The sequence below is a fragment of the Desmodus rotundus genome, chromosome 5 (genome assembly GCF_022682495.2).
Source record: "Desmodus rotundus isolate HL8 chromosome 5, HLdesRot8A.1, whole genome shotgun sequence".
Taxonomy (NCBI): Eukaryota; Metazoa; Chordata; class Mammalia; order Chiroptera; family Phyllostomidae; genus Desmodus; species Desmodus rotundus.
This window is the reverse complement of record NC_071391.1, coordinates 54,819,544-54,952,641: the sequence shown is the minus strand read 5'-3', so window position 1 is coordinate 54,952,641 and position 133,098 is coordinate 54,819,544. Positions and strand designations below refer to the sequence as shown.

The 133,098-nt window shown below is 40.4% G+C and overlaps 2 protein-coding genes and 1 pseudogene across 6 annotated transcripts; 2 read left to right on the top strand and 1 right to left on the bottom strand.

The window, feature by feature from the left end:
- Positions 1–29,174: 29,174 nt before the first annotated feature.
- LOC128781132 (uncharacterized) lies at positions 29,175–51,632 on the bottom strand. The gene is made up of 6 exons (XM_053925835.2): positions 51,394–51,632; positions 43,469–43,627; positions 40,460–40,577; positions 38,992–39,324; positions 37,469–37,610; positions 29,175–32,097 (listed from the first exon to the last, which is right to left on the bottom strand). The coding sequence occupies exons 2-6, from the start codon at positions 43,589–43,591 to the stop codon at positions 31,629–31,631; spliced, it is 1,185 nt and encodes a 394-aa protein (XP_053781810.1). The 5' UTR covers positions 43,592–43,627; positions 51,394–51,632; the 3' UTR covers positions 29,175–31,628.
- LOC112315885 (ornithine decarboxylase pseudogene) lies at positions 41,685–43,237 on the top strand (annotated as a pseudogene).
- PRCP (prolylcarboxypeptidase) lies at positions 51,609–129,788 on the top strand. 5 transcript variants are annotated; one of them, XM_053925832.1, is made up of 10 exons: positions 51,609–51,625; positions 52,765–52,947; positions 91,930–92,070; positions 95,164–95,265; positions 99,481–99,662; positions 99,901–100,058; positions 100,756–100,928; positions 117,980–118,144; positions 119,529–119,716; positions 127,730–129,788. In XM_053925832.1, exons 2-10 carry the CDS (start codon positions 52,780–52,782, stop codon positions 127,944–127,946), a joined length of 1,494 nt encoding a protein of 497 aa, XP_053781807.1. In that variant the 5' UTR covers positions 51,609–51,625; positions 52,765–52,779; the 3' UTR covers positions 127,947–129,788. The 5 variants fall into 5 exon arrangements, with proteins under 5 accessions (XP_053781807.1, XP_053781806.1, XP_053781808.1 ...); XM_053925831.1 differs by lacking the exon at positions 51,609–51,625 and adding an exon at positions 51,712–51,850; XM_053925833.1 differs by lacking the exons at positions 51,609–51,625; positions 52,765–52,947 and adding an exon at positions 51,741–51,850.
- Positions 129,789–133,098: the final 3,310 nt, after the last annotated feature.

Below are 133,098 nucleotides of genomic sequence, written 5' to 3'. Positions count from 1 at the left end.
GGGTGGCTTCCGAAGGAAGGCTGGAAGGAGAGAGACTGAGTCTGAAGCTGGTTGCAGGGGAAATGAAAGGGACCTAAGGGAAAGAAGGGACCCGGACCAAGCGGGATTCGATGGATAAGTGGATAAAGAAATTCTGGTACATACAAGTTGGGGGGAAAGTAGGTTTAAGGTTGTGAGTATGTGAAACATACAGTTTATTCTTGTATTATTATCTATTAATAGTTACATTATTTTCCATACGAACTGTAAACCTACTTTTGTCACACCCTGTATACAGTGGACTATTAGCCATAAAAACAATGAAATCTTGCCATTTGCAACAACACAGATGGACCTCAAGGGCATTGTACTAAGCTAAATAAAACACAGACAACAGTAAATACCGTATGATCTCTCTTATATGTGGATTCTAAAAATAAAATGAAACAAAGCTCATTGGTACAGAGAACATATTGGTGGATGCCAGAGTACGTGGAAGGTAGGAGGTGGGAGAAAGGGGTGAACTGTTTTTTAAGTTTTGATATATTGAATGTAAAACATAAAATGAAAAGGCTTAATTCTCCCTGTAGACAGTAAGAGAAAAGACTTCTCCCCTTCTTTAGAGCATTTTTTTAGAAAACAAATTTTCCGTTACCCCTTGGAGATGTAGATGTTTAAAAGCATCTTGCCACTTTCCTTTTTCTTTTTAAATATATTTTATTATGCTATTACACTTGTCCCATTTTTTCCCTTTATTCCCCTCTGCCCCCCCGCCCCCCGCCTTAACTCCATGTCCATGGGTCATATATATAAGTTCTTTGGCTTCTACATTTCCTATACTATTCTTAACCTCCCCCTGCCTGTCTTCTACCTACCATTTAGGCTATTTATTCTCTATACCTTTTCCCCATCTACTCCCTCACTGATAACCCTCCACGTGATCTCCATTTCTGTGATTCTGTTCCTGTTCTAGTTGTTTGCTTAGTTTGTTTTTGTTTTTGTTTTTGCTTTGGTTGTTAATAACTGAGAGTTTGTTATCATTTTATTGTTCATATTTTTGATCTTTTTCTTAGACAAGTCCCTTTAACATTTCATATAATAAGGGCTGGGTGAGGATGAACTCCTTTAACTTGACCTTATCTGGGAAGCACTTTATCTGCCCTTCTGTTATAAGTGATAGCTTTACTGGATAGAGTAATCTTGGATATAGCTCCTTACCTTTCATGACTTGGAAAGTTCTTTCCAGCCCCTTCTTGCCTGCAAGGTTTCTTTTGAGAAATCAGCTGACAGTCTTATGGGAACTCCTTTGTAGATAACTGTCTCCTTTTCTCTTGCTGCTTTTAAGATTTTCTCCTTATCTTTAATCTTAGGTAATGTAATTAGATGTGCCTGGGTGTGTGCTTCCTTGGGTCCAACTTCTTTGGGACTCTGAGCTTCCTGGACTTCCTGGAAGTCTATTTCCTTTGCCAAATTGGGGAAGTTCTCCTTCATTATTTGTTCAAATAAGTTTTCAATTTCTTGCTCTTGTTCTCCTTCTGGTACCCCTATGATTCAGATGTTGGAACGTTTAAAGATGTCCTGGAGGTTCCTCAGCCTGTCCTCATTTTTTTGAATTCTTGTTTCTTCATTCTGTTCTGGTTGAATGTTTCTTTCTTCCTTCTGTTCCAAATTGTTGATTTGAGTCCCATTTTCCTTCTCATCACTGTTGGTTCCCTGTACATTTTCCTTTATTTCACTTAGCGTAGCCTTCATTTTTTCATCTAATTTGCAACCAAGTTCAACCAATTCTGTGAGCATCCTGCTTACCAGTGTTTTGAACTGTGCATCTGATAGGTTGGCCATCTCTCTTGTCGCTTAATTGTATTTTCTAGAGCTTTGATCTGTTCTTTCATTTGGACTTTTTTGGGGGAGGGAGATCTCGGTGCACCTGTTACATATAAGGGGTGGAGCCTTAGGTGTTCACCAGGGTGGTGTTCACCCATGTCGCTGAGTTGTGACGCAGTATGTTGGGGAGGGGTCCAAGAGGGAACAATGACGTTTGTTCCACTCTCTGCCAGTTTTCAGTCACTTCCCTTGCTACCCACAATCAAACTGGGCCCTTCTGGTGCTGATTCCCAGGTGGGTGGGCTTGTGTATGTTCTAGGACCCTGTGGGTCTCTCCAACGAACTCTCCTGTGAGGCTGGGAGTTTCTCCTGCTGCCTCCTCAACCTCCACGGGTGTTTTCAGGCAGAGGTTTGAGGCTTTATTTCCCTGCACTGGACCCCTGGATTGCACGTCTGTCTTGCTCCTGAGTTGTTCCTCCTGGCTTATCTGCACTCGAATGTGGGACTGCTGTAAGTCCTCTCCTCTTGGATGCCCATCTCCGGCCCTCCTACCAGTCTGGATGAATGTTTCTTCTTTAGCTCCTTGGTTGTCGGACTTCCATACAGTTAGTTTTTCTGTCAGTTCTGGCTTTTTTTTGCTTTTAAATTTGTTGTTGTCCTTTTGGTTGCGTGAGGAGTCACAATGTGTCTACGTACTCCTCCATCTTGGCCAGAAGTCCCCCCATCCTGCCACTTTTCTATCCAGGAATGTCTTTCTCAAAAACCTGGGGATCATATTTCTCTTTTTTATTGTGGTAAACATATATAATATAAAATTTACCATTTTAATCATTTAAGGTGTATGGTTCAGTAGCATTAAGTACATTCACACTGTTGTACCACAGCCACCACCATCCATCTTGTGAGCTCTCTCTCCAAAATGTAATCATCAAGGGAGACAGCAGCCCTGTCTGTGGGACAAGAGGAGCCTAACTTCAGTGGTGCCTCCCTTCAAGCTGTTAAACTACCTCCTTTATGATGATCTCAGTTTATCTTTCCTTTGGTTAAAGTCAATTAACACACGGGTGGCCACCTCAATTACCAGGTGAATCTGGGATGAACTATTTGTGTTCAGTGGTGCTGTCAAGTCCTCTTAGCTGTGGGCTAGTTATTGTTTATATTGAGAAGATGTGTGTAATGGATTATATCTGCTTGGTTGTTGGTTTGCTCAGGCTGCCATAACAAAACAGATTTGGTGGCTTAAGCAAAAATATTTTCACGGTTCTGGAGGCTAGAAATCTAAGAACAAGATGTAATCATGTTCGTTTCTTCTGAGGTCTCCTCTTGGCTTGCAAAAGGCTGCCTTTTCACTGTTGTCTTCACAGGGTTTTTCCTCTGTGCTCATACATGCCTGGTAACTTTATGTGTCCAAATTTCTTATAAGGCTGCCAGTCAGATAAGATTAGGGCCCTCCCTAAAGGCCTTACTTTAACTTAATCACCTCTTTAAAGGCCCTATCTCCAAACACTCACATTTTGAGGTGCTGGGGTAGAATTGCAACTTTAGATTTTTGAAGAGAAAAAATTCAGCCCTTTTATATAGGGTGAAAAAATTCTCACCCTATATAAAAGGGTGAGATTTCTTTCGGATTTTGTTATTTTTTTAGGGAATGCCTGTGATATCCATCAAGGCATTCTGATTTAATCCTTATTCAACAATAAATTTGTTTTGTTTCTCCTCAAACTTTGTGGAGAAATTTTTCGGTTGGGAAGAGATTTTGTTTTAATTGTATTTCCCAAACAGTATAAAAGCTACTGAGGTAGGAACCAGGGTAGAAAGTTTGAGGTCTGGCCCCAGTGGAAAAGAGCTGCATGAATCACCTCTTTTTTTAAATTAAAGAATTATTATTTTTATATATCTCTAGAAAGAGGTTATAAAAATACCTGTAAATACATTAAATAACACATTAAAATCTTGGAATAAAAAATTCTAAAGTATAAACTAAATACATCAGTGATTTACAAAAAACAAATTCTGCTAGTTATAATTTCTGAATGATTTGATACAGAAATTCACTAATAAGAACCAGAACATCAAACCTTAAAGATTTCCCATTTTCACCCCAACTGAGTGTGTGAAAAGCTGTAATTCATTGGCAGGCACAGTCCACATTGCCACTTGCTGCTGCCGCTAATTGAGTTAATCTGAAGGACAGAGATTTGTATGCTGGATGGGCCAGGCTCTTCCTGCAGCTGATTGAAGTGCTCTTCTCTTATTTTTTTTTTTCCTTACGTTTCAAATAGAAGTACATATACATATGGTAAAAATTTAAGTGGTACAGAAATATTTAAAATATTAAGCAGTCATATGAATAATTTACAAAACTGAATTCGACCTTGGATTCTCTTCCTCTGAAAATAATTCTCTGGCCTCTATCTGTTTTGATTTCTTATATATCACCTCTGTTGCAGAGCAAAGCCATGAAATGTTTCTTCTTTAAAAATTCAGTTACAAGAGCAACATGTATACTCTGAGACAGAAAATTTAGGCAGCAACTCGGACTCCATGGAAATGGTCCCTGCTCCAGACAGAGTCCCTGCTATCATCCAGGGACACGTGGCAGCTGCTGAACCCTTCCTGGATGCCTGGGATCCTGGGGCCCATCTGCACATCCTTCTGGAAGACAGAAACATGGCAGCATGTATGGAGAGGACACAGGTGTCCTCAAAGAGATTATTAGACATGCTTCTGCCATCTCTTGTAGGGCTAACAGGGCCCAGGGCTCGCCAGTTAAGTCCACACCAGGAGTGAATTAAATATCTATTTCTCTTGCTGGATGGCCAAAGGGGTTCTTCCTAAACAATGGGTGTGTGCTTTTCTAAAGATTTGGGGTCTCCTCAGAACCAGATGTCTCTGGTGACCAGATGCCCAAGGGAAGTGCCTGAGCGGAAGTGTTGGGTAATACAGGTGAGGTGCGGCGATGGTGCCTCATACTGTCAAATTGCTAGACCCTCAGGATCCACAACAGCCGGGATTCCTCTGTTTTACTCATTGCAATTATCTTCAGCCACGAAGGAGCTGCCCTTGCTGGTGGGGAGGGGCTAGCTCAGTGTGCCTCCTTGAAGTTTTGAACTTGAGGCCTTAAGGGTTAGGGTAGAGGGGCATTGGTAAAGGCTGGCATCCTAGGAAAGTCAAGGAGGGCAGCCTGCCGTTCAAATGACCTTCAGAGTCACCTCTTGTTTACGGCCTTGATTTCCAAACCTAGATGGGCAAGTGAAAGGCTGTTCTTGTAATTCAAGTGATTTCTTCACATTCTACATCCCATGGAAATAAGAGCTCTAAATTATGTTTTTTTTTTGGTTTTTTTTTTTTAATGCGCATTGGTGACAGTGGGTTGGGGAGAATGGGGGAGCGGGAAAAGCCAATGAGAGCACATTATGGGAGCACATCGTCAAAAAATCAGAGATTCCAGTGGCCTCCAGACCCCTGTTGAAATAATCTAAATAAATGACGCTCCTGTTATCAGATTTTCCCAAGTTACTGTAAGACACAGGCCATCACCCTGGGCCCAAGGACTCACTGGCTGTGAGATGGGAACAGGTTGATCAAATCTAAACCAATTTCTCACCTTCCCTTTTTTTTTCTTTAATGCTCACTTAGGAACATTTCTTTTTTCATTGCTTCAAGAGAGAGAGAGGAAGGGGGAAAGAGAAACAGACAAAGGAGAAAAACATCAATTGGTTGTCTCCTACATGCATCCAAACCAGGAATCCTATACACCTGGGCCAGGGACCAAACTCACAACCCAGGCATGTGCCCTGAGTGGAAATCAAACCTGCAATCTTTTGGTCAAGGGAAGATGTTATGACCAACTGGGGCACACCAGCCATGGCTCACCTTCCTTTTCGACAGGTCACAAAGGAAAGCACCATTTTTGTTCTAAGTAGCCCTATTCTTCCTCTTTTATTTTCCATACTAGGTTAAATATGGAGTAGTGCCTCTTTCATCTAGGTCTACATAGATCACGGAGGACATGAGATAAAGAGGAGGGGTACAGTGCTGAGAAGCTGTGTGCATAATGGTTAGCTAACACTTGGGTTCTGGAGCCAGACTGCCTGCGATCAAGTACAACACTGACACTTGGTGGTTGGGTGACATTGGGCAAATTACTAAACCTTTCTGAGCTTCTGTTTCCTCATTTAAGAAAATGGGCATGCCAGGAATTACCCGATGGTGGTATTATGATGACCAAAAGAGTTAATTTATGTATCATACTTAGAACAGTGCCTGGCACATAAGAGTATAAAAATGTCTGTTATTCACTAAGAAAAACATCAATAATCAGGGTATTTCAATTTATAGACAAGGAAACTTAAGTTACTATCAGTGTATGAGAAAATTATCAACCTCACGCTTAACAAGATACCAATTTTACCTACCACAATTGCAAAGAGGGAAAATGTTTGATAACACACTGCATTGGTGAGGGTGAGGGAAATTGAACCCTTTTATAAATTGCTAATGGGAATGTTAACCAGAGGGCAATTTAACAATAACTATAAAAAGCAAATGGCACATGTTTTTTCATAAAATCTCACCTCTTGGATTTTGGGTTACAAACTGTAAAGTGATTTATATAGCAGAATATATATTTTTTAACTTTTATTTTTGGTAATGGCAAAATGGTGAAAAGAAATAACTCTGTTTTGACTGATCTGGAATAATGTCCAAGATGAATAGCTAAGTGGAAAAAAATAAGTGCAGAACTGCATATAATATCATATCGTTTATGTAAATAAAAACTATCAATACAATCAAGCTTTTATTAGTGTAGTCTATATTTTTGACAATATATTCTTTTATTATTATTATTTTTAAAGTATTTATTTATTTCTAGAGAGAGGGAAGGGAAGGAAAAAGAGGGGGAGAGAAGCATCAATGTGTGATTGCCTCAAATGTCCCCCACTGGGTACCCAGCTCGCAACCCAGGCATGTGCCCTGACTGAGAATTGAACCAGCAACCATTTGGTTGGCAGTGCATTCTTGGTCCACTGAGCTACACCAGCCAGGGGAAGACAATGTATTCTTTTTTAAAGATACAGAAGAAACTGGCAGTGACATCAGGAGAGGGTAAATGGGAGTGGCTAGGGGACAGGTAGATGTGCTTTTAACTGTAAACTCATACCTTTAGAACTTTTTTTTTTTACCAGATGCATGTATTTACTAGTTAAAAACTAACTACTAAAGGCAAAGAAAAACTATTTTTAAAAAGTAATTAATGTATATTAACTTTATATAGACTTGTTATTGGAAAACTATTTGACTTACTAGTTTCATGTGTTTTCATGAAATTCAGCAACCTGAATCCCTGGAATTTAACTCAAACTCAATCAGTGAAGTCAATTAAGTTAATTAAAACAAAGCTATAATTTTTCAGTAAAAGGCTACTCATTGTTCCTGCTTTCTCATCTTTGAACTGACAGCAGTGTGCACACCTGCTTGACAGGGTTGCCCCAGGAACATCTGATGAGGGTTCCAACAGTAATTCATAACAGTGGTGAAACTGCAGAGGTGGGGTCTGCTGTAATTTGAGGCTGGTTGGCCAAAGCTAGTCATGTATCCTCCCTCCAAGTCATCACTTCCAGAAGCAGATGAGCATCTAAATGCCCTATTAGTTTGCATTTGTGGATTCACTCAATCTGCTTTCTCACTTTTGCCTTGTTCATTGTGAGACTGATTTGGAGCATCGCTGACTTTGTGCCACCAATCCCACCCCAGTCATCTTTGACATCGTCCTCTGCCCTCAACCCCATGTCCAATCTGTTGCCAGCTTTAGCTGCTTTTGTCATCCTGATGTCTCTCATCTGTTACTGAATCTCTACTCATGCTGCCCACAGTAGCAGCTCGATGTGGTTTCACTGGGCCTTCTCCTTGGATCATTCTAGCTTCTTTGGTACATTTTTACTCACTTTTCAACACTCGAATTAAATTTGCCCTCTTTGTTAATCCTGAGTTGAAACTTCTCCTCAATTGTTACTATACTTTCCATACTATGCTTTACACTTATATTTTGTACCCAATATTTTATGCACACCTCTTGTAGCCTTGGGAATATCACAATGTGCAATCAGTTTAATGTTTGTGTTTTGCCACCCCAATTCTATATTGAACTTCTCAACTCCCAAGTGAGGGTATTAGGAGATGGGGCCTTTGGGAGGGAATCAGGTCATGAGTGTGGAGCCCTGCTGAATGAGGACACAGGGAGATGCAGCCGTCTGTTCCCCAGAGGAGGGCCTCGCCAGGTTCTGACCACGCTGACATGCTGACCTTGGACTTCCAGCCTCCACAACTGTGAGATATAAATCTCTGTTGTTTGTAAGACACCCAGCCTATGCTAATTTGTTATAACTGCTAGAATTTACTAAGAGAATGTAATTACTTGTTTTTCACGTTTGTTATCTCTCTAGTCCAGGAAGAGACTCAATTCTTATATTCTTTTGGAATTATCATTTACTAACTTCTATGTACCAAGAATTATATACAAATTGAACCTGTTATCTCATTGCTTCCTCAGTATTCTCTGAAAATAGATATTATGAAATCCACTTCATAGGAGAGGATTCTAAGAGCAGAGTGTAAGTGACTTGCTGAGCTGTGATTGAACCTTTCCTCATTATATTGTTGTATCATCCAACTCTATAACCAGGCACATGACAGATACTGAGTGCTGAATTACAAACCAATAATACTGAATGTAAACCTCAGCTTAGACACCCCCATTCTAGAAATTCTTCTGTAACCTAATGCTGCCCCTTTGTTGTACATGAACCCTGATCTGACCTCTGTTAACACACTTATCATGCTGACTTGTGATCTTTCTCCACACCTGTCCATTTTCCAAGCCTGTTGGGTGGGCTAGGTGGATTATGCTTGTTTTCTGGCAAAAGTGAGCTGAGCATGGTGGGAGGCTGGCCTGCTGAGCCAGCTCTGGGAGAAATGCTGCCGGAGGACCAGGGCTGAGGCAGTTAATTTGTCCCCATGGTGAAGAAGAAATTTCTTGTAAAAGCTAGCTCTCCCCAGAACAACGTGACCTTTTGTATTTTAACTTTGGATTGGAGCCTAGCTGTCCATGGAAAGAAAGAGAGGAGAGAATCACTGAACCAGTCTTACACATAAAAAACTGATGATGTCTGTCTTTGAAATCTCATTTATGTTGTTTAGAAAACTATAGATTATGGGGGTGTTTTCCCCTCCTTTTCTTCCTCAATTTCTCACTGAGTTCCTTGAGCATCCTTATAACCAGTGTTTTGGACTCTGCATTTGATAGAATGCTTACCTCCATTTCTTTATCTTTTTTTGGAGTTTCGATCTGTTCTTTCATTTGGGTCATGTTTCTTTGTCTCCTTGTTTTGGCAGCCTCCCTCTGTTTGCTTCCATGTGTTAGAACTAGATTTGACTCCACGTCTTAGTAGTGTGGTCTAATGTAGTAGGTGTCCTGTAGCATCCAGTGACACAGCCTCCCCTGACATCCAAGCTGGGTACTCAAGGCGTGCCCTTCGTGTGGGCTGAGTACACTGTCCTTGTAGTTGAGACTTGATTGCTATTGGCAGATCAATAGGAGGGAGTTATGCAGGCCATTCAGTTGCAAGGATTGGCTGTGACTGCTGACCACCAACCTGCACCCTCTGCTGAGGTTCAGTGTGCAGGAGCAAGGTGGTGGTCTGTAGCTGTCCACTGAGTGTGCTGTCCCAGGGGTTTCCCTGGGTGGTGCAGGCGAAGTCAAGCCCCACCTGTGTTTTGCCCGGGGCACTCTGCCTGAGCTATAAAGCAATCTGAGATGGTTGCAAGTTGTGCTGGGCTTGGAGATTCCAAGATGATGCCAAGCTATGATTCTAATCTGGCTGTGGCTAGTGCTGGACATGGGGCTCACTGAAGACAGCTGTTGCTTTTTTGATAGGATTTAGGAAGTTGTGAAACATGTACAAAGACCAGTCATTATACGGAAAAGCAGCTTGGGTGGGCCTGTAAATTGTGAGGGGCCTAGTCTCTAGGGGTCTCAAAGGTGTGTCAAACAGTGTTAGGTTGATGGGAGTCTCAGATATGGCACCTTCTTAACAAAGGGACAATGGCCTCTGCTCGCCCTGCTGCCAGACACTTTTGTTCCTCCCTGTATACCACTGGTGCCTTTCAAGCTGCTACCCTGCTGCTGGAGTTCAGAGGGAGTGAATCTGAGTAGGCGAGTTCATGTATGGATTCTTTAAGAGGAACTGCTTGGTCCCTGGCTGGTGTGGCTCAGTGGATTGAGCACCGGCCTACAAACCAAGAGGTTGCTGGTTTGATTACCAGTCAGGGCACATGCCTGGGTTGTGGCCAGGTACCCAGTTGGGGTGAGCAAGAGGTCCATGTATCTCTCACACATTGATGTTTCTCTCCTTCTCTTTCTGTCTCTCTAAAAGTAAATAAATGGAATTTAAAAAGAAAGAAAGAAAGAAATAGGAACTGCTTGGGGCTCCAGAACTTGCTTCCACTGACTCAATTTCTGCTGGTTTTTGCAGCCAGAAGTTGTGGGGACTTATCTTCCTGGCACTGGAACCCTGGGCTGGGGGACCTGATGTGCAGTTGGGACTTGTCACTCCCAAGATATCCCTCCTGACTTTTTATCCACCATGTGTGGGTGTGGGACCAGCGTGTTCTGCGTCTGTGAACCTCCTACCAGTCTGGATGGATGTGGTTTCTTTAATTCTGTAGTTGTCAGACTTCCATTCAACTTGATTCCTGATGGTTCTGAGTAATGGGTGTTCTATATTTTAGTTGTAATTTTCATGTGGTTGTTCAAAGATGTGAACCATGTCTTCCTATGCCACCATCTTGACTAGAAGTAGATTCAATTTTGATAGATGTATTTATTGCCATTTTATTGCTCATAGTTTTGATTTTCTTTTCTTAAATATCCCTTTAAAATTTCATATAATAATGGTTTAGTGATGATGAACTCCTTTAGTTTTTTCTTGTCCAGGAGGCTCTTTATCTGCTTTTTGATTCTAAATGACATCTTTGCTGGGTAGAGCAATATTGGCTGTAGGTTCCTGCTTTTCATGACTTTGAATATTTCTTGCCAAACCCTTCTAGCCTGCAAAGTTGCTTTTGAGAAATCAGCTGACTGTCTTATGGGAACTCTCCTGTAGGTAACTATTGCTTTTCTCTCGCTCCTTTTAAGATTCTCTATTTATCTTTAACCTTTTGTAAGAGAGTGCAGCCAGGGGCCCCCCAAAGAAGGATTTGAGATGGGGTCCAGAACTCAGGGTGTCTGGAAAATATTAAAAATATGGGATGGCCTCACCCCCACAAGTCTGAACTGGGGGATGGGACACATGGAGCAGGGCCATTGAGAGTTGTTTTGCATAGCAACAGTTTTGCAAATAACCCCTGGAATGGTCATTTAACATGTCTATAACCTTTGACCGGCTTCATGGGTGTGTTAAGTAGCTATGGCCACACTTTGAGCCAGGGAGATGAGAGTGACTTCAACCCATGATGTAACTAGGGGGCACCTCCCCCTGGTTACAGAGCCTGCGTAAAAGCTTAGAGATGATTTGCTCCATGCCACAGGGCCATGCCTGCCCAGACTTACTACGGCAGCCCAGAAAAGCTGGAAAAATACAGGAACGGTGACAGGTGTAGCTGATTGTGGGAGGAGTTGGAAATGGGGGTGCAGAGGAAGATTGGCGCCGGGATTTAAACCCATGCGCAGCAGCCATGACAAGAAGAACCACATGGCTTTGGCAGAGGGTCTCCCTTTGCCATGCAGCTTAGGAAGCAGGAAAGCAAGATGTAGCAGGGATGCAGAGCTCTCTCTTAGCAGTTTGGAAGAATGCAGGAGATGCTGCGGGAAGGAAAGGGGTGAAAGGACTCTTGCTGGTGGGCCATGAGGAGGTGCCATGTGGTTCTGGATTAAGAACTGGAGATCCTGGTGACACAGCTGATGGTGCTGGGAACTGAGGGAGGCCTACCATCTGAGCACAGATTACTGGGAAGAACCGGGGGCTACCTGAGCCACAGACCTCTGTTTCTTTTCTTGAGATATAGTACCCCAGACCAGGCACAGGGGAAAAGGAAGGACTGTGTGTGATGTGGGTGTTTAAGGGACTTTGGGATTTTAATGCAGGCATTAAGTCATTACTCTTAAGTCTGTATAACTTTTGAATAAATAATTCCTTTCCTTTTCATCAGTCTCTGATGTGGAGAGCTATAATTCCCTGGCAGTGGGCAAGGTGACCCTAGTACTGCGGGACCCCAGGAGAAGGGGGGGTCCATTCAGTAACATTGTGCGACCCCTTCTATGGTGGCCAATCAAGGAAAATAATGGGAGAACACATATGCAATAGCTTTAAAGCAATACAACTACTTGTACATGTGTAATAAAATCCCGCCCAAACTAGCCAGGAAGGATCCGGGCTATAAGAATAGAATCCCTGCAGCCCATGAAGTTAATCTCTGCTTGGAGTTGGCCTGCTCCCATGTTCTCTGCTATAAACTCTGTGTGTTTGGTTCAATTCTTTGTCTTCATCACCATGAACCTGGTTACCTGTGCCTACCTGTGATATTTGGCATTTTAATTATGATGTGTCTTAGAGTGGGCCTCTTTGCATCCATCTTGTTTGGGACTCTGTGCTTCCTGGAGTTGCCTGTCTATTTCCTTCACCAAATTAGGGAAATTTTCTTTCACTATTTACATTGCAATGCTTGAGTTGTCCCAGAGGCTGCTTACACTATCCTCATTTCTTTTGATTCTTTTTTCTTCTTGTTGTTCTGATTGGTTGTTTTTTGCTTGCTTATGTGCTCAATCATTGATTTGATTCTTGGCATCATCCACTCTACTGTTGTTTCTCTGTAAATTGTTCTTTATTTCAATTAGTGTATCTTTTGTTTCTGACTGGATCTTTTTTATGCTTTTGAGGTCCTCACTAAGTTCCTAGAGCATCCTTATAACCAGTGTTTTGAATTGCATCTGATGGATCACTTATCTCCATTTTGTTTAGTTCTTTTTCTGAAGTTTTGATCTAATCTTTCATTTGGGCCATATTTCTTTTTGGCAGCCTCCCATGTTTGTTTCTAGGTAGAGCTGCTAATGGTTTATGTCTTGGTATTATGTCCTAATGTAGTAGGTGTCCTGTAGGGTCCAGTGACACAGCCTGCCCTATCACCAAACTGGTTACTCAAGGTGCACCCTTCATGTGGGCTGAGTACACCCTCCACTTGTAGTTGAGCTTTCATTGCCTTTGGTAGGTCAATGGCATGGATTTACCCAGGACAGTCAGCTGCAGGGACTAGTTGTGTCCACTGACAACCAACCTGTGCCTTTCATGGAGGATCAGCTGCACAGGGGCAGGGTGGTGGTGCCCCAACATGCTCTAAGGTGTCCACTGGTTACACAGGCTCTGGGGCTTCCTGGGTGGTGTAGGCCATGGGCAGCCCCCACCTGTGTTTTGCCTAGGGCCCCCCTGCCTGAGGTATAAAGCAATCTGTGATGGCTGCTACTTGTGCTGGGCTTGGAAGTTCCCAGGCAAAGCCAAGCTGTGAATCTAGGCTTGCTGCTGCTGGCGCTGGCCACTTAGGAAGAGGTACAGGGGCCTGCAGATTCACTGTGGCTGGCTGTTAATTGTTTGAGAGGGTTTAGGAAGTTGTGAAGCATGAACCTAGACTAGCCATTCATATGGAAAGTTACTGTTAGTAGCTAGGGTGGGTGAGTTAGTAAATTGCATGGGATGGAGTCTCAGGGGATCTCCAGGGAGGGGCAAAGTGTTAGGGAGGTTGATGGAGTCCCAGCCATGGCACCCAATGTTTGGCTCTGTGGCTCTGTTGAGAGAGGGTTCAGAAAAAGGCCCATGGCCTCTGCTCACCTTTCTGTCTGGGCAAAACCAGTTCCTCCCTGTATGCCGCTGGTGCCTTTCAAGCTGATACCCCGGTGTTAGAGCTGAGAGGGAGTGAGTCTGAGTAAGTCCATGTGTGGGTTCTTTAAGAGAAACTGCTCAGGACTCCAGAATTTCCTTCCAGTGACCCAATTCCAGTTAGTTTTGCAGCCAAAACTGACAAGGACTTGTCTTCCTGGCACTGGAGTCCTGGGCTGGGGGGTCTTATGTGGGTCTGGGACTCCTCACTCCTGAGATATCCCTCCTGCATTTTTTATCCACCACACGGGGATGTGGGACCAGCCTGTTCAACATATCTACCCCTTCTACCGGTGTGGATATATGTGGATTCTTTAATTCCGTAGTTGTCAGACTTCCATTCAAGTTGATTTATAATGGTTCTGAATGATGGTGGTTCTATAGTTAAGTTGTAATTTTGATGTGGTGGTGTGAGGAGGTGAGCCATGTTTACCTATGCCACCATCTGCACCAGAAGTTAACATGTAATTTTTAAAAACTACAATAATATCATAGTGCAGAAACAATAGGATCTATAGGTAAAGGTCTGACTCATGACACTGAAGAAATCCCATGGCGGAGGTAGTGTAAGACAAAGTGGAAGTCTTTGTTCCCCACCTTTTAGGGTATAACCTAGAATTGTGCACGTGAGAGGGAGTGTGTGCATGCGTGTGTGTACCACAGAAGTCTTCAGATGGGTATGAGGGAACTGAAAGCATTGGAAATAGGGGCCTGGGTCCAGGGCCTAGGGATGCTTCACGCCTCTGGAAGAAGTTGTGCATTGGGTTAGGAAGAGTCTAACCGGCGTCGGGAGCTGTGTAGTGTTGCAGTGGCTGGGAAGTAGTCTAGGTAGATAATGTAAGAGCACTGCTGGTTCTCCTGACCTGTGGAGAGCACACAGGGAACTCAGACGTTTCTGCCAGGCTTGGTGATGGGGCTCAATGTGCTGAGTAGATTGGTGGAGTAGCAGAGTTGGGGGTGAGATAAAGAGAAAACCAGATATGAATAGGAATTTTGGAGCTACGAGCAATTAGTCAACAGTGTGAACTTTAAGAGCAGTAGATACTGGTGTGATATCCCCAAAGATCTGATGGGATCAGAATACCTCTATGTGTACCGGTCTAGGGATCAGATATGAGGTGAAACATAAGGAACTTTCTGAAGAGATATGAGGGCCTCTTCCTCCCCACCTGCCACTGACTGTGTAACCCCCTTCTCACAGGCCCACGTGCCATTCCTGGGGTGGATCAGAGGAGGGTGATACAGCCAAAAGCCTGAGAATTTACGTGGAAGAGACTGTTAGACAAGAAGAGAAAGAGATATTTAGTTGAAAATTTTAAGTTCTCTTGGTCCTGGAGAATTTGAGGAAGATTAGAGCAATTAAAGAAAATATGAAATGATAGTTTAAATCTGCAGGTATACTCATTTCAATGTGTTGTTTTAGTGACCTGAGCAAGAAACATTATACTTATCTGAGGTAAAGACCTAACACTATGACAAGCTGGGCACTGTAGACAGTAAGTCACTTAAGCTACCTCAAAGGTATGTGCCATTAGCCCTAAGTTGTATAGAAACTTAGGATACAGAAACTTTGAGATAAATGTTGTGCCAGATGTAACATAGCTGGTAAGAGGCAGGCAGCACTGGACCCCAGCCTATTCACTTGTGAAGCCTGGTGTTATGCCTTGCAGCCCACTGTGGTGATCTAAATACGCTGTTGACCCAGGCAGTGCTGAATCTCTGATTCCTTCAATCACACTGGGTAAACATTGTCATACACAGGAAGGAGCGGAAACAAGGGGATAGAAAAATAATGAACACTCAGAACCAGATCGTCTTCAGAACGTCTTCAGGTGCTCTTAATGATAACATATACAGTGGTTTATAGTTCATAAAGCTTGTCATATGTCTTAGTTGATCTTCACAAAAAATCTAGAGGCAGGTGTTCATATTATCTTCCTTCTACAGGTGAAGGAATCAGGTTTTAGAAGAATCAAGTAAGTTTCTGGAAGTCATACCAGTGAGTGAAGTGGAATGGAGTCCCTCAGCCAGATCATTTTATTGTTGGGGAGACACACCGGAAGACTCTGCTTTCCCACTTAGTTTGAGGACAAGAAGATAGTTGGAAAAATTTCTGTTATGCTCCTGTCTCCTTCCCTGCAAGTGGGATATAGGCACCTTGGTTCTCCCTCACGTCCTCTTAACCTCTGATTGGTGGTGGCCTTTTTGTGTCTGGCTGTACTGTTCAAGACAAGTGGAGCCTGAATTTTAGACAGGTGATGAATGACAATAGTTCATTTCCCTTTCTCTAGTCTGAGGGTTGGCACCCTCTGCAGCTGGGAAGCAGTTGCCCACAGCTGGGGTGTGGTGGCAGGGGGGGCTCTCAAGATGCTTGGCCACAGGCAAATGCAGTTACACAGGATTCCGCTTCAAAGCTCTGAACATCTGGTTTGGCACCTTCTCTGGTTTTGAGAAGACATAGAGGATGAGGGATAAGGGACAAATGTCTTCTTGCTGACTAGAGACCTGAAAGTCTGAATAAATTGTCTCCCACATAAAAAAAAGCTCTAAATGAATTGTGAACAGAGGAGAAATGATATGTCTTACAGTCAGCTGCCTGTTGACTTTGGCTGGGAGATAATCACCATGGTTAAGGAGGATCCTGGTGGCCAGTTATTATTCCTTCTCATTCACCATTGTTTTGACATATAAAACCCTGAAAGAATATCAAATCCCCAGTGCTCTGCAGCATTGTGGTTTCTCTTGATGAACCACAACCTCCTCATTCTTTTCCCAGCTCTCTCTTCCTGCCTGCTCCCTTCCCCTCATCCCTACCAACTGCAAGGGACAAGGATGGGGCAGAGCAGGTCTCCTTCAAACCTCATATGTTCACTCCAGCACAAGAGGTCTGCTACCATCTGCTTTATGAAATGACCTATGTGCACTATCTATTCTCAAGGGTTCCTCTGTGTAACAGTTGAAATCTGCGTGCTCTCAGGTGTTCCTGATCCCCAGCTTCAAGCTCTGACAGGGGTGGAGCAGTTGCATCCAAGCTTCCTGTTCTCCATCCATTTTCAGTGCAAATTATTGTTAGTCCTTATTATCTGTCCTTCTCACAACTGTGACATGAGAAAGAAGGTGAAGGAAATTTGGCTTTTTCTGTTGGTACAGGTGTCTGAAAACTGATTAAATTTATTTTCTTAGTCAAGCAAAGTCCGCCCAGAGCAAATATTCCTGTCAGGGTAAGTGTGGCCACTCTCAAGTTACTCGGTCTTGGTCCAGATTTTGTTTGGTCCCTGGGGTAGGTGACAGTATTTACATAGTTCTAATCTGGGCCCACTTAATTCAAATACATGGTAGGAAGACACAAAAGGGTTGGCTCCTGGTCTCCACAATTAATTTGGACATCAGCATGGGCTTGCTGCAATGCACCATTACTTGCTTTCTAGTGCTCTCTTTCACTCTTACTGATCACTTGGCTCTCTTCAGTTGGCATGCTATTTTGGACTTTTCTGTCATGTATCAACATTTTGTATTTATATAAATTTTCTCTCCCAATCTATAAATTGTACTGGATACAAAAGTGTTTTCTTGCCTAAAGCTCCCTTTTCACCGGATCATGAGGAATATATTCTAGAGCCTATTTTTCCCTGAATTTTTGTCAGAAGGCAAGAAACAGGATTGTGCAAACTGAAGGAAAGTCCAGAGGAGACAGCAACCCTCTATCAGGAATGGAACATTGTGCTAGTGCATAAAGTCATTAATTTGTACGAGGGGGCAGGTGATCAAGACCTAGCTTATAACTTCATGCTGCTCACAGGTAAGTAGAGGAGGCAGCTTTCAAAGAAAATAGTTCCAATATAGTTTTTTCAATGTTACAATGGATTTCATGTCAAACACCAAAGGAAAGGGAGAGTAATTGTTGAACTTAAAGCGCCGTCAGGGCAAGATCCTGTCTGTCTTGTCCATAAAGCCCAGGCCATAATAGTATTTAATATAAATTTGTTTAATTGAATGGATTCACTTATATCAAGTGTTTCCAATGTCTTGATTGATTCACTCAATTATTTAATCATTCATTTAGTCCTTTATTCACTTCTTAAATAGTGTTAGCTGAGGGGTTCCAGCCAAGATGGAGGCATAGGTAGAAAAGCTTCGCTTCCTTGCACAACCAAAAAGAGGATAACAACCAATTTAAAAACAATAAACAACCAGTAGTACCAGAAAATAAAATGGCATGGAACTCAGACAACCAAGGTGTTTAAGACGCATTCATCAAGACCAGTAGGTGGGGTGGAGATGGACAGCCGAGCGGAGAGGACATGCGGCACGGCAGTGGACCTCACAGTCAAGGCAGGGCTGGCTGAGTGGGAAACTAGACTCAGAACTTCTAGCTGTAAAATAGTTTGAGGATTGTGATGATGGGAAAAACTCCCAATCTCACAGGAGAGTTTGTTGGAAAGTGGGGCTAGAGCAGAGCAAGCGAGAGTGGCATTGTTCCCTCTCTGACCTCTTCCCCACAGACAGTGCCACAACACAGCAAAGATGGGTGCCTTGTTCTGGTGAATACGTAAGGCCCTGTCCTCTTACAACATAACAGGTGCTCTGAGATGAAGAAATATGGCCCAAATGAAAGAACAGATCAAAACTCCAGAAAAGAGTAAAGCAATGAGGAGATAGACAACCTATCTGAAGCAAAGTTCAAAACACTGGTAATCAGGATGCTCACAGAACTGATTGAGCTGGGTTGCAAAATGAGGGAAGAAATGAAGGCTACACAAAACAAAATAAAACAAATATACAGGGAACCAACAGTGAAGGGAAGGAAACTGGGACTCAAATCAACGGTTTGGAACAAGATGAAGAAATAAACATCCAAAAGGCACAGAATGAAGAAACAAGAATTCAGAAAAATGAGAGGCTTAGGAGCATCCAGGACAACTTTAAATATTCCAACATCCGAATCATAGGGGTACCAGAAGGAGAAGAGTAAGAGTAAGAAATTGTAAACATATTTGAACAAATAATAAAGGAAAACTTCCCCAATCTGGCAAAGGAAATAGACTTCCAAGAATTCCAGGAAGCTCAGAGAGTCCTAAAGAATTTGGACCCAAGGAGGAACACACCAAGGCACATCATAATTAAGTTACCCAAGATTAAACTTGAAGATAAAAGCAGCAAGAGGTAAGATGAGAGTTACCTACAAAGGAGTGCCCATAAGACTATCAGCAGATTTCTCAAAAGAAACCTCACAGGCAAGAAGGGGCTAGAAAGAAGTATTTGAAGTCATGAAAGGCAAGGACCTACATCCAAGATTACTCTATCCAGCAAAGCTATCATTTAGAATGGAAGGGCAGATACAGTGCTTCCCAGAAAAGGTAAAGTTAAAGGAGTTCACCATCACCAAGCCCTTATTACAGGAAATATTAAAGGAGCTTATCTAAGCAAAAGAAGATGATCAAAAATATGAACAGTAATATGACAACAATCTCAGAACTATCAGTAACTGAACCTAAAAACAAAAACAAACTAAGCAAACAACTAGAACAGGAACAGAATCAAAGAAATAAATATCCCATGGTGGGTTATTAGCTGGGAGGGGGAAGGGGGAGAATGTGGGCTAAGGTACAGGGAATAAGAAGCATAAATGGAAGGTACAAAATAGACAAGGGGAAGTTAAGAATATTATGGGAAATGGAGAAGTCAAAGAACTTATATACCCATGGACATTAACTAAGGGGGAGGGATGCTGGAGGGAGGGAGGGCAGAGGAAAACAAAGGAGAGAAAAAATGGGACAACTGTAATAGCATAATAAATAAAATATATTTTAAAAACATAAAGGAAAAAGCTCATTGGCAATAACCTTTTTTAATATGGCAACAAAAGCAGATTTCGACAAGTGGGATACTATCAAACTAAAAAGCTTTTGCATGGCAAAAGAAATAACAATGAAAACACAACCTACTTAATGAAAGAGAACTATTTGTAAAGCATATGTCTGATAAGGGGTTAATATTAAAAAAATATAAGAAACTTCTGTAAATCAATAGAAAAGCACCAAGTAACTCATTAAAAATGGGCAAAGGACACGAGCATGCATCTCTCCAGACGGGTACATGAAAAGGCGGACAACACCAGTCAGTGAAATGCAGAGAAAAAACACTATGAGATACCATCCCATAACTGTCATGATGGCTATTGTAAAAAAAAGAGATAACAAGTGTTGGTGAAGATGTGAAGAAAAGGGAACCCTCATGAATGCATGGTGGAAATGTAAGTTGGTATAGGTGTTATCACAGATGTTAATTTTGAAGCCATATCAAGCCTCACATCGAGGTTATTTACCATTATAACATTTTTTGTTTTTGCTTTTTTAAATTTATTTTTAATTATACTTGAAATACAATATTATATTAGTTTCAGGTGTAAAACATAGGGATTCAACATTTATATACCTTATGAAGTGATCACCATAAGTCTAGTAATCATGTCATTGTACAGTTATTATGATACTGTTGACTTTGTTCCCTATGCTATACGTTACATCTCTGTGACTTATTTTATAACCGAAAGTTTGTACTTCTTAACGTCCCCCCAGTATTCCATCCATCCTCCCACCTCCACTCCTGTCTGGCAAACATCAGATTGTTCTCTTTATCTATGAATTTGTTTTTGCTTCATTTTGTTTGTTAATTCATTTTGTTTCTAGGATCCACATATAAGTGAAATTACATGGTATTTGTTTTTCTCTATAACTTATTTTACTTAACATTATACTCTCTAGGTCCATCCATGTCGCAGATGTCAAGGTTTCTTTTTTTTTAGGACCAATATTCTATTACATATAAATATACATACCACATCTTTATTCATTTATAGAAAGATGCCTAATTGCTTCCATGTATTGGCTATCGTAAACAATGGTACAATGAACATAGGGGTGCACATATCTTTTTGAATTATTGTTTATGTTTCTTCAAGTAAATACCCAGAAGTGGAATGGTTACCTCATATGTTAATTCTATGTATTTTTAATTTTTTAGGCATCTCCATATTGTTTTTTAAAATTTGAGAGTATGTTTATTAAAGCTGAGGACAGTGAAACAAGGAAGGGCTTAGGGTAGAAAAAGCAACAGGAGAGAGCCAAGGCAGTGCTGCTTTGGCTCACTGAGAAGTCAGAGAAAAGGGGGCCTTGGAGACAGGTGTAGGGGGTATAAGCTTCTGATGCCAATTGCTCCCTGGTTACAAGTCTCTTGGGGTCCCTTTGAGTTTAGAAGATGCACACCTGAGAGGGAAAAAGGAGAAAAGAAAGAGTGGGTGTGCTCCTGAGAGAGAGAGCGAGAGCATGCTCCATGCTATTTTCCATAGAGGCTGCACCAGTTCACAATACCACCAACAGTGCATGAGGGTTCCTTTTTCTCCCACCTTTGCCAACACTTGTTATTTGCTGTGTTTTTGATAATAGCATCTGACAGGTGTGAGGTGGTATCTCCTTGTGGTTTTGATTTGCATTTCCCTCATGTTTATTGAAGTTGAACATTTTTTTGATGTATCTGTTGGCCATCTGTATGTCTTCGTTGGAGAAATGTTCATGCAGTTCCTTTGTGCATTTTAAAATTAGATCATTTCTTGTTTTTATGTTGAGTGTATGAGTACCTTATGTATTTTGGATACTAACCCCTTGTTGGATATATCATTTACAAATATCTTTTTTCTATCGGTAGGTTGCCTTTGCGCTTGTTGATGGTTTTCTTCAAGTCAAAGTTTTCCCAAAACTATTCAGTGAAGAGACAGTTTTTTCCCCACTGCCTGTCACATAGTTAGTACTCAATAAATAAGAACTATAGTAGTCCTCCCTTTTCAATGGTTTCACTTTTTACACAGTTTTAGTTACACATGGTCCACTGTGGCACAAATATATTAAATGCAAAATTCCATAAATGATTTATGTATATATATATGTATAATTTTTGTTGAAGTTCTCACTGAATTTATTCTTTTCCCAAATTCACTGAGCATTTTTATTTATTTATTTATTATTTTAAAAATATATTTATTGATTACGCTATTACAGTTGTCCCATTTCCCGCCCCCTCACTCCACTCCATCCTGCCCACCCCCTCCCTCCCACATTCCCCCCCATAGCTCATGTCCATGGGTCATACATATAAGTTCTTTGGCTTCTACATTTCCTACACTATTCTTACCCTCCCCCTCTCTATTTTCCACCTATCATCTATGCTACTTATTCTCTGTACCTTTCCCCCCCTCTCCCCCTCCCACTCCCCTATTGACAACTCTCCATGTGATCTCCATCTCTATGGTTCTGTTCCTATTCTAGTTGTTTGCCTAGTTTGCTCTTGTTTTTGTTTTAGGTGTGGTCGTTAATAATTGTGAGTTTGCTGTCATTTTTACTGTTCCTATTTTGGATCTTCTTTTTCTTAGATAAGTCCCTTTAACATTTCCTATAATAAGGGCTTGGTGATGATGAACTTCTTTAACTTGACCTTATCTGAGAAGCACTTTATCTTCCCTTCCATTCTAAATGATAGCTTTGCTGGATACAGTAATCTTGGATGTAGGCCCTTGCCTTTCATGACTTGGAATACTTCTTGCCAGCCCCTTCTTGCCTGTAAGGTCTCTTTTGAGAAATCAGCTGACAGTCTTATGGGAACCCCTTTGTAGGTAACTGTGTCCTTTTCTCTTGCTGCTTCTAAGATTCTCTCCTTCTGTTTCATCTTGGCTAATGTAATTATGATGTGCCTTGGTGTGTTCCTCCTTGAGTCCAGCTTCTTTGGGACTCTCTGAGCTTCCTGGACTTCCTGGAAGTCTATTTCCTTTGCCAGACTGGGGAAGTTCTCCTTCATTATTTGTTCAAATAAGTTTTCAATTTTTTGTTCTTCCTCTTCTCCTTCTGGCACCCCTATAATTCGGATGTTGGAACATTTCAAGATGTCCTGGAGGTTCCTAAGCCTCTCCTCATTTTTCTGAATTCTTGTTTCTTCATTCTTTTCTGGTTGGATGTTTCTTTCTTCCTTCTGGTCCACACTGTTGATTTGAGTCCCAGTTTCCTTCGCATCACTATTGGTTCCCTGTACATTTTCCTTTGTTTCTCTTAGCATAGGCTTCATTTTTTCATCTGGTTTTCGAACAGATTCAACCAAGTTTGTGACCGTCTTGATAATCAGTGTTTTGAACTGTGCATCTGATAGGTTGGCTATCTCTTCTGCGCTTAGTTGTATTTTTTCTGGAGCTTTGAAGTGTTCTGTCATTTGGGCCATTTTTTTTTTTTTTTTGTCTTGGTGAGTCTGTTACTTAAAGGGGCGGAGCCTTAGGTGTTCACCAGGGAGGGTAATGCTGGTGGCTGAGCTGTGATGCTGTACATGGGGGAGGGGCCAAGAGGGAGCAATGGCACCGGCTCCACACTCCATCAGACTCCAAATCTTTCACTCTGCTACCCACAATCAAACTGGGCCCCTTTGGTGCTGGTTCCTGAGTGGGTGGGCCTGTGCACGCCCCAGGCACCTGTGGGTCTCTCCAACAACCTCTCCCATGAGGCTGGGAGTCTCTCCTGCTGCCACCCCAACCCCCACAGGCGTTTCCAATCAGAGGTTTGAGGCTTTATTTCCCCGCGCTGGAGCCCTGGGTTGTACGGTCTGCTTCGCCCCGCCATTTGTCTGGCTTATCTGTGCGGGAGTGTGGGGCCGCAGGGTGCTACCCGCCACTCTGCCTGCCCCGTTCTCCGCCACTCTGAGTCCGGCCCTCTCGGCCTATCTGCGCGAATGTGGGGCCGCAGGGTCTGCTAGTCGTCAGATTGCCTGCCCCGTTTGTCCCACACTCCACCAGTCTTGGTCCCGCCATGGCCACAAGAGTCCTCTCTGCCCTGGTGCCCATCTCCGCCCTCCTACCTGTCTGGATGAATGTTTATTTTGTATTTCCTTGGTGTAGGTCCCCCTTGCCGTTCGATTTTCTGTCAGTTCTGGTTGTGCGAGGAGGCGCAGTGTGTCTACCTACGCCACCATCTTGGTTCTCCCACTGAGCATTTTTATAAGCAATGTTTTGAACCTTTGAATTCTTTATCTGGTATATATCTTGTCTCTCTGTTTTATTCAGTTGTTTTTCTAGGGCTTTATCCTGTTCTTTTGCTTGCAACATATTTTTCTTTACTCATTTCGAGAAATGATAGTCATATCCTGTCTCTGTGTTGTTTTAATGCATTAGGAGAAACAGCAACCACTCCCAGTTTTAGAATGGCCTTGTGTAGTAGCTTCCCCTTCATAACCATTGTGTACTAGGTGTCTTTGGCCAGCTGAAGGAGCTGGAGTTGGCAGGGGTCACACAGAGACTTTGGGGCAAGTTGCACCAGGGCCGCCTTGGCAAGCTGGGTGGAGCTGCAGCAGGAGGTGGTGGGTGCACTAGGGCCAAGCCTGCCAGTACTTCAACCTGTAGTAAAGTATGCATGGTCTGTGGGAAGTCCGTGAGATAAGCCACACCAGCATAGGAGCTGTAATAGGAGCTGCCATGGACTGCTGGGAGTCCCAGGAGAAGCTATGTGGGGGTCCAGATCTGAAGCTGCAGTGGGTATGAGTCACTGGGACTCCTGGGGCAGAGAAGAGGCCATAGAAAGTCCCAAGGGCAAGGTGTTCTTGGGCCCAGGGCTATGCCTGCAGAAGGCATGGGCTACAGAGACTCTAGGGGCAATCCATGGTGTTGGTGTGACCCTGAGACTTGGGATGTACTGGGACAGCCTTGGAGGGCCAGCTAGAATGCCTGGATTGGGCTCCTGCTTATGCAGTCAAGGTGGACAGAGTCTACAAGAAGTGACGCTCCTGGTGCCTCTGCTACCAGAAGGAGTTCCCACAGTTTCTGTTTGATTTGGCAAACTCTCTAGGGTTAGTAAATGGATTTCCTTCCCATTTACTCTAAGTGCCCTTTAAATGTCCCCCTCAGTTTTTTGGGGCTGTTCTTGAGGGTGATCAAGTCTGAGTAAAGTCCCTTCAGGGATTCTTTCCTGGTAGAGATTGGTGCGTTTGAGATGGGGTTCCTGTGCTACGGTTTGTCTACCTCTCCTACCTTTTCTATCTTGTTTCTCTCTTGCTTGTTGTGCAGAAGCTGCTCAGTCAGCCCTCAGTTACTCTTTAGGGGAATTACTCTGTCTGTAGGTATGAATTCCATGTGTTCATGGGATGAGGCAAGTTCAGGATCTTCTTAAGCTTCCTTCTTGGAGTGGAACTCTTCCTTTATAAAAATTGAGTGGATTGGGATTATATAGTTCTAGGAGGAATCCTACCTTTATTTTATGTTTTATTTTATTTCAGTTATTTAAGGCAGAGATTTTCTGGAGGAGTGATGGAGATTAGGGAAGAGGTGGATATGTCAGAATTTGTATACTTGGACCCACAATGGGTAGACAGGCATGAGCTCCAGCTTTTTAAAAAGTGTTGAATTCTGTTTTGATTTATGAAAGCCACAAAAGAATGTCACTTATACCTTAACAACCAGGAAATCTGGGTGATTAATAAAACCATAGGCTTTTTTGAGCCCATCAGAGAGCTAGGGAATGAGGCAACTAGGTTGAAATGAGTTCCAGTGGGTGACAGGCCTCTACAAGGGGAGATGAGACACATGAATTGTTTTTCTATTGGCAGAACACACATACATACACACACACACAGAAGTACGAAAAGAAAGGCTGGGATTTTCATAAATTATTGAAGACTGAATATGTGTTATAGGACAGTTTGGAATTCTTGGAAGGCTCATGCACAAGAGGAGTCTGTACTCCATCACCAGCTCTTTTCTACAGAGCTCTTGAGAAATATGGAGGCAGGGTAGGAAGCTGAAAAGAGTAACCCTTGGAACCTGTGCACACAAACCCATCCACTTCCCAGGCCCCTCTCTAATGTGAAGTAAAGCTGTCAGCCACTGGAGAAGGGGCAGGAAACCTTAGCAACCTTTCATAGGGTTTCTGCTGGGAAATGGAAGCAAAAGACATCTTTTACTGGTGGCAAAGGGTAGGAAGTCTCTTGAGCCAGGGATCCTCCATCACACAAAATCAAGGGCTTTCTCCATTAAGAGGGATGCACAAAAACTACCCATACAAGACCACCTTCAAGGCAGTGTTCACCAGCCACAGTGGGAAGGGGAAAAAATGCTGAGAAAGTTACACTTCTGTAGTTCAAGTGCATAGGTCTTGTCTAAGACTGAGGCTGGAGTAGGAAACCCAAGAACTTCTTGTGCCCTCAGCACACATCATACAACAAACAAGTCATATCAGCCTACTCTGAGACCAAGGAGAGAGATCCCCTGTGCAGCAAAGGAGTTTAGTGCCTGCTCAAAGCTGAATGTGAAGAACATACACTCAGAAAGATCCTTCTTGCCTCACATTAAGCCTTACTTAATGTGGTCTGTGGTGCACTTTATGAAATTACAGCAAGAGAAACAGCAATACCCCGCTCAATACTGACTAAATTTTCTCAATCCCACATACTATATTGGCTTGACGGATGGCAAAGTGTGTTATTTAAGTGTATAAGGATTATTTCTCTTTGTTTCTAATGTTCTTTTGCATATAATGTCCAACATTCAGTCAAAAATTATGAGCCACACAGAAGAAAAAAATGAATTATTGAGAAATAAAGCCTTGAACACAACCAAAATTGTAGCCATCAAGTCTATGATTAAATAAATAATCAAATATTACTTCATGATATTGTAATCCTTAGGTTAAATATATTTGACAAGCTTTCCAGGGTTTAAATTTTAAGACTTTTTCTTACCTTGAAATGACTTTGGGGTATTTCACTGGGTTCCTGAAATATCTCAAGGATTTATTCTTCCTCCTTTCAAGAGAAACTTTGGACTAATTGGGTTTGTCTAATCTAGTTAAAATACATGGTAAGCTTTATCAAATAAAGAAATAATAACTATATTCTATTTGTATACATATATTTTTGTTATTAAAATAGATGTTCAAGAAATTATATAAAAATCTACAAAAGGCTACAAAGTTCTAATATATTTTAATTTATAATTCTAATGGTTATTTTGGAATGTTGTGTCTTACAGAATGGTTTCATATCAATTACATTTTAATCAGATCTGTGATTGGGTCATTTTAAAAAAAATTTTTGGTCATTTAAAGAGTCATTGTTTTGTTCTAATACAATCACAAACATGTTTCATCTTAAAAATCCATAGAAGGAACTCTGAGCTATTCTAAATTATCAATTTCTAAAAGTAAATTTTCATATCATAACTTTAATAGGTACTGGAAGTCTCATAATGGGTTGTCAGCTGTACTGACCAGGTAAAACAGACAAAACAGGCAGCACAATAAACATTCTCCAAAATCCTCCTCCTACCCCCTCATGTCTTAACAACTAGTCCACCTTTAAGGGCAAGTTTCAATAGAGAAAATGCCTCATTTTCCTTTGCAATGTTGCCTGGACTCAATACAAGCTAGGGGGTGGGGAGGTCTGGCCTACAAATGGGTCTTTTGAGTTGTAACACTATTTTCCAGTTAGATTTGTTTTGCAAAAATGAAGGCAAATAGAGTAAAATATCTTATATTCAGATGCTCATGACCCTTTACTTAAATACGAATTTAAGGAAATCTCTTATTGAGTGCGTGTTGTCATAGTGTCAGATGAATTAAAGGACAATTCCTCAGCCCCAGCAAGATGCTGGCCTGATTCTTGGAGATAAAACAAACCCATCCCAAGTGCAGAGCAGCCTACTTCCCAACTCACTCCCCTGCTGCCTCCCAAAGAGCAGCTGCCACTGTTTAATCCCTCCTCCACCCAAGAACTGCTGGCACTAGGCACCCCTGCTTGTAGCCAGCCACTACCAGGAGTGGAACACTAATGTTACCCCTGAGGGAAGTGTCAGGTGGGGAGCCTGGTGAAGGAATTATTTGGGTACACGTCCTTTTCTCATGTCTGATCTGACTCTTAGCAAAGAAAAACTCAAATTGGTTTTCAAAAATCCTAGCAAACCATGGCTGGTGTGGCTCAATGGATTGAGCACTGGCCTGTTAAACCAAAGGGTCACAGCTTTGATTCCCAGTCAGGGCACATGCCTGGGTTGCGGGCTAGGACCCCAGTGAGGGGGGGCATGTGAGAAGCAACCACACATTGATGTTTCTCTCCCTTTCCCCCCCTCCCTTCCCCTCTCTAAAAATAAATAAAATCTTAAAACAAAATCCTAGCAAGTTCACAGAGGGGGCTAATCATTCAGCACCGATTTATAACCTAACTTGGAGTAATTTATAGATTATTCTCTTCCACTGCTGCACTGTAAAACAGCATGTAATAGGGGCTGCTAGGGCTTATGCGATGAATTAGCCAGTTGTCACGCTCAACATCGCCTACATGTCAGGGGTACATGCAATCCCACATCAGGACCCTAACTGGGTTTGTCAAACTGGGACAAATGAAGGACAAGAGGGAAGGAATTGCTGGGCCCTTATATTTACTTATCTCATAGAGGGGATGAAAAAATACACAATTAAGCCTGTTAAATAAAAGAGGCTACTTAGGAAAAGGATAAAAATCCTGCCCTTGTTCAGGGACGAGTAACTGAGGCTTTACAAAAGTACGCAAACACTGACTCTGAGTCTGCTGAGGGCCAAGCACTTCTGGGGATGTATTCTACCCAACAGGCAACCCCAGACTTCAGGAGAAAGTGACAAAAGCTAGTCTTGGGAATTGACCGAATCTTGGGAACTGAGCAACTAGTAAAGACTAGCTTTCGGTGCTTTTAACAATCAAGATAGGGCAGGGGAAGAGCAAAACCCATGCAATGGAAACTTGTTAGCCACATCTTTAAGTCTATGCCACCTCAGGGTCACCCAGCCCCTGGACTAGGATGCACAACAAAGGGGCAGTGCTATTCCAGAGGACAAGAACGGCACTGGAAAAGGGAGTATCCACAGCAAAATCGGCCTCAAATACCTGCAGGATCATGTTAGAGGAAAGGATATTGGAAAAGTGAGTGCCCTAGGATCTGAAGGAAGCGGGTGCCTCCAAACCAATGATAGTAATTGACAGGGCCTGAGGCCTCCCACCGCCCCCACTGACCCCCTAATTATCACACCAGAGGAGCCTCTGGTGATCCTTGACATCAAAAGTAAGCCGATTACATTTTATTGGACATGGGGACTATTTGCTCTACTCTGACCCCCACTCCAGGACCTCTTTCTTCCAAAACCTGTTAAATCACTGGAGTAAGTAGGCATCCTCAATGCTACCATTTTACTCTACTCCTCAGTTGCAGCCTTGGAAATCTTTTAACCCTGCAGAAGTAGCAGTCCAAAAAAACCCCCCCAAAAAACAGTGTAGGTCACGTGTATTTGAGAGATACATTCATTATTAGCATGTGCTGAAAAAAAAAACAGAAAAAAATGCAAATAAAAAACTGCAAATTTGCATTATTATGTTTAAAAATATTTATTTTTAGTTACAATCTAGAAATTATTAAACAAAGAAATATGAAAACAAAGAATAAAATACAACCTTTTCTTTTCAAATAATGGAAACGTGGATATCGATATAAAATACAACAAAAATCTCTCTAATCCAGGTAACATTTCATCTATTGTTACATCATGTCCCAGAGTAACATAATGTACAGTTTTGTATAAATGCTGAGAAAATGTCTCTTACAGCCACTAATTTGCCCACTTTCAGGTGTTCTAAGTGGGTAAGTTTGTCATCAAACCTGATATAACTGAATAAATCTAAGTCTCCGTAAATATATCGTAAGTCTAAAAAGTTCAATCCCATTACCACCTGTAGTCCCCGCAAGTTTAGCAGATTGCTGCAATGTAAATGAGCGAGATGAGGCCTAAAAAGGCTTTGATTCAGTTTCGTCTATTTGTTTACACCTCTTTCTCATGAAAATTGGCACAAGTTACACTTAATGTATTTATCTGTATATAATAGCATTAGATCTAAAATATTTGAGGTAAAGCAGTTCCAAGTTTCAAGTTCTGCCTTGGCATTTTTTGTGTTTGGTCAAACTAACGGAAGTCGACACAAAAATATTCTGCAACTGTTTTCTAATTTGAGTCTTACTGGATTTTTCTTCCATTTGATTCTTTATCCTTTCCAGCCTGTCCCCCACAAAAACACAAAAACTCTTCATTCATGTCTAATTCACCTTTACTAGAACTATCTTGCTCAGTATGTGAATCTTCTGAATGAACTTCCATATAATCTGCATCTTCTAAATCACTCTCATTTTCACATTCGACTCTGTCATTCTCATCATCGGACTCAAGTAGCATTGGCTGAAGTTCTTCAACATATCTTGGATTATTGAATCGATATGTTTTTCCAGCCACTTTCAATGGCAAATGAAAAAAAAAAAACCCCACAATGCTGACTTTGAAATTCAGGAAAAGAAAAAATATCCAATACAAAAATATCGACACTGATTTTGGAGTTCGGAGTTCGAAATTGTATTTCTTAGATACGATTTACTATCGAATATCATACACCCTTACAAAACACGTACTATAACTAAACTGTCGACTTAAACGTTATGGCTTAACAATAGTTATGAACAACCGCACAGCTAGTCATGACCTTGTACCTATGCGCCTGATATATGTAACAGTATTTAAGAGTTTGTACCTCTCAGGTGAGCTGTGACCTTAGATGGGTTAATTATGCCTTTCTCATAGTTCAGAGGCACTCCATTCCCATATTAGAAAGGGACATCTTATCTAGCCAGAAACTATCATAACCCCCAGATTCACCTCTACCCTTCTCTTTTATCACCAGTGTGACAGCAAGACACCTACCCTGGGGAAAACTGGCAAGTTAATTTCACTCAGAGGCTCCCTAAAGCCGGATTTAAATATTTGCTAATATTTACAGACACTTCCACCAGATGAGTTAAAACCTCTCCTACCAGAACATAAAAGGCTACTGAAGTAGCCAAGTACTTACGAAAAGAAATCTTACCTAGGTTTGGACTTTTATCAACTCTTCAAGCCAAGTAGAGGAAAACATTTAAAAAAAAAAAAAAAATCTATGACCAGGCAACCTGACCCCATAATCTTGGAAAGGGGAACCCTACTGCCAGTTCAATCTGGAATACTGTAAAGTCTGCTTTCTCCTCCATTACTTGGTTTTCACCCCTCCTTATTCCCTTAACAGTTATAGTTCTCCTCATCTTTGGACCATGTTTGTGTAACCTTCTCGTCAAATTTGTCACTACTAGGATACAACAATTCTGTATCAGGATGTTGGCAGCTTCAGGGATTCTGCCCCATGTCCACTTTGGAAACATCAGCCAACAGCCTCTCTGTTCCAGTCTCAAATCCATTCCCTTGTCTACCTTAGAGCAGGCAGGGAGAGACTTCCATACCCTTCGCAGGAAGGGACCATGACCCTTGTTAGCTTAAAGCAATTATTGAAGATGAACCATCCACCCTCATCAACAGTAAGAGCACTGGAGAATGAATGGCTTATACCTGTCCTCCCTAACCAAAGATACGTAGCTTAAATCTCCCTGGTCTGGGAAATAGAGACCAGAGATGCAATTATGTGCCAGCTAATCCCAAGGGCAGGTGAAGTCTGGGGAACAAATAACATAACTCATTAAAAGCCAGACAGACCCAAGATAAAAGTAAACATAATGAACCAAAGAATATTTCCCTACATGCTCATTTTGACACATCAGCATATTTTTCAAAAATGCACTTGGAAAACTAGTGCATATTTACTAAAATATTTCTGGAACCTTTCCCTAAAATTCTCACAGAAAGCCCTAAAATCCCACATGGTACGATGATGTTGGGAGACCTCCACAAGACGGACCACAGTAGCCTGCCTCCTCCTGGTAGTAGGGGCCTACACTGGGTTTGGGTAGTTACTGGCTGACCCAGAAGCCCTGGCGGTCACTGAGCCTTAGCAATACTCAGGGTTGTATATCTGCCGGTTCAGGGTAAAGACCTGCATTTCCACCTGCTTCTGAGAGTCATACTTGGACAGGAGCTTGTTTTTGACCTCGGCAGCCAGGAAGGAAGCGACATCTGAGCCACAGGCCTCTGCACCTAGGGAGGCGGAGTCGTAGGAGTCAGAGTAGGCAGAGTCATGGGCCTCGGAGTCACAGGCATTGGCTGACTCGGAGTCAGCAGTAAGGAAAGTGTCCACGGTGGCAGTGCCCGAGGGGTGGGGGTTCTCAGTGGGGTTGGCGGAGGTTTCACCAGGGACGGCGTCATGGATATCTGCTGTGGCGGTGGCTGTGTCGGTATTGCCATGGATGGCAACGGAGTGCAGGTCATCATCTTCTGGATCAGTGCTGGGGGCGGGAACATATGGGGGTTGGATGGCCTGGCTGGTGCGATGGCAGGGCCTGGGCTGAGATTTGCTGCTTCTATAACAAGAAAAAATAAGTTTGCTTCTTGTCCCGAAAAGGAATTATTTTTCAAGGTTGCTCACTGAGAACACAACCTTGATAAATGATCCAAGTTAAGAGAATTCAGGACATTGCATTTTTGGCATACTTACCAACAATATGCAGGACAGAGCTGGGACTAGTGCAGGCATGTGAAGCATTAGGATGCAAAATTTAAGGAGGCATTTACTCTCTGTGTCATGCAAGAACAGGGGCAGCATTTTTACAAACCTGAGACTTAGTGCCCCCCTATATTTTGCCTCAGGTGCTTTACTTTACCCTCGTTCTGGTATTAGCGCCTGGATCCCCAGGATACAGACTGTTTCTCAAAGCACAGGTATCTAAGGGCAGGGATGACCTTTCATAAGGTCATAGCAGTCTAAGGAAAATTTTCATCTTTAGAACAAGAACAGGAGACATACTTTCAGCTACAATGAAGTAATTGGCACTAGATGTGCCCTTCTGGAATAAACAATAATAAAATCAGTCAAAATATATTAAAAAAATGTTTAGTCATAAAATAATAGCCTGCACAGGGTTGTGATCCTGCAGCAAAGAGAAGCAATACAATTTTCCAACCATCTGCATTGAGACTACTTCTGGCTTGCATAGCAGAGAGGAGAACCCCATGGGCAGAGCTGCGTTATTACCATGAGGGGACAGTGATCAGAGGTCAGGGAGGTTGAACTCTGATCTCCTCTCTCCAGAATACCAGGGAAAAGGAAGCTAGGCAAAGAGAGCTCCAGAAATCAACGTAGGGATTTTCTTGAACTGGTTGCTGAATAGTATGCTGCTATACATGAGGTCAGGTAAAGTACTAGTGGGAGCTATAAGCTGGACAGTTCTTGGAGCTCACACAGAGCTGAAAGACATTAGAGTTCCAACTAGTGAGAGTGGAGACAACTTGTTTTTTAAATAGAGAGCCCAAACAGATTGTGACAATAATAGGACTAAATGAGTTTTAACAGTAAAGGCGACTCTTGACTAGCTCTATACTCAGTGGAAATAGCCTTAAAAAAAAAAGAAAAAGTAAAACAAAACAAAGCAACAAAAAACAGTAGTCTTCGTTGGCAAACAAAAGCCAAGAGAGTTTGTACCAGCAGATGCACTCAAGAGGAAATGTTAAAAGTTTCTTCATGTACAAGGGCAATGACACCAGATAGAAATGTGGATCTGCACAAAGGAATGAAGAGTACTGGAAATGGCATTGTGGGTACATTCTAAAAAGCTATTTATTTTTTATTTTTAAATGTCTTTAAAAGATAATTGGCTGTTTAAAAGAAAGATAATGACTATATATCAATGATATATAGAAGTAAATACATGACAAAAATAGCACACAAAATGGGAATTAAAGCATCTCATTGTAACATTCTTATGTTAGGGATAAGTATTATGTTGGTTGGGTCAAGGTAGAATGGGACAAGTTAGAGATGCATATTGTAAACCCCAGAGCAACCACTAAAGAAAGGAAACAGAAAGGTGTAATTAGTAGGTCAATGTTAAAGGTAAAATAATAAAAATACCTAATTGAGCCAAAAGAGGGCAGGCAAAAAAGAAAACAAGGAACAAATAGCTAATTCTCAATAAGTAGCACAATGATAAATTTAAAACCTAATCATATCAGTGGCCTAAATGTGTGGTGTCCAATATAGTAGCTACAGCCACACATGACTTTGAGTATCAGAAATACGGTTAGTACAATTGAGAAACTAAATTTAAAAATTTTATTTTTAATTAATTTTAATCAAAAAGTGGATACTCCATTTATTGGAAATATTTCACGTATGCTTAAAACAACTTGGTTATGTGAATTTACTTTTTCAACTATACATTTTATGAAATGTAAATATAAGTCAGCCCTGGCTGGTGTGGCTCAGTGGATTGAGCGCGGGCCTGTGAACCAAAGGGTTGTGGGTTGGTTCCCACTCAGGCCACATGCCTGGGTTGCTGGTCAGACCCGCAGTGAGAGGCGCTCGAGGCAACCACACGTTGATGTTTCTCTCCCTCTCTTTCTCCCTCCCTTCCCCTCTCTAAAATAAGTAAATAAATAAAAAACATATAAATACAAGTCAATTATTTCTGAAAAGTATTTAGTGTCTAAATTGAGATGTGAAGGATAAATGCATACTGGATTCTGAAAATTTGATATAAAAGACAGAAATCCTCTAGCTGGAGTGGCTCAGTGGACTGAGTGCTGGCTTGTGAACCAACCAAAGTGTCACCAGTTTGATTCCTGGTCAGGGCACAAGCCTGAGTTGTAGACCAGGTCCCCAATGCGGGGCACACAAGAGGCAACTGCACATTGACGTTTCTTTCTCCCTCCCTTCCCCTCTCTCTAAAAATAAGTAAATCTTAAAAAAAAAAAAAAAATAGATAAACATAAAATTCCTAAACGTGAACATTTTGTTTTTGTAACAGAAAACAAAATAAATAGAGCACAAGGACAGAACAAGGAGAAACAGACAAATGCACAATTATGCTTTAAAATTCCAACACTCCTTTTCTTAGTAATTGCTGAAAGAAGTAGAAAGAAAAATCAGAGAGGATCTAGAAGGCTTCAATAAGACAATCAACCAATTTGACCTAATGGATGGTACAGAACGTTCTACCCAACAATATAATATAATTTTTAAAAAATTTATTTATTCATTTGGTGAAGGGGGGGGTAGAGGGAGGGAGACATGTTAATTTGTTATTCCACTTAGTTGTACATTCATTGGTTGCTTCTTGTATGTGCCCTGAGCAGGGATTGAACCAGCAACCTTGGCATATCACGATGATTCTTTAACCAACTGAGCTACCTGGCATGGCAAAAATTCTTTGTAAGTACGAACAATACATTTACTAAGATAGATGATATGCTGGGCGAAAAAACAAGTCCAATAGACTTAAAAGGAATAAAAGAATAGAAAATCTGGGGCTTTTTAAAACTGCAATGGAATTAAATTAGAAGTACCTTGAATATTTCAAACTATCTAGATATTAAACAACACATTTATCAATAACCCATGGGTCAAAGATGGAATAACAAGGAAAATTAGAAAATATTTGAACTGAATAAAAGGGTACATTAAAATTTATTAAATATAGCTAAAGCAGTATGTAGAAGAAATTTTATTTTTACATGTTACTCACTTTATTTTGAATTGGATTCAAAGATTTGTAGGTGAGACTAAAAAGTACAAATGTATATTTTATTCACTTTTGTTTGAAGTGAGTTTGAAGATATTTTAATGATTAAAAATTTTTTTTAATTTATTGATTTGAGAGTGGAGAGAGAGAGAGAAAAGAGAGTGACAGAGAGAGAGACACTGATTTGTTGTTCCACTTATTTATGCATTCATTGGTTGGTTCTTGTATACAACCTCATCAGGGATCAAACATGCAACCTTGGTGTATTGGGACAATATTCTAACCAACTGAGCTACCTGGCCAGGGCTTAATGACATATTTTTAAATGACAGTTGTAGGTAATGGAGAAGAAAACTGGTCAGCCACTGTGGAATAATCTAATTTGTTCACAAACTTATCTAATATGGAAGCCCCTGATAACCCCAATGTTAAAAGTATTTTTTTATCATTCAATATTATGTTTCAGGTGTATAGCATAGTGAGTGGTTAGACATTTAAATAACTTACAAAGTGATCACCCTGATAAACCTAGTATCCATCTGACACCATACATAATTGTTATATTATTGACTATATTCCCTATGCTGTACGTTACATTCCTGTGACTATTTTGTAACTTCCAATTTGTACTTTTTAATCCCTTTGTCTTTTTCACTCATCCCTCTAAACTGCTTCCCATCTGGTAACCATCAGTTTGTTTTCTTTATCTATGGGTTTGTTTCTGTTTTACTCATTTGGTTATTTTGTTCTTTAGATTTCCCATGTAAGTGAAATCATATGGTACTTGTCTTTCTCTGTCTGACTTAATCTCACTCAGTATAATACCCTTCTAAAGAGAAATTTAGAGTATTAAATGTTTAAATGCTTGTATTAAGAAAGAAGAAAAGTCAAAAATCAACCACTTAAGAAGCCTCTACCTCAAGAACTGGCAAAAGAGCAAATTAAACACAAAGGAGGAAGGATATAATTTAAATTAAGAGCAAAAGTCAATGATAGATGATTAGTAAACAAAAAATTCAGTGACATCAAGATAGTTCTTTGAAAGGATTAATAAAATTGATAAGGCCCTCGGTGGCCTGGCTCAGTGGATTGAGCACTGGCCTGGAAACCAAAGTGTCTCAGGTTTGATTCCCAGTCAGGGCACAGGCCTGGGTTCCAGGCCAGGTCCCCAATTTGGGGCATAGGAGAGGCAACCACACATTGATGTTTCTATATCTCTCTTTCTCCCTCCCTTCTCCTCTCTCTAAAAAACTAAACTAAAATTAATAAAATCTTTAGAACAAAAATAAAACTGATAAATCTAGGTAGGCTGGTAAGGACAAAAAATAAACCGTACAAAATTCCAGTAGTAGGAGTGAGAAGACATTACTACAGATGCTTCAGACATTAAAAGAGAAATAACAAAAATGTTTTAAGCAACTCTATGCCAAATTAAGAAGCTCAAAATACAGTTTATTGAATCAATTAAGATATAGAAAGAGGCAAAGGGCAAGAGATGATTTAGATTAACACAATTAAGACAGTCTGCAAGCACACTACGTAAACCCGGCACTAAGCAGAGTTCATATGTCCTATTTTTCTCTGCCTCATCAGTCCTCTCTGCTGACTGTGTGGTTGTAAAGACTAAAGTGATCTTGAGCCAGGAGGCTTAGCAATGTGTTACCTGGGCCAACATACATATTTGCAGGGCAAGCATATCCAGCATGACTGTAGCTCTTTGTTGACCTAATGAGAAGTTATAAATTTTTACCCTTATTTCTTGGGCAAAGATGTAAGATGCCAAAATGTGTATTACCCTTGAGTGGTCAATTTAAGACCTCCTAAATGAGTGCTTCTTATGCCTCATGCATTTTGAGTGTATCATGAATATTTGGTCTTTCTATCACTTTGCCATCCTTTTCTACCTTCTTCCTCCTTCTCCCACAACATTAGAAATGATAACAATAACAATAATACTAGCCTATCACTGACTATCTTTGTTTAGTGCAAGGCAAGGATTCTTTATGTAAATTATTTCTTTTAATCCACATAGTAGTTGTATAAATAAAGCATTATTTTCCATATTTTATGGTTGAAGTATTTGAGTTTCATTGATGTGACTTTCTCTGAGCAGACCAGACCCTTCGTTGATTCTGATCTTGTTCCCAAGCAGAAATGTGAGGACAGATATCTCTGAGAAGGGATATTTGTATATTGAAAAAAAGAATACTTTTACCTGTTTTTGCACCAGTTTCTGAGCTTGTTTCTCATTTTATAAGATAGAATGGATATCAGCAATATCGGCAGTGCTGTCGCAGGTAAAACTGGTAAGATGACAGTCTTCCCGTGCTCAGTATGGTCCAGTGTGGGCGTAGCATCTGAAATACAGATGTGTCCCAATCAGTTTCCTTGAAGAGAGGTATTCCCACATTCGTGATTCTTGCTCAGTGAGCCCCCAATCTTATTCCATCTAAGAGTAATGCATTGTGGATCCTCACTCCATCTCCATTTCCCTTTCAAATTATGGTTAATTAGTAAGTTCAAGCGTCCATTCAAATATCATCTTACTTAGTTTACTTGCTCAGAAAATAAATTTAAGCAAATAAATTTATTTCTGCCATGGAAGAATGGCAATGTAACAGAATTGAGAGAACTGACAAGAGTAGGTCAGCAAGTCAACTGTGGAGTTCACAGAGGGCTGAGGGTGGTGACCTGGGACAGCATGAAAAAAACAAGGGGCTCAGAGGTCTGTATGAAGCTGAAAAGCCTGTATAAAAAGAGATAAAGTAGAAAGTTGGAAGAATTGGAAGCTGTGCTCAAAAAATGAGATATTGGGGTTTAATGTTTTAGAACATAAACATTTTCACTTTTGGATCAGGGCCAAGGTCTGACAACCACAGTGAACTGGGGCTCTGCACTCTCCCTGCTCCTGGAATGCTTGATGCCTTTCCCTCCACCATTCTTACTGGCCCACTTCCATTCACTCTTCAGTCATCAGGTGCAATATTACTTCAAAGAAGGCTTTGTTGAGAAAAAGTGCCTAAAATAACAGAAACAAGGCAAAAACAAACGCATGTCTTCAATGTCATGCTAAAACACTATCTGATAAATTGGTCAAGGGATCATCTGCCCTGGGGAATAAAATTTTATCATGGTTTTATTGACCTATAGAACATTAACTTAGCAGTCTTCCTTTAGGATTGAGTCTTTTCACTGATTTTGAACCAGCTTTGTTATCTACTCTTTCTCTCCCTTTTGAATTCCTTAAAATTATGGCCCCTGATTTCTATATATTCTTATGAGTTATATTTTTAACATACTGAAAATTGCACTTTGATTTCTTCTCTTTCCCTTTCCATAATTTATCTCCTTAGTGTTTTCACTGCATCCTGGGCTTGCTCCATACATTTTATTATAACTGAGTTTACTTCATTCAAAAAATATGTATTGAATTCCTCTTCTGTGACACATGAGGCAGACATGGTCTAGCACAGCTTCTTCCACCTACTAGAGTGTAAGTTTCTTAAGTTTAGACTGTCTTACAAATGTCCTCTATTTTGTCACTCTCACTATGAATCTCTACCACCTTTTATGCAGCCCAGCAGTAATATGTGCAGTAATAGGGTGAGACGTAATGGTCATCTCCCTTTCTCCTATGATTTCTTTATATTTCTTGGGAAAACTGGATCAGAGGAAGAAGCCCATCCCAGAAAAAACTCACCCCTGTAGGGAGTCAAGAGGATAATTGTGGTTTATTACCTTCTCCTTTCTGCTTATTCACTGCTTCATTGGTGGAGTTGACATTTTGGGACATACAGAAATACTGCCCACTCTCATTGTAGAATATCAGAATCACGCTTCCGTTGCACATCAGAGGCTCTTTTATTGCTGGCTGAGCAGTATACTCCATGGCTTTTTCAGGGCTGCCCTTCCCATCCTTGCACAGGGGGACCACCTGGGAGCCTGGGGATTGGGAACACATTCTTCTAATACTTTCAACATCTTGATGATGCCACGATGAGCAGAACGGGTTATTTTTCGCATCTAGAATGGCCTCCTTGGGTTTGCAGGGCCCCTGGTCTTGCAATGCTCCTGAAAAGAGAACAGAGATGAGTCAGGGTGGGCTAGGGGTAGGATTTGGGCAGATGAAGGCAGGTGGGGGGGGGGGGGGGGAGTTGATTACAGACAGGACTGGCTATTTCCATCCTAACAAAGTCCTGGAAAAAGGTCTGAAAATAGTTGCTGGATCTTGGGGAGAGAGGGTTTCTTTTCTTACACACACAGAAAACTAAGAGAAAGGTGGAGATATTGGATGTAGGAGATGTAGGCCTGGCTAAAGTGAGGCAAAAAAAGGACTTCGAGGACAAATTTTGAGGATGCTCTCAATTTTGGTGTACAAGCACAGGGTTGGCAACATCCTGAGAGCAAGTACCTCTTTCAAATTTGGGCCCTTGGCTCCTCATTTAACTCATCTATAGGGAGGGACCTGTGTACTGTGACTGCAGGTATAGATCTGATAACTTCTCAGATCACGTTCTGTCCCCGTACTTAGGAGGAACAGGAACTCAGATGGCTCTGGAGTAGACAGTTGAATAACTCTGTGGAGAAAGATCTGAAGCAGCGCAGTTGTAAAGATGTTTGAGAATCATTAATACTGTTTGACATGAACATGGGGTATGAAATGGGGACATACGCACTAATTATTGCCAATTTTACTTTACATTATCTTGGGGCTCTAAGAATTTATGCTTCTTTATTACCATCAGGGCTTTTTACTTTCTCTAATCTTTGTTCCACCACACGCAAGTTTCCACTCAGGTGCACACAAATGCACCAGCAGTCTGGATCAGGAGATATAAGTAAAAATTTTTTTTTTTTTTTTTTTTTTTACATCAATGTGTGGTTGCCTCTCACATTCCCCATGCTGGGGACCTGGCCTGCAACCCAGGCATGTGCCCTGACTGGGAATTGAACTGGTGACCCTTTGGATTGCAGGCTGGCACTCAATCCACTAAGCCTCACCAGCCAGGGCAAAATATACACTTTAAAGAAAAACTTATACACTTACTGGTTATAGTAAGCAGAATAAAGTTAGCTTCTTTATTTTTCCCAAGATCTCACAGCATTTGCATTTTAGTTAAGTTTTCCTTTCAATTTCCCCCCTTTTTCTTTTTCCTTCCCTCTTACGTATCAGAAAATCAGACTCACTACTGTAGAGGATTACTACCTGAAGCCAATATGGGCATCTGAAGGCAGAGGCAGATTAAGATGAGGCTCCTGGAATACATAGTCGAGACTCGCTGTCTTCTCAGGTGACTGAAGCAGGGTGACCCCAAGGCTTTGTGCTGATGACACATTGGAAAAGGAGGAAAACATTGCAATGATGAGAGAGATAAAAAGAGAACTCTGAGACTTAAGTCAAAGTGCAGAGAAAGAAATGAATGCAGGAATCTCACTCCTGGGCATCGAAGGGGCACATCCTATCTATGGGACTAAGGTGAGTGGCAGAATAAGATTCTTGCTTCCTTTTCTACATGTTTTCGTACCATTAATTTTCAGGCCTACTCAGGGTACTCATGAGTGCAGCTACCTTCTATATAATGATGACTCAATCCCAAACATCCATTTTCTGTATATATTGTCTGGTGATCCAGTGGCTGAACCCTGCTTCTCGAAGGACCAGGAGCTTACAGGTCCCTCTGTCTTGGACCAATAGAAGAAGCAGGTGGCTTTTATCATTTCATGCCTCATTCCCTTTCCCCCCCGTCAGCACTCCGGCACCACCTAGGCTGGCCTTTTCCTGTGTGACGGAGTGACTTGGTGGCTGGGCAGGTAGCTCAAGGGGGTGCTGGAAGGCTGTGCTCCCAAAGGCTGTAGCATGTCTATGTGGTTGGCTTTAGGCACGCTTGCTTTCCGAAGACATTTCCATCGCTGCACAAAGAGAACACGAGAATGCCCATCTTCCGTGGGACTTGAAATTCCTGGAGAATTTTCACACTGCCTTTGTGAAAAGCTGGCAATAATTTCTTTAAATTCCATATTAGTTTTCCTTTTTGTTGAATTTCAGATGAATATCCAGAACCAGGAACAGCTTTAGAGATAAAAGTTTGGCTGCCATTTCCCTGGTGAAGGCTTTACTGCCAAGGGCATTCTGGACAAAAAAAAATTAATGAACTTTCTTCTTCCAATGATAAGGATGCATTCCTTGTAATGGACCTGGGAGATATTCTAAAGAAACATCTGAAGTGGTTAAAAGCTCTTCTTCGGGTCACCCTCTTTTATGCAGTGACCCAAATGCAATGACTGCAGAGTCAAAGTGAAGACCTTGTGGCCATTGGGACCAGATGTGACTGTGCCAGCAAGACTGAAATACAATTGGTTCAGAGTCTTAAGAGTATCTCCAGGGAGGTACTCTAACGCAAATCCTTGTAAACAAGAGTCTCGGATTAAATATGCTGCCAATAATGGAGTCCAGATAATGACTTTTGATAGTAAAGTCGAGTCGATGAAAGTTGCCAGGGTACATCCAAAGGCAAAGTTGGTTTTGCGGATCACCACAGATGATTCCAAAGCAGTCTGTCGTCTCAGTGTTAAATTTGGTGCCACTCTCAAAACCAGCAGGCTTCTTCTGGAAATGGCAAAAGAGCTAAATATTGATGTCATCGGTGTCAGCTTCCACCTGGGAAGTGTATATACTGATCCCGAGACCTTCGTGCATGCCATTTCTGAAGCCGTGTCTTTGACATGGGAGCTGAGGGTGGTTTCAACATGTATCTGCTTGATATTGGTAGTGGCTTTCCTGGATCTGAGGATATAAAGCGTAAGTTTGAAGAGGTCACCAATGTCAGCAAACCAGCCCTGGATAAGTATCTTCCATCCAACTCAGAACTGACACTCACAGTGGAGCCAGGCAGATACTATGTTGCATCAGGTTTCACACTTGCAGTTAATATCACTATCAAAAAACTCATATTAAAGAAACAAATAGGCTCTGATGAAGACAAGTGAAAAAACCTTTCTGTATGATGTGAATGATGGAGTACATGGATCATTTAATTGCATACTCTATGATCATGCACCTGTGAAGCCCCTTCTGCAGAAGAGGCCCAAACAAGATGAGAAGTATATTCATCCAGCATATGGGGACCAACATGTGATGGCCTCGATTGCATAGTAGAGCACTGTGGCTTGCCTGAACGTGTGAGGGGGATGGGATGGCTCTTTGAAAACATGGGTTCCTATACCAGAGCTGCTGCTTCTACTTTCAATGGATTCCAGCGTACTGATCATCTGTTATGTGGTGTCAGGGCTGAAAGGTATCTGATGCAGGAAGTCCAGAACCAAGGCTTTCCACCTGAGGTGGAAGAGCAGGACGTCAGTACTCTGCTAGTATCCTGTGCCTGGGAGAGTGGGATGGAGAGCCACCCAGCAGCCTGTGCTTCAACTCCTAGTAATAAGCAGATGCCACTCTTGTAGCTGTTATTGTGAGGATAGCTTGAATTAAGGGATTGGAGGGGATCACTTAACTTCATTATTGCTGGCTTTGAACTGTCTTTGTAAGCAGGGTTGGCACAGATGGAACAACATGAAAGACTAGGGGATTGGGTCACACTTATCTGTGTTTCTATGGAAACTGTTTTCATATTTGTTTTATATAGATTTTTACTCAATTTTCAAATGCTACTGAAGAGCGACCCTGAGCCACCAAGCAGGATTTGTAGCTTGTAGATTGGCAGAACAGGCCAGAAGTTTAGTGTTGTGACCCATTTTAAAAATAAAGTACCTTGAAAATTAAAAAACAAAACAAAAAACAAAAACAAAAACAAAACCCCAAACCCCAATTGATCTCACCTATAGGTGGAACATAATCAACAAAACAAGCAAGCAAGCAAAATATAGCCAGAGACATTGAAATAAACTGACAGTAACCAGAGGAGAGGGATGAGAAGGATAATGGGGGAAAATAGGAGAAGGGTCCTCAGTGAACATGTATAAAGGACCCATGGACAAGGCCATTGAGGGTGGGAGGTGGGGGTGGGTGGGACAGGAGAAAAAGTGGTGGTGGGAAAATGGAGAGAACTGTACTTGAACAAGAATTTTAAAAACAATCCAACTGAATCTTTCTTATCCGAAGTTTCAAAGTAAGGAATGTTACCTTTCAGACTGTGCATGCAATGTTAAGATAATCATTTTGTAGTTAGTTTGCCCATAACAATTGCCAACTGAAAAAACATACCTGATGTGAGGACAGAGTTTGGGTGCTGCTGCTTTGAGCTCCACCAGGACTCCCCACCTGGCCTCCTTGTTCCTCCAATCCACTCCATGTACGCCTACGTTTGGGCTCCTTGAGCACCTGCATTTTGAACTCTTACCGTCGCTCTATGGGATCCTTTTCCTGAAAGGCAGAGGCATCTAGTGCAATTGGCTGAAGAGTAAATCTAGGTAGTCGATCGGAGTCTATATTCGCTGTTACCAAAGAGTATTGTCAGAACTTGCTGTTCCCATTTGATGCTCATCTTGCAAAGCCATTTGAAGGACCAAAGTGGCAGGAAAACAAGTGTAAGACGTGTTTAAGGATGGAACATAAAGTCCTACTGGTATCTGTACTAGAACATTAAAGCTTCAAATAAGTGGAGGCCCTTTTCCAAATCTCTTGAAAGTGTAGGAAATGACAGATTAGGGACAAAATTTTATGGCAACTATTTCATTTAGACAAGAGAAACTTAGCTGGTTTCCCCAACCCCATAGGACAGAGCCAGCTCCCCTCCAATGGCAGGGAGGGGACACTGTGGAAACAATGCAGAGACCTAAGAAACTGTTTAGGGTGCTGACAGAGAAAAGAATAAAGGATCCTAGCAAAGTGTTTGAGGCTAGTAGTACGGAGCTCTTCAAATAGCTAAATGTTGACCAAAATGTCTTTATAGAAACTCACTGCAAAATTAAAATGTTCAATACAATTTGTTCAATAGTCCCTTTGTACTTTTTCAACACCACACATGACATATTTAGGTGGAACCCAAAGGAAATGGTTTTGAAAAAAGGAAAGCAGTAATAAGACTTATCAGGTTAATGTGGTAAACTGGCGTTCTCTCAGGCAACTCTCAAGAAACAGCACACCAGCTCTGGTTTGGAAGTCTTACTCTCTAAGAGCAGGGATTTAGACTATTTTTCCAGCTGTCAATCATACTTTGCTGGATCAGACTGATATTCTTGGTAAATTCCTTTAGGGATTTAACTTGGTCCACCATGGCTACTTCCTCAGCCTACACTGAAATCACCAACTAGTGATTTCATTTTAGTCTCTCCCCTTGCCTTTTCAGTATTTGTAAGTTTCTTTTCAGAAAGTGAGAATCCTGGCTCTTGATCCTTAATGTATTTATTTTTTTGATCAGCCCCCTGTATGAAGCCAATTTCTCACCTTTGTTTCAACCCCTTCCCCTACATAAATGCCCTGCTCCATTCTCTCCAACACTGTGGTGGACAATTCATCCACATGGAGCCTCCTTACCTTGTTGGGCTCTGGCAGGTCCCACCCCATTCCTCACTGTGCTCTGGCTGACACTCATCAGAGAGCTCCCTGCCCCCATGGACTTTCACCTCCCCATGTCTGGTTGCCTCCATGGATTGGTATCCCTTCACTGCTTCGGCTCTGACCCCTTGCCGTGGGCCACCTCAGTTCACCTTCTACCCATTGTTCCACTGTATTATAGCACAGAAATTGACTTTGCTCTGATTATCCCAACACTTTAAAACTGGTTCGTTCAGGAAGGGAAAGGAAAGGAAGGAAAAAATATGGGTAAGGGGGGAAAAGTCCATCCCCTGATTTTTAAATAAAAGACATTTGTGAGAAATGGAATGGGACCTAAGTCTCACCAAACAATTTAAGAAAGAGTATGGGGTTTGAGGGTAGGGATATTCATCTTGTTAACATTACCTGAGTTCTCCTAAAGAGTCTTCTCGCACCCTGAGGTGTATGTACACTCTATTTAGAAGACCACTGATCTAGGTGTCACAGATTAAGTTATAGAATACTGGCAAACAGGCTCCTAAGCCTTTTAATTACCATAATTATTGTACCCTAACCTCTACAGTTCTACCCCCACCTTCACTCCTGTCCTCTTCCATCCCACTTTCCTGTTTAGAAGCACAGCTCTCCATCTATCCCTCCTCTGTGCAGTAGAACCTTTCACAGAACACTAACTCGGTCCTTTATGCAAACTGCCTCCTCCAGTGTTAGGACTGACTGCCATCACAGGCAGGGTCTCCAGACTTATCTTTCTCTGTGCTGTGGGGTGGGTCTCTAATAATCTGTGGTAGCTCTTTGGTCCTGCTTTCACCCTTATTGGGAATACAGGGCAATATTACAGATTTGGGTCATCAAGTCCACAAACGTGGTGATACAGTATTGACTAGAATGTGGTAGATATCCTGGGATTTTTAATTCCAATTTTTTTCCACATCGCAATACCACTAAAAAACTATGATGACCAAAATAGTCCGGGAATGGCATAAAAACAAACCCATAAATCAACAGAAGAGAATGGAGAACCGCAAACTGAACCTGCATAAATGGCGCCGAGAACCCTGGACAACCACAGACAAAATGACACAAAAAACTAACTGAAAAACCAAACAATTTTCTACACCAAACACTTCCTCTGCTGAGCCCTTGAAGGACTGGCCGCCCTGCCCCCCACCAGTCAGAAGTTCTGCTCACCTTTTCCTCCCTTGGCAGTGCCTCCGGGGGGTGCTAACATGAGGTCAAAAGAGTACAGATGTGGTCCCACAGCTTCCTGAAAGCTGCAGTGGCATTAAGATGAACCAGGTTTCTTCGTAAAAATATGGTGACTGTCCTGAAGCGGAAACAGGAACCGGTGCACTACTGAACTCGCTCCCCAGCTTGTGTTCATGAAAAGTGGTCCCACAAAAGTGCTCATTTAGCCCTGGCTGGTGTGGCTCAGTGGACTGAGTGTCGGACTGCAAACCAAAGGGTCATTGGTTCAATCCCCAGTCAGGGCACATGCCTAAGTTGTGGCCAGGTCCCCAGCAGGAATTGTGCGAGAAGCAATCGCACATTGATGTTTTTCTCTTTCCTTCTCTCTCCCTTACCCTCTCTAAAAAATAAGTAAACAAAATCTTGAAAACAAAAGCAAAAACAAAAGAAGCTCCCATTTATTAGGCCCCCCCCAAAAGTCCTCAGCAATCCTGTCCCAGAGAAGTAAACACAATAATTGTTTCTACTGAAAGTGCTCATTTAAATTGGGAAATGAGGAAGTTAGCTGCTGAAACTGGTCCAGAGGTGATGCGCACAGGAGACCAGCCTGGACAAAGTATTCACAGCACACCATCTGGCTAAACTGTACCCCTTACCCTGGGTGCCCCCTCTACTCCTCAAATACTGGCTAAAGCTGGATAGAGAACTTGCACCCAGGTCTCTCTAGAACCCTCAAGGTAGGACTAGTCTTGCCCTCACACTCTCGTGTGAAGCCACTAGCAAAACAACACTAAAAATTAACTGAAAAAACCAATCATGTTCCACACCAAGCTCTTCCTCAGCTGGACCCTCTGAAGACCAAAAATCCCTCAGCAGTCACTGCATACAGGAATTAATCCCATCACCTTTTCTTCCCTTGGTGGTACATCCAGGGCACGTGCTGAGGAAAAGCAAGTTCTCTTAAAATAGAAGCCAATAAATATCTGCAAATGGCAGCAGATGACTCATATGCTCCTCTTGCTCTGCACTCAGGTAAATGGGGAATGTAAGTAGTACGGTCCCAGATCTGGTCCAGAGGCAGTGATCACAAAAAGTGGTCCCACAGCAAGTACTCAATTTGGGCCAAAAGGACGTGTCCCCAAAAATCCAGTCCCAAAGCTGTGCTCACAAAAAGTGGCCGAATGGTAGTTCTCACTTAACTTTGGGCCATAGAAAATGTCTCTGGGGAATAGGTCCACAGGATATGCTCAGGAAAAGTGGTCCCACCAGAAACACTACCTTGAACTGGGCCAGAAGGACGTGTCCCAGAGGAAACTGATCCAGAAGAAAAATGCTCACTTGAGCCCTGGATGGTGTGTGTCAGTGGACTGAGTGCCAGTCCTTGGTTTGATTCCAAGTCAGGGCACATGTTTGGGTTGGGGGGCAGGTGCCCAGTTGTTCAGGGGGGCAGGCACGAGAGGAAACCACACACTGATGTTTTTCTCCTTTCCTGGCCCTGTCTCTAAATCTCCAGGTGGCTGAAGTTAATGGCTTACCCTAGGCATTGCCTCTGATCCTCAAACATAGGTTTGACACAGGCTGGAGACCAGGTGGAGAAATTGCCTCTAAATCTTACCTTCTTATCACTGCAAGCACCTCCACTACCTGTCACAGACTGGCTGGAACTGGATGGAGAAATTGCATTTAGGTGTCTCATCAGCCTTTTCCCCAAGCAGCCTGGCTGCACTGTCCATCACTGGCTAAGCCATATCTGAGAAGAAGAATTTGAGTCCAGGTCTCTTCTCAACCTTGACCTCAGGACACCCTCTGCTCATCACATACTTGGTGGAGCCAGGAGGAAAACAAAAAACAAAAAACAAAAAACAACACATCAGCTCCAGGTCTCTCCTCACCTGTTTTCCCAAGCACCCTCCAGGATGAAGTATTTATCTCCTGGTCTTGCCCCTTTCACCTGGCAACCCCTTTGGCTCACACAGGCTGGTCATAGCAGAGATGGAGAATTCAGCTCAAGAACTCTCCTGGCCTGATGACCTCAAGACCATCTGCTTTTCACATCCTGGCTAGAGGCAGGAGAGGAATTTGCCTCCGAGTTTCTCCTTGCCTGTATACCCTCAGCCCCTCACAAGCTGTATGAAGAGGGGATAATTCACGTTTAGTTCTTTCCTCATCCCTTACCTGAATACCCACTCTGCCCTTCACACATCTGACTGGAACCAGATGGTGACTCCCTCCCCAGGTCTCTACTAACTCCTTATTCAGGTACCGTCCTCAGCCCCTGATATGCTGACTGGAGTCTAGATGGAGAAATATTGTAGCATCCAGGTCTGTCCTAGCCCCGTTCTCCAGGCGCCCACTCTGTCTCTCACAAAATGGACTTGAGCCGGGATGGAGACTTTGCCTCCTCATTTGCCAGGCATTTCCTCTGCTCCTCAATAGCTCATTGGAGCTCCCATATACCTTTATCCCAGGCAGGATACCCTGTGCAACTCACATACTAGATAACAGATATTTGGATCTTAAGAAAAAGATACCTACAAATAAGAACTGCTGGTGGATATCTAGGATCAACTTTTTAAAAACAGCCCTGGCTGAGTGGCTCAGTTGGGTGAAACATTGACTCATATATCAGAAACTTGCAGGTTTGATTCCCAGTCAGGGCACATGCCTAGGTTGTGGGTTTGATTCCTGGTTGAGGCATATATGGGAGGCAACTAATCAATGTTTCTCACCCTCTACCCCATCCTCTTTCTCTAAAATTCAGTAACAAATCTATTCTTAGGTGAAGACTAAATTATTTTTCCTTAAAACGGAGCCTAATAGCCATTTCTACATGGGCTCCTCACACAAATAGCACTCTAGGGAGTAGTTAGCACTGATCCTCATACTTCTTTCTGCTTTGAACTGACTGCTAAAAACATCTAGAGGGAACAGAGCAAAGAAGAAATGACAAAACCAGACCAGAACTTGTGGAGAAGAGCAGAGCAGAGCACGGCTGAGCAGCCTAGCCTGAGCGGCAGTTGCCCAGGAATACCTTACCCCAGGGACTCCACAGCCATGCTGCTTCACAATTGAGAAGTAGCACTCTCGAGCTGTTCCACAGTTGTGCTACTTCATACTTCACCTGTAACCACATTGACCTTCTCAACAGTTGTGCTGTTCTGATAGCCATGCTGTATCACAATTGAGCTATTTGCATTGAATACAGTTTCCTTCTTCACTGTGCCCCAACGTGGAAACTCCTATTGGTGTTGAATTGGAGACAATGACCATTGGTTGATAGACACCAGACTTCAGAGCCAGACTGGACCTCAGACCCTGGGCACCAAACTCAAAAGTAGACAGTGGACCCTGAATGCCAGATACCAGATTTCTTACACCAGACCCTAGAGCCAGAGCTGCACACGGACCCCACACATGAACCCAGGACATAAAGGTACACCCAAAGGGACCCCAGATCCCAGGCATACAGCTGAATACAGATTTGACACCAGACCACAAGGCCTGGAGATGGAACAGAGATACATAGCCAGACTCCGGAGATGGAGCCAGATACTGGACCCCAGTTGCCAGATGCAGAAGCTGAACCAGATTCTCACAATGTAACAGACCCATGACTCAATAAAGAAAAACTCGTGACTCTCTAAGTCAAAGCAACCAGCTTCACAAATATTTTTTCACAATGTAAATGTAGAAGAGAGAAAAGTAACTCAGAGCACTTCTAAATTCTATCAAAGACTGCAGAAATAGACCAGGAAGGTGGAAAGAGTGAACAAAAATAACACTTTTTGTTAGGCAACCCCAAAACTATAGGACACTGGGGTGAGGGGGTGAATAAGGTGAATGGGTAAAAAAACTCCTGCTTGGAGCCTTCTCAGATAGGCCTTCCCAGAACAACCTAATTCAAATCGGTTCTGTTATTCCTCATTTAAGTCCATTCATAAAAGGTTTAAGTTCTATTAGGACAGGAATCTATCTTGTTAACTATTGTAATCCCAATACCTAGTGAAAGAATAAAGCCAGAGCCATTTGCCTAGCAGGCCTATGACCTTGTTAAACACACTGCTATTTTTCTCTTCTGAGTTTATGTCCTCAGGATTGGAAATTAATGGAAAGCGGGAACAGAACCTAATAACTGCTCCCCATAGCTGCAGGCAAAGGATAACAGTAGAGCAAACTGTAGCTTATGCAAAACCACTGTAAACCTCCATTGTTACAAGGCCCCCAACATACCTGGGGCCGCACAACAGCAACCCACCCCCACCCTTTTATAATCCAAATCTAACCTAATAAAAGCTCAAAGCCCCTACCCCTCGGTGCCGGTACATTATCTCCCCACCTAGCCCTTTACCTCTCTTGGGAAAGTTAAATAAAAACTTTACTCTCTGCATTTTCTTCTCTTTGTAAATCCTTTCACAGCCTGTGTTGAAGTTCTTGGCACAGAGGAGGGAAGCACTTAAAAATTATCTCCAGACTCAATAACTTGAGGTGAGGGAGGATGGTGCATTTGAGAAACTCAAAAAGACCTTCTGTTTGGATAGAACCTAGGTCTAGAGCAGGGGTGTCAAACTCATTCACTGGGGGCCACATCAATCGTGTGGTTGCCTTCAAAGGGTGGAATGTAATCTCAACTCCTTAACAGTTAAGGAGTAGTTACATTTATACAGTCCTAACATTATTTAGGCCCCTTGAAGGCATCTGCGAGGCTGATGTGGCCCCCGGTGAAAATGAGTTTGACACCCCTGGTCTAGGTGAAAGACAAAGCTGGAGAGGTGGGCAAACGCTGGACAGCAAGGGCCCTGTAAACCATGTTAGGAAGTTTAGACTTAAATCTGAGGGAAAATATTAGTGACCGAAAGATTTGAAATCCGGAGTGCTGATCAGATTTGAGCCTGGCAGTGTGGAGACCGGCTTGGAAGGCTACAAGAGTGAAAGAAGGAGAACTAGCTGGGAGGCTATTGTCATAGCTATATGGCAGTCACGTGACTGGCCAGTTGTGAGCGAGCGATAAGGGACTTAGAAATCTTTCACCTTTCTGGATTGAGCGCCACTCTGTTAATCACTTTTCCCTCCGGGCCATCAAAGCAGTTTTGAAAAGACCCGTTTTCAGCACATATTACTGTCGCGTAGCAGCTAGCTGAGAATTTATCTTTGAGCATCTCAAAGGCTGGAGTATTACCATTTCCAGTTCCCGACGCTCATCCGTAAGCAGCTCAGCAGCAGTTAATGATCAGCAAACGCTGGATGAGCGATTAACAGCACTGTCTAAAATTAAAAAGCTTGTCTTATTCACTCTCAACTGCCACTCGTGACCACCCTCTTACTGAAAGGCTAACTCCTGAAAAAAATAACAAAGATGCTCCGGGTCTCATTCATAATGACGTTAAGATGTTCCTAAGGAGTGTCCGGTCCCTCGCCCTCCCGGACAACCTCTTCCCACAGCTACTCACCGCAGAAGGACGCCAGCACACCCGCCCCGCCAAGCTCAATAACTCAGGAAGAAGTCTGCCGTGCATACGCCCAGGGCCCTCCAATCGAATCTCCCGCCTCCTCTTCCGCCGCCAAGTGACGATTGGGACGTTCTTCCTCAGAGCTAATCAGAAGAAGGCGCCGCCGTGGGTGGAGATTAACCTGGTTATCTCTGGAATCCTCGAGAACAACCATTTCCGTCTGTAGTGGCAGGTTTGGCGGAAGTTCTTTCCGACTGACGGAGTATTGTAATAGGGTCTGTGAAGTTGGGTTTGGAGCCGCGCGGAGCCCGCGGAGCCAGCTGGGCGCAGGGATTCTCGGGAAGGGGTGGGAGCGCAGTTCTGACTGCAGATGAACGGTGCGACTGGAAGGAGGATTAAAGTTGGCTGAAAGCTTTTGGCGGAGCCAGGAAGACGGAAGGGGGCTCTGCTCGAGGAGGTGTAGAGGCCCTTGGTCGGGGGAATCCGGGGCGTGGCTTCGGGAATAAGGAGAAAGACGGAGCCTGGAGCGGGCTGCGTGGAAAACGGAGGGGGCGTAACCGGAAAAAGGGAACGAGACCAAGCGAGATTCGATAGTTACGTGGGCCGCGGGCGACCTCCATTAAGGATAGGTTGTGTGGGCAACACGGAAGTTTGGGTTGATCATCTCAGAGTATCGTGGGAGGCTTATACAGTGGGGGTGCAGTCAAGGAGCCATACGGAGCAGTCTGAGAAGTTGTGCTCCACTTATCCGGTCTGAGTGACCCAGTTTAAGCCCCGCACCTGTCTGAACTTGAGTTTACTCTTCTGTAAATGGGAATAACAATCATACACAGGCACAAGATTTCTGTGGTGGTTGAGTTAGAGGAGATGATGTATGTGCCATTATGCCCAGGGATATAGTGACATGTAGTGGACGATCAATAAGTTGTCACGGTAGCTATTATTATTACCATTATATGGGTTTTGTGGAGGGCAAGAAGTGTGGCAATGGGAGTAAGACAGGGTTTGGAGGTGACGATAAAGGCGTGAATATAGGGTGACCACGCAGAAAGGGGAAGATATAGTTAAAGATGTGACTCTGCGGTCAGGTAGTATGGGTCCCAAGGAGGATAAGGGCAAATTTGGAGTGTGTCCGAAATGAGGGTGGACTTTTAAGTGAGGACAGTACGAGAGGGAAATGAAATGTGGCGGTGTCCTCTGGGACGAGGGATTGGGGGGTGGGATGGGTCTGTCTTGGGTGACTGGGTTGCTGAGGTGCAGGGTGACTTCGGATTTCCCGCGGGAGGAGCCTGTTTACGGCGGGCGGAGCTGCGGGCTGGGTGCGGCTCTGGCTGCGCGCATCTGCGGGTCTTCCTCTCATCCGCTCTGCAGCCTCCAGCCTGAGCAATGGGGTGCCCTGCCCTCCTGCTTCTGCACCTGGCTTTCCTGCTAACGGGGGTTGCCATCCCTGTACCGCCAGCCCTAAGGGCTCTCAGCAGCCTGCACTTGTCAACTAGCCTCACATCCCATCGCTCTGTGGTCAGGAAGTACTCGATTCACTACACTGAACAGAAGGTAAGGCAGGGTGGGGGTTGGGAGGAAGAGATTGGGGTTTCGTAGTTTCCCCCCCAACCTGCAGGACCCCAAGCACCGGAGCCCACTTGGAATTTCAGTTCTAATGCCTAGGACTTTTCCGATCTTTGGATCACATCTTCCAGAGGGTGGCCCTAAGTCTTACAGTCTCTTGTCCCATTACCAATAATTTACTATCAATCCTGGCTATACACTTTTCTGTAATTGGCCACAACAATCACTTCAAGTTCTTCTGTTCTCAGAGGATGCTCTAATTGAAATTCCCTTGACCTCCCCCCAAATCCAACTTATTTAATTCCAACTCTGGCCCCTCCTCTGTGGTAACACTCATCGTTTGTCCCAAAGCTGCCCTCAAATACAAGTTTCCACTATTATTAGATAATATTTAATATTCACCTTCAAACGCCAGCTTGTCATCTCATGCTCAGCTCAAAGTTGCTTTTGTAGCCATTTTATTAAGAGTGTTTAACCTTGCCTATTCTCTGTAAGACTGAACATATATGTAGCCCCTGCCTGTAAAGGAAGTTGAAGCATGTCAAGCTTTGGGAGTGAAGTGGGGGTGTGGGTTAGCATCTCTGGTTCTGAAGCTTGGGTTTTGAAATTTGAGGGAGGCTTGATGACTTTGTGCTTGGCTGCAGCATGAGGTATTATTCTCCAACAAGCCTGGATGGAAATATACATCCTGTGGGAAATGACGGAGTCCCTTACAGCTCTGTATTTCTGGGTGCCTGTGTAAAGATAGGCAAGATTTGGGGATGTTTGGGATTAGAAAGAATGCAAGAATCTGAAGTTTGGCTTTTGGAGTCAGATAGACTAGGCTTCCACTCTGATAATTGTGTAACCTTGGGAAAGTTACAGGTACTTCCCTTTCTGAGCCCAGTTTCTTGATCTTCTGGGTATTTGGTAATGGTCGAATGAGAGCAGATGACATACATGTCCCTAGCAGAGTATCTATCCTCCGGTAGGCACTTACTAAATTCATGATTACCTATGTATGTTTTGAATAGGAATTTGGGCTAGAGGGATGGCATGAACTTGTCGAATAATATATAAGAAATGTTTTTTCTCATATGAGGAAGAGAAAGCATTTTAATTTTAGCGCAGGTGCCAGGAAAGAGGGATCTTTTTCTCTGGCAATTCAAATTAATTCTCTAGGCTAGAGTTTCATCATTTGTGAATTTAGAGGCTTGAAGAAAGACCAGACTTTACACTTCACTGAGGAAAGATAAGGACTCTATGGGGAGACATCTCAGAAGGACAGTGGGTGAAGGCCCAAGTGGAGTTCAAGTTAAAGTGCCCCAGTACTCTCTTTCTCCCTGTCCTCTTTCAGCCTGAGCTTTATGCTTTTATCTGTTTTAAATACTGATTTCGTATATGGCTATTTGAAGCACTCCATTGCTAAAGTAATGTTGAAGGGGAACTATGATTTTTTGGCTGCAGTCTCCATTTGAATTGATGACCAAACCAAGTTAAGCAAAATCTTTACTAATTATTTTTCCTACTCTTTCAAAGACTTTGAATGTTGTTGATTTAGTAGGAATATTTTATTTCTTTTAGCCAAAATAACTGAATCAGGAAACCAGACAAAGGATAGTACAGCACTTGGGCAAAACAAGGCTCTGGGTACACATGTGATCCTAGTGTTCTAAAGGACTCCTTGGGATGTATGGCTTGTGGTTACAAGGTTTCCCTGTTTCTTCCTACCTCCCACCTCCCATGCTAGCCCTGTGGGGAAAGAGAATGGCGTCTTTCAGGCTGTCATTGTTCTGAAACAGAGAGTAGTATCTACAGTGTTAGCCAGGGTTCTCTAGAGAAACAAAACCAATAATGTGTGTGTATGTGTATTGCCACAAAGAGAGATTAATTTATTTTAAGGAATTGGCTCATATGATTGTGGAGGCTTGGTATGTCTAAAATGTGCAGAGTAGGCACACAGGCTAGAGACAAGGGAAGAGGTATAGTTTGAGTCCAAAGGCAGTATGCTTGTAGAATTCCTTTTTGCTCAGGACAAGTCAGTCTTTTGTGATATTTAGGTTTTTATCTGATTGGATGAGCCCCACCTGCATTATGGAGGGTAAATCTGCTTTACTCAAAGTCCACTGATTGAAATATTAATCCTATCCAAAAAACACCTTCACAGAAACTTCCAGAATAATGTTTGACTAAATACCTCGACACTGTGGCCCAGCGAAGTTGAAGTGTAAAATTAACCATCACATCTACCAATGTTGTTGTGAGGGTTAAGTATGGTAGCACATGAAAGCACGTGCACATTTGTAAGTATGAACTTAAGGAACTTAATAGAGAAGTGCCGGTTCCTTCCCCATTCTGTCCTAAAAGAACACTCTCCATGGTATTACACATTTCAGATTGATCCAGATGCATGACAGTCGTGAGCTGTGGAAATGCTTCTTCTAGAAACCCAGTGGTCAGTCATCTTTACTCAACTATTCCTATTTAACTACCAACCAGTGTTTATGTTAGAATTCTACATCTTGCCCCAGCATTGAGCTCATGGCCACTGACTGCTGCAGCTCGCTCAGCAGTTCCTTTCTCATCTGCTGTGAGGCAGTATCAGTGGGCTAAGCTATTTTTATTTATTTACATTCCTTACAGTTCTACTTTCAATTCCTATTTTAGGTTCCCCTTTCTCACTCTTGTAACAGTGGCCCTGATGGCTAATAAATGTATCTATGTCTGGCCCCTTGCCCCCTTGGCAGACCCTATTTTTCTTTCTCCTGCTCCTTTTCTTAGTTGTTCCCCTCTTCTCTTTAGTTTGTCTATTGATGGCCTTCTCCTTATACCTGGAGTATACTACCAGAGATATTATGTTAATTCTTAACTGATTTCTGTTTTTGCTCACAGAATTATTGTCAGAAAGAGTCTTAGAGATTGTGTAGTTTACCCCTTATAAATGATGAATTGACCTTGATCTAAATTATGGAGGGTCAGGAATTTGATAGAGCTTGAATATCATACAGGTTTGAGAATGAATTCCACTTTTACCTCACTAACTTCCTTCTTTCCTCCCTCCCTTCCTGTCCTTACTTGAGGATATGTTGTTTAGTGATTTTTAGAGAAAGGGAGGAAAAGACAGAGAATGAGACAGACAGACAGACATCAATTTGACAGAGAGACATAGATTGGTTGTCTTCTGTATACTCCCCGAATGGGGATCGAACCTGCAACCTTTTGGTATATGGGATGATGTCCCAGTCAACTGAGCCACCTGGCCAGGGCTACCTGAGTAACTTCAGACAAGTTGCTCTGAGCTTCCATTTTTATAATCAGCAAAATGGATATAATTATACTACCCATTTGTTGTGAAATGAGCTGGTATGTGTAATGTGCTTATTTAGCACAGTTTATATAACTTAGTAAACACAGTGAATTTTAAATAGATTTTATTTTATCTTTTAATCTTATTATTTTTTATTTTAGAGAGAGGGAGAGAGAAACATTGATATGTTGTTCCAGTTATTTATGCATTCATTGGTTGATTCTTGTATGTGCCCTGACCAGGGATCAAACCCACAACCTTGGCATATTGGGATGACACTGTAACCAACTGAGCTACCAGGCCAGAAACTATTTTATAGTTTCTGAATGTACATGGCTTTAATTTACTCCCTCTCTACTCAGAATAAAATATTTAAATCATCCCTTATCATTACTTAAAATAGTTATTCTGAAAAATATGAAAATCTGTATGAACTCTTTTCTGTCACAAATATAGTGCTTCTGTGTCTTTTTTATCACTAGGCTATAACTTGATACACTTGTAAATAAGGCATAGAAATTGACTTTTTTCTTTGCTTCCAATCATTTTCTTCAGTACAAGACTTGAAATATAAAGAAAGGTGTATGAAAATATTTCTGTTTTTTTCTTTGCTATTTTGAGTTTGGTAACTTGTGGAGTAGAAAATAGGATAATGTGACTTCTGGCCTAGATGGAGGTGTAGGTAGATACACTTTGCCTCCTTGCACAACCAAAAGAAGGTCAACAGCAAATTTAAAAACAGAAAATAACCAGAACTGCCAGAAAATCGAACTGTATGGAGGTCCGACAATCAAGGAGTTAAAGAAGAAACATTCATTCAGACTGATAGAAGGGGCAGAGATGGATAGCCTGGGCAGAGAGGACGCATGGCAAAGTGACAGCTGGAGGACTGGGTAGTCCCACATATGTGTGCTGATAAACTGGGGAGAATAAATGGGGAGCAAGACAGATCACACAACCCAGGGTTCCAGCATGGGAAAAGAAAACCTCAAAACCTCTGGCTGTAAAAACCTATGGGGGTTGTGGCAGCAGCAGGAGAAACCTCCAGCCTCATGGAAGAGTTCATTGGAGAGACCCACCCACCTGGGAATCAGTACCAAAAGTGCCTAACTTGCTTGTGGGTAGCCAGGGGAGTGACAGAAATCCAGCTGAGAGCCAAGCAAGAGGCATTATTCCCTCTTGAACCCCTCCCCCACAGACAGTGCCATAATGCAGTGACCTGGGTCACCCTGCCCTGGTGAATACCTAAAGCTCCACCCCTTATTATGTAACAGGTGCTCCAAGAGAAAAAATTATGGACCAAATGAAAGAACAGATCAAAGCTCCAAAAATATAATGAAGCAATGAGGAGATAGCCTATTAGACGCAGAGTTCAAAACACTGGTAATCAGGGTGCTCAAAGAAATGGTTGAGTATGGTTGAAAACTAGAGGAAGAAGTGAAGTCTATGTGAAGTGAAATGAAGAGAAATGTACAGGGAACAAACAGTGCAGGGAGGGAAACTGGGACTCAAATCAATGATTTGGACCAGAAGGAAGGAATAAACATTCAACCAGAACAGAATGAAGAAACGAGAATTCAGAAAAATGACGGCAGGCTTAGGAACCTCAGGGACAGCTTTAAATGTTCCAACATCCAAATCATAGGGGTGCCAGAAGGAGAAGGAAGAGCAAGAAATTGAAAACTTATTTGAACAAATAATGAAGGAAAACTTTCCCAGTTTGGCAAAGGAAATAGACTTCCAGGAAGACCAGGAAGCTCAGGGAGTCCCAAAGAAGTTGGACCCAAGGAAGCATACACCAAGGCACATCATAATGACATTAGCTAAGATTAAAGAGAAAGAGAGAATCTTAAAAGCAGCAAGAGAAAAGGAGAGAGTTACCTACAAAGGAGTTCCCATAAGACTGTCAGCTGATTTCTCCAAAGAAACCTTACAGCCAAGAAGGTGCTGGAAAGAAGTCATGAAAGGCAAGGACCTACATCCAAGATTATTCTATCCAACAAAGCTTTCATTTAGAATGGAAGGGTAGATAAAGTGCTTCCCAGATAAGGTCAAGTTAAAGGAGTTCATCATCATCAAGCCCTTATTATATGAAATGTTAAAGGGACTTATCTAAGAAAAAGAAGATCAGAAATAGGAACAGTAAAATGACAACAAACACAACTATAACAACTGAACCTAAAACCAAAAACAAATTAAGCAAACAACTAGAACAGGAACAGAATCACAGAAATGGAGATCACATGAAGAGTTATCAGTGGGGAGAGAGGGTGGGGAGAATGGAGGGAAGGTACAGGGAATAAGAAGCATAAATGGTAGGTACAAAATAGATGGGGGTGTGTGTGGTAGGAATAGTAGAGGAAATGGAGAAGCCATAGAACTTATATGTACAACCCATGGACATGAACTAAGGGAGAGGAATATTGATTGGGGGGGGGCAGGAACAGGGCAGAGGGGAATGAAAGGAGAAAAGAAATGGAACAACTATAATAGCATAATTGATAAAATGTTGATAAAAAAGTGAAAATATGATAATGTATCCTTTTAGGGTTTTGCTGGTACCTTCTCTTAATTATATTAAATCTAACCCTGTCTCTCTGATATTTGAGTTTTGAATATTTTAACAGTGGTAAAATGCAATTTCAGTAAAAATTAATTTTAGGTTTTGCATTGTCATGTTTGTATCCCTCAGTCAGCATATGGTAATGACTTTGTGCCTTAGGCACTTCAAGCATTTTCAAAGTGTGTGTTCTATTATCAATCAGCTCATGTTATGACCTTGGGCAAGTTGCTTATCTCTAGATCTCACTTTACTAATATGTAAGGTAAGAAGGTTGGATTTGCTAATCTCTGACATAATTCTGTTTGCCAAGTGCCTCTTCTCCATAGAGCAGTGTATTAAGGGGCAGTGAGGATGTGGACACAAGTCTATTTTTTGCCCTATCATTAATTGCCTTTGGTAAATCAGACCAAAAGAATTTTGCCATCTCAATCTTGAGTAAAACATGTCAAGTATTTTTTAAATTAAAAATCAGCTCTGCCACTGACACAATATTTATAACATAGGACATAGTGTTTGTGATTTTAAAAGTTTGCTTGGTTGAGTGGATTAGAGAAGAAAGAAAAATTATAGGTAAGAAGAATTATTGATGATATGTCTTCTTTTACTTGTCTTCATTCCTAATGCCTTACATGGTGCCCTCTACATACTAGCTCTTAATAAAAAATTTTTTGAATGGAAAATATTGCCCATAAATTAAAATGAATAAAGAGTAAGAGGCAGGAGAATAAAATGAAATATGCAATCCACATGTGTCTAGTGCATTAAATATTAATAATCTGCCACCATTTATTGAAAGGTTTATATGCCCTAAATACTCTGCTAAGTACTTACTAGACATTCACTTATTTAATCACTGTAGCTGCTCTGTGAGGTAGATACAATTATTGTCCTTCTTTATAGGTGAGAAAACTACAGTCGAACCTTGGTTCTCAAACATTTCCCATCTCAAACAATTTGGTTCTCAACCCAGTTTACGAGAAAAATATCTCAATGTCTCGGTTATAGAACAAAACTTTGGTTCTTGACCCAGCAACCCTTTCATGCTAATACCTGTATGATCAGTCATGCTTCTTTCAGATGACAAAGGGGATTCCATTTTTGAACAAATTGCTTCTTCAACAGCCTTCTGGAACAAATTAGGTTCAAGAACCGAGATTCCAGTGTATCACATAGAAAGATTAATTTACATGTTCAAGATAAATTGCTAAATTGTACCATTTTGTTTTTCTGAAAATAAACTCCAACAAATTTCTAGTTCTAAAATAAATGTCACTACCTTGTTTGTTGTGTAAGTAAGGCTAGGCTAGGTTATGTTGCTGTAACAACACTCCAACATTTTTATGATTTAACCCAACAAAACTTTATGATGCATGTTATATTTCCATTGGGATGAGCATTCTTTTGGAGGCTGAGGGACTGATGGAAGCTTTTTCTCAGTATATGCTCTCATAATCACTGTACCAGTGGAAAAAGATCCTGGAAGGACTGTGCCAGCAAGTCCTGAAAATGACACATCTCTTTTCACAATTCATTGGCCAGAACAGGTTTTATTGCTGCATTTACCCACAGGGTGGGGAGACAAAAAGGAGTGACTTTGGAGTGTCAAGAAGGAGCTGACATACTCAATTAGTCACTTACCCACCCACCCATCCACCTACATGGAATTCATCCAATTCCTTTTATGTGTCAGGTAGTGGGGTAGGTTTTAGGGAGTCAGAGAAAATTATATCGTGGAGGACCTTACATTGTATTTGTTGACCATTGCAGTAGCACATACTCAAACCTATATTTGAAAAATATGGAAAAGCACTGATAAATTGGCATACATATGGCAGCAACTTACAGATTGCTTCAAAGAATATTTCTGCAGTGAGGCTGGTTTACTTAGTGTTTTCTCTTATCATCATAGTTCACTGACCTGATGTGTATGTACATTGAAGCACATGATAATAAAGGAATTTATTTATATTGTCATTCAGTAATTAAGAATAATTGTTTTGCCTGTATTTTTTTAATCCTCACTCTATATGTTTATTAATTTTATATAGAGAGGAAGGGAGACAGAGAGAAACATCCATATGGGAGAGAAACATTGATTGGTTGCCTCTCGTATGCTCTTGAGCTGGGGATTGAACCCGCAACCTAGGTACATGCTTTGACTTGGAATGGACCTGGCATCCTTTTGGTGTATGGGGTGATGCTCCAACCAACTGAGCCACTTGGCCAGGGCATGCCTGTGTTTTTTATAATAAAAGATACAAAATTGATACAGACTTTTATAAAAAATCTTCAGTACGCTTTGTACGTATTGGTTAATTATTAATCAAAAAGGCAAATTCTACATTGGCAATCTAAATATTATTGGGGGAATTTATAAAACTCTTTCTTCTTCTGGTTCACAGTTTAAGAAAAGTCCTAGCCCTGACTGGTGTGGTTTAGTGGGTTGGGTGTCATCCCACAAGCTGAAAGTTTGCCAGTTCAATTCCCGGTCAGGGCACATGCCTGGGTTGTGGGCCAGGTCCACGGTTGGGGGCATGCAAGAGGAAGCCAATCTATTACATATTTCTCTTACATATTGATGTTTTTCTGCCTCTTTCTCCCTCACTCCCCCTCTCTTGAAAAATAAGAAGAAAAGCTCTATAGCTTATGAGCAGTGAATGAATGGACATTTATTGGTTTTCTAATATGGGCCAGGTGTTATGCTAAGCCCTTTTACATATCTGTTTTAAATGATCATAATCCCTTAAAAAATAGATGTTGTAATTGAGGGTCATAGAGATTGTCTTGATCAAGTCATTAAGGGACAGTATTATGGATTACATTTTAATCTATGATCTTTCTTTCGATTGGCATCTAAGCAGTGATAAGAAAACTGATGTTTCTGTACCCATTTATATTACACATTCAGTCTCTACAATTATACTATGGGGTAGATATATCATCATTTTAAGAGGTGAAACTACTGAGGTTTAGAAAGATCAAAGGAAGAAAAACATCCAATATTTCCCTCTTGTATATGTCCTCATTTCTCATTCCCAGATTGTGAATGATTTGTGGTATATCCATAAAATGGAATACTATTACATTAGCCCACTACAAATAATGGACTTGAAGTATATCTGACAGCATGGGGAAATGTTCATGAATTGTTGATATATGAAAAAGCAAAATAGAAAACCGAATATACAGTGTGTTTCCAAATTCTTTTATTCAGTTTTTATTAAGTGTCTACTGTGTGCTAGGCATTGTTCTAGGGAGGCACTGGGGGAAGATCATTAAAGGCATAAAGAAGAACAATTAAAAAAACCCCTGAGGTGAATGTGTACTAGGCATGAGCAACTTGAAGGATGTTAGTGTGGCTGGAGGGACATCCCCAAGGGAGAGAGTAGTAGGGGATAAGGACAGTGAGGAAGAGAGAGAACATAAACACTCCTCTAGCAGAGAAGGAAAGTAAATGGACTAGGGAAACAGTTTGATTGCAAGGCTGCTTTGAAGTCTCATGCAAGTTAGTAAGACCAGTTGACATGGCTGTGTTTGTCTAGCTACATTCAGTTTCTTGGGTATGGGTGGAGAGTTGGTGGAGAGTTCTTTTTAACCAGGGTTGCCCTTTTGCCTTAAAATGAAGTGAGAAACAGACCTAGGGACTGAAGGCGTATGGAAGGGATTGATTATGTTCATGGACCATGGAATTTAAGCCATGTAAAGAGGGTTGTGAGGTGAGTTGAGGGACAGTGAAAAGGTGGATTATATGAGGTTGAAGGATTTGAAGAATTATAGTAGTAGAGGGAGTGAGGTGAAAGATATGAAGAAATAGAATGTTTGAAATTGAGTGTATGGTGGGATTGCAGTTACTGAGAGTGACAAGATCTAGGGTTCAACCATGGTTAGTGACTTAGGTAGATTGAAGACAAAGTCATTGGAGGAGAGGATAAAAAAGAACTAAGGGCCTAGGATATTGAAATCATTAAGAATTTTAAAGGTGTTATGTTGGAGTGATGGTGAACATGGAACTAAAATCTCAGGGAATGAGGGAAAGTGAACCAGGGGCAGTAGATGATTGTAGCCAGTGGGGTAGTAGGACGGTATAGTCTGATCACATAATATTTAAAGACAGTAAGTTAGGGATGATGGTTGAGAATTAGGAACAGGAATAACCTATTCTCACTTTCAGGCCCAGTGGTGGGAGAGGTTTGAGAGGGAAAAATCAGCTACCACTTGAGAGGGTCAAATATGTTTTAAAATATATTTATAGCTGCACAGAGGAAAAGTAGATGAAAATGTACTAAACTGGGTGATGTTCTATTTTATTCTTTGTACTATTCTGCATTTTCCAAATTGTGTATAATGAACCTACATCATTTTATAATCCATTTTTTAAAAAGTGTTGTTAAAGAGGCAGTTGACCTTTCTGGCCCACTTTGGCAGTAGGTGACAGCATTTAGAAGGGGGCCTTCAAACTCCAGACTGCATCATGTAGTACCATGACTCTTGGTAAACACTTGGACTACTCTTGTTCCTCTTTTGCTTCCTAGCCATGGCTGCTTGGCAGCTCTTTCTTAATTATTTTATATTGTTCTCTTCCATATACTTCTAGGAACAAGAAGGAAGAACTGCTTTGAGTGGAGACAGAGGGGGGAAAAGGACAATGTTCTTTTCTACCTGATTTCATTGTAAGGTACTACTGGATGAAAGAGGAAAATGGGGAGAGGAGATAAAAGAAAGGTTTCCAGAGGTACTGGCACCTGCACAAAAGAGAGGGGAAGAATTAAGGTCACCTAAATAGGACCACAGCATGTATTTTCCTAAGTCTCCAACCCCTCCTGTCTATCCGCTTTCCACAGATAGGAGCTCATGGTTCCTCTCAGGGCTGCTTCACAGATCATTTCCAAATCTGTAGTTGCAGACTTCTCTCTCATGCGCTTCGACCCATTTCTGTAGGAATAATCATAATAGCAATGATAAATAGTATTTATTGAGCTCTTTTGGTTCTGCTATTCCCAATTTGTGGAGAAACTGAGGCATCAAGTGTTACATGTTTTAATCATGACCTCAATCTGCCTCCCAGTATTTTTGTTTGGAGATTTTGTAGGTCTAACTCAGAAGCAGACTCATCTGATTAGATGATGACTTGGTCCAACTTTCTTCTGTTGGCACTGTTATCATTAAAAATATTAAGGGTCTTTACATATGCCAGAAAAGAACATTGTCCTTTATATATGATACTGGAGGCAACAGATGCACCGCTCACGTGGAGCTTATTTTCTGATTAAGAAATAAGTAGGTATTAAGCAAACAAACTAATTATTGATTATAACGATTATCTTGAAGGAAATAAGCAATGTGATGTGTGTGTGTACATATGGGATACAGTAGAAGGAAAAGGCTTTATTTCAGGAAGGTTTCTCTGAGGAAGGGACACTGGATCAGAGAGGGAACGGGAAGTATACAGTCCTTAAAGCTGGAAATATCAGTTATTTTTGGCTCTTAAGTCTTCCATACTCCTTGTAATTACCAAGTTGGGTTGACTCCATCTACAGAACATATCTGTTACTTTTACTTTTACTTGTATGACCCTCACCCTTTGTTACAACCTCTATTACTGCATTCCTGAACTCCAAGTCTTTTAATTGGTCCTCTTTGCTACCTGCAGTTCCCCTTCCACTACAGTCTGTACAGATCACAGTAATGACCACTCCTCTAGTCAAAGGATTCTTTTCCTCAGGACCTGCAATGATTCCTTATTGTTTGCTTCGTTATGAACAAATTCCTTTAGCTTTCAGGACCTTCCACCTTATGGCCCCAACCCTTTTCGGGTTGCTAATCTACTCTGTACACGTGTCCTTTTTTTTTTTCCCCCTGTGCTTTAGCCTGCATTGCTCCCTTTGCTTGGAATGCTTCTCCTATGCCCTTCCCTTTATCAATCCCATCTGGCATCTTGGGGCCACTTCTTAATCTTTTGGATAGTGCAGGATTGTGGGAATAGAGCACAGTTCCACTGAAAGTAGGGGAACAATCCCGACAGTCCTGCCTACAGGCAGGATTGGGGGAAGGCAAGAGCAGAAGGTACAACATTTAGGCACCTTACATAACAAAGGGAAGATTAACAGCCTTGCCTTCCTGTAAAGAAGATCTTGGAAGCTGCAGAATTGTGTACATGACGGTGAGAAAGTGCACAGGCAGAGTGACTCGTGACATAGTGGAGGTGGGGGAAAGGTCATAAGGTGCCTTGGATGTCCTTATGTTGCTGGGAACTCTTGCCCTAAAGATTGCAGCCAAAAGAGGATCCAAGACACCGGGGAACTGACAAAAATGTCAGATACTAACACACCATAGGAAGGACCAGAGAGGAGGTCACATAGGAAGTTCTCAGCCAAGCATTTAAATTAGGATGGGCTGGAGGTCAGCGGAAGAGGTCTGCCTGGGAGGTCTGCCTGAAGAAGACGGCAACAGAGCTGATGGAGCTACGGGGACGTGCTTTGCCACCCAGATGTGTGAGAGATGCTTAGAGCTGAATTGTGACCAGGAATGCTGAGCTGCAGACTTCTGCATCTCTGAAAAACGTACACGAGGTCATTCTCTTGGTATGGTGACTCTTGGTATGGGACTTCAGAGCTTGGTATAAGCTCTCTCCTTCTGGGTTTTTGACATTTGGATGCTCTGGGCTTCTGGCCTTACTCCCCACACAGATGGAAATGATTGGATTGTGGGCCTAGGAGATACAGGGCCCTCCAGGGGTTTAGACCCCACAGAGGATGGGGGCCCACTCCTGGAGACAGGGTCCCATACAGGGACATGTGCCTCCCTTGGCTCCACCCTTTGGGACACTGTAACATGGTACATGGTTTCCTGAACTGCTTCATGGAGGTTGAGAACAGCATGCCCTTGATCCTGAAGGGGAGCTGCTATAAGAGGATGGTGACTGAAACCCACAAGTGTACATTCCAGAGAGGATGGACATCTGTTTGCGTGACCGGCTGATGGACAGATAAGGATATGGGGAGCTTTGGGGCATGGTTTTGGCTTGTAACCTTTTGGGAAGTAAGGGAAGTTCTAGATCTCACAGGAGAGGAGGGAAGGCTCTGAGCATGAGTGTTCTCAGCTCCCCAAGGTTGGAACCCTGTTAATAAAAACCTGTTTCCTTCAATACTAATTGTAGAGTCATGTAGATTTAAGGCACCAAGTGGCCAAGCCCTAGTTTGCTTAGGTATATTATGGCAAGGGTCTTACTTTAGCCTTGTGTTAAAATCTTTTATATCTTTTTTTTTTTAAATCTCTTTTATTTTTTTATTTTAAATCCTTCTTTTCAACTTTTTTAAAAGCAGGAACCCTGTCTTATAAGTACTCTTCCACAGCATTCTGCACTGTTTTACTTAACCCTGTGGTGGTTGTGGCTAATCTAAGAGATACAAACAAACTCTTTTTAAAATACTGTTACATATATTGGGTGCATAGGTTCAAGGTCATGACCAGCAACACGTTTGTATATGACTAATGTCAAGCCATAATGTTACAGCCGTCAGTTTGGTTATAAGGTGCTTTGTAAGGGTGTGTGACATTCAATAGTAAATTGTATCTGAGAGAGAGTACGAACTCCAAAGTCAGTGTTGGTGTAGTAGTTGTTTTGGGGTTTTTTTGCAAACTTTGAAGTCCGTGTTTTTGTTTTTGTTTTGTTTTGTTTTTCATTTACTGTTGAAAATGGCTGGGAAAGAATATATTTATTCGATAACCCAAGAAATGTTGAAGAATTTCAGTGAATGCTACTGAGTCCAATGATGAGAATGATAGAGTCGAATGTGAAAATGAGAGTGATTTAGAATGTCAACGGAAGAGATATTTGAACCTGTAGAGAATTTTTGGTGACTTCATTTGAGCCAAATTGACAATTGCTAGAAAGCAAAATCTCAACAGGTTGAGAAATGTTCTGGAGGATGGCAGTGTAGCACCTTATTTTATACATTACAATGAAAGGAGAAGACATAAGGGATTACATGAAATCCATTGGTGATAGATTAGGAAAGCAGGAGAAAGCAAAGCAGGGAAACCTCTGGGATTTGATAAAAAGTAAAATGATAGACACATACTTCTTTTACATAAGTGGGTACAGGATATTTAACAGTCAGCAATTTAACATAACAATGAGGGGATTTGTGGTCCCAGCTCTGGTGCAGTGGTTGTGACAACATTGTAACAGTTAACAATTAACATGATGCCAATAACAATGAGGGGATTTGTGGGTCTGGCCTCTGCTGCTGTGGTTGTGCCTAAGGGGTTCAGAAAAAAAAAAAAAAGGAAGTTACTTTGACATTGCAAAGGTATGTTATCATAGAGGCACAAAAACAATGGACAGCCTCAGTTAAGGTAAAGATTGACCTTTGTTAGGGAAAAATACCGACCTGGGACATGCCGTGACTACCCTCCATGAACAGCTTTTAGTTAATAAGATTTAGTTTCAGACCATCCTTTGTGGTTAGTTTAGGTCTGAGTTTGTAAGGCTGTCTTGCAGGACACTCCTGAGCTTGTCAGGTTAATATGTGGGCCCCTCTTCCTCCACAAGATGAAGATTATGTGAAAGTTGTTCAGATGATTCAGATATTGAGCAAGATATTTTCAATGAAGAATGTGAGGATGAATTAGATGTGAATGAAGAATATTTTTTTGGAAAGGATAAAGAAAATGGAGGGAAAATCCAATAAGAAGACACATTAGTAAACAGCTGCAGAATATTTTATGTCAACTTCTGTTAGTTTGGCCAAATGAAAAAAATGCCAAGACGGAACTTGAAACTTGGAGCTTATGTATTGTAAATAATATTTTAGATCTCATCTTATTATATACAAATAAATACATCAATTCTATCTCCAGTTGGTTTTCATAAGAAAGAGGTGCTAAACAAATAGACAAAACTGAAATGAAAGCATGCTTAGGCCTCTCGTATTTAGCTGGTGTACATCGCAGCAGTCTGCTAAATTTGCAGGATTTATAGTATATAGATATGGATCCCTTGACAAGCAGAAAAAGAAAAAGATGTGGTAGGAAAGAAAAAGATGTGCTGTGCATCCAAAATGAGTCACTTACCCAAATATTTTTGCAAGTGTTGTGAAACGTATTTATGCCTTGAGCACAGCAGTATTGTGCATGATGACTGTTACAAATGTTTTGCAAAACCAACTATTGAAGATTCTGATTAATTAATGGTAAAGACATTTTTTCATTGTATTTTCTTTGTATATTCAGCAATATCCATGTTTCTGTTATTTGAAAGGAAAAAATTTTATTCTCTATGGTTTTTTCGTTTCTTTGTTTAATAATACCTCAATTATTTCAATTAGATTGTAATAGAAAATAAAATATTATGGACTGTATTATATAAGTATAATAAATGGAAATTTGCTCTGTTTTAAAATTACATTTTTGCATGTCAGCACATACTAATATTGAATATCTCTCAGATACATGCAACCTACGCTGTAATTTTTTTCACTACAGCCTCCGTAGGGTTAAGGGTTTCGACTTCACAAATGTTTGTTGAATCTATATCTTTACCTTTCATTCTTCCCCTCCTCCTTACACATTGAAGTAAGGAAGGTGTGTGGGTGTGTAGGGAGAGGAAGAATATGAAAATTTGATTTCCAACTGATGAAAATCCTTTAGGGGAACAAGGTGGATTGTCACATAAGTAAAAACAGTCCTGCTTATTCTCATTCTCTTATTAAAATGATCTGGAAGCTGTGGCTACTTGTCTGTGCCGATCTTTCTCACAAATATGTACAGAAAAAGAATCACGGAATGGAGTACAACAGTTTTCTGTTTTTTTGTTTTGTGTATGAGTGAGGGCTAGGGGAAGGTGAAGAATGACTGTATTAGTAAAATGTCTTCTTAATGCTACTTCTGTGGTAATTATGTACTGCCCATATTTGTTAGAGAGCTAAAGTAAGGGCAGTTGTTTTTATGATTTTGGTTTTTCATTCATACAGGCCAATTAACTACATATATTTGTACATCCTTACTCTCTGTTATGTATGTGTCTGTTCCAAGTTGCCCTGCAGTCCTGCAACTGGATAGGTCATGATGGTCTCTTTTTTGTTGCTGGTATTATGAGAACTACCCATATGGGTTAATAAAAGGTAGATTTCTTAAATTTCTTTAGGAGCTTTCTCTGAGCTATTCTGAAGTATCACTCTATTATAGCATTTATCTTACATTTACATAGCAATGTAACATAGTTATATATTTATTCAACAAATATTTATCAGACTCTTCCTATGTGCTGTACACTGTGTTAATAGCTGGGAATAAATGGAAAACAAAACCTCATGAAGGTTCCAGTTTAGTGTGAAAAAGAATAGTGACAAGTAGTTATAAGTGTGACATGTGCTTTAGGGAAGTAGCTTGTTGTGGGATCTACAGTGGAGTGCTTGGTTTTGGGTATTAGGGAATCTGCTAGGTAGCAATGGTGTAAAAGCAGAAACCAGAAAGCTGAGTAGGAATTGGCTAGGAGAAGGGAGAGGATTGAAATTTCTGTCCAGGTAGACCATATATCATGTACAAGATCCTAAGTTAGGAAAGAGCAGGTCATGTTGGAGGAACTGAAAGGAGGTAAGACTGAGACAGCGAGCCAGAGATGAGGCACGAGTTGGGCCTTCAACACTGAGGTCATTGTTGTCACTTTTTCCATTTACACACTTGTGTGGGTATTCCTTCTCTGAAGCCTTCATTGACTTTAAGAATGGAACTTGGTGTTGAAGTAGTGTGGGGTAGAGCATGCTCTGTTGACCGAGTAGATGTATTCACCTCTAGACAGGTACTGTATAAGTGCTCTTAATATATTTATCTTTCATTCTTCAGGGAGGTACTACATCTTTTTTATAGAGGGATAAAAGGCTCAGAGGTTAAGTATTACATTTATGATCACATAGCTGGTAAGTGGTAGCAATAGCATCAGGATTTAAATAGAGCTCTCTTGACATCAGAGCCTTTGCTCAACGTTTCAACGTTGCCTCCGTGCTGGCTATATTTTGGGGATAGACAGAAGTTTTGTAATTCGTGGTCTGATTTTGAAGTAGTTGTGGAAGTCACATTTATTAAGGAAATTCAGATTAGACAGATATAAAGTGGAAGAATCTCAATTCTCTTTCTAACACAAGGTTGGGTAATTTTGGAGAACAAAAGAAGTCATAATGGAGGTTTCAGAAACACAACTTTGTTCTCACTTTGACTTTGTGTTATGAAAAGAAGAGCTTTAAATGAATGGCAACTCTTAGTACTCAAAAGGAACTATGACACCTCCTGAGATAAAACAGTCTATGAGATATTTGGGGGTGGCTCTATACATTCTAGAGTAAAAGATGTTAAGAGACCTCCACTGAGGATCGCAAAAAGCACTCTCCAAGGGAATAAAGGAGGAGACAAATCAGTGAGGCAGGAGTGAGGTTAGTACTTTAGGACTTTGTCTCCTTAAGCCTCGTGCTCAGTATAGTTTATCTTAATTCTCTTAGACTGTTGAGAAAGCTTAAGATAAAGGATGTACTGTGTACAAAATTTGGCTTGGAATAAATTAAAAGCAGTTCATATAAATGTCCCTAATCTCTGCTGCATGGACTAGTCACCTACATATATTCATCTTTCATTCCACTTGCAGGGTCCTTGCAAAGTTTTTGGTGCTGGTTAAGTTTTATTATTGCAAAAGTGTGTATATGTATGTGTGTGTATTTAAGCCTTGACACAATTTGCATTTAGTAAGTTCTCCTGATGGTATATAGCTTGCATATTTGTCCAGCATCATTGTGATTTAATAATCTAATTTAAACAAGGAACTACAACTCAAACAATGGCCCTGATTCAGCAGATAGGAAAGTGAGGAAGTACCTGTTATTATTTGTCAGTGAATTTTTATTTTTATGCAGTTTGAACCATGGGTCACACTGCAGACACTGTCTGTTAAAACTGTCGGAAACCTCTGTCACTTCCTGAGCACTGATGGCTTTTTCCTTTAAGGGAGCAGCTCATACAATAATTTTGGAAAGCAGTGGTGATGGCTCTTTGGCATCCTATGCTTCCTTTCTCTTGAACAATTGGCTTTAATGACAATGACTAGTGCAGCTCCTACAAACCAAAACAGGCTTTTTGTTTGCCTTTTTATGTGATCTAATTTATAGAAAATGACGGCACTTTAAAGAGAAGGAATTCTTATTTGCCAGGCACCTCTCTGATCTCTTCAAGGACAGCAACCTTAGGTTTCTTTCATCTGTGGATATGGGAGGCCACAGCACCAACCTCTGTACATTTGGAGCTGAGATGATGGAGTGACACTACCTGTCGTGTCGTGTCTTATCGCAAAGATTAAATGCAAAGAGCCTATTGCTGTTACTTATATACCCCTGGTGCTTTAGTCCATCTCTGAAGAAAGGGATTGTAACGTGGTGAAGTGGGTATTGGCTGAGATGCCAGCGGAGCTACTTGCCACAAAAATATGGATCATAGTTTTTAAAGATTTGCAGAAGGGCTTTTTGCAATCAAGTTCTCTAACTTTATTAATATATGTTAATGTAAATTTACAGCCATTTATCTGTAGTCTCTGTTTCCAGGTGACCTTATATATCCACTTCACATCCCAGCCAAATATGAACATCTGTTTGCTCTTTCCTTTGGATCTTCCTGCAGAGACTTATTCTTTAAATAATTCTTTGATCTTCAAGGTGTCTGTCCTGTTTAGTGCTTGCTTGTTCCCTTTTGTTAAGAAATGTACCCTTGCACCTGAAAACTATATAATTTTTTTAGCCAATGTCACTCCAATAAATTCAATAAAGAAAAGAAAGAGAAACATGCCCCTCCAGGAAGCCCTTTTTTTTTGTTAATTGAAAAAGTAGTGAGGTTCTGTTCTTTTCCTTCTACTTTGCACTCCATTTAATTAACTGTCTTTGCTTATACACTCCATCTTTGCTTATATACAACTAACAAGCGCAGGCAACTCTAGTTAATTTTCGGATTCCGTGTACTTATTTTTAAATTCTAAACTGACTGACCTCATGCCTTCCAGTGTATCTTGACTGCCCCATCCCTTGCTCAGCTAGTGTAGGCTTAGACAGTGCAAATGAATTTTAAGATCAACCTTTAAAAACATAATCAGAGAAGTGAGTCTGCTAGAAAAAAATCTAATGTTTATTACATATTGTTATAATACATACAGGTATTACACATTGGTGATCTCACTGTTTTGTATACACTATACTGGGATGTGGCTCATACAGTGCTGGTATCTCTGCTTGGAATGGTTTATCTTCCTCCTTTCTCTGCCTGGCAAACTCCTTTTCATCCTTTACTGCTCAGGTCTTATTTTACCTTCTCTGTGAAACTTTATGGGACTTATTTGCTGCTCTCCCATAGGCCAGTTAATGGACTTCTATCCCCTTTGTGCCTCCCATTGTACTTTATAGAAACTTCTGTGCTATTACTGTGGATTTCAATGATTTGTTTATATGTTGTTATGTCCATTAGACTGTGAGTAGCCCAAGTGCTGGGGCCTCACCCATCAGTATATCCTCAGTGTAAACCCTCAACAACTGTTTGAATAACTGGCTCAAGCTGAAGTGATTACTACCTCTTCGAATGCTGTAGCACTTGCTTTTATTCTATTTTTGCCTAATACTACAAATATGGCATAGATACTGCCTAGTCAGAACAGAAGCTGGTTATAGAGCTGAGGTCTCCTGCTGCACCATAGGTTAATTCCTTAGGTCTGGAGGTCTGGAGAAGGGACTGGGGCAGTGGGGCAGGTGGGCATATAGAGGGGCAGGCATCACTCAAGGTGCTAAGGTAAGTATTTGCTAACTGATATAGATGTATTTTAATAACTGGCTGAGTGTCAGTCTTGGTTCTTCCAGGTAGTAAGTGCCTTAAGAATAGGTTGCTACTTTTACCGCTTACGATTCCTCACATAGATAGCTAAATGCAGCTCAGAGGTGTAGGTGTTCAAAGCAAGTTGAACTTTTATAACAAATATTGTTATTATGTAACACTCCCTTCTAAAACTTCTGAGTTTTTTGACATTACTGTGTGGTCTCTGAGAAAGATGATACTTAGTAAGAAGAGCTCCTGGTGACTAACTGGGTTCAAATTTAAAAGCAGAGCCTGGCAGTTGTTTCTAAACAGGAGCTTTTCATGCAAACTGCACTTCAGGGAGAAGCCTGCATTTAACTGCCTACCCACACTGTATTTATGCCGTCTCAGCCAACTCATGCAGGAGTTCCTGTAATTGTATCTCAACAATAACACTGATGTTTTTCTTAATTTAATCAGAGCTATGCATCTCTCCCCATTAGCATCTTCACTGACCAATTAGAGTGGCGCCATTCTGACCAGTCGGGACAGTGCCTTTTGGACCAAACTGCGAGAATTTGGAGTTCTTGTTTGCATGAGGATGGACCAGTCAGGGACCAGGGTGGGGACTTTTTATATAAGCCAGCTCACCTCTGGCTCATGGTGTACACTTTCCCTTTCCACTGTTTCTTCAGATGGAGCTGAAACACTAAAGATGTCTTACTGGAGCAGACTGTTGCAGGGCAGAGGGAAGCAGAGTAAGCAGAACAGGGTAGAGTAGAGCTGTCTAGCTAGAGAGAGGCCTTACGCCAGAGCCCCCTGGGCCCAGGGCCACCTTGCCCCAGGTTCCCCTCCAAGCCTTGCTGTTCTCACAGCCATACCCTATCAAAACTGAGCTGTTTGTACTTAATAAAGTTTCCTTCTCCACACCCCAAATTGGAGGTTCCTGTTGGCATTGAATTGATGCCAGTGACCATCACTGGACAACTGTTAATGGCACTGTCTTTTCCTGGTTGCCCAGGATAAAGTACTTTGGAATTATCTGATTTCTTCACATTGACCTCGACACCAAATCCAATCAGTCACCAAGAGTTTTCATGATTCCTTCCTAGTTTCTGTCCCTTCTTTTATAGTCCCTGCTTATCACTTTGTACAGGCCCATATATTCCGAGTTAAACTATTACACTAACCTCTTCAGTGTCTCTTTTCTCTCAGCCTCACTCCAGACCAGCTGGTACAATGGTTTGTCCTCCTCTCCTTTTTTCCAGTCCAGGCTCTAGTGGGCCCTGTCCACCTCCTCAGGGTAACCTTTCCCACTGATCCAGCCTTGCATGAGCTATACTTCTCTGAGCTCCCCTAATATTTATTGTCTGTAGCATTCATTTGGCTACATTATGCTCTGCTTTGAAGTGGTTCTTGCTGCCTGAACTGTAATTATATCTTACGATGTGATTTAACAGTGTGATTTCTATCCCTCAGGTAGAAAGCACATGTACTCTAGAATTAATATACCTACAGGAACATATGGTTCAGGCTGTTTAGATTTTTACAGTTTCGTGATGGACATAATTTAAACCTTGCAGCTAGGTTGGTGAATAATATGCAATTTTGTTAAAGAGAAATGCTGACCATGACCCACTAAATTTGGTTAATAACCACTAATGGATCACTACCTCTGTTTATAAACACTATTCTAGACTACATGGGCCATATAAATATGAATGTTTCTCCTTTAATGGAGAGGTAAGGCCTGGAAGCAAAAATCTTTACTACAGGGTGAGTTGTGAAGTACTGCAGGAGAGGTATATAGCATGACAGGTCAGAGGAGGTAGAATTGCATGGTGAAACTACTTCCTGTTGTAGGAAGATGATTCTTTTGGGAGGAGAAGGGACTTGGGTATCTCCTAGCACATTTTCCCTTGATAGTTAAGTCATTCGTTTCTGAGGGTTTTTTGTTTGTTTTGGCAAAGGCAGGTGGGAATAATATACATCTATTTTCTATTTATTTTGTCAATGTTATTTTGTCACTATTTTTTTTCTTGGTATTTATGTGCTTGCATTATAGCAGGGCTTGTAATGCAGTTTTCCTGACTTAGATTGTGTTTCTAAACACTAATGAGCAAAATAGGATATTGTAAAGGAGAATATTTATTTCTTCTTTAATACTCATCCATTCTGGGGATGACAAAAAAGACTTTTAAAAATGGGGACCTCTAAGATGTACTATGCTATGGGATGAAAGCATCACTTGTGAATAGTTGTAATTACCTTCTCATAGTAGGCTGCCTGGATTATAGTTTTAAAGTGAGGCAATATCCTATAGTAAATAATGTTGACAAATAATTATTTTTTAATTATTTTATTTTTCAGTTACTGTTAATATACAGTAGTGTGTTAGGGCAACTATTATTATTACTCTTGAATAATTTTCCTTAGAATGTACTGTTTATTTTTCATTGATTTAAAAAAAATTTATTTTTAAATGCAATGAGTCTTTGAAACAAAGCTTTTCTTGGTTACATTCTTTGTGGCAGCTTGTTTCCTTTATAGAAGATCCTTTATATAAAGGCTGTCTTACATTACTTTTACTGCCTTAATGAGAACAGTATTATACCTGGGGAAAATTTATCATCAAACTGTTCTTTTAGGTTCCCTAGGGTTATATGCCAAATGTGAAAATATCCATATAGTTGTAATATACTTTAGTGTATGTTTTTTAATACCACAAGATAAAATTATTGTTCAATCATCAGAGTTTATATGGAATAATTCATTAAATTTGGAGCCTTTACTGTGGTCAGGGATTTGTACTCATACTACCATGAATTCTTGCAGCCTTGTAAGGAAAATATTTGTAATTCCTTTTTACAGATGAAGCAACTGAGGTTCAGAGATTTGAAAAAATTTGCTGGAATTCAGCTAACTTGAAAGCAGCACAATCAGAATTTTAACCTAGAGCTATCAGGCTTCAAAGCTGGGATTTTCCACTGGAGAAGGAGCACTTTCCTCTGGACTTGGAATTGTTTTTGAAAGCTTTACTGAAGGGACAGTGCTTGAGTGAAAACTTGGATGGATAGAGGATGAAATAAGAGTTTTCTGTAATGACAGGAGGGAGGAGGATATTCTAGGCAGAGGGAAATTCATGTGCATAGCCTGGAGACTTGAGAAAGCATATTATGTCCAGAAACTTTCTGAATTATAAAGTAGGAGAGAAGCAAGTGGTAGAAGATGAGGATGGAAAAGAGGTGGGCAGGGTCCTGGCAAAGCATTACTAGCTCCTCTGAGTTTGCCTTCACTGCAGCCTCCTGTACTAGAACTTATTGGGGTTACATCTTCTCTTTGCTCCACAGCAAACACCATGTGCTCACCCGCATTCACAACGTGCATCCTTTGTGTGGAAATAGTTGCTTTGCTTGCTTGTTTCCACTAGACTGTGGCCTCTTTGAGAGCAAAGACTGTGCCTTTTAGTCTTGTATCCATTGTAGCCAGGCACATGCATTTGAAACTTGAGAAGTGGTGGGAGAATGAAAGGACCTTGTCCTTGCTAAGGAGAATCAGTATTAACCACAGTCACCTATTTAGCGATTTTCAGCTGGTGTGCCACAATAGACACACTGATGTGCTGTAAGAATTTTTAAAACATGCAATATCTGACTATTTAGTCAGGGGCACTGACCTCTTTTCCCTTAGATTGCCAAATTAAAAAAAAATGACGACAGCCAGCACAATAGCCGTCTAATGTGAATGAAAAAAAATTATACCTGTTTTTTGTCAGATTGGCAAAAAATATATTTTTGGTGTGCCACAGAATTTTAGTAATTAGTTTATGCGTGTGATGAGATGAAAAAGGTTGAAAATCTATGTGTTTACCACTCATCTTCCCTTTCAATGTTGAGCTGGATTTTAACTTGGTAATTTTATGGTCTGTTCACATTTTCTGAGGTTAACACACCTGGTAGTAAGAATCTCATTGGTGTCACATTACACTTCTTACTTCTACTTATTTCAACTGAAAAGTCTGATGGAACAAGTCCTATGCCCATTGTGCTTTGTGCTGTGGGGGTTCAGACATGAACAAGAAGGGGGAAGCCATAATACATGGTAGGAAAAATGCAGTCTCTCCTTTTCAGTAGGATTCCTGTGAAGAACACAGCAGGGATGGTACATTTATAGCCCTTAATTGCAGCCCTTTATTCACAGAAGCAGGTAGGAATAATGCACATGGTTTGATCAATAGATTCTAACATCTTATATGGGGTTTAGTATTGCAGTTTATAGTAGTATAGGAGATATGTTGTATGTATATAGGGAACTAGTGCAAAGCTACACAGGGTGGGGCAAAAGCAGGTTTAGAATTGCTTGTATGGAAAACAATACAATAATAAGTAATAATACAAGAAAAAAACTTTTCACATACTCACAACTGTAAATCTACTTGTACTCCACCTGTATTTAAAAAGCACTATAATAGAACTAAATTTACTGTGGAAGTACAAAGAAGGCAGAAAAGCCCAGGAATGCTTCACGTAGGAAGTGGTGTTGAGTAACATCCTCTGGACCTTTTCATTCATTTATTTATTCAACTGTTAGGTACACGGTTGATGTACCTAGCTAGAAGGCTGTGGAGATTAAAGGCTCAGTTAGGCCTACCTCTGTTCTTCGCTGTCAGAATGAAACCTGCACAATTACAGTTTCTAAGTGTTTCTTTATTTGTGTATTCGCTTGTTATCTGTTTCTTTCGTTAGACTACTGCACTGTGAGGGCATTGACCATATCTAGCTTGTCCAGTGTTGTATGTCTGGCATTTATCCCAGGTAGGCACTCAAGAAATACTTGAATAAATAAACGAATGACTATAATCACTTCCCTGTAATCTCCCAGTACATCCTATTAGCTGTGGGCAGTTGCTGTACAGGATGGTGACGCAGTGGCAAAAGCACCTGAAAGTAATCAAAGAAGCAACTTGGCTGTGTCTGAACTTGGGGTCATTGTTCTGAGGTTCTGGTTTTACCTAAGGATATCCTTTTCCCTTCCTTTATCTTTTTTACATTGGCCTCATCATTCAGACCGGATGAATGTTGAAAACAATGAGGAGTCTATAGGCTGTATTTTTAAGTTGATGATATAAAGTCTCTAGAGGCCATTGTGCAGTGAAACCGTGGCTGGAAACTTGATGTTGGAGTTCCCCAAGAGGAAAAAGCTTAGGCAGCTACTTTTTTTCAGTTGCTTCCTTTTGTGGATACCCTCCATATGGGGATTTTGTTAAGTTTAATGTTTCAGAATGCTCAAATCCTCTAAAATCATGTATTAGTCAATAGTCTCTAAAGAGAATGCTGTAGGTTTTGTTTCAGTGGTTCTCACAGTGATTCACAGAAGATCCTCCGTGCAAAAGGAAATGCATTTTAGCATTATGTTGTAATATCTTCTTTGTATGTAATTTTTAAAGTAAATTTTATAAATTTCACATTGGTACCTAGGTGAATTTTGTGATCGTAATGTCTTGTCTCACTGGAGGAAAACAGGCGATGTAAAGTTGAGAACTATTAGAATCTCACTTTGTGTAGTTTCTTTACATAGTACTGGAAGGAAAAGGGTAGAAATGGAATCTACTTTGTTAACTCCCATTAAATGCTGGGAGAACCTGATGGACTTGGAACTCTTTCACCAGTTTAGTGGGGCTGTTAACTCTTGAAATGTTCACAGTGTCAGTGCAGAATTGGTTATAAAAGGGCAGTAGTTGCAGCTGTTCAAAAGACTTATTTTTGTTGATTGCTCTTATTTGAATACTGCTGATGTCATACATTGGGTCCTTTGTCACTGATCTTTCCAGGGTGTGTCACGATTTTGGAAAGTAAACAGTGTTTATGTGTTACCACAGTAGCAGTTGAAGAGTGACGGGTTTGAAATCTGGCGCATTAGACTTGCCATCCTCTCTCACCTGGACCTTCCAGTTGCCTTCTGATTACTCTTTCTCCCTTTCATTATCCTCTCTTTCCCCAGGTTTTCCCCCACAGAACAGTCAGAGTGGTCTCTTAAAACATAAATCAGAATAAGTTTTAAAACTCTTTTCAAGCTTCCCATGGCTCTTCATATTAAATTCACACTCCCTGCCATGGCCTACTCAGCCCTGGGCTTCATCCCGTACTGTTACCCCTTGTTCACCACACTCCAGACTCTCTGTTTTCCTTTCTGTTTTGCCAACATTCCAAGAGCTTTCTGGCCTCTGGGCCTTTGTATTTTTGTTCCTTTTTCTCAAGTTCTTCCCCTTGCTGGCTCCTCCTTCAGGCTTTACCTCCAATGCCACCTCCTGGGAGAGGCTTCTGCGTTAGTTTCTTAGGGCTGTTGTAACCATGTGCCACAAACGGGAGACTTAAAACAACAGAAACTTATTTTCTCACAGATCTGGAGACCAGAACTTCAAAACCAAGGTCTAGGCAAATTGGTTCCTCCTCTAGTGTTATATGGGTGAGAACTGGGGTTGCTTAGCTGAAGAGATTTGGGAAGTCATTGGAACCCTCTGCAGGAGGACTGTCCCTTCGGAGGAGGGTAGTATGGAAGATAAGGTTATAAATTACATGCATGCAAGGGTGAACTCCTCTATGTGAAAAGCATGATTTTGCCTCTTTAGGGGATGGGGTTGGGGCCTGTTACATTACACCAGATACTGTTACTGGACAGGGGCCAACCCAGAGCATGTCTGCCTCAGGCCAGCCTCTAGTGTGTGGGTTCTTGACTTTGTGTAGTAAAGATTTCACAATATGAGTCTAGGTGATTTTGAGAGTATGTTTATTAAAGTGGGGGACAGTGAAACAAAGGAAGGACTTAGGGTAGAAGAAGTAATAGGAGAGCCTAGGCTATGCTCTGCTTTGGCAACCTAGAAACATTACAGGAAATGGATGAGCCAAAGCAGGGCTGCTATTAGCTCACTGGGAAGTGAAGGTCTCAGTGACAGAAGGGAGCCAAGGCAGGGCTGTTAGCTCACTGGGAAGTTAGAGAAAAAGGAGGCCTTGGAGACAGGATCAGGGTAAGCCTGGGATGAGCTGCTGCTGCCCACTGCTCCCCTGGCTGCAAGTCTCCATGGGAACCTTAGAGTTTAGGAGGAAGTAAAAAGTTCAGGCCTTGGAAGGGGCATGGGCATGCTCTAGAGTGAGCCTGCATCTGGTCTTTGTCTTGAGGGTTTTTTTCTCTCCTGTTGGTGAGAATCTTATGGGAGGGTTTCAGCAGAGTATCCATTAGCTGTCCAGGTGCAGTTTTAATATGCTGATACATCCAAATGAGCATATAGAGGAGATTGGGATTGTTCTTGGCCTGCTTTAGTGTTTTACTTTTGTGTTGGGTCTGTTTGGCTCTGCTGGTGTTTTCTTATTCATTCCGTCCTTGGGTTTAGGTGGCATAAATGGCATTAATTGGGTCTGTGTTCTCTATTTCCCAGATGAGGGTTATTTAAGCTATGTATTTTCTGGTTAGGGAGGAGAGGTATCAACCCTTTAGGTGGGGAAGATAAGGTCTTGCGATTCACTACCTGGCTATTAAGTTGTTAAATTGTTTGGCCTTGTTTAATTTTCGTGTCTCAGTTCCCCCTTTCCACATGCCCAGGACCTCTCAAGCTTCTTACTCTTCTGTCACATTACCAGCTTCCATCTCTCAGAAGATCTGGCATGAAATATGATTATGGTAGTGTTAGTAGGAGAATATTTAGCATGTAGAGGCATTCAGCAATAGCATATAAAGAAAGAAAAACAATAATAATACATTATATATTTAACAACAGAATATAAACCTGTAAAGCTTTGTTCATAATGTACAGCATTAAGTGACTTTTATAAGATTGCCATTGAAATGGTTACATATTGTACATATGAGTTCTGGCAACATTTTCCTCTCCTTAAAATAGAATAACTATACCATGGTTTAGATCTCTTGCAAGTGAGCAAACAGATTTTGGCAGCATTTGTCTGAGCTGCAGAGGACCTCACTGGTCTGGGTGTTCATGGTTACATGGAGATCAGGGATGACCTCAGTCCTCTTGCCCCTGCCCATCTGTCACAGCCTCTTTATGAAATTCCCATCCTAGTGGGATCCAGCCACGAAACTGCCCTCCCTGTAGCCCTGGGCTGTGGATTTCTGCTGGAGCAAACCGACAGCCAGGCAAGTTGTTGTGCCTGCAAATCCAGCTTTAACCTTCAGGGACCCCCTGAAGATTTAAGCATCAGTTCTTTTTTCCATGCTATACTTTCTCCTCTGTCTTCCAACCATTGCCACACTGTGCTGTTTTACTCTCTTTTAATAAATAGTCTCTCCCCCAGTTTCACTGATTAAAAAACTAAGATGTTGTGCATGAGGCATTTTAATTAGAACCCCTTCACTTTCCTCCCTTTCTACCTAGAAATATATTTCTTTCTACACCACCCTGTTTTCCACTGGAGGAGGGGTTTCTCTCCTGTCCACATCAATTTCCTCCATCTGTGCTATGGACCCCATTCCCTCCTGCCACTTGAGGATCTCTCTATATCACCAAATCCCCTCTCTGGTACAGTCTTAACTAATCCCTCTAATCACATATTGCCTTTGGGCATTATACCTTTCCCCTGTTCTTTCTTTCTTCATAAAACTCTGTTGTTGAAAAAAATGTATTTCACATATTGATCAGATCAACATATGCAGCATATTTAGGTTTACTGAACTTGAGCATGCTGCTGAATGAGCTGTGATGATATACATTTTACAGGAGGCTGACATTCAGGTTAAATAACTGCACTGGCTGAGAGCCACAGCTTTAAGTCCTTTACAAGTCCTAAAAGCTGTGACTATAACCTGTCATAAGATCAGGGATATTTCAGCTTATGTACTTGAGTAAAATGCTGATTAGACCTTCCCTGACCCTCCACCCAGATTCTGGCTTCTCGTGTATATTAATTTGTAGTTATTTGTCTCGTTTCCACCTCCAGCAGAAGGCATGCAGTTCCTGCTTCCTCTGCAGTCTAATTAAGCCTAAACTTTATGAACTGATCTTAGATTTTATGCTTGGGTTCTCCCGTAGGCATGTGATTTGTCACTGGGCAAAAGGCACCTCCAACTACAGCATTCTATAACTCTGCCAAAGTCAGTAACAGACCCATGAAATAAAAGAACCTGTACAAACTTGATCTTGGGAACTTTGCTCTCCATTCTCATGGGATTGAGTCATGGTGCTCTTTGAGGCTGGGTTTGGCCTGTTTTGATACCTGTTGCAGAGCTAAGATGTATGCATGCATTCCTTCATTCTCTACATATTCACTGGTCTACTATTTGCTAGACCTTATTCTGGTCTCCGGGGATTTAGCAATGGACAAAATACACTGAAGTCTTTGCCTCATTAAGACTTTATTTCTAGTGGTCTGATTTCATTCACCTCTGGTTTAGGGAGGCAATTTCAGATTTCAGTTAGGTTTTCTATATAGGAAGATTTTTGTATCTGCTTGAGTGGCAGCCTGAAGAATCTAATCTAACCCTCATAAACTAAATACCTCCTGCCATAAAACAACAACAGTTCCTGAATATGTTTGCTCTGCACAGCTTATCATGCTCCGTTTGCCTGAAATGCTCTTCTGTCTCTTCTGTACCTGAAAACATTCTTGTTACTCATCAGGGTTCAGCTCTGATGTCACCTTGTTGCCGCTGCCTTCCGTGATTTCCCCATAAGGATGGTAACCTCCTCTACTGAACTCCACAGCACTTTGTATATAGAACCTAACCACAACATCATGCAGTTGTTTTATTAGTACGTTCACCACTTTTGTTAGATTCAACACTTGAGAGATGCAATTTTATTTTACTCAGTTCTCTTTTCTTAATGCCTGTCATTTAAGAGTACTCAATACGTATTTTTAAATGAAAGAAACATTTAATATAGATGTCATTTGGTGCAATATAATTTACAGATGACTGTACTGAAATAGGAATGTAAACACAATATGTACATTATACAATAAATCTTAAAATATAAAATATATCTTAAATGTAATATTTAATGTTAACAAAGTTATTTGTTAATTATCCTATTATATACATATAGAAAAATGAAGTATCCTAACTCCAGAATCCCCTTATTTTTATTTAGAGTCATTTTTCCCCTACAAGGGGAACCACTAATCCTGACTTACAACAACAAAAATTTTAATTCCTGACTTTGAAAGAATGATGACTGTCATATTTAAATGACTTGAATATAATTTGTTTTGAAAAATAAAGATTTAGTAATTGGCATTTTGGATCTCAGTTTTTTAGTTTAGGAGTTTGGACTGGAGAACTAAGTTCCCTTCCTGCCTTAAATATTTGTAATATTTTATGAATCAGTTTAAATCTTAATGGTCTCTCCCACTTTACTTCTTATGTTACAGCACCCTCTGATGGTGAAACATTTATGATGTAAAATTTATGTATTTCATAATCACAGCAGCTCATTTTCTCTAAGTTGTTTGGCCAGCAGATGGTGCCAGAATCTTTATCTGGTGAAACTTTTGTTTGACAAAACATTATTTCTTGATTTACAGGAACATTTTCGGTGTTCTCAGGGGCAGGATATCTCCATTTCTGCTGTAGCAGTAGAGCAGAGAGTATTTTGATTTTGTAGGATTTTGGTAAATTGGAATGTGATTCCCTTTTTGGGTCCCACAGTCCTGGTCAGAGGAAAGGGGATTAGTGAGCAGTGCAGTTATTGGACGGGGTGTTTGAATCCATTTTCCTCTCAAGTACGTTTTTAACTGTAATTTGATTCTGTTGTGTGATATTAATTTATACCAGTATTGAATTTATAAAAGCTTCTCCTTTATTTTCTCAAGCATTGGCTACTAAAATAGAACCTGTCTATGAAAATTTTAACATAAGAAATTTGGGGAGCCACTGATTTAGAGATTTGAACTGCATTTATGTAATAATTATTTATATAAAGTATCTGTTTTGTACAGGAGCACCGTGGTAGCTACTGTGTTCTTGCCTCTCTAACTATCCATTTATTAGTATAGGCAGCTAGACTTAGCCAACTTCCCCCATGGTGAACTCTCCCAAGTCTCTCATTTTCTTTTCCCCCCTTAATCATTTCTCTTTAAATAAGAGTCTCCTTTTCAAGCTTAGGGGCAGGTTACCAAAAAAAGAATAGAAGGAGGGAACACCATTGTCTCTTCTGGTTAATATGGACAGAAGGGGTGTGTGTGTGAAATGTGTGAAAATCAGTGTCTTATTACATAGAACGATGATTTCGTTTCAAGAGTCTACCTGAGGAAACTCTCTCCTTCCTTGTTAAAGTGGAAACTACACCTGCTAAGGTTGACAATGAGGAGAGCATTGCTGTGGGGAGGGAAAGGCAATTCTGTTTTTCATATTCACTTTCCTCTTAGAGGGATTTGGGATTATTTCACTTGTCACCACACACTATCCTCAAGGAATACTGTTTTCTTTTAATTCTGTAAGTCAAGTTGGGTCTCCATTTCTTCCTGATATGTTCGTAGTGGAGATGAACAAAGATGGAACATTTAAGCAGGACTCTTTAATGGCCTGACATAATGTGGAAATAAATGGGAGTCACCCAAGATCTGACCCCTAAGATATGTGTTGCTCTCCCATCTTGTCCCGGCTCTGGGCTACTACTGTGTGAGGGACAACTTAGTGAGGGACAACTTGTAGACATCTACCCCTCTCCACCTCTAGCTTACCTAACCCTCACCTTCCTTCCAGGTTTTGGTTTCTTCTTTGATAACTTACGTCTTTCCAACATGAAGGTGTTCACTCTTTCAGGGGAAATCAACTTACGCAGAAATGGTGTCAGTCTCCACGTAGGAACTCTAACAGTGCAATGCCAGAATTCCAGAATTAATATGGGACACACATCAAGTGGAAGAAAAGTATCTTACTTCATTTTAGCATCTCTAGATTAGAAACTAGATTGGAAACCAGAGTGCCCACCTTCAAGGTGCTTTGGTTTATTGGAGGTGTGAGTCCATTACATCTCTGAGTATACTTTTATTATCTTTAGTAAAATTTCAGTTATCAATTATCATATATCTGGGTGCATAAATAAAGCCAACTGTGTACTGCGTTTTCTAAAACTAAAGGCTGCTGAATAAGTCAATGTGATTTTGTCTTTTATCAGTGGCCCAATTAAAGGAGTCACTAATAGTAGTATAGTAACAGTTATTAAGTTAGGTCTGTGAAAACACCAACATCCCATACATTCTTCAGTGTAACTGTTAGTAAGTGGCTGGGGGTCCCCTCGTGTCCCCTGACAAAGTCTGCACTCTGTAGTCAGCCCCTGTCTGCAGTAGTGTGTTATACCAACAAAAGCAGACTGGGTTTTGTTGGAGGTGGGATTGGGTAGGGGGTAAAAGCACATGAGAAAGAATTGTATTTGACTTTTATTTTTTACTTATGTTAGCTTAGGCAAGTTATCTGACCTCTTCAAGCTTTAACATCCTTGTTGTAATACTGATGTGATCAAAGAGCCCCAGAGGGTGATTGGCAGGATGAGGAAGTGACCTGTGGAAAGCACCAGCACAGTGCCAGGCACATCCTAGGTACGCTGCCCTGCCCCCCTGCCCCCAAAAGGCCACCAAATCTGTGTCTACTGGATCTGATGTTCTCACAGCCTTTTCTAGATATGAACTCCATTTTCAAGTTTTAAAGTCCAAGTAGTTATTTTTGTCACAATAAACTTCATTTAAAGAATGCTCTTTTTATACCTTCTTGCTTACCCATCTCACAGGTCTCTTTCTCCTCTACGTGGTGAAGAAGGGAGCATCTTTTAAAATTTCTTGGACCACATCCTAGAAAGGACTACTTACTGTGTGTGATTAATGGTGTGTTTCCTTTCTGAGGTCATGCCTGTGCTGCTTTTATAAAACCATAATTTAGTGAATTCTGTAAACCAAATTAAAATAATTAAAGTGTCAGCTCTGCTTCTGATTCTTGTGACCAAGTCCGTTGATTTTTGAGCCCAGTTTCTTCACTGAACAACACGGGTCAAATAGTTTCTAAGGTCATTGTGCCCTTTTATGTTGTAATTTATTTAAAACAACAACAACAAAAACCTATTCCAAATCACAGAGCTTGAAGTGGCATGTAGGTCCCAGTTGTCAACAGCAGAGGGCACCATGCCCCTAGTGTGCTAAGACAGTATTGGCCACTACATTTTTGTAGCTGGAGGTTTATATCCTTGTGACAGGAAGGAGCCAAGAAAATTTTGTAAATTAATGTTTTTCAGGTGAGATTTCACTGCCTGTTTCTAGCAGTTTTATATTTAGGTGAAACACTCAAAAAAGAGGAGATATTTGACATTCTAAAAATATTTCCTATTTCCCTGATTGTTGTGGCTGGGTCAGTTGGGTGTTGTCCCGCAAAGCAAAAGGCGAGCTGGTTTCGATTCCCGGTCTGGGTACATGCCTAGGTTGCGAGTTTGGTCCCTGGTGGGGAGGTGTAGTATGAGAGGCAACTGATTGATCTTTCTCTCTCCCATACATGTTTCCCTCCATAACCTCTCAAACAAGCACACAAATAAAATTTAGAAAATAAAAATATTTCTTGTTAATTCTGTGACGATCTTCATCATCTCTCCACCCCACTTTCCCCATCTAAGTATTCTATGCTTAGGATAGGTGTGCATATGGAATGGAGAGGAGAACTGACATTTACTGAGCAGTAATTATATATTAGGAACTATGCTTGGTACTGTCGGTACATGTTGTTCTAATCATCAAAACAATCCTTTGAATTATGTGTTTGTATCCTTCTTTTATATAGGAAGATGCCGGGGCTCTGAGATCAAGTTCAGGTCTTTTAACACATAAACCTGCTTTCTTTCTACCATGTCAGGGTCCCTACCCTTCCCCCAATCTAAACAGTTGGGTGATTGCTAGGAGCAGGAGTGCCTGAGAGTGGACACAGAAGGAAGTGTGATGACTTTCTCTGGTTCTGAAGTTCGTGTGGCCCCAGTTTTTCTAGAAGGAAGCTTTTCCTATGGCAAGGATTTTTTGCCATTTACATTTAACATGATATGTACAAACAAATACCCATGTTTTTAAATTTGTAACCTGGATTATTGAACTGTGTGGGATACAGCCATATCTCATTTTACAAGAAGGCTAGGTTCTAAAGTCAGTGGGTAAGGTGAAAACCACTATGGCAAAATTATCTTTGAAAATCCCACAGGAAAGCATCTTGTTAGAGAGCCATGTACTTCCTTTCTTTCAATCCAGCACAGCCAGTCTTTCTTCCTTTGTGGTGAAGATAATGTTTTTTTTCTGTTGAACTTTAAATGAGGTAGGTGGCTAGTATTTGGAGGCAATGTTGGGTAGAAATTCACATCTTTAAACACCAGTCTTCTTCAGCATGGTGAAAAGCTTAGGGTATGAGAAGGATTTTAAAACCTAGATTGATACAAGAGTAGCAGATTTGTCTTATTTTGGAACTTATGCTCACTCGGTGGTTTTCAAAATTTTAGCCGTACATCAGCAGTACCTGGAGGGCTTTTAAAATACAGATTCCTGGGTTTACTCCCACAGTTTCTGCTTCAGTAGGTCTGGGATTCAGCCAGATTTGCATTTCTAACAGGTTCACAGGTGATGGTCTTCCTCCAAGGACCTCACCTGGAGAACTCTCTTGTTCTCTTGTATTTTTAGGCTAAGTGAGTGTAATTGAATTATTTTAAGTTAAATGAGGCGGGTGTGGCTCAGCCAACTCTTTATCCTGTTGCTTAACTTACTGCTTGGCCCACAACAAGTACTTGGCTCATTCAATACATGCTTGTTGAATGAATGACTTAGTGAATTAACATATATAATGGAGGGGATTTTAGCACATGTTATACATACATGTTTTACATACCTATCCTATACAAGCTTCTTATATTCCTGAAGGTAGGCAATTTTTACATCAGAATAGGACCATATACTGCAAATATCATGGACATTGAGCAGTATGCAGTTAGGTGCATTTTGAGAAACTTGCACTTTGGGCCCCATGCTATGAATGTGGTGGGTATGTGTAGACATAGCTGGGTCCTGGGAGTCCCGTCTGATTCAGAATGGCCTAGGAAGTCTGGCAGGGTCTGGGTTAGGTCAGAGCCAACTCCTGCCCCGGGGAGGCCTGAGCAGCACTTGGATCGGCTCCTGTCTGCTCTAGAGCAGACACTGCATTCTCACTCCCGTCCCCAAAGCACTGGGGAATTCAGCCCCTTTGACCCGAGAGGCTCAGTGGAGCTCTGCTGTGGGGTAACTGTAAGTGTAGGTAGTTGTACAGAACCCTTATCGAGTTACAGGACTTGATAATTATATTTTAAGTATGAGTTTATTAAGCAGAAGAGAAATAGCAAAATATATATATTCAAAGTTCAATTTAAGCTTAACGTTGTGATTTTTATCATTTTTGCCATATGTTTTATTATCTTTCTTGGAAAGTCTCAGTATCCAATGTTTTTGTTCTCTCAGTATAGATTAATTTTTTAAATTCATTTTATTGCCCTGGCTGGTGCAGCTCAGTGGATGAGCTCGGGCTATGAACCAAAGGGTTGCTGGTTTGATTCCCAGTCATGACACATGTCTGGGTTGCAGGCCAGATCCCCAGTGGGGAGCATGCGAGAGGCAACCACACATTGATATTTCTCTCCCTCTCTTTCTCCTTCCCTTCCCCTCTCTCTAAAAATAAATAAGTAAATTCATTTTATTTACTTTTTTGCTGAGGTTTTTTCAAATAAATTATATACAACATGACATTCTATCTCTAAATTTTTCTATGTACAGCTGTAAAAATAAATTTTTCTTATGTAGCTAAAATAATATGATCACTTCTAACAAAATTAACAAGTTATTACTGTCATCTAATAGCTAGTCCATATTCAAATGAACCTAATTGTCCCTAAATTGTGACTGATATCTCTTTGTTCAAACCAGATGCAACCTGGAATCATGCATTGCATCTGGTTATGATGTTCCTTAAAATTTACTTAATCAAGACAGTCTCTTTTTAAAAAGTGCTTAAAAACCATGTGTTCTTTTAAGTAAACACTTTCCTTATAATCTTGTTGAGAAGGTTTAGATGCAGCAGCCTAGCTCTACCTAAATGGTCATCAGATAGGAATTAGCGACAACTGAACTACTAAGGTATGACTCCCCATTGAAGTCAGTAAGTCTGAGGATGAGGCTTTGAGGAAGTGGGCAGAGTAAGTTCCTCCTTTCCTGTTGAGTTGTTAGTCACAGAAGCAGGAGCTTAGTTAGTTGCTCAGTCCCAAGTAGAGGAGAGAAAAGCTCCGTCACCAGGGAACAATACTTGCCATCATTCCACCCCCGCCAGTGGTCTAATGCCAGTTTCCACTGAGGCAGTAAAGCAAGCAAATTTACCTCTTGGATAATTTCACCACGATCAAACAGTCCCCAGTGGGCAAAACTAATAGAAGATACTGTAATTTGATGGCAGTTTATCTCTAGCAATTACAGATGAGCAATTTAAGTGGCAACAAAGCAAGCCATTTGGTGAAATAAGGCTATATTTCACAGAGCTGTATCTTTCAATGTTTTCTGGAATGTCTGTTTCCTTGGACGGATTATACATTCTCTTTTTAAATCTTACTTTTGTTTTTAAAATTTTACTTTTCAATTTCAATGTCTCTGGTTATATTTTGTTTGTTTTTTGTTGTTGTTGATTATGTTCCAGTTAAAGGTGAGATATTTGAAATTAAGAACAATGTAACAATAGCCAGAGGGGAGTGGGGAGAGGATAGTGGGGAAAGGGGTCTACAGGAGCTACTAGAAAGGACACAAGGACAAAATTAAGGGGGAGGGTTGAGGTGGGGGAGGGAGGTGGGATTGGTTGGGGTGGGGTGGAGGGATGGGGAGAAAATGCAGACAATTGTAACTAAATAAAAATAAATTAAAAAAATAAAACCTATATAATTAAAAAATACATAATTCAAAAGTCAAAAAAAAAGCTTACTTTTCAGTTGCAGTTTAAATTCAACACAGTTTTGTATTAGTTTCAAATGTATAACATAGTGGCCAGACAGTAATACACTTTACACACAGATCGCCTGACATTTCAACTGCCCACCTGGAACGATTCAGTTATTACAGTAGTACTGACCACACCACCCACACTGTACCCACATCCCCGTGACTATTTTGTAACTACCAGTTAGAGCGTGTCAACCCCTCTGCTCTTTCCAGCAGACACGCCAACCCCCTGATCCTCTAGCAGCCATCAGTCTGTTCTGTGTAGCTCTGTGTCTATTTCGTTTGTTGCTTTATGTTGTTCTTTAAATTTCACATGTAACTGAAATCATGTAGTATTATTGTCTTTCTCTCCGACGTATTTCACTTAGTATAATACTCTCTGGATCCACTCATGCTGTCCCAAATGGTGAGATTTCATTTTTTATGGCTGAGTAATATTTCACTGTGTGTATGTACCACCACTTTTTTTTATCCACTTATCTGTTGATGAGCACTGGGGTTGCTTCCATATTTGATGATTGTAAATAATGCTGCACTGAACACAGGGGTGCATATATATTTTTGAATTAAACAGTTCTCTTTTAATGACATTGCCTTGCAAAATATCCCACTTTTGAATTTTTCTGATTGCCTCTGTAGAATATCTTCAGCTTGTTCTTCTACCCTGTGTATTTCCTGGAAACTGGAAACTCGATGTAAAGGCTGAAGTAAGATGCAGTTGAACATTTTTGTCAGGAACTCATCATAGGTGATTTGTGCTTTGTGCTGTGCCATGTGAAGAGACACATAACCCCGCCTACCTCACTGTCAGTGACGCTGACTCACGTTGGTCAGTAGACTAAGGTGATGGCAATCTGATCCTTATGTTGTGAAGGCACAGGTTCCCTTTGTGAACAGAGAGTACTTTCTGTGATATGACTTTGGCCCTAGTATGAATGTTCATTTCCCTGTCATCCCTTCTCCTAATGCTTTTAACACTTTTATAATTTTTGCCTGAATCAGTAACTTCATTAGGGTTTACAAAACTATCATTTTTCTAATTCTGTCTTCCCTCTGCAATAGCTGACATTTGATTAAATAGGACTCTTTTTCACCAGCTGGGACCGTTTAGTACCATGAAATACAATTCTGCTGAAAAGGCAGGTTAAATGTTGAGTTCTTTCCCCTTTTTATTCCCAATTTCAAAGGAGTTGATTTAATAGACACCTTATAAGGTGCAAATGAATATTTTTCTTGATTTCTCTTTGTTGATATCCTTATAGACTAATGGATTTTCATGAATTGAATATTTTAATCAATTACAAGTATTCTTATTTGTATTCAATTTGTTTTCTATTGAATTTATTAAAACTTTACGCTGTGATAATCTCTCATAGTTGGTTCCTATGTCTGTTAGACATAACTCCATTAATTTTCGAGCACTTCCTTGCTTCCTTAAACAGCAAGATGCATAGCTTTATCTCGTAGCTTCCTTGTCCCAAATGTCAGTCAGACACATTACAAATGAGCCCTAATTCCTTTTAGTGGGCAATGGTCAGACACCAGATTGCTGGCCCTTTAAATGTCAAGTGTTACTGTGGAGTGACAGTATTTATAGACCTTGTCAGTGTTCTGTTTGGTTTTTGAATTTTGATATTGATAGTTTAAATAATGAAAATTGAGTTAAAGGGTAGCTGTGTTTTAAAAATTGGTTCACAAAATAGAACCAGACTCATAGATACAGAAAACCGACTGACAGTTTTGAGGGCCTAGGTGGAAAAGGTGAGGGATTAAGCAAAAAAACCCAAACAAACAAAACAAAAACTCATAGACACAGATAATATGTGGTGATTACTAGAGGAAAAGAGGGGTAGGGGAGGTAGAAGAAGTTAAAAGGGAGATAAATGGAGATCAAAGCAGACTTGACTTTGGGTGGTAAACACACAATATGCAGATGGTGTATTATAGAACTGTGCACTTGAAGACTTCATGATTATTAACCAGTCTCACTCCAATAAATTCAATAAAAATTTTACAAAATTGATAGGTTGACGTCAGTATTTCCCATTGAATTTTAACATTATTGTGTTTTAAAGTAGCAAATTGATTTTATAGTTGTATCTTTACTCTTATACTGAAAATCTCAACCACCAATAACATTACTTTATGTTATAATATAAAGAAAATAACAGTATCGATATTGCTACTAATAATAAAATCAGTTAAAGTTTAACTTTTAGTAATTTTTGTAGCATAGTTTGATTTTAATGGAAGAATATATTTAATTTTTTGTTGATCTCATTTAATTACTTTCCTTTATAATATGTATTGTGTCTGTTTTGTTTTTGTCACAGGTTGATCATTTTGGATTTAAGACTGATAAAACTTTTAAACAGCGTTACCTAATAGCTGATCAACACTGGAAGAAAGACGGTGGATCCATACTGTTCTACACTGGTAATGAAGGGGACATTATCTGGTTTTGCAACAATACGGTGTGTACAGATTTGTAAAGTTCCTATGCTTTGTTAATCTTTTATCATTATAAACTGGAAAGATATTTTGCAGTGTTTATGGCCAAATATTATTGTACTTAATTGTGAAGTTCTTTAAAAAAACAACAAGAAAATAAATTCAATAAAAAACAGCAAAATAACATGAATAGACAGTTCACAAAGGAATAAATACAGATATCCAATAAGCCTGCATGTTCAGCCTTAAAGAATTATACATGAACAGAATGAAATACTATATTTGGACAATTGAATTTTAAAAGATTTTTCTTAAAAATTCCAACTTTTTCTAGAGTGAACAAGGATATGAGGGAAATGGAAACAGAAATATTATGGCATGTAGTTATTTTACAAAGGCACAAATTTTTATATCTTTGTTGAGTATTATATTTTCAGAATCCAGGACTGCTAGGCATATGGTAGGTACTCAATAAATATTTGTTAAATGAATGAATGAGTAAAACCTGATTAAAGCCAACGTAAATGAAAAAAAAAATACAAGTTTAATTTTCAAATAGGAATAGAGGAAGGTAAAGTTGTAGCTATGTTTTAATTTAGATTTTCTGTTTTACCATTTCTCTTAATATTTATGAGAGTGAAAAATGGCATAGCTGTTAGCTTGCTTTATCATATTGTCTATTATATTTTATAATAATGCTTAAATTCATTAACAAAACTTAATTTAGAAGGACACATGATATGTGCCAGACCTACGATTAGAAAATGTGACCGTTCTACCAAAAACCTAGATGTGAATTACCTTAAAGTGGGGACTGAGTCCTATTTTCTCTACCGCGAATGTCTGACATTGTACCTGGTACTCAGGATGTCTCAGTAAATGTTGAAATGAATTAAATCGAAATCAAAGATATGAACCCAGTTATACTGTGTTATTACCTGCCACATTTCTGATTATTTCCTTAGGAATGTTAAGGGTGTAAATATGTTACTTGAAAATAAAACAATTCCCTGAGAAACGAGAGGCTAGGATGTCTACTCTCTTAGATCAGAGATGAATGAAATCAGAACTTATTTTCTGTCAGATGCCTGCCCTAGTATTCTGTGAAACAACTGAGTCTGCCTTGTCTGCCTTTCTCTTTCTGTGTGGCTTCCCTTTTATGCCAAGTCCGCAGGGCAGCTTCTCCAGTCCAGGGATGTCCCCAGCTCCTGTTCATCTGTGTCGTAGGCCGGGAGTTGTTCCTGCCTCTCCCAGCCCCCGCTGGTCTCACTGGCACTGTAGTGAACTGAAGGCTTGTCGGGGAGTCTGACCTCAGGACTGGTGGAAGGGAATAGACAGTGTGGGCAGAACATTCCAGAGAACTGGCTAGATAGAGCCAGATCCTGGAAGGACAGATCTTGGTTCTTTCCCAGCCCTACACACCTTTTCATACTTACTAAAGTGTTCCAGTTGTGTATTCACATATTCTGACATTCATGTATTGAGAGGTAGGATATCACAGTAGTCAAGAGTGAAGACTTCAGCTGACTGATAAGGTTTGAATTTTGGTTTTGCCATTACGCTGTATGACTCTGGGCAAGTTTCTTATTCAGTGCCTCAGTTTTCTCATCTGTTATATGGGTATCATCAGAATGTTTAGCTTATATAGTTATTAGGTGCTTAAAGAATCAGGTGCCCAGCACAATACTGGTACATAATGTTATTAAACGTTATTATATTACATGGAGTTCTTTTGAAAAATAAAGATACCCCTGAAGTCAAGGCAAATAATCACTTATTACAATGTGAATCAGTTCAAGTAAATTGCTTCCTCTCAACATCTGGTGTCAACTCCATGGAGTTCTGGGTGCTATGATGGATGGCCCTTACCTTTAATAATCTCATAGTCTGATAAGGGTAAGACACACATGTAAGCAAATACTGCAGCTCAGTAATAGAGATCTGTACCTAGCCCAGCGGTGTTGAGAGGAGGGAGCGATGCACACTGCCAGGGTGTGGCAGGCAGAGGATGATGCCCTTGAGCTGGCTCTTACAGGGCCTAGAGATAAATGGCAGGGAATGAGCAGGGTGTTAAGAGGACAACTGAGGTTATTGAGATCATCACAGATATCAGGTTAAATTCTCCATCTTTACATGCATACAGCTCTTTTAATTGTCATTATTGATCAAAACAAAAACTTTTAGAATGTGTTAATCTTTTTTAGGGAGCAGCAGCACATTAAAAAGTGAAAATCTACGGTAGGGATGACAAATAGTTTTAATGTATGCTAAATCTAAATCTAATCAATGGATGTTGGCTGCCTAGAACGCTGTGTTGAGAACATTCTGAGGACACCACTGATATGAGTGAAAAATTGCAGTGGCTGATTAATGACCAGCAGTGTGTGTGGAAATAAGAATGTCTTACAACACTGGGTGGTTGTGCTCTGGAGCCAGACAGCCCACGTGTGAAATTTGGTGCTGCCACTGCCTAGCCGTGGGATTGTGGCAGGTTATTTGAACTCTTGTGCCTCGGTGACCTTGTCTGTACAACAGGAATAATCAAAATGTGTAGCTCTTAGATTGTTGTGAAATGAAGTGAATTGATACTACATATAAAATGTTCACAACAGTGCCTGACACGTTGCAAGCAGTCAGTTTAGTAGCTACTGCTAGTTACTGTTTCTTTTCAAGTAGATAAGATTAATATGAAACCCAAGTGAGTCCAGTATGCTTATTTGTACTGTTTTGTCTTTTATGTTGTAAATGTGTAAGAGTAGACAGTGAACTTAGATATCCTCAGCTTTTTCTTAGACTGTACAGCACACAGTACAATTTGAAAACTACTTTAAACAGAATGTTGTTTCTATGGCCAGAGTGTCAGAATAATGAGTGTTGGAATGAATCATGGTTCAGCAACTTGGAGCGATTTTTAATTGTTTCACTATAATAGAGTGTAAGATTCATGTGCAACAGTGAAACATCAATTATGTCATTTATCTGTAGAATAAATTTAAATTATGCAGTTCTAAGCTCTTTTCGGTCTGATTTAACATCTGTTTCATATGATTTGCAAAAGGTTTAATGACTTTTTTCATGTCCTGATTTTATCCTCTGAATTTGTAAATTCTTCCTAGGGGTTCATGTGGGATGTGGCTGAGGAATTGAAAGCTATGTTGGTGTTTGCTGAACACAGATACTATGGAAAGTCGCTACCTTTTGGTGCCAACTCTTTCAAGGTAAATATACTGTTTACTTTTAAGTTTGAAGGTTTTTTAAATTTTACAACATTTTCTTATTACAATCTTCCATAAGAAATAAATAAACAAATGTTGGAGAGGATGTGGAGAAAAGGGAACCCTCGTGCACTGTTGGTGGGAATGCAGACTGGTGAGGCCACTGTGGAAAACAGTATGGAATTTCCTCAGAAAACTAAAAATGGAACTGCCCTTTGACCCAGTAATTCCGCTGCTGGGATTATACCCTAAGAACACTGAAACACCAATCCAAAAGAATCTGTGCACCCCAATGTTCATAGCAGCACAATTTACAATAGCCAAGTACTGGAAGCAACCGAAGTGCCCATCAGCAAACGAGTGGATCCAAAAACTATGGTATATTTACACAATGGAATTCTACGCAGCAGAGAGAAAGAAGGAGCTTATACCCTTTGCAACAGCATGGAAGAAACTGGAGAGCATTATGCTAAGTGAAATAAGCCAGGAAGTGAGGGACAAATACCATATGATCTCACCTTTAACTGGAACATAAGCAATAGAAGGAAAAAGCAAACAAAATATAACCAGAGTCATTGAAGTTAAGAACAATCTAACAATAGCCAGGGCGGGGGTGGGGGGTGGGGGCAGGGACAGTGGGTAGAGGGGATTACAGGAACTACTATAAAGGACACATGGACAAAACCAAGGGGGAGGGTGGAGAGGGGGGAGGGAGGTGGGTTCAGCTGGGGTGGGGTGGAGGGACGGGGAGAAAAGGCATACAACTGTAATTGAATAACAATAAAAAAAAATTTTTTTTTAAAATAAATAAAAATTAAAAAAAAAAAAAAGAAAGAAATAATAGTTTTAAGTAGAACTGCCTGACATTTTAATAATTGTATTTTATCTTTCACCTTTATTTACAATTTGAACAGATAGAGACTTTTTAAAACCATATTCTTATATTTCTAACGTTGATCAGTCTTTAAGTCAGTGTGATGAGGCTAGTCTTCCCAGGTGAGTCTCAATCTATGGCTGCAGAGACTGTGGGGAGAACTTTTCAGTGTTTCTAAAACATCAGTAAATTATACACTTAAATAATTGCATCTACCACTGAGAAATATATGAGAGCTCAAATCTTTGTTTAATAAGGTATTTTTAGTAAATTAAGGACAATCTCTATGATTCAATGAGGCAAGTTGCCCACTTGGATTCCCTTTTGGCCTTTCCTGTTCTCACAAGGAGCTTTGGCCTTGGCCATAGACTCTACACCTAATAAACCAGGACACCTCTTCCTCAACTGAGTCATTCTGGTGATATCCTCGTGATTCTGGCGATATGATTTTGCCCTCTGTACTACTATTTACTTACTGTTTTCCCTTAAGCAGTTCACTTTTCAACCTTAGCACTACTTTAACAAGGGCTTCATATAATATCCTTGTGATTTATACCTAATAAACCAGCACACTTTTTCCACAACTGAGTCATTCGGTAATATCCTTGTGCTTCTGACTATATGATTTTGCAATCTGTACTATTATTTACATAATATTGTTTTTTAAACAGCTCACTTTACAAACCTAGAACTACCTTAACAAGGGTTTCATGTACTGGTTATTTTTTCTAAATTATATTAAAACACATTAAATTAAAAATGTGTAGTACCTAAGAACATTATACATACCACCAGTGTACACATACCATGTTTTGGGGAAACTGAGTTAGAAGATCTTGGGATCAATTGTTTTTCTCAGCTGTTTTAAAATTTTTTAAATTTTTGTTCTCTGAGGCTTTATTATTTTGAATTATAAATAAATGAAAAGTTCTTATGTTATAATGAAAAGGAGAACAACTTGTTGATATTTGTTCAGCTGTAGGGGAAAAATCTATTGTTTAACTTATTATTTTGCATAATTATCTGATTAGGGGAGATGACAGGTCCTGAAACCCTTGGGAAGTAGTCAGCCTGTGGCAGATAGAAACATAACCTCCTCTCTTAGGTCCCTAGGGTTCATACTTTTTAGCAAAATGGAGCTAAGTGCTCTCTGTGATAAACTTCTTCTCTTTGTGTGCTAACAAATTCGTCAGTCACCTGGGGGATATTACAAATATTATGCCAGAATTGGAAAAAAATGTTCGCTCAAGTATGCAAGTGCCATGAAGACAAAGTGAGGAATAGTGGCAGGAGAGGAGAGGGGAGGGCAGAAGTCAGAAGGCGGAGGAGTAGCTGACACACACAGGAACAGTGGGAATGCGTGATCCGATGTGCCAGATGATGGGAGGAGTCAAACAGAGTGGTGAGGCCAAAGCATGAGGGCCAAGTAGGGTGGCCTACTAGAGGAATGCAGCCGTAGCAGTTATCAGTTGCTGTGTACCCATTTCCCCATACCTGGGTGGCTCAAAACAACACTAAACATTTATTATCTCACAGGAATTAAGAGTGACTCAGCTAGGTGGTTTTATTTCAGGGGGTCTCATGAAATTAAGATGTCAGGTGGTGCTGCAGTCATCGGAAGGCTTGCCTGGGGCGGGAGGTCCCTCTCCTCTCATGGAGGGTCCACATGAGTGACGGGCTGGTACTGGATGTTAGCGAGAGGCTTCAGCTTGTCTCCCCCTGGGTTTCTACAAAGGCCTACCTGAGTGGCCTCATGACATGGTGACTAGCTTCCCTCAAAGATGACAATGGGAAGAGCAAGGTGAACTACTGTGCTTTTTATGACCTTAAGATTGGAAATCACAAAACATTTCTGTCACATTCTATTTGTTAGAAGCAATAAGTACAGCCCAAGTTCAAAAATAGAGGAATTAGATTTCACCTTTTAAAGGGAGATACCTCATTAGTCTCCCTAGCTTAGCAATAGTGTTTTTTTTTAATTATTTTTGTTGTTCAATTAAAATTGTCTGCATTTTCTCCCCACCCCTCTACCCAACTGCAGCCAAACCCACCTCCCTCCCTTGCTTCCACCCTCCTCCTTGGTTTTGTCCATGTGTCCTTTATAGTAGTTCCTGAAAACCCTTCTCCCCACTGTCCCTTCCCCCTTCCCCTCTGGCTGTTGTTAGATTCTTCTTAACTTCAATGTCTGGTTATGTTTTGTTTGCTTTTTTCTTCTGTTGATTATGTTCCAATTAAAGGAGAGTTCATGTGGTATTTGTCCTTCATTGCCTGGCTTATTTCACTTAGCATAATGCTCTCTAGTTCCATCCATGCTGTTGCAAAGGGTAGGAGCTCCTTCTTTCTCTTTGCTGTGTAGAATTCCATTGTATAAATGTACCATAGTTTTTTGATCCACTCATTTGCTGATGGGCACTTAGACTCTGTTTGAGCTTCACCTCCCTGCACTGCAGTGGGAAAAATTGTCCCTGGGCAGAGCTAGATGACCACGGAACTTGCTTTATGAGTGTCCTTCTCTGAGCTGTCTGTGTCTTGGGGTGCTATTTTATAATGCCTGAAAATAGTTGCTCCATAGGTTGTTTATTTTATTTTATTTTTAAGATTTTATTTATTTATTTTTAGGGAGAGGGGAAGGGAAGGAGAAAGGGAAAGGAACGTCAATGTGTGGTTTCCCCTTGCCCACAACCCAGGCATCCGACCTGACTAGGAATCAAACTGGCAACCCTTTGGTTCACAGGCCTGCGTTCAATCCACTGAGCTAAAAAAACTAGCCAGGGCTGTTTTTTTTTTTCTTTCTTTGTTTTTACTCTAATTTTATAGTTGTTTACAACAGACATCCTAATTTGTTTCAGTTGTTGGTATATGAGACATAGTAATTTTTTCTGATAGAGTGAATTTGATTTTTGCTAGTGATTCTTACTTCAATTTTCCACAGGTTGTAGCTTACCTTTGCCTGTGTGTTAGCCATTTGAAATGTTTGCAGATTTGAAATAAAAGTTATGATATAGCAGTTGTCTGTTAAACTTAGCATTGTATCCCATTACATTTGCTGTTACAAGTTATTTACAGTTTACTGTTTCTACAACCTCAACAAGGTCTTTGGTAAATAGCATTTAATAGAAATTGTATTTGAATGCAAAATACATTATATTCTTTCCACAAACTTAAAATCACTTTAAATCAGCATTGCTGTGGCTTTGACCAGACATTGTAACTCGGTTGCCTAGAAATTCTATTTGGAGAAAATTTATCTGAATTTGGTTTTTTTCTGGATCTACACTATGCCTAAGCTGCTATTATGTGCACACTCATACCCATGTTCTTTGTTATTTATTTATTTTTTTAAGGATTCCAGACACTTGAATTTTCTGACATCAGAACAGGCTCTGGCTGATTTTGGAGAGTTAATCAGACACTTGAAAAGGACAATCCCAGGAGCCGAAAATCAACCTGTCATTGCCGTGGGAGGCTCTTACGGAGGCATGCTTGCAGCCTGGTTCAGGATGAAATATCCTCACATGGTGGCTGGGTAAATGCATTTGTGTTGGACATGAGAACTTCTAAATGGTTGTCATGGCAAACCTAGAGATTTATTTTGGGTAAAACATGTTCCATTCTATTATACTGAGATTTCTAGTTTCTATCTCATTAACAGCTATTATTATTTTCTCATCATTTTTGTTTAATATCAGTGTCAATTTTAAAACTTGATTTTGATGAGTTACATTTTTTTTCCCTTTCTCTTTCCTTGTTTTATTACCATTTAGAGCTCTTGCAGCCTCTGCCCCTATCTGGCAGTTTGAGGATATAGTACCTTGTGGTGTATTTATGGAAATTGTAACTACAGATTTTAGGAAAAGTGGCCCAAATTGTTCTGAGAGCATCCGCAGGTCCTGGGATGCCATTAATCGACTCACAAGAACAGGTGAGCTTTAATTAAGAGAATGGAATCATGATTTTTTTCAATCTTTCACTTGTCAAATTCAACATTTCCCACTTTTTCTATAAATGTTTTATTTGACTATAAGATACATATTTAAATGTAACAGAAAAGTACACAAATCAAAATGCATAGTTTGATGAATTTTCACAAAGCAAATGTATAGTGTAATCACTATCATCTAGTCAAGACATCCTCTTGTGCCTTTTTTACTCACTGCCTCAGCATTTCCCAGAATAATCACTATCCTGACTTCTAAAACCATAGATTGATTATACTTGCTCCTGAGTTTTTTAGTCATTGAAATTGCATATTATGTAATTTTGTGTCTGCTGTCTTTTGCTCAGTGTGTATTTGTCAGATACATCCATTTGTTTTATTCAGTTGTAGTTTGTGCCTTCTCATTCGTCACTTTATAGTGTCCTACTTATTTATTTATTTATTTCAATAGTATGTAAAAACAGGGAATAACTCAGAATATAAATTCTGGTAAGCTCCATGAGGATAGGCAGCTTGTCTATCAGGGAATATCCAGGAGTTCTGAAAATATCTTACTGATGTTGAAAAAGTATTCTTGGAGAAATGGTATAGATTGAATTTTCTAAAATATCAGGTGAAGAATCTATGAAAGCTAATGTTGCACAGTGCTTTTTAGATTTCAACATTGTGATTTTGTTCTCAGGTACTGGCTTGCATTGGCTTTCTGAAGCCCTTCACTTATGTACCCCATTAACAAATTCTCAGGATGTTCAGCATCTGAAAGACTGGATCTCTGAAACCTGGGTAAATCTGGCAATGGTGGACTACCCTTACGAGTCTGACTTTTTACAGCCTTTGCCTGCGTGGCCAATCAAGGTAACAGGAAAATGTCCTTTTATCACTTTTAATAACATACTTTTCATTTTTATGTGCGTGAATGCTATGCCTTACAATATCAGATGAATCCCAGTGACAAAAAATTAGTTAAATCTAGGCAGGAATCCTGACTTCTAACACTTTCTGGTTACTCAACCTTGGACATGTTACCTACCTTTTCCAAACCTCAGTTTCTTTATTTAAATAATGGAGAAAAAATGCATAGGTTAGCCCTGGCTGTTGTGTCTCAGTTGATTGAGTGCCAGCCTGCAAACCAAAAGGTTTCAGGTTCGATTCCCAGTCAGGTCACATGCCTGGGTTGCTAGCCAGGTCCCCAGTTGGGGGTGCATGAGAGGCAACCAATTGATTTATCCCTTGCATGTGGATGTTTCTCTCCATCTCTTTCTCCCTCTCTTCTCTAAAAATAAATAAAATCTTCAAAAAATGCATATGTTATAGTTATATGAATTAGAAATAAGAGAAATAGTTGCTGTTAATGGACTAATTACTATGTGTCAAGTCCTGTGCTATGTATTTTGCATATTCGATTTATTTAATCTTTGTGATGTATGTGAGACACGTAGATCTTTGTAGTATACGGTCAGTGTTTAGTGAGTGGCAGCTGCTATTATAGCACTGTGATTCAGGCAACTGCTTCTGTACGTAAGTACTACGTATGTGAGAAAGGGTCATCCACCTACAGCAGCATGGAGTGGAAAGAGCACTGACTCTGGCTCCTTTTACCATTCAGCGGTGGTGCTATGTGGGCAAGGCTCTCTTCTTCCTGAGCCTTCATGTCTTCCTCTGCAGAATGGGATACTGAGCCTTACATTCTCCTTAAGGTTGCACTAGGATCAGATAGAATATTGGGTGTGAATACACTCTGGAAAGTGTAAAGACACATTACACCATAAATTTTAGGGTTCTTTTATACTAAAATTTGTTATTGTATATGATCTTTTTTGTGTGTGTGTGCTCTTAAAAGATTCCTCCTCTTAGTTTTAAGAACAAAGGCTGGCCAATTTGATGGTTATTAAGCTTAGAGAATACACCTGATCTACAGCTAGAATGAGTGCTGGAAATAAAAAACAAAATTGATAATATGAGAACCAGGTTTCAAAAGCACTTTTACTATAACTGTCCCTTTGAACTATTGAATGCACACCTAGCTTAAAACTTTGCAACCCAAGTGGAACAAGGTCATTTGCTATTAGAGATATTTTTCTTCCTCTAAAAAGTATAATGACCAATGGGTGTCTTGCATATAGCACACGAGAGGTCAGTGTGTCTTGAATTAAATTGAATTTTGATAATACAAAGTTATTTAAAAGAGCAGATCTCTCTCATGGTAAGAAAACCTGAATCAAAATAGTGAGAAAAACTAAATCTGAACCAATTTGTCTTTATATATGTCTATGTGCTAATAATTCATTATCCTTGTATATTATTTTACTATTTACAAAGCACTTTCATAGACACTATCTCATTTAATCGCCACAAAAACACTGTGAGAATAGAGGTATAATCCCAGTTTTAGGGAGAGGAAATTTAAGCTCAACAAAGAGGTGTGGATGTGGGATTGGAACTCAAGCCTACCGTTGTTCTGAGCCTACGATCTACCACATTGCACTGGGGTAGGACAAGACTTGTCTAAAGGTTTCGGTGGATTGCTGGCCACAGTGTGACAGCTATCAGATTTAATTCTGTCCTGTGTACAAAGTGAGAATTACATCTGCATCTTTGCCCACCTGAGAACAAATGAATTGTCAGATGGTAAAAACATGGGGAATTCTCTTGTTTTTTAGAACAGGGTTTGGCAAACTTTATCTATAAAGGACTAAATAATAAATATTTTAGGCTTTGTAGGCCATGTGGTTTGTGTCACAGATATTGAAGTCTGCAGGTATAGTTAAGAATGTAGCAGAAAGTAGCCATAAACAATATATAAATGAATGAGGATGACTGTGTTCCAATAATACTTAGTTATAAAACAGGCAGGGGGCTGGATTTGGCCTGGGGCTGTAGTTTGCCAACCCTGATTTAGAAAAAAAAGCTAGAAGAATATAGCTTTTTAGTATTCATTTGTTTATGATTCGAAACAGTGAACAGTCTAACTTTGGTTTTTTCCCCATTTCTTTAATGTTCCTTTTAAGATATTTTTTCTGTTGAGTCTTAAATGTAAGTAAATATTCCATTTTTGTCTCTCTTAAATCATCACTCAAAGTGAATGGGGTATTGCATTGTGTGACCACCACCTAAAGTCAAATCATCTTCCATCACCATATACTTGGCCTTCTTTACCCTTTACAACCACCCACCCTTCCCTCTGGTAACTGCCATATTGTTGTCTGTGTCTATGAGTTTGAGTTTTATATCCCACTCCGGCTTAGGATGGTGAGATAATAAACAACAGTTGGGTTATGGTAAAAAGCAGTTTATTTCCAGTTCTGTCTGGACCTTGTAATGTTCTGAAGGATCCAGGGGCAGTGACTGAATGCCATTTTTTGTGTCAACTCAGTTATCATTCTCTTTAATTTGTCTTTGGACTTTGCACCCTGAGACTCCATTTGCTTTGTTTAGTGTTAACAGCAGCTGCAATATTCATGCAGAAGTAGTCATGGACTTGGCTGATAGAACACGCTGAAGAGGAGAAAAGGGAAATAGGAAATGCCTCTGTCAGTGGACTGCTCTGTTAGCATAAAATTACCGGGTCTCTTCTCAGTTTAAAGAGCAGTCTTAAAGGATATTGCAGAATTTATTTATTTTGGAATCTTTTTTTTTTTAGCTGATAACTCACCCAATCTTTTAGCTTAGCCTTCTGATGATGCAGATAGATGTTGTGAAATAGTGAGATATAAAGTGGAAAATCCCTTCCGTTTGTCTTGGTTTGGTAATGTATGCGACCTCTCTGGGTGGTTTAAGCAGTTAAACGGTGCATTCTATGAAAAGGGAGCTTTTAATGTCAAAACTATTGTGATTATCTGAGTGAGTGTGAGAGGGGTATTGAAGCCTCAGAGAATGAAAATCTGTTAGAAAAGCTGAATGTATCTGCTTAATCCTTTCTCTAATGTGGATGAACCATACTGAGAGGAGATTGGGGATTTTTGTTTTGTTTTGTTTTGTTTTTTTTAATTCATTCTTAACTGTATTTTTTTACATTACTATTTAGTCCCCTTAAACCGCCCTCCCCTCAGCAATCACCACACTGTTGTCCATGTCCATGAGTCTATTTTCCTTAAACCCTCCCTCCACTGACCTCCCCCCAACTACCTGACATCCTGCTCTCCATCTATGGGTGTGTCCCCAGTTTCCTTGTTAGTTCAGTTTGTTCATTTGATTACTCATATGAGTGTAATCATATGGTATTTTTCTTTCTAAGTACTTTTTAAAAATTGTTGTTTTATAACAGTTGTCCCAAGTTCCCCTCCATTGCTCTTCCCTGGCCACCCCCCACCCTCCTGCCCCACTCTCACTGTCAGTCCCCACCCTGTTGTCCATGGCCATGGATCATTTATACCTGTTCCTTAACTAGACCTTTCCCCTCTCCCCCATGCCCTATAGTTGCTGTCAGTCTGTTCCTTGTTTCCATGCCTCTCATTCCCTTTTGGTCATTTGTTTGTGTTGTTCACTAGGTTCCTCTTATAGGTGAGATCATATGGTATTCGTTTTTTCACCTCCTGGTTTATTTTACTTAGCATGATGCTCTCTAGTTCCTTCCATGCTGTCATGAAAGGTAGTAGTTCCTTCTTTCTTTCTGCTGTGTGGTATTCCATTATGTAAATGTACTAGTTTTTTGATCTACTCATTTACTGATGGGCACTTAAACTGTTTCTAGTGCTTGGTTATTGTAAATAATGCTACTATGAACATTGGGGTGCATAGGTTCTTTTGAATTGGTGTTTCAGGATTCTTAAGGTATAATCCCAGCAGTGGGATTGCTGGGTAAAAAGGCAGTTCCATTTTTAGTTTTTTGAGGAAATTCCATAATGTTTTCCACAGTGGCTGCACTACTCTGCATTCCCAGCAACAGTGTACTAGGAGTTCCCTTTACTCTACAACCTCTCCAGCACTTGCTGTTTGTTGATTTGTTTATGTTGGCCATTCTCACTGGTGTGAAGTGCTATCTCATTGTGGTTTTAATTTGCATCTCTCTAATGGCTAGTGATGTTGAGCATCCTTTCATATGCTTATAGATCCTCTTTAGGTCTTCCTTGGAGAAGAGTCTGTTCAGGTCCTTTGCCCATGGTCTTTCTTTTAAACCTCTGTTCTTTCCTTCATCTTTTAAAAAATGTTGTAGTCCCATTTTTCTTTCTCTTATTCAAATGCTTATCCTTATAGATAGGGACACTTAAAGCTTTTAAGCAAATTGTTATGTTCCCTTTCTCTGGTGTTCAAGGGGCAGAACCGAAATATTTGGTGCAGAGCTGATTAGTTTAGTTTGGTGCTAAGCTTAGAATGTTCTATTATCTGCAGTATTTGTTTTATTTTTAAAATCTATTTTATTTATTATGCTATTACAGTTGTCCTATTTTCCCTCTTTATTCCCCTCCGCCCTGTACCCGCTGTCCCACACGCATTCCCGCCCTTAATTCATGTCCATGGGTTGTACATATAAGTTCTTTGGCTTCTACATTTCCTACACTATTCTTACCCTCCCCCTGTCTATCTTCTACCTACCATTTATGCTACTTATTCTCTGTACCTTTTCCCCCTCTCACTCCCCTATTGATAACCCTTCATGTGATCTCCATTTCTGTGGTTCTGTTACTGTTCTAGTTGTTTGCTTAGTTTGCTTTTGTTTTTGTTTTAGGTGTGGTCGTTAATAACTGTGAGTTTGCTGTCATTTTTACTGTTCATATTTTTTATCTTCTTTTTCTTAGATAAATCCCTTTAACATTTCATATAATAAGGGCTTGGTGATGATGAACTTCTTTAAATTGACCTTATCTGGGAAGCACTTTATCTGCCCTTCCTTTCTAAATGATAGCTTTGCTGGATAGAGTAAGCTTGGATGTAGGTCCTTGCCTTTCATGACTTTGAATACTTCTTTCTAGTCCTTTCTTGCCTGCAAGAAAAGAAAGAAAACCTTGCCTGCAAGGTTTCTTTTGAGAAATCGGCTGATACTCTTATGGGCACTCCTTTGTAGGTAACTGTCTCCTTTCTCTTGCCACTTCTAAGATTCTCTTCTTATCTTTAATCTTGGGTAATGTAATTTTGATGTGCCTTGGTGTGTTCTTCCTTGGGTCCAACTTCTTTGGGACTCTCTGAGCTTGCTAGACTTCCTGGAAGTCTATTTTCTTCGCCAGATTGGGGAAGTTCTCCTTCATTATTTGTTGAAATAAGTTTTCAATTTTTTGTTCTTCCCCTTCTCCTTCTGGTACCCGTATGATTTGGATGTTGGTAGGTTTAAAGTTGTCCTGGAGGTTCCTAAGCCTGTCCTCATTTTTTTGAATTCTTGTTTCTTCATTTTGTTCTGGTTGAATGTTTCTTTCTTCCTTCTGCTCCAAGACATTGATTTGTGTCCCAGTTTCCTTCCCATCACTGTTGGTTCCCTGTGCATTTTCCTTTATTTCACTTTTCATAGCCTTCACTTTTTCCTCTATTTTGCAACCATACTCCACCATTTCTGTGAGCATCCTGATTACCAGTGTTTTGAACTCTGTATCTGATAGGTTGGCTATCTCTGCATTACTTAGTTGTATTTTTTTCCTGGAGCTTTGATCTGTTCTTTCATTTGGGCCATTTTTTTTGCCTTGGCGTGCCTGTTAGCTACTGAGGGGCAGAGCCTTAGGTACTCACCAGGGATGGGCAACCCGTGTAGCTGTGATGTGGTACTGTGTATGGGGGAGGGGTCTGAGAGGAAACAATGCTGCTTGCCTGACTCTTGGCTGTCTTTCAGTCACTTTCCCTGGCTACCCACAAACAAATTGGTCCCTCTGGTGCTGATTCCCAGGTGGATGGGTTTGTATATGTTCTAGGACTCTGTGGGATTCTCCAATGAACTCTCCTGTGAGGCTGGGAGTTTGTCCCACCACTGCAACCCCCACAGGTTCTTTCAGTCAGAGGTTTTGAGGCTTTATTTCCCCGCGCTGGGACCCTAGGTTGCGCAGTCTGTCTCCCTCCCCTGTTGTTCCACCCAGTTTATCTGCACACAAATGTGGGACTGCCCACCCCTGTCCTCTAGTCACTGTCTTGCCCCATGTCTTCTCCACCCCAACTGCCCATCTCGACCCCTTCTACTGGTCTGGATGAATGTTTTGTCTTTAACTCCTTGGTTGTTGGACTTCCATACAGTTAGATTTTCGGCAGTTCTGGTTGTATTTTGTTTTTAAATTTGTTGTTGTCCTTCTTTTGTTTGTGTGAGGAGGCAAAGTGTACATGCCTATGCCTCCATCTTGGCCGGAGTTGCAGTATTTCTGTACTCTTAAGAACCACAGTTATTTATTTTTTTTTTTTAATTTTATTTTATTTATTTATTTATTTTTTTATTGTTATGCAATTACAGTTGTATGCCTTTTCTCCCCATCCCTCTACCCCACCCCAGGTGAACCCACCTCCCTCCCCCCTCTCCACCCTCCCCCTTGGTTTTGTCCATGTGTCCTTTATAGTAGTTCCTGTAATACCCTCTTCCCACTATCCCCGCCCCCACCCCCCACCCCCGCCCTGGCTATTGTTAGATTGTTCTTAACTTCAATGTCTCTGGTTATATTTTGTTTGCTTTTTTCTTCTATTGCTTATGTTCCAGTTAAAGGTGAGATCATATGGTACTTGTCCCTCACTTCCTGGCTTATTTCACTTAGCATAATGCTCTCCAGTTTCATCCATGCTGTTGCAAAGGGTATAAGCTCCTTCTTTCTCTCTGCTGCGTAGAATTCCATTGTGTAAATATACCATAGTTTTTGGATCCACTCGTTTGCTGATGGGCACTTCGGTTGCTTCCAGTACTTGGCTATTGTAAATTGTGCTGCTATGAACATTGGGGTGCACAGATTCTTTTGGATTGGTGTTTCAGTGTTCTTAGGGTATAATCCCAGCAGCGGAATTACTGGGTCAAAGGGCAGTTCCATTTTTAGTTTTCTGAGGAAATTCCATATTGTTTTCCACAGTGGCCTCACCAGTCTGCATTCCCACCAACAGTGCACAAGGGTTCCCTTTTCTCCACATCCTCTCCAACATTTGTTTGTGGATTTGTTTATGTTGGCCATTCTGACTGGTGTGAGATGATACCTCATTGTGGTTTTAATTTGCATCTCTCTGATGGCTAGTGATGCTGAGCATCTTTTCATATGTCTCTGGGCCCTCTGTATGTCTTCCTTGGAGAAGTGTCTGTTCAAGTCCTTTGCCCATTTTTTAATTGGGTTGTTTGTCTTCCTGGAGTGGAGTCGAGTGAGTTCTTTATATATTTTGGAGATCAGGCCCTTGTCTGAGGTATCGTTGGCAAATATGTTTTCCCATACTGTTGGTACTCTTTGTAATTTGGTGCTGTTTTCTTTAGCCATGCAGAAGCTTTTTATTCTGATGAGGTCCCATTTGTTTATTCTTTCCTTTATGTCCCTTGCTTTAGGGGATGTGTCTGTGAGGATGTTGCTGCGTGGAATGTCTGAGATTTTCCTGCCAATGTTTTCCTCAAGGACTTTTATGGTGTTACGGCTTATATTTAAGTCTTTTATCCATCTTGAGTTTATTTTCGTGTATGGCGTAAGTTGGTGATCGAGTTTCATTTTTTTGCACGTAGCTGTCCAGATCTCCCAACACCATCTGTTGAAGAGGCTGTTTTTGCTCCATTTTATGCTCCTGCCTCCTTTGTCAAATATTAATTGATCGTATAGACTTGAGTTTATTTCTGGGCTCTCTATTCTGTTCCATTGGTCTATGTGCCTGTTTTTATGCCAGTACCAGGCTGTTTTGATTACAGTGGCCTTGTAATACAGTTTGATATCAGGTATTGTGATCCCTCCTGCTTTGTTTTTCTTTCTCAAAATTGCTGCAGCTATTCGAGGTCGTTTATGGTTCCATATGAATTTCTGCAATGTTTGTTCTATATCTGTGAAATATGTCATGGGTACTCTAATAGGGATTGCATTGAATCTATAAATTGCTTTGGGTAGTATGGCCATTTTGATAATGTTGATTCTTCCAATCCATGAACATGGTACATGCTTCCATTTGTTTGTATCTTCCTTAATTTCTTTCTTCAGTGTTGTGTAGTTTTCTGAGTACAGGTCTTTTACCTCCTTGGTTAGGTTTATTCCTAGGTACTTTATTTTTCTTGTTGCTATATCGAATGGGATTTTTTTCCTGATTTCTGTTTCTGCAGTTTCGTTGCTGGTGTACAGGAATGCCTTTGATTTCTGGGTATTGACTCTGTATCCAGCTGTTTTGCCAAATTCATTTATTAGGTCGAGTAGTTTTTGAGTGGAGTCTATAGGGTTTTCCATGTACACTATCATGTCGTCTGCAAACAGTGACAGTTTCATTTCCTCCTTTCCAATTTGGATGCCTTTTATTGCTTTTTCTTGTCTGATTGCTGTGGCTAGGACTTCCAATACTATGTTGAATAGGAGTGGTGAGAGAGGGCATCCTTGTCTAGTTCCTGATCTTAGTGGGAAAGCTCTAAGTTTTTGTCCATTGAGTGTGATGTTGGCTGTAGGTCTCTCATATATGGCCTTAATTATGTTGAGGACTGCTCCCTTTATTCCCACTTTGCTGAGTGTTTTTATCAGAAATGGGTGCTGTATCTTATCAAATGCTTTTTCCGCATCTATTGATATGATCATGTGATTTTTGTCTTTGCTGTTGTTGATGTGATGTATTATGTTTATTGATTTGCGAATATTGTACCATCCTTGCATCCCTGGGATGAATCCCACTTGGTCATGGTGGATGATCTTTTTAATATATTGCTGGATGCGGTTTGCTAATATTTTGTTGAGAATTTTAGCGTCTATGTTCATCAGCGATATTGGCCTGAAGTTTTCTTTCTTCGTTGTGTCTTTATCTGGTTTTGGGATTAGGATGATGTTGGCTTCATAAAAAGAGTTTGGGAGTCTTCCATCAGTTTGGATTTTTTCGAATAGTCTGTGAAGGATAGGGGTTAGTTCTTCCTTAAATGCTTTGTAGAAATCTCCTGTGAAACCATCTGGTCCAGGGCTTTTGTGTGATGGGATTTTCTTGATGACTTCTTCAATTTCCTTTGCTGATATTGGTCTGTTCAGGTTTTCTGCTTCTTCTTCATTCAGTTTTGGAAGATTATATTTTTCTAGAAATGTGTCCATTTCATCTAGGTTTTCAAATTTCTTAGCATACAGGTCTTCATAGTAATTTCTTACGATCCTTTGTATTTCTGTGGTATCAGTTGTAATCTCTCCACTTTCATTTCTAATTCTGTTTATTTGGATCCTCTCTCTTTTTTTCTTGATGAGCCTACTTAAAGGCTTGTCGATTTTGTTTATCTTTTCAAAGAACCAGCTCCTGGATTCATTGATCCTTACAATTGTGCTTTTAGTCTCTATGTCATTTAGTTCTGCTCTGATCTTGGTTATTTCCTTCCTTCTGCTTGCTCTGGGCTGTCTTTGTTGTTGTTCCTCCAGTTCTTGTAGGCGTAGGGTTAGGTTGTTTGTGTGAACTGTTTCTAACTTCTTAAGGTAGGCCTGTATTGCTATGAACTTCCCTCTCAGGACTGCCTTTGCTGTGTCCCATAGGTTTTGGGTTGTTGTGAGTTCGTTTTCATTTGTTTCCAGGAAGTTTTTGATTTCTTCCCTAATCTCATTCTTGACCCATTCATTGTTTAATAGCATGCTATTCAGTCTCCATGCTTTTGAGTGTTTTGGGTTTTTACCCTTGGGGTTGGTTTCTAGTTTCAGACCCTTGTGGTCAGAGAAGATGCTTGATATGATTTCAATTTTCTTGAATTTGTTGAGGCTTGCTTTGTGTCCTATCATGTGGTCTATCTTTGAAAAAGTTCCATGGACACTTGAAAAGAACGTGTATTTTGCTTCTTTGGGATGAAAAGCTCTGTATATATCAGTTAAGTCCATTTCCTCTAAGGTATTGTTAAGTGACACAATATCTTTGTTGATCTTTTGTTTGGAAGACCTGTCCATTTTTGATAGTGGGGTGTTAAAATCCCCTACTATAATTGTGTTGCTGTCAATATCTTTCTTGAAATCCTCCAAGATTTTCTTTATGTATTTGGGTGCTCCTATGTTGGGTGCATATATATTTACAATGTTTATGTCTTCTTGGTGGATTCTTCCTTTGAGTATTATGAAGTGACCTTCTGGGTCTCTCTTTATGGCCCTTCTTTGGAAGTCTATTTTGTCAGATATGAGTATTGCTACCCCTGCTTTTTTTTCCTGTCCATTTGCTTGGAAGATTTGTTTCCAGCCCTTCACTTTCAGTCTGTGTAAGTCTTTTGTCCTGAGATGGGTTTCTTGTAGGCAGCATATGTGTGGGTCATGTTTTCTTATCCATTCAGCTGTTCTATGTCTTTTGATTGGAGCATTTAATCCATTTACGTTTAAGGTTATTATCGATAGGTAGTTATTCATTGCCATTATTTCCTACCTGTGTTCCTCTGTCTTTCTCTTTTCCTTCCTTTCCTTAAAGCAGTCCCTTTAGCATCTCTTGCAGAGCTGGTTTGGTGGAGCTGTATTCTTTTAGACTTCTTTTGTCTGGGAAACTCTTTATTTGGTCTTCTATCTTGATTGAGAGCCTTGCTGGGTAAAGTAGTCTTGGTTGCAGGCCTCTGGTTCTCAGTACTTGGAATATTTTTTGCCATTCTCTTCTGGCTTGGAGCGTTTCTATTGAGAAGTCAGTTGCTAACCTTATTGGGGCTCCCTTGTATGTTACTTCCTTTTTCTCCCTTGCTGCCTTTAAGATCCTCTCTTTGTCTTGGAAATTTGCCATTTTAATTATGATGTGTCTTGCAGTGGGTCTCTTTGGGTTCCTCTTGTTTGGGACTCTCTGTGATTCCTGGATTTGGGTGACTTTTTCTCTTCTCAGATTAGGGAAATTTTCCATCATTACTTTTTCAAACAGGTTTTCTATCCCTTGCTCTTCTTCTTCTCCTTCTGGTATTCCTATTATACGGATATTGTTACGTTTCATGTTGTCCTGCATTTCCCTTATTGCCTCTTCATTCTTTCTGAGCCTCTTTTCCTTTTCTTGCTCCTTCTGGGTGTTTTTTTCTACTTTGTCCTCCAGCTCGCTGATCCGATCCTCTGCTTCGTCAAGTCTGCTTTTAATTCCTTCTACTGTGTTCTTCAATTCAGAAATTGTATTCTTCATTTCCTCTTGGCTCTTGTTGATATTTTCTATTTCCTTTTTCATGTTGATATAGTTTGCAGTGAGTTCATTGTAGTTTCCTTGTAGTTTCTGGTAGTTCTCTTTGAGCTCAGAGAGCTCAGTGAGTTTCCTGATGACCATTGCTTTGAACTCAGTATCTGATAGTTGACTTGCCTCTTTTTCGGTTAGTATTCTTTCTGAGGCTTCCTCCTTTCCTTTCATTTGGGAATTGTTTCTTTGTCTTCCCATTGTTTGTGAGGCTCTTCTTGTTGGCCTCTGCGTCTTAAATTGCTTTGTTCTGACTCCCTGGATTTATGATATGAACTTCTATGGTAGAATGCCAATGGGATTCGGTGGTGCTGTCTCCTTACTCTCCTGTGCTCACTGGTCTTGAGCTGACGTTTATGTGTTTAACACGGTCTAACTCTAGTCTTTTCAGCACTCCAGGTTTTGTTGTCTCACCTGTGGGAAAAAGAGAAAGGGGGGGCAAAAGAAAAGAAAAAAAAAAAAAAACCACACACACACACAAAACAAACCAAAACAAAGATGGGAAGGAGGGAAAAAGGAAATAGGAAAGGAGGAAAGGAAGGAAGGAGGGAAGAAGGAATAAAGAAAGATCGGAGGCAAGATAAGAAGGAATTTTAGCAAAAATTAAAACATAGAAATAGATAAAAGAAGGCAGGAAGAAGACATAAAAATGGTAAAGGATGGGAGGAAGAAGGAATGAAAAAAAAGAAAAAAAGAGAGAGGAAGAAGGAATTCAGGGGGAAAGGAAAAAAAAGAAAAAGGATAAAAAAAAAAAAAAATCTTCTGTTGGCTTTAAACCGGTCAGGTTATTTCTGCTGGAGTCCTGTCTGTGCAACGGGAGGGGGTGGTTGGAAGGATTGGTTTCACTTTTCTCTCTTCCTGGGTCACACTCTTCGCTGTTTTGTAGGTGTGGTCCCTGGCAGTCAATCAGTCCGTTGATCAGCCAATCCAGCCGCTTTGGCTTGTGACGCGTGCGCGCGCAGCAGGGGAATCCAGCCGCTTTGGGTCTGTGACGTTATTTTGTGCCCTGAGCGCGCAGCCGGCGGACCAATCGAGCCGCCAGGGCTTGGAACGCTGGCGCGCAGGTGGCGGATTCAGCCGCCTTGGGGTTAGGACACTCGCCAGCAGCTTTGTATTTGGAAAACAGGCACCCAGCCGGCCCTGTGCTTGGTGAGCGCGCGCAGCCCGCTTAGCCACAAGCTCTGTGCTTGGGGGCCCGATCCAGCCGCCCGGGGCTTGAGTCTCTCGGGCGGGCGGGGCCGCCCTGGGACTGAATCACGCGGCACTGGGTTCCGAGGTTTTGGGCCTGTGGGTGGAGCAGCTAGTCTCTGCTCCAAATTATCTCGGAGGTTTCAGGTGTGGGCGCCCCTCCGGGGTTTCAAGTGTGGGTCCCGTTCGCTAATCTGCTCGCGCGCGCGACCGGACCTCAGGTGAGCGTAGCAGTCCAGGGGTGGAGGGGGAGGGGCGCCAGGGGCCTCGGCTACTACCGAGAGTTCTCTAATTAGCCCCTGAGTGTCTCTATTTTCTTTCTCTTCCTGAGAAATTCCTCCTTTTCAAGCCCCCCTGGTCTAATCAAGCACCTGGCTGCTCACAGCGCAGCCTGGCCCTCTCCCAAGACTCCTGCAGGAGCCCCCGCGCCAGGGCTGGCGCTTCTGCCGCCCTTGTACCGCGCGGTCCTGGGTCCCGTGGACCTTATTGTCCCTGAGCACTCTTCTTACCGTCAGATCTTTCAGTGTCCTCTATCTTTGGTCTCTGATCTTCGTATATGCTGGAATACTGTTGGCTGTTCGCTCTGCTCCTCAGATCAGCTAGGTATTTCCCTGGCGTTGAGGGGAAGTGGACTCCGCTCCCACCTATGTTGCCGCCATCTTGTCTCCTTATCCAGAACCACAGTTATTAAAATGTACACCTAATGCTGCTTTTTAGTTTTTCCTGAATGTTTACTTTTGTTCTGGGAAATAGAAAGTGATTTAAGTCTGTTCATTTCATGCTATTCTTGAGTCTCACATTAATGTTTAACAGTTTCTCTTTTTACCATACCATGATAAAAAAGTTTTATGATTTTATCGTACTGCAGAATCCTTTCTAATTTTTTACCTAAAAAATAAACTTAGAAAAATTTAAAGACTATATAAAAATAAAAGAAATTTATTTAAAAATTAAGCATGATAATAGTCATAGGAATGTAAATATAGCATAGGAAATATAGTCAATAACATAGTATAACTATGTATGGTGCCAGGTGGGTACTAGACTTACAGGGGAATTCACTTTCTAAGTTTGTAAACATCTAACCACTCTGCTGTACCCTGAAACTAATATAAAATTAGTTTTTATGAGTGTTGACTGTAATGGGCAAATAAAAATAAATATCATTGAGCATGAGATTACAGGTATATTTAGGCACTGTTTGTGTTGTTATTTGTCTCATACCCTGTAACTTCAAAGTGGAACATGTGTAGTTTACTGGTTCAGGAATGGAAGCTTCCGAGGGAGTCTTATTTGAATCCCAGCTCTTCCACTTCGTGGCTATGTGGCTTTGGCCATATCTTTTAAGCACTGTGTATTTTAGTTTCCTCATCTGAAAAATGGGGATAATAGTCATTGTAATGCTTATTAGGGTCATTATGAGAATTTAATAGGACCAGGTGTATACTAAGCACTGAATCAATGTTTACCTATTTTTGTTATATATCTGGGGGAGAGATTGTTTGTTTTATCAGGACTTTATGGCCAAAATCTTGGTTCAAAACCTATATTCACAGTTTTTAAATTCTAAGCTTGTTTCTTCCTGTGTGAAATGGGGACTGTCATTTTGTTTCTACCTGTGTCACTGTAGGGAAAGTACCTGACCTCAAGGAACATTCAATAGTTGTACTAGCAGCCTCAGCCTCAGGTGTCCGCATATCATTGAATTTATGCCCTTAAGCAATGCCTTATGTAGAAATTGTTTAGAAGACGCTGTTAGTGTCCATAAAATAAATAGAAAAATACAGTACAGGGGCTGCCTTCATGTTGAGTGTTTTGGGTGGAAGTGGTTAGCAGGGATTCTTTTCTTGTTGTCTGGTTAGATCATGGTCCCCAAGTAAATAATCAACAGACTTAAGTGCTTGCCTTCAAAAGTGGGTAATGTCTGCAAATTATCAGGCTTAAACTGTAGTATTTACATGAGTTTGGTCTAAATATGCCAATATTTGCATTTGGCTTAAAAACATGGCAATTTCATAGGGTTCAACGTAATATTTACATAAGTTTTGTGTATCCTACAGATCTTAAATGGAAGTATGTGAATATCTCCTTTTGAATTACTAGCCTTTGAATAAATATGAGAGTAGTGCTGAGGCTTTGTTGGCATGACTTCAGCTTTTTTAAAAAAGATTTATTTACTGTTTGCTAACAGAATTATTAAGGAAATACATAGAGACATGTAGAGATTGTGTTTTCCATGCTAGAGGATGATGCTTGGATGTGGAGTCTCTGAGTTAGGAGGGAGCTTTTGAAACACATACAATAACAAAATCTTCTTAGTAAATTTGCAAATATTTTGCAAATAAATTTTATGTGATATTTTTCTGGATATATTGGGATATTGGTAAAATTATAAGTGAGTACTTCCTTTCTTTAAGGCACTTTTTAAAATGTTTTATCATCATGCTATTATAGTTGTGCCAAATTTTCCCCTTTCTCTCCCCTCCACCCAGCCCGCCCTGTATAAGGCAAGTTGATGAGATGTTGCCAAGACCTTAAAATTTTTATTTCATTTGAACCAATACTTCCTCTAACAATTTATTTCAAGAAGACAAGTTAGGATTATTGTAAACATTTAGCCTTAAGTATATTTATTATAGGCTTACTTGTAATAATGAAAGATTGAGAATGATACCAATGACCAATTGTAGGGTTTCTTCAACTATTCCTCAACTCCCTATCCTTATTGCTCCCCCCTGGATTTTCTCATGCTGGTCAGTGTCCTTCTTAAAGTGCAGTGCTCAGAACTGGACCCAGTACTCCAAGGGTACTCTGACCTCACAGAGGAGAGTGAGTCCAGGACTGCCCTTAATCCGGACATGGAACTTCAGTCATCAGAGGCAAAGTTTCTCAGTGTCGTCTTCTTTCTCTTTGTATAACTGGGGCTGCCAAAAGCCAAGTATTGTCAACTAGTGCAGGTCCCCACCCATGCTTGTGTCATTTAAGGAGCAACAGTAACTGCTATTTTCAGATGCTAGTCATGGGATCTCCTTTTCTTTGTCTGACAGAGGCCCAGTGTTCTAGTGCTGAGAGGGGATCTGATGTTAACATGTGAGTCACACTCACTTAACTACTGTTCTTTTCCAGAGTTTGAGGCTACTTGTTGCTGTAAGTCAGCACCCTCTGTTCCCCTACCCAGCTTGCATTGTCTCCCTGCCTCATCTCCCATGCTGTGCTTGAACATAATGCTCTTCTCTGCATTCCATGTGTCTACTCTGTAGTTTTGTGCTGCGTTTTGAAAGAGCTGAATCCACTGTTGGTGTCCACATACAGGAAACAATGCTGATCAACTGTTGGAAATAGTTAATTTAATAAATTATGTGATTGATTCTTGATTTCCATATTTTCTTGGGTATTTATAATTGGCACATTCTTAGGGCCATTTTCTGAGAAAAGTGCCATGGAATTAGCTATTTTTTTTGTCTTACCATTCTCTAATTATTTTAGGCTTGGTAGGTTCATGAAGCTCTTAGTTTAGCACAATTCTGTTTCTCTATGTGCACTCTAAACCCTGGTGTGTGGCCTCACTGTTACTTTTTAAAATACAGAATATTTAGTTATTTGAACATTTTAATTTCTGACTTTTCTCACACTCAATTTTTCCAAAAACTTATTGGAAATAATGCATACTCCGTCTTCCTTTTGGAAAGTCACATTGTAGTTGAACATGTTAAAGGCTCTTAGGATCCTGCAGTCAAGAAAACTGTTCACATTTGCTAATATGTTTCCTAAAATTGACTAGGAAACAAACCTTTTCCCCCTCACAAAATATCATTTAAAATTATATAGAAATATACATTTGGGGAGAGGCATTTTAACTTTCTCTATGATGCCTTTTCTCGTCTTTCCAAGTTTCCCCTTTCTCCAGGAAAGTGTTGCTGGAAGCTGGTCCTACGTATTAAGTAAGTGGTGAGGGGGACATTCTGGAATCAAACGAGTGCTGTACCGCATTACAGTGCCTCTGAGAGAAATAGGCATAGGGCATAGTAGAGGCATACAGAAGGGAATGATTTACTTCTCCCCACTTGAGGGCATAGGCAGTGACGGCCTGATAGGGGAGATGATACTTGAGCTGAGTACTGTGGAAGGTGAGTTGGTGTTTGCCAGGCATTAGTGGAGTGAGAGAGTGGGAGAAGGGCATTTCAGGTGAGCAAAGGCAAAGATGAGGGAAAGAGCTTCAATGGGCTGGGCTGGAAACGGTTTTGCTAGGGGGCAGCAAAAGCTACAGGAAATGAAGCTAGAGTGGTAGGGGGGCACTTTGTATGTTATGCAACTAACTTTGGTTTTGTTTTATAGTCTGGGGCATGATTTAAAAGGTTTACCTATTTGTAAAGGGATTATGCTCAAAACAGAGAAATTGTCAAGTAGTGCAAGTTGAATGCTCAAGATTGTTTTATGATCAAATCAAAGTCCTATGTCTTTTTTGTTTTATTACACTATAATTTTATATTCCTCTTCTGATTACCTCCTTTCTCTCTGTGAAACGACAGGTGGTATGCCAGTATTTGAAAAATCCCCATGTATCAGATACACAGTTGCTACAGAATATTTTCCAAGCTCTGAATGTATATTACAATTATTCAGGCCAGGCGAGATGCCTGAATATGTCGGAGACAGCAACTGGTAGTCTGGGAACCCTGGGTTGGAGCTATCAGGTAAGTGTGTATAGTTCCCCAAGTGGTACTTGGTTTTCACTGGTATGGTTGTGTTGTAACAGAGAGTCCACAAGATTTTGTCACTTAATCTGAATCTCAATTTGACCTCACTCAGAGTTCATGGATAAATTTCTTCATTCATTCTTACGTGTATTTAATCATCATCAAATATATTCTGAGAACTTAACATTGGTCAGTCACCTTTCTAGGCTTCAAAGATACAAAGATAAATAAGATATGATCTTACCATCAAATATAGCTTGTTGAGAAAGAAGTGTACCTAATAGTATAATAGATCTTGATAGTTTTATAAAGGAAGTATTTTATGGACACATATGAGGTCTGTCCAGAAAAAGCCCAGCCCTTGTTAACATAACGAACGATTTGCATGAACGACGTCAATGTAACCTGGCAGCCAAGGAGAGGGGACTGGAATGCGCATGTGTGAACAGTGATGACTGTACTAGTCAGTGGGGGCGGGAGATGCCACCGAGTGAGGTGTCATGTGTACTGTGAGGCTGTCGCATTTAAAATAACTTTGCGAGCAGAGCAATGAATCTGCATCAGTTTTTGTGTTAAGCTTGAACATTCCTCTGTGAAAGCTAATTGATAATTCAAAAGGCCACAGCTATGGGCAACTGGTGATTGGCAGTTTCATCATGATAGTGTGCCCGCTCATGCATCATGTTACGTGCAGAGTTTTTTTGTGAAACATCAAATCACCCAGGTGACTCAACCCCTGTATAGCCCATATGTAGCACCCTGCAACTTCTGGCTTTTCCCCCAATCTAAAATCACCTTTGAAAGGGAAGAGATTTCAGACCATCAGTGAGATTCAGGAAAATACAACAGGACAGCTGACAGCATTTGGGAGAACTGTGTGAGGTCCCAAGGTAACTACTTTGGAGAGGACTGAGGTGTCATTGTCCTATGTACAGTGTTTCTTGTATCTTGTATCTTGTTCAGTAAATGTCTCTGCTTTTCATATTACATGGCTGGATACCTTCTGGACAGACCTCATAAAGAAGGGGAGTCTAACTTGACTGTCTATGCGGCTTTGTTTCTTATCTTTACAATGAGAATAATAAGAATAAGAATACTTTCCTCCCAGAGTTGTTTTGAGGATTCAGTATGACAAGAGATGTGAAAGAAAGCAGTTTACAAGGAAGGAATGTACAATTCTAACTTCTGTGATTTCTCAACCAAGCCTTCCCAGGAGCACTGAGAGGTGGTAAGGGGCAGAGCTAACGAGCAGGAGCTCTGAAGCCTGACTGCCTGATGTCCAACTCTGGCTTTGCTGCTTACTAGCTGTATGACCTTGGACAAGTTATTCAACTTCTTTGTGCATTATTTTTCACTAGATTCTGCTGGTTTGCTTTCTCAGGCCTGCACAGAAATGGTCATGCCCTTTTGTACAAACGGGATTGATGACATGTTTGAACCTCACTCATGGGACTTGAAGGAATTTTCAGATGATTGTTTTAAACAGTGGGGTGTGACACCAAGGCCCTCCTGGATCACTACTATGTATGGAGGCAAAAACATCAGTTCCCATACGAATATCATTTTCAGGTGAGCTTTTATTGGTCCAAAGAAAAACTTTGGTTGATAGAGACACTTGTAGAATAGCTGAGAAAATAGACCCAGGAAAAATGTTGGACCAGGAAAAATAAGCAACATAGAATACACCCAGTGGCATCTGTTTTCCTATTCCTTGAAAAATAGAGGATGCTGAGAAGAGATATGATTTTATACTGTATTACTAACATGCTTAAAGGATTAAAAACAATACAGCAACAGAATTAAAATATTTTTAAAAACTCCCAGCACAAAATGAAGCATCATCTTTTCTCAATTTGTCTTACTTTTGTTACAGTTGTTATTCAACAAACACTTTTGAAGTTCCCAACCTTTTCTATTCTGGGAACTATATGAGGTACTTTAAATATATTACCTAAAATTGAATCCTCACAATAGCCCTGTGAAGTAGTTGTTTCATTTGTTTTAATTTAACTGAGAAGGAAAGTGAGGGCCACTGTGTTCAGTCATTAGCCAAAATTCATCTAGCTTTGTTTTAGTTACCAATAAAGCCAGATTTCAATCTTGGCTTGTTTGACCATAAAAATCCTGTTTGTTCTCCTATGTCACACTGCTCCTAGAGAGACATACGTGGTTTTGGTTCACAACAGAATTATTTGAGTAGAATCTATGTGTATCTGATTGTGACTTCAGTATTTCCATGTTTTGGCTTTGTACATCAGGTTGTCAACTATTAAGAATAGCAACTAGTTAATCAAAAAATTTCCCAAATGTATATGGAAATAGTAGAGAGATACCCTTACATAGCTCTTAACCTGCAGCTATTGTTTAAATTGTATTGAGTAAATGTCATTCTTTTACAAGCTCTTATAGACAAGAGTTCAAACCGGCCTTGGGGGCGTGCTCAACAGCATTGGAGAGTGAGAAGTGCTGTTCTGAAGAAGGACCGCTGTCTGGGTTTAGGTCCCTAGCACCGCCCACTTTGCAGCCTCTCGGCCTGGGTTGATGCTGTTTTCTCACCCAGTCGGGTGCCTACCCAAAGTAAAAGTAGGAACACTTCAATGGAAAACTTAGAGACTCATTTTATTTAATTTCGTTAAATTGTGTTCCTTGTTCTCTATAGGATTCTTGACAACTGTAGTCTTCAGCTCAGCTTGAAAAACGTGACAGTTGAACAAATAAATCTATTTACGGATTTTAAGGAAACTGTGCCAAATTATGTGTCTGAGATTAGGGAAACATGAAAGGACCAAGAGGACTGAAAAAAGCTTAAATACGAGCCTAGTGTCTCTTGTTCCTCACAGGAGGAAGCACTTTGTCAATTTCTTGTTTTTCTTTAGGAGCTAATCTCTATGTAGAATTTATATGGAATGTCCTAGTATGCTGACATTTTAAGCTCATCCTTCCTTGCTTTTACCTTAGAAAGCTGAAGTTCAAGTTGAATTATAATGTGCAGTCTTTAAATCCTTGTGTGAAGATTTTAATATGTGAGTTTTGGTTAAATACAGTGTCCTTTTTAAATTGGATTCAGCCATTACAGGTATTTATTTTAGTTATCCACCTGACCTCTTATTTTCCTCAGGCCATCAAAATAACAATAATCATCATCATCACTGGGAGGGGGACAGATTTTGTGAGAAAATTTGGGGAATAGAACTGAAGCCTATAGGTAGAAATTGCAGCTCAGTGTTAAAAACGTTTAGTTCGGTATGAGAAAGGACTTTCTAACAGAGCTGTGCCAAGGGGGAATGAGTTGACCTAAATAAAATTACTTAAGTTCTTTTTGATCCTGTGTTTTCTCTTCTGAAAAAATAAGAGTAATAATACCATGCACCCCATAAAGTTGTTGTGGTGCTTAAAAGAGTTAACCCAAAACTGTCAGATATATAGGCTTAAAAATATTTATTGCATGAATAAATGGAAGTACACTCTCTGTCTTGTACTTTGCATTGAAGCCACAGGGAACTCTTTATTTGTCCCTGAATGTCCTTTTCCTTCCTCTTTTTCTTTTTCTCAAGACACAGGAGTCCTCCAAGAAACCCGCCCTGACTCCCTCAGGGAGGTTAGGTTTCCGCACCGCGTAGTTCCTAGGGCCTGCGACTATCACAGCACTCTGTGTGGAAATCTGTTTGTGTTTCTGTCTACCCCCATGAGTTTGTGAACTTCTTAATGGCAGGGACTATCTTAATCATCTCTGTGCCTTTAGCACCTGCTACAGTGACTGGCACATAATGAATGTGCAATAAATGTATTGGTAAAAATGAGGAACGAAGCTCAGGAAGGCTTTAGAGGCACGTGAAAGGTTAAAGATGTGAAGATGCTGCTTTGTCCTTCAGTGGCAAGTCTAGTTTTTAAAAAGAAACCCATTTTTATATGTTGCTCAGTGAAAACTCCAATGTCAATTTTTTTGTTACTTAAAAATTCACAATTCTGCTTTTCTGAAGAAAGCACGTTTCCAAAGTAAGGAGCAGCCCCAGGTGTCTCTGTTCTGTATTCTTAGTCGCTACCAGCTAGAAAACATTTCCGGTTGATGAGTGAGAACATGTCCAAGGAGCCATGTGAAAATATCTTTATGTTCAGGCTTCTCTCTGTACTTGCCTCCCACAAATGCATGACTGCTCTTCTTATCGGAAAGTTCAGTCTGTAATTGGAGATTTGCCACTTAAGAGCTTGGGCTTTGAAGTCAGAGAGACCAGGGTGCTGTTCTACTTCCTCACTGAGTAAGCTGCGTGGCCTCAGGCAGATTGCCTAGTTTTGTAAGTTAGAAATAACGACTACCCAACAGTCATTTCAGGGCGAGGTTAGACTATTGTGGAAGGGAGCACTATGAGGACAGAGATTCTGTCTGTTGACTGCTGAATGCCCTATAGCCAGTCAGTGCCTGGCACAGAGTAGGCACTCAATAAACATTTGTTGAATGAATGAGGATTGAAAAACAGTAACTATTCATATAGGGTTGGCCAAAAAGTCCATTTAGTATTTTCTATAAAAGACACGTTTTTCATTTTCACCAGTAACTTCATCGATTTGGACATTTTGAGTATGTCAGCTATCTCCCACTATTGGCTTCTAGTGGGTAGAGGCCAGAGGTGCTGCCAAACATCTTCCAATGCATGACAGCACCACAGCAAAGAATAATTGGACCAAAATGTCAATAGTGACAAGAAACTTTGCAAAAGATTTTTGACATGTTCAATCAGTCATAGCACCTTCATATGCTTCACAAATCTTTTCCTGCATTTCAGTTACATTTTTACCTTTCTTGAAATAATAAAACATAGCATGCTGAAAATGTTGCTTCAATCTTCAACATTAAAATGGCTGTGCAAAAATTCACCCATTTTGATAATGATTTTTGTAAAATGCATGGTGCTATGACAGCTGTCATAATACAATCTAACAAAATTGTTACAAATGAAGTTAAAGACAAACTAAACAAACTTTTTGACCAACCCAATACTTCCAGAACCTTCAGCATTTTTTAAAATTTCATAATGGTTTTGTTGGAAGGATTAATTTTTCTCCCCAACCCCAATTGGTAAGAAATTATCTTACCCCAGTGGTCATTCTCTGATATTTAAATATAACTCGGAAAAGCAATTCCTGAAAAGCTATTAGTTTAACGTCATTTTTCAGGCAAATTAATTGTTGCCAGCAGTTAAGTGAGGCTCACTGTTGGGAAATTTATCCGGGCATCTATTGGGTTGGCCAAAATGTTCATTATGTTTTTTCCATACAATGGCTCTAGTGGGTCTTAGTTGTCTTGAACTTTATTTGAAACAATTTTGTTAAATTGTATTGTGACAGCTGTCATATCACCATGCATTTTTAAAAAACATCAAAATTGGTGAATTTGCAGCCATTTTAATATTGAAGATGGAAGAAGATATGCACTTTTGGTGTATCATGCTTTATAATTTCAAGAAAGGTAAAAATGCAACTGAAACACAAAAAAAAGATTTGTGCAGTATATGAAGGTGTTGTACTGATAGAACGTGTCAAAAGTGATTTGTGAAGCTTCTTGTCACTATTGACATTTTGGCCAAATAATTCTTTGCTGTGGAGCTGTCTTATGCATTGGAAGGTGTTTAGCAGCATCCCTGGCCTCTACCCACTAGAAGCCAATAGTGGGAGATAGCTGACATACTCAAAATATCCAAATCAATGAAGTTATTGGTGAAAATGAAAAATGTGTCTTTTATTTTATGGAAAAAATTAAATGGGCTTTTTGGCCAACCCAATAGATTTTCTCATGAAAGCCATTATTAGTAGTTTCTTTTTGTAAATTTCCCAGTGAGTTGTTTAGCTTTCACAGGTCTAGGACCAAGAAATTCAAGCTGCTGTGCATCTTAGGTGTCTCAGCAACTCCAAACACTGTTGCTAAGTCAGTAGAGTGATTCAGATGACCTTTTATATCAAATGCAGTTTACCTTGTGGCTGTTGGATTGCTTTTTTGTTTCGCAAATAATGGAGTTTCCAGTCAGGTTGGTCCTTTCAAATTTGAATAAAGCTATTTGTTCACTTAAGAGAATCCAAACTAAAGTTTACTCTTTAGTTTAAGAGTAAACTAAACCCTCTTTTTAATTTACATTAAAAATACTCTATATCTGGTAGTTGAAAACAGTCAGTTGTATTTTGCATGTGAATTTTCCCTTTTGTTTCTAATAAAACGAAAAAGCACGTTTTGAGATTAGTCTTTTTTTTTCAAGAATGATGTTATTAATTGCAATTAATTATTTTTTTAATAGAAAAGTGAGGTGAGAATTTGTGGTGGGAATTTAAAATTTCATTTCAAGCACACATATTTAAAGTACCTAAATGCATATTTTTCCATTTAATTTGTTAAATTGATTGCGTTAGTTTTCTTTTTTTCCTTTTTTCTTTTTTTCCCCTGTAACTTTTCCCCCATACTCCCCCTCCACCCCCTCCCCTCTGGTAATCCTCCATGTGATCTCTATTTCTGTGAATCTGTTCCTGTTCTAGTTGTTTGCTCAGTTCGATTTTGTTTTTTTAGGTTTGGTTGTTGATAGTTGTGTTTTTTGTCATTTTGCTATTCATATTTTTGACTTTTCTTCTTTTGCTTAGAGAAGTCCATTTAACATTTCATGTAATAAGGGTTTGGTGATGGTGAACTACCCCAGCTTGACCTTATCTTGGAAGCACTTTATCTGCCCTTCCATTCTAAATGAGAGCTTTGCTGGATAGAGTAAGCTTGGGTGTAGGTCCTTGCCTTTCATGACTTGGAGGTCACACATGAATGTGGGTCTGCCAGCTACCACCATGCTGTGGGTTCTCTTCACCCCCGGCTGCCAGTCTGCACCCCTCCTACCAGTTTGGATGAATGTTTCTTCTTTAACTCCTTAGTTGTTGGATTTACATACAGTTCGATTTTCTGGCAGTTCTGGTTGTTTTTTATTTTTAAATTGGTTGTTGTCCTTCTTTTGGTTGTGCAAGGAAGTGACGCGTATCAACCTATGCCTCCATCTTGGCCAGAAGTTGGAAGAACTAATATTGTTAAAATGTCAGTACTCCACAAACTGATCTACAGATTCAGCATAATCTCTACCAGAGTCCCAGCTGTTTTTTTAAAAAAGAAATTCACAAGCTCATTTTAAAATTTATGTAAAAATGCAATGGACCCAGAATAGCCAAAACAGTCTTGAAAATGAAGAAGAAATTTGCAGAATTCATACTTCCTGGTTTTGAACTTACACTTCCTGGTTTCAAACTTATTATAAAGCCAACATAACAAGTATTCCTGCACCTTTCTAGTCCCCCTCCTTACACTCCAGGTGTATTACCTTTTACCCTTCTCTCTCCTAAGTTTTAAGGGCCCCTTCTTTTGCTAACTGTTCCTAAGCCCATTTCTTCCACAGCTCATTACTTCTACCTCTGTGATTTCTAAATAAGCTTTCACTATAAAAAATAAAAAGTATATAGCCATAATCAATATAGTGTTATACTGGCATAAAGATAGAGAGATAGATCAGTGGAAGAGAGTTGACAGTCTAGAACTCAGCCTTTATATATGAATGGTCAATTTTCAGACAAGAATGCCAATATAGATAGTTCATTGGGGAAAGAATAGATTTTTCAAGAAATGATGCTGGCAAAACTGGATATGTCATGCAAAACAGTGAAGTTGGATCCATACATCATACCATACAAAAAATTAACTCAAAATGGATCAGATGATTTCATTGATAACCCATTTTAAAATTGGGCAGGAATCTGAATAGACATTTTTTCAAAGATACACAATCCAATCAACCCATGAAAAAATGCTCAATACTGTAAGTAATTTGGGAAATGCAAATCAGAGCAACAATAAGATTCATTTCATACCCACATAAGCTGTAATTTGGATGGTAGAAAAGGTGAATGGGAATATAGTCAATAATGTGATAAGCTTGCATCGTGACAGGTATTACTACAATTAGTGGGGTGATCACATTGAGAATTATAAAAATGTTGAATCACTATACTGTACACCTGAAACTAATATAACTAATATAATATTATATACCAACTATACTTAAATTAAAAATGTAAAAACAAAAAGACCGATAACATGTGTTGGCAAGGATATAGAGAAATTGGAACTCTCGTGTGTTCCTAGTGGAAAATGTAAAATGACTCAGCCACTTTGGAAAACAGCTTGGCAGCTTTTCACAAGGTTAAGTTACCACGTATACCGAAATTCCATTTTTAGGTATATACCCAAGAAAAATGAAAACATGCACCCATGCAAAAACTTGTATATGAATGTTCATAGGAGCAGTGTGCATCGTAGAAAAAAGTGGAAATAATGCAAATAAATGTACATCTCATGACTGGATAAATAAAATGTGTCATATTCATACAATGGAATATTATTTGTCCATAAAAAGGAATAATGTGCTGATACATACTATAACTTTGATGAAACCTGGAAAACATTATGCCAAAGTGAAAGAAGCCTGTAGTCACAAAAGACCACCTATTGTGTAATTCCATTTATATGAAATGTCCAGAATAGGCAAATCTGAGGAGAGGAAAATTAGATTAGTGGTTGCCTGGGTCTGAGAGTGAGGAATTGCAGGGAGGGAAACTGGGATTACTGGCTGCCAGTACTAATGGATTTCTTTTGGGGATGATGAAAATGTTCTAAAATTATGGTAATGGTTGCAAAACTATGAATATATAAAAGCCATTGAATTGTTCATTTTAAATGGGTGAATTTTGCAGTGAAATATATCTCAATAAAGCTCTTAAATATTATTAGGGATGCTCTCTCTGATTATGTTGCATTTTTACTCAGCTAAACTAAATAGCCTGATTCAATGACTGATCCCGTTGCATTCATTCTGAAATGCGAACTACCAGCCAACACTAATAACCTAACAGCATTTCCTTAACTTTAAAGCCCCTGTAAAATGGGGATCTTTGAGTAATGACCAAATTTTCTGATTCCAATTCAGAGGAGTTTTTTTTAGTTCTATATCCCTATTTTCAAGGGAAGTATTGTGTGAAAAAATGAAGAGTTTTTTTTTAATAGCTAAGAGATAATTAGCATTTTAAAATATGAGGACTTTTCTTTATTACTTTGATAGCTGGTCCTAGGAAGGAGGACACTGGCATTACTGAGGGACTGCTACGTGCCTGACACTTGTGCTTATTGAATACAACATGTACCGCTGATGTAACCCAGGCAACGGCCCTGAGACGTCGGCCTTTTTATTTCTGGTTTTCAGAGGAGGAAGGTCATCTGGCTTTTGATGAAGCTGGGATTGAAATTTAGGTTTCTAAATTCCAATTTTTTGATACAATCTGGACTGATTCATGGGGTACCATCTTCACTCTTTGGTCCTGTTTCTAGTACTTGTTTGCAGAAAAATGTACTGGTGTGAATAACCTCCCTATGTGACAGATTAGGTCCCCAGATCAAATCTCCAGGTTACAAGCTTGTAATTTTAGATGTTATACATAAAATAGGTCTCTCTTGTCTTATCTGGATAAAAAATACAAAAATCTAACAATCCTATTTTTGTTCTTTCCCCCACTTAGCAATGGTGACTTAGACCCCTGGTCAGGAGGTGGAGTAACCAAGAACATCACAGACACCTTGGTTGCCATCACTATCCCGGAAGGCGCCCATCACCTAGATCTTCGAGCCAACAATGCCTTTGATCCCAAGTCTCTGCTATTAGCCCGCTCTTTGGAAGTTAAATACATGAAGCAGTGGATCAGAGATTTCTATGCCAGTCTGAGAAAAACACGCTGAGCAATTTTTGATCATTTTCAGTTTCTTCTTTTATGTTCATTCCACCCACATTACCATTCACTTTGGTTTTCTACACAAAATTACTTTCCCTTGTTCATCATTGGATTTGCTGGGGCAAAGGCTGAGACAGAAGAGGGTGACGGTGGTGACAGCAGCCATCCCACACCCCAGGTCCTTGCCGCCTTTGACCACTTCCAGGAAGAATCTCTTTGTGGCAGCTTTCCCTCCCCATCAGGGCCCTCATAACTGCAGCACGGTTCCTGGCTTTCACAGAGGGGGAGTCCATTCCTTTGTTTGTCTGCAAGCAGGGATTTCTCTTGGTTTTCAGACTGAAGTCTCTTTGGCCCATTTGTCTTTCCCCACCCTTGTCCTCCTAAAATGAAAAGGAGAAGATAAGGATGATTGTAAATGCATCTGATAGAAAGGATGTCTGATGCCAATCCAGGAAATAGCCATTTCTTTTGTACGTGATCGAACCACTTGGAACTGCGCTGTAAATAAAGAGTAAGGTGGGACCTTGTCCCTGGGTGCTGCTCCTGCAGTTCACTCCAGCTGTTGGGATCGCTGTGCGCACTGGGCTTGGCTGGTTTTGGAAAGCCCTTTAATTTTCTCTCTTCTACTTGGCAGCTTTTCTTAGTTCTGGGATATTTGCCACTGTGGTACTGCCAGTTAGAAATCTGGCCTCTTTTTGCTCCATTTTTCTTTGTTTCTAAGGTCAGTTTTGTGGTAATTTGGTTACATTTTGTCAGTTTGGGAAAATGACTCTGTTTTGCTTTTCCTTTTACATCAGAGCAGGTTTTTATGTGCTGTGATCACTGATGATACTTTCTTAAAAAGCCATTAAAAATTGATGAATCAACTATTCAAAAAGTAGACTGTAGTTATGTTCAACTTTTTAAAAAAAATTTTATTTCCTGGTGGTTGATGCTGCTGCCATTAAAGCCAGAAGTGTCAGGACATTAAGAGGCAGGTGCACGAGACCTTTTGTGTGTGGCTTCCAAAAGGCAAGCTGATTCATGCGGGCAGCATATTTGACATTAATAAATGACTGAGCCGTTGCTCTTTCCAAAGGGTTGGCTTCTTTCAAGCAGTTCTTACACTGAAACCTTTCTTCAGAAGAGCTTTTCTAGGATAACAAACAGGGTTGGATCCAAACCTTTCAGGGGCACAGAGAGAGATGCTATTCTGTTGAAAGATTTCTTCCCTCTGTTTGTTTTTAATTTTTCTTAAAATATTTTTTTTCACCCCTCATTGAGGACATTTTTTGTTTTTAAAAATTTACTCTGATCTCAATCATTTTTAGAACACTTATTTTTTAAAAGTATACAAAGTTAATTACTGGATGAGAGACTGAAATATTTCCCTTACTCTCCCTGGCATCTGGGAAGCACAGAAAAATCTTTGGTTTCAGAAGCCTCTGGTGCTTCTTGTAATGAATTGCCCATCAAAGCATTTGGTCACTTTTCATTTTAACATCAGAGAAAAGTCTACTGGGGTGGGAATTTAAGGGATAAGACCATACTAGTTTCTAGTTTTTATATTCTTTTTCAAGTAAAAAGTACATAATGCTGGGTTTATGGGCTTAATAGAGGATAGATAGTCTTACTATTTTAGGATACTATTGATTTGGGGACATTTTCCTTGAAACCTTTTTACGTGCTTAAAATCTTTAAAATATTTTGCTACTTCATTTAATATTAAATCTGTTGATGAATTATATTTTTGAGAAGAGAATAATTACCAAAAATGTCTATTTTTCTGCAATTACAATTGGTTTTATGTTTTACTTTATGTACATTTTCTGACAGATGGGAACCTTAATTAAAGTTAACCTAATTATGACATGCTGAAATTTAATTTTAAACTGAAGAATTAGAACATCAAATAAAAGCATCTCTCTAATAGATGATGCTTTTGAAAGACCAGGAGAGACAAAGAGAATTGAGGTGGTTTTTATCTTCTGTTTTTTCACTTTAACTACTTAGAGTCAATGGGTAAAACTAAGGAAAATTGAGGATCTTTCTTAAGGATTCTGTAGAGTCAAGAGATTTTCCAGAGGAGCCAGTGTCTAGTCTAGCATATTAGAGAGTGAAGACACCCTGGAGACCCCCGCCGACCCCATCATTTGTAGGTGGATGGCACTGATAGGAACAGAGAGAGAAGGAACTTGTGTAAGGCCTCACTCACAGCTCATTTTTGACAGAACTGGGCCATTAATTCAGGTTTGTTTGTTGTTTTCTCTTTATTGGTGTAGCTTAATCTTTGTTTGATTCAAGAAAATAAACCTCACTGAACCAGCTTAAGCAAAAGAAGGAACTTAATGAAACTGCAGGGTGAGTCCCAGGACTTGGGGAACAAGGGGTCATGAGTCAATGGAACCAGGGTCTGGAAAGTCATTCAAAGTCAAGACTGCTATTTCTCTCTCTCTCGCTCTGAACAGAGGTCACCAGTCATCAGCCTGTGGGGGAGATTTGTTTCTGAGATGTTTATAGCTTGTTTGGCAGACTGATGTGTGCATGTGCATCACAGTTACCCAAGGGCTTGGAAAACATTGATTGCTGAGCCCCACCCCAGAGTTTGTAATAAAGAAATCTTAGGGTGGATCTTGGGAAGTTGCGTCTCTAACAATTTCCCAGGTGATGCTGGGTGATCACACTTTGAAAACTTCTAATTGAAAGAATCTGAATTTCATTTTCTTCAACAGGGCATGTCCCTTTAGTTCACCTCACTCCTGGTGTCCTGCCTGACCCCATTTGAGTCTGGAAGCCCTGCCTAGCATTTCTCTTCCCATTGCTGCTTCATTCTCTCTGCAGACAGTTTCCTCTTCTTTGCTTGTTCAGGGCCCATGATGGCTTCCCACCATGGTGTCATCAGGCCCCAGAAGCTGCACCTCCTCACACGCCCACAACTCTCAGGTAGTTAGGGAGGGACAGGTTCATAAAAACATGGCATCAGAGATCACTGTTTGGGATATACTGTTTGGACAGTTCAGGTAACTCAGTATGTATCTATTACAGGATTTCTGGGATCACAGGTATCCAAAAATATTCCAATGACTTATGTAGTAAAGAGATTCATAGTTAAGCAAGTTTGGGAAATAATGGGTTAAACAAAGTTAGTTTTTTTTAAATTTAATTTGTAAATATACATTGTACTCTACAGAATGGTAACTGAGAATGCAACTTTTCCTACTTTTTTTGTATGTGCCCCATGCGTGACATAGCTCCAGCGACCAATATATTACTTTATCCTAGCTTTGATGCTGCATCTGCTTTGCACCTGACTGATACAAGAGTAGCTCCACTAAACAGGTATCTTCTTGCCCATTGCCAGGGGTTTGTCATACTCTTACTTACAGAGCTACAGAGCATACAACATTGTTCTAGAACCTGGAAACTACAATGGTAGAAAAAGTAAATACAGTATCTGTCCTAATAAGGTTTATATTCTCCTGGGAGAAGGATAGGAAATTTCACATTATACAGTGAGTATAATTGTAAATGCTATAAAGAGTGGGAAGCTCTTAGGGCATTTCCCCGAGAATCCAAGTTAGTCTGTGGGAATAAGTCTCTTTTTTTGAGATGTGACATTTTTGGTTTATCTAAATGATGAGTGGGAGCTATACTTGGAAGAGGAGTGGAAAAGAGCATGTACAAAACCCCTGGGGATACCATGTTCAAGGAACTGAAGGAAGGCCACAGTAATGGGACGGCAGATGACCAGAGAGAAAGTGGACATAAGAAGAATTTGGAGACACGGCAGGGAAAAGCTCATTCATGTAGACCTTGGTAAATACTCATTGTAAGGAATGAGAATATCGATGGTCCTTAATCAGGGGAGTGACATGAACAGATTTTTATTTAAAAAGACACTCCGGAAAAAATGTTTATTCAGGTCCTCTGCCTATCTTTTAATTGGATTGTGGGTTTATTTTTTTTACTTTGAGTTGTATTCTTGATATATTTTGGATATTAACCCCTAATCAGATATATTATTTGCAAATATATTCTCCCATTCAGTGGATTGCCTTTTTGTTTTATTGATCATTTCTTTGCTGTGCAAAACCTTTTTATTTTGGTAGAATCCATTTGTTTAGTTTTTACTTTGTTGACCTTGCCTAGGGAGACATATCCAAAAAATTTTTTTCCTAAGACCAGTGTCAAAGAAGTTATTGACTGTTCGTCCTATGGTTTCTGTTCTTATGGGTGTGGGAAGAAAAGTGAAAAAGGTGAATGGGAATCAGAGATACAAATTTCCAGTTATAAAATTAGTCATGGGGATGTAATATACAGCATGGGAAATATAGCCAATAATATTGTAATAACCAAAAAAAATCACTCTGGCTGTAGAGAGTGGAGTGTGTACTGTAGGGCCAAGCATGTGATGTTGGAGACCACTGTGGCAGCTGTCCAGGTAAGAGCAGGGCAAGCTTTGATTAGGGTGGTAGAAGTGAAAACGAGAAGTGGATGAATTTGAGAGAGATTTAGTAAGGAATGTGAGTGGGATTTGGTGATGTTTTCTATGTGAGGTGTAAGCTGGGCTAGTGTCAAGGATGGTAAATTCTGGCTTGTGTGCTTTGAATAGATGATGGTGTCATACACTGGAAAGAGCACGAGAGGGTGACCAGGTTTGGCAGGAAGGTTATGAGTTCAGTTTAGTTTTGCTGAATTTTATGCACTTTTGAAATGAACAAGTGGAGCTAGCTGCCCAGTAGAGCTGTTGGATGTAAAGATTCGATGACTACAGCTCAGTTCTCCATGAGTAAGCAGCAGTGGTGACAGGTGCAGTGGCACCAGCAGTTTTTGGTCCCCGGGGAGAGTGAAGACACTGTTTGAAGAGATCAAAGCATCAGTTAAAAATAACTATAACGAAAAAAACCCTGGAATGTAGTTTGGGTTGGAAAGCTATGGTGAATAGATAGTAATCAAAGCATGGAATGTGAGCTCGAGGAACTTGTGTTCAGGAAACATACTTCATGAGCTCGTATGGTACTGTGACTCCATGATACATTCTCCTTCTGTAACTGTGCTAGCATGACTCCACTGGACCAACCCACCTCCCAATCCCTGGTACAGTCTTTGCTTCAATTGGGATCTAGTTCTCTGCACTCATTTTCCATCCTTACTGCTGCCTTTCACTTTTCTAACACCCT

Bases quoted from the DNA above. Each gene is read 5' to 3' on its own strand.
- PRCP (XM_053925832.1), top strand. From the start codon at position 52,780: ATGGGGTGCCCTGCCCTCCTGCTTCTGCACCTGGCTTTCCTGCTAACG. The intron at 52,948-91,929 runs GTAAGGCAGGGT...TTTTTGTCACAG, and splicing joins TTCACTACACTGAACAGAAG to GTTGATCATTTTGGATTTAA. The intron at 100,059-100,755 runs GTGAGCTTTAAT...TTTTGTTCTCAG, and splicing joins TAATCGACTCACAAGAACAG to GTACTGGCTTGCATTGGCTT.
- LOC128781132 (XM_053925835.2), bottom strand. From the start codon at position 43,591: ATGCAGGTGCTCAAGGAGCCCAAACGTAGGCGTACATGGAGTGGATTG. The intron at 37,611-38,991 runs GTAATAAACCAC...TCTGTATTTCAG, and splicing joins GAATAAGCAGAAAGGAGAAG to ATGCTACGCCCACACTGGAC. The intron at 32,098-37,468 runs GTAAAAGTATTC...TTCTTGTTATAG, and splicing joins AGAAACTGGTGCAAAAACAG to AAGCAGCAAATCTCAGCCCA.